Raw genomic sequence first — 144,179 nt, 5'->3', positions numbered from 1 at the left:
ACGCCATGCAGAAGCGACACAGCTTAGAGAGAATTCAAAACAGCATTTTTTTACAGCCTCCTGGTGCATCCTGTTTCTCTAGGGCTGCCACCGCCGTCAGCAAGTGGGCATCACGCCCAAACTGCAGTGGGCAGTGAGGGATAGGTACCCATCTGTCCGGTTTCCTGAGCAGGTGGCTGGGATCCTGGTGCCCAGGCTCCGGCTGCCCTCTGCTGGGCAAGCACAGAAGCTGCTTCCCAAGGGAAGGAGGCGCCCCTCTCCTGGAGTCCCCGCATCTGGGAGGTGGGAAAGGTCTTCCGCTTTTCTGCCACCTTCCAAGGAAGGCTGGGGAGAGTATCAGTGCCTCCTACAAAGTCTCCAGTAAGACAGTCTCAGGTCACTTAAGTCTTCTGCATTTAATGAGAATGATTTTTCTGACATAGGGTCTGACCCAATGATGTGCCCAATAAATATTAATGGAATAAATAACTAGCTCAGCAGTTACCCAAGGTAGAAACCGCTCCTGGCTTTGTTGGGAGAACATTTCCAGTTTATTGTCCCTCTTTGTGAAATTCCTGTCTCTAGTAGGTCCTTCTACCTGGTTCTCCCAGTTCCAAGCTGCTTCTACTGGAGATCCAACCTGGCCTTCTTCCTTCGGGATCCTGGAGGCTTCTCTCTTCTAATCCCTCAACCCAGCTCCCGGTTCCCAGCGGAGATGCTTACAAATCACATCGGATCTCGTTCACAGCTTCTCCCCTTTCTCTCTCTCTTTAAATGTTTCCTTCTGTGTCCCTTTTGGACACCGGGATTCTCATCTGGCCTATAGTTCCTTGGACTTAGAGATTTTCTCTTTTTCCCGAAGCAGCCCCAGGCCGGCTTCTCTTTCCCTCATTAATTATTAACTGTTGTTACTTGACACTTGCAAATAACATGGGCCTGGAGAAAGGGCTGGAAAGGACCTGTGGGACCCCCTGGAGTGAGCCTGGGAGAGGGCCTGGGGTAGGGCCTCAGGTCCAGGCCACTTAAGAGTATGATCGGTGAACACTGAACTTTTCTTCAAGCCTGTCTCAGGTGTTAACTAACCAAACCATACTTAAGTGTGTGTGTGTGTGTGTGTGTGTGTGTGTGTGTGTGTGTGTGTTCCTTAAGTTTTTTCCTATTATGCCTATTTCTCTTACAACTTGTTCTTCCTAATCAATAATAGGGATCTAACTTTTTTTTAAGCTAGGTGACATATGTGGTGTTAAAAAGTAAACTGAGGCATATTACAATTTTTAAGAATTTATTTGAGCAAAAATCGATTCTAATCAGGCCGCACCCAATCTGGCAGATAGAAAGGAGCCCCCAGTAGCTGTACAAAATGAAAAACTTGTATAGGCACAGAGGAGCAGGAACAAGAAGTTATATCGGGCAAAAAAAGCAGATTGGTTATTGCAATGTTACTTCCCTTTAGGGGTCGGCAGGCAGAGGTCGACCAGGCAGCTGACCTCCCTAGTGCTGGTCAGGCAATTCCTGATTGGCTGGGCTAAGATTCCATTTCAGGGCGAGCCAAAAGTATAAATAAGTTTCAGTTTGGTGACGTGGGGTTTAGCATGAGCAACTCCATCTTGGGCATGTCATCTTGTTTTTAACAGTTGGTAGGAAAAATTCAAAGGACTGAACAGAGTCAGTAGAAAGTTGTGCTCACTCCCAGTCCTTTCCCCATGTCCCTTGCCCACAGAAAGCCTGCTGCCATTTTCTTGTGCCCCTATAGAAATAGTACTATGAACATACAGACATATGGGTATAGTCAGTCAATATTTACTGAGTACCTGCTATGATCCAAACACTGTTGTTGCCCAAAATATACAAAAATTCTTGCTCTAGGGAACTTGCATTCTGATGAGAGGTGAGGGGATCGGGCAACAAATGCGATAAACCAGTCAAATCTATGATATATGTTGATAAGTGCAATAGAAAAAACGTAAGCAGGGTCAGAGAGCTGGGATGTGGTCCTGACTGCCCTTCCCCTCTGCTGCCCCGGCCACACCCTGAGAACCTGGGGCTGCCCTGGGTGGGTCATGCCTTCACCACACTCCTCAGTGCTGGGGGGTGTGCCCTGCATGACCAGGTGGGGCTGTAGCAGGTCCTGGGGGGTCAGCTGGAGAGCCTCCAAAGCAGGTGATGGGCTGGGGGCTACTCATCTTCGTTTATCCTGGGTCACAGTTTATGAATATTTTTCTGGCTTTAAGTAAATGTTACCAGAATTCTCTACATCAGTAGTTCTCAAAGTGTGGTCTACGGACCAGCAGCTTCAGGACCAGCATCGTCTGGGAACTTGTCAGAAATGCAAATTCTTCAGCCCCCTCCCCCAGTCCCACTGGGTCATATACTCTAAGGTTGCAGTCCCGAAATCTGTGGGGTTTTTGTTGTTGTTGTTTTGTTTTGTTTTTTGGTCGCATCACACGGCTTGTGGGATCTTATTACCCGACCAGGGACTGAACCCAGTTCCTCAGCAGTGAGAGCTCGGAATCCTAACCACTGGACCACCAGGGAATTCCCACTGAAATCTGTTTTAAATAGCCATAACATCTGCTCTACAGAAATGCTTTACCAATTCACATTCCTAACAGCTATGGTCAGAAGCACACATATTCTAGAGCTATGCAGTGAAAAAAAAACTTTTCCAAATTAAATCCTAGGCTAGGGATAGAGATTATATATTAGCGAGTAAAAGATAAATCGACTTTAAATGGAGTATAATCTATAAAAATTTTGAATCATAAACATAGAAGTAAAAGATAAATCTTATAGCTCAATTATTTGAAAATAAGGATCAATTCATTTGATTCTTGGGGACTTAATCTAACCAATTTGTCATGTAAGAATATTCCTTCAACTTGATGGGTGACCTAGTCCTGAATTCCTACCCCTAAATTCTATGTTATTAAAAAACAACAAAAGTTGGAAATAAATGAGGAATAATTAAAAACTGACAATGTGGGTTGTTAAAATACAAATAAACGTAATATACATTTCTGTTCCTCTTTACACTTTCCAGAAGAAGAAGCGAGTGGTATTGATGGTCGTTAGGCTATATTCTAGGCAGTGTGGAAAGCACTTGGTACGTAATTTTATCACAGCAGCACAAACAAGAAACTATCAGAAGAATATTTTTGGCTTTCATTTACCGATGAGCACACAGGCTCAGGAAGCTTAAGGATCTTGCCTGGTATACACCTAGCAAATGAGAGGATCTGGAATTGGATTCTTTCATCTCAGTCTGTGCTCATTTTACTGAAAGCCACATTTGTAGATAATGGTGCTTATCTGAGCCTAATCCCTGGAGTACTAGGATTCTTTGGACAGAGAGGCTTAGGGCGGTCAGGAGGAAGATAAGTCTTGGCCAGAGTCCATCTCACAGAGGGTCAAGTGGGATCCCAGACACACCTTGTGGCTATTTGGCCAGTCTTGCTTCCCTTACCAGAGGAATAATGTCTATTATGGTAGGAATGGCCAGTCGGAGTCCTGGAAAGGGCCTCCTACAGCCAAGATAATAACCTAAAAACAATTCCGTGCCCCGGAGGACATTGCAGAAATTAGTTCCATAAAGATCTGAAAGATGCAGGGCTAGTGATTCCTACAGCATCTGCATTTACCTTACCTGTCTGGTCAGTGTCACAGGCCAGCGGTGGTGGGGAATAAAGGTCAGTCAACACAGACACCCTCTGGGTGTGGAATTGCCTACCTCCGCCCTTAGCACTTTCGCCAGGAGAGAGGGCACCCACACTCAGGGGGAGGGAGTTACACAGGGAAGGCATGTACAGCAGGGGGTGGACTCTTGGGGGGCCACCTCGGAATTCGGCCTGCCACCCCTCCTCCCACTTAGAGCGTGGCTGCCAGCTCTAAGCTGTTTAGCTGCGTCACAGCCTGGGCGTCATCCATGGTGCCACGCTGGACCCCTTTTGTCTTGGTGTCGCCCTGCACAAGGGCCACAAGGATCTGGCACCTCTGACTTTTCACTTTCACTCTCTGTGTGAGTAATAAACTGCCTAATCTGAAAATGGGCTCGTTCTTTCTTTCTTTCTTTTTTTTTTTTTTTTTTGTGGTACGCGTGCCTCACTGTTGTGGCCTCTCCCGTTGCGGAGCCCAGGCTCCGGACACGCAGGCTCAGCGGCCATGGCTCACCATGCCCAGCTGCTCCGTGGCATGTGGGATCTTCCCGGACTGGGGCACGAACCCGTGTCCCCTGCATCGGCAGGCAGACTCTCAACCACTGCGCCACCAGGGAAGCCCCTTATTCTGGTTTTTTTGTACTTAAAAAAAATCTCAAAATAAAACACTAAACTATAAAAGAAAGAAAGAAAGAAATCCTGAGGTTTAGGAGTTCCCTGGCGGTCCAATCATTAGGACTTGGCGCTTTCACTGCCGTGGGCCCAGGTTCAATCCCTGGTTGGGGAACTAAGATCCCACAAGCCTCGAGTTGCTGCCAAAAAAAAAAAAAAAAAAAAAAGTCCCGAGGCTTGAAGCATCATCATTCCAGGGGCCAGGTAATAACGGAGTCCTGGACCAGGCCTCCTTAGTGAGTCTACCATGTCCATGGAGCCACCTGATGGTCATTTCCCCAATCCACAAATACAGAATTGCAATGGACATGCTTGACAGCTAGAAGAACCCCTACATGGTCCTTAGCCTGTGGAGAAGAGCTATGGCAGTGGGCAAGGTCAAGTGGAAACCTCTGAACCTGCTTCCCCTGACCAAAATCATAACTCACAAATAATCCCACATCCTGGGGGGGAGGGGAGTTGTGCCACCCATAAAGATGAAGGAATGTAGAGGTGAAGGTGCCTCTCAGACCCCTCTTTAATCACATCCACTTCAAGCACAAACCAGATGTATCCTAGCAGAAGACGGTGGACAACCGCAAAGGCAGCCAAAGAACAGCCCCAGTGTTCACAGCTGCCTCGCAGAAGAGGTACCCAGGTGTCTTCCTCAGGCAGAGGAACAGCGTATCAGGGATGCAGTATGGGTCAGTGATCTGGCAAATTGCTCTTCTGCATCCTTATCAGAGCCATTTGCAGCCTTGCCCCAAGGCATAAATCTCCCACCTTCTGGTTCTGGTCAAAGAGGGCTTGGGGTGGAATTAGGGTCCCTGAGAGCACATCAGGGTTAGGTTAAAAAAAAAAAATCATGCAGTGTCACGAGCAGGGGTAGAACAACCAAAAGTGTTTACAAGGAATTGCATTCACATGCAACGCTTTTGGAACACAAACTCTACGAATTTGTGTTCACTTCTGGTACCCCTTCTCCTCCCTCAGGATGGACTGGGCAAGAGACCGTAACAACAACAATGAAAGGGGTTCATTCTGCAGGTCTTTTAGTCTATCTCCCAAGACCCAGCTTTCTCTCCTGCCCTGGGGCCTGATCACATCCTGTAGATATTTGCATTTATCATGTAAAACTTCCTCCCCAGCCTTTCTAAACAGGAAACCTGTTCCTTCCAGCCTAAAATGAAGCTGGGACCTCCAGCCTTTTCCTGTCTCCCCACCTGTTGGCCCTTAAGCTCTCCTCCCACCACCGCCAGCATTCCAGGAGTCCTTGACCCTCAGCCTCTGAGATTTAGCCTGTGCCGCGCACATTTAACCTGCCCTGAGGCATTAATGTGAGTCCAGCAGACACAGGCAGATGCTTCAGAGCTGCCCAATTTCCTCTAAAGAATATTTTCACTTTTCTTCCTGGAGACAGCTTCTTGCTTATTTTCGGGCGTGAGTAATCTTTCAGGCAGTCAAGTCATGAGTTCTAATAAGCAGGAAAGTCTCTGGTTATTTAACAACCTAAGGTCTCCTCTTACTGTGTATTCTCTTTCTCCATCGTTTGTGCACAAGTACTTCGATCGGCAGTTAAGTCTGCCCATAGGGGAGACGACTGTATTCCTCATACTACACCATTTTATATATGGTGTAGTGGCTTGAGCATCCCCAGGGGCTCCTAGAACCAGTCCCCCCAGGAAAGGACTACAGAGGGTGTGCCCCCAACAGAACTTAAGGAGATTCTAAAGAATGTACTTTGGACAGGAGGAAAGCAATCCAGAAAAAAGATCGGAGATGCCGGAAAGAATGAAGAACATTGACAGTGTAGAACAATAATACTGTCCGCTGGGCTTAAAAGAGCAAGATGAACACGTAAGAGGGAGAGGAAGTGAGGTTCATATATTCAAATATCCTTGTGTGGTTTGAAGGACCGTAAAGCTATTCATTGTAGATTTTACTAAGTTAAATAGGAATGTCAAAATATCAGGGTAAAAATTATTAAGCTGAAAATATGTCCCATACTTGTAAAAATTAAGAAAGTAATTAGAAAGAATATTTAATTGATCCAAAAAAAGCCAGAGAGGAATAAAAATAGAAAAGAAAGCACAAAATAAGATGGACAAAATAATCCAAAGAGAGCGCTGATTACCATATAAATTGTAAAAGAGTATATAAAATACAAATAACTAAAAACATTAATTTAAAAAGGACAAGAGGGAACTCCTTGGAGGTCCAGTGGTTAGGACTCGGTGCTCTCACTGCAGGGACCGGGTTCGGTCCCTGGTCAGGCAACTAAGTTCCCACAAGCCACTCGGCCAAAAAACAAACAAAAAACAGATTGTCAGAATGGATTATAGAAATCGTTATACTGCTGACAAGAAATATCTAAAGGTTTAATTTTCAGAACGATCTAAAGTAGAGGAATGCAAAAGGATATACTTGTATTTAGACACACTAAGGGAAAGAAAGCAGATGTAGCCATGTTATTATCAGGCAAAATAGAATTTAATGCAAAAAGCATTACTACAGATAGAGAGGATCACTCCATTATGATAAAAGGTTTATTACGCCAGGAAAATAAAGCAAATACAAACTTGTGTGAACCTAACTAAATAGGCAAAATACTGTATATTAATGAAAATGGACAGAACTACAAAGAGAAATTCACAATGCTACTCTCCATGAATTTTTTTTTTTTTTTTAATTTGGCTGCCCTACGTGGCTTGTGAGATCTTAGTTCCCCGACCAGGGATTGAACCTGTACCCTGGGCAGTGAAAGCGGGAGTCCTAACCATTGGACTTCCAGGGAATTCCCTCCATGGGATATTTGACACATTACTTTCTGCAATATTCAGATCAAGACGTTACTCTATTGACTAAACTCTGCAACCAAGAAGCTTAACTTTGGGGCAGAAATAGAACAACAGTGAATCTCATAGGGAGCGTTTATGAAAAAAGATCCCACAATGTTATTTTCATCAGCTCTCAAAAGACTGATTCACCCGCTGATTCAATTAAATTAGAAAGTATTAACCAGCTCTTGCACTCTCCTGTTAGTGAAGGGCGGCGGCTGTTCCGTGGAATGCAGATAACCTCTGCCGGCACAGGGAACATCTCCCCGCCTCTCCCTTTCCCCTTGCCTCCAGTGCCCGAGCTCGCCAGCATGTCCGTGGTGCCACAGACGAACAAGGGCAAGATTCTTGCCAAGAGAATTAATGTGCCTAGCAAGTATATTAAGCACTCTAAGAGCCGAGATTGCTTCCTGAAATGTGTGAAGGAAAATGATAAGAAAAAGAAGGAAGCCAGATAGAAGGGTACTTGTGTTCAACTGAAGCGCCAGCCTGCTCCACCCAGAGAAGCACACGTCGTGAGAACCAATGGAAAGGAGTCTGAACTGTTGGAGCCCATTCCCTATGAATTCATGGCATGATGGGTGTAAAGAAAATAAAAGACTTGGACTCTACAATGCTTCTCTTAATTGACTGGAAATGTTGTGTCCCCTCCCCCAAAGAAATATTTAAAGCACATTTTAATTGTGTTCAAATTCAGTGGGTGACGTCTTTATTTTTCAAATGTAGTGGTTTTGCCTCCTGAAAGATGTGAGGTAGTTTGTTGTGCGATAACTCCATTGGTTAATAAACGGCCAGATATTATTTATAAAATAAAATAATAATAATTAAAAAAAGAAGTACAGCTCTGTTGCAGCCAGATTTCAGCGCATGAGTGAGGAACTTGATAAAATTGGCAAGAGGAGGACTGTAGAAGGGGTTTTGACTGTCCCTGAGCACCGGCTACCCCATGTGTTGCTGCTACAGCTGGGAAAAACTTTCTTCAAATTACCTGGTGGTAGCTTAACATAGGAGAAGATGAAGTCGACGGACAAAAATGCTTAATGACAGAGCTATTGGGTCGTCAAGATGGAGTCCTGCAAGACTGGGACATTGATGACTGCAATGGTAACTGGTGGAGACCAAATTTTGAACCTTCTCAGTATCCATATATTCCTGCACATATTACAAAACCTAAGGAACATAAGAAGTTGTTTTTGGTTCAACTTCAAGAGAAAGCCTTGTTTGCAGTCCTTAAAAATTACGAGCTGGTAGCTGCACCACTGTTTGAACTGTATGACAATACACCCAGATATGGACCCATCATATCTAGTCTCCCCCAGCTTTTGAGCAGGTTCAATTTTATACACAACTGAATTCCTGCGCAGCAGAGAAGTAAGAGAAGCCGTCTTGGTGGGGAAGGATAAACTGGGAGATTGAGATTGACATATACACATTATTGTATATAAAATAGATAACTGGGTTTCCCTGGTGGCGCAGTGGTTAAGAATCTGCCTGCCAATGCAGGGGACACGGGTTTGATCCCTGGTCCGGGAAGATCCCACATGCTGCGGAGCAACTAAGCCCGTGCGCCACAACTACTGAGCCCGTGCGCCACAACTACTGAAACTCACGCACCTAGAGCCCGTGCTCCGCAACAAGACAAGCCACCACAATGAGAAGCCTACACACCACAAGGAAGACCCAAAGCAGCCAAAACAAGATAACTAATAAGGACCTACTGTATAGCACAGGGAACTTATATATTTATTTGTTTGTTTGTTTGTTTGCGCCAGGTCTTAGTTGTGGCAGGTGGGCTCCTTAGGGAACTCTTCTCAATACTCTGTAATAACCTATATGGGGAAAGAACCTAAAGAAGAGTAGATATATGTATATGTATAACTGATTCACTTTGCTGTACAGCAGAAACTAACACAACATTGTAAATCAACTATACTCCAATAAAAAAAAATTAAAAAAAAAGAGCAGCTGTCTTTGTGAGCACAGCTATACACAGTGTAGAATAAACATGCTAGAAAAGTTTTTTGGGTTTTATCTCTTTCCCAATCCCTAAATGACCACCTACTTTCTGTTGTTTGAATAGCAAAGTTAATATGAAAAACTAGATTGTGATGTAAACAAATGTGATAATGTTTACTTTATTTTTGGTTCTACACATACTTTCTGTACAACATTAAAGAAAGTGGACTTCTTTCTTAAGAAAGAAGAGAAAAGAAAAGAATTAACCAAAAGAAAATTAGAAAAATACCGTATTTGGAAATTCATGAAATAACATCTAAGTAACTGATGTGTTAAAGAAGAAACTCTTGTGGAAATCACTTAGTATGCAGAAATGAAAAATAATGACAATATACTACCATATCACAAACACTCTTTAGATATTTATAGCCTTAAATGCTCGTGTTAGAGAGAAATAAAGGCTGAAGATTAAAGATCCATGTAAGTATCCTACTTAAGAAGTTGCAGAAAGGACAAAAGAAATCCAAAGAAGCTGAAACCTTACTTCATCCGCTGGAACAAGCATTCATTTTCCGTGAACCAGGCCCTTGGACCCAGTAGAGCCTCAGGTTGCAAGTTGGCAACCTGCTCATTGTGAGTCAATGTGAGAAAAGGCACTCTGCATTCTACCCCTTGATTCCAGAACCTGTATATTCTCGTTATTGGTACAATGCATAGACTGCATCCCCGGAGGAAGAAGAATGTCCTATCCCTGAATGTTGTTCCCAAGATGGTGCCAGGGCTGAGGTTTTAATGGGGCATTCCAAACATTTACCTGGCTGACTACTTTTGGATGGTCTGGTATATGGTAGGACTAGTGGATTCCGTTATTAGGTACCCATGGTTATGTGTCATTCAAACTCACGGAAAATCAGGCATTCAGTGAGCCTTCACAGTGATGCTGGCAGAGACACTTCAGGCAGTGAATTACAACCACGTGTGCAATAGGCATAAACTATAGTAAGAATGAATCACTGTCCCCTCCAGAATACAAGAGATCAGATGTAATCAATTTGCCACCAGGAGGCTGGCTGTTTTCCTCCAAGGGATGGTACCACGTGGCACAGTTGGTGACATGGTAAATGTTAAGTTAGATCAGCCTTGGACAGACGGAGCCCATGCTGTCAATCACACAAGCAATGGAGTTATAAGAGACAGAGCCTAGCTGATATCCACCAGATATGTCATCCTGTCCACATGGCTGCTGAGTGCATCTTCTGACGTGGATGCTTTTGGTGGGCCCTGACTTGAAACACGAAGATACACACACTTGTGCTCATGCACACAGGTTCACCCTCCTCAGACCCCTTTGTCTCTAATCTTCCCATCTTACTCCTTCTAGGTCCCTGACCTACTAGACAAACTACTCATCACAGCTCAGGAGTCCATACACATACCTACTTTAGACCTCGTCTCTTGAAATACAAAGTATATGTGGACAAAACTTGTTTCCTGCCATTCCAGTAAACTATGAACGTTGCCTGCCATCAGACCATCAGCCTCTGCACAGTGCTTCCTGAGGGGAATTCTTCAGGATGGAGAAAAATAGACACTGGCTTTATATAGTTAAGATGCATATCAAACGAATGATTTCAATGATGCAGACTCTTGCATCTTCCCATACATAGAAAAGCACGAAATTCATTAACTTGTCTGTTTATTTGTGATTAGCAGTAATTTTTTGATGTTCAACTATATGGGTTTGGTTTTCTTTTTTTTTCTCCAACAAAAACTCCTAAACATCCTGGCTCCTCTCTTACCTCATTGCAACAGTTGCTCAGAGCTATCTGAGAGGCTGTCTCCTGTGCTATAGACCTCAGTATAGCCCCCGAATAAAACATAATTTCAGGTTGTATGTTTTGTTTTTTGTTGTTTTTCAGTCAATATACACTACTCACAGCTCTGATTGCTGGGAAGATTTCTCCTCATTCCTTTTTTTTTTTTTTTCTTCCCCTCGTCCCCCCTCATTGCTATTTTTATGGCCACCTTGAGTAGAGCTGTAATGTGGTAGCAGTCCATTTCAGCTCACACTAAGAAGGCCCAAGATTTTCTTTCGTTAGTTGATCATACAGATCCCCTGAGGTTATATGCATGAGCTGAGAGAATGGCGTCAGTGCAACAGAGGTGGATGACATAGGGATCTGGACCATTTATCCATTTAACTTACTTGTGTTCTCTGGACCTGTTCATTTCCCTTATATGATGAACTGTTGCTGCAACTTGAAAGGCAGCTCCAGTTGCAAAGTCATCGGATGCCCCATGATCAATTTCAAAGTCCCTTTTAGGGCTCAGTGGCATTACAGGAGCTGCTTCTCAAATGAATGGCAAATAGTTCTTTGTTACAGAAGGTAGAACCTCGTTCCAGATCCCTAGAGGTCTGTGCTGTAGACCTCCTACTAGACATTCCTGAGACTCCGCATGGCATCTTTACCTATCAAGGATATCTGGGCACCACAGGTCCTGCTGAGTTGCAGTGGCCACGGAGCAGGTAATTTGCCCTACGTCCTGGATCTACTGCAAATCTCCTCTTGCTCTGGACATTATTTGAACTAGGAAATAAATGAATCAGTGCTGTATTGCCAACGTGGTGTATGATGCCTCAAATCCAAAGAGCTCCAAAAAATACGATTTTTCTTTTTTTATCCTATTTGTCCCTTTCATAGTGATAGCGGGTACATAAGGTGCAGCATCTTGTCCCAAACCAGTGGACCCCTAAAGATTTCACCAATGTGGCAAAGACTTTGAATTTTGAGGGAGTCTTTTTTTCCCACTAGTTGGCATCTGGGCATCCAGAGTACTTATCATATTTTGTTCAACAAAGTTCAGTTAGTATCATGTTCTGTAGAATATCAAGATGATCAAGGTCTCTGTGGATAATACTGTAGCAGGAAGCAAGAGAGTTAATGTAGCACTGGGCCAAGACAGTCAATGTATTCTGCTGGCCTTCCCACATATAAACAAAATGGCTTTGAGCCTTTTTAATGATGGAGATTGAAAAGAATGCATTTACCAGATCAATAGCTTCATACCAAGTGCCAAAATCTGTATTGATCTGTTCAGGTAAAGATCCAGCTCAGCGAGACTTCCCTGGTGGTCCAGTGGCTAAGACTCCACGCTCCCAATGCAGGGGGCCTGGGTTCGATCCCTAGTCAGGGAACTAGATCCCACATGCTGCAACTAAGAGTTCACATGACACAACTAAAGACCCCACATGCCACAACTAAGACCCAGCACAGCCAAATAAATAAATAAAGAAAGAAAAGATCCAGCTCAGCAACTACAATTGGGACTATCACTTGGTTAAGTGGATGGAAATCCACAGTCATCCATCATAATCTGTCTGTTTTTTTATATTCATGAGAACCAAATAGGTATATGATAGGGAGTCGTGCATCTTTTAGTCTGATATAGGTGCTAATCTCTGCAATTCCACCCCTGATAGGATATTATCCTTTATGTACTGTCTTGTCACTACATCCTAGGCTTTCCCTAACATAATTGGTGAGGGAACCAATATGTGAGGTCTGCTACCTGTTAATCCATTACCGTTAGGAGATGTAACTGCAGGATGGATCTGTGGGCCCACTAGACCCACAGTGAGACAAACATGAATCAGGATTTCATTTATTACCTTTCATCTCTCAGCCTCATTCCAGCCGAGGGAACCACAATGGCATTTCGGATCCCCTGGTATTGGTGTCACCTCAGAACCCAGTATTCCACAGCCCTCGAGAAATCTAGGAATCCCCTTTTCCGTAGTGGACAGTTTCTCTAGAAAATGGCCACGAGTCCCATTAAGGAGGAACTAGAGGAATATTGTGCATATTTGCAGTGGCCTTACCAAGTCCTTCCCCACAGGGAACTGGACTGCCCATCTGTCAGTCTGAGAACTGACTCAGATCTAGAAACTGGGTGAGAACTTGTGATTTTCCACTGTAGTGAAAGCCATCGGGCTTCAGCTCCCCAGATCTCCATGTTTTCTGGTTATACAACCAAACAATACTCTATTCAGATGCTGTCATATCTCTTTCCCAAAGACACTATGGATCATTAGTCATTGCCACAGATCTCTGTGTATCAAGGTACCCTGGTTGCTACCTCAAGCTTGCTGCCCATTCCAGTAATTATGTCCACATTTCTGACCGTTAAGTAACCACACCTGCCTCTGCTTTTTCAGAATCCTGTTATTCCCAGTAACACAAGGCAGTCCAGTTCAGTGGTACCATGTCTTACCGTCACCCCAGCCTGTGGAGGACCCTACCACTGAATTTCTCATTGCTACCAGAAGCTCCCTCACCACTGTGCTTTGTATTACACCTGGAGTTAAAGGCCATGATGTTTGCAACTTATTCTCAAATTGTTCAGGGAAAAAAAAAGTTAAGAACATACAGAGAGAGAGAGAGAGAGAGAGAACAAGCAACAAAGCAAATGATGCAAAATGTTAGCAATAAGTAAATCTGAGTAAAGGATATACGGGTGTTTGTTTTGTTTTGTTTTACTTTTTGGTATGCAGGATCTTAGTTCCCCGACCAGGGCTCGAACCCGTGTCCCCTGCATTAGCAGGTGGATTCTTAACCACTGTGCAACCAGGGAAGCCCAGGAAATTTTTGTAATAGAGCGGCACACAGTAGTTTCCAGACAATTTCTGGTTACATTTCCTTTCTCATTTTTAATGCATCTCTTTTAACTTTTTCCTTAATCAGGCTCCTGAAGAAGCAACTTGGAATTCATCCTTTTAAGCCTTTTTTTTTTTTTTTTTTGCTTTTTTATTTCCTGTTTCATTAACATCAGATTTTTTTTTTTTTTTTTTTTTTTTTGCCGTATGCGGGCCTCTCACTGTTGTGGCCTCTCCCTTTGCGGAGCACAGGCTCCGGACGCGCAGGCTCAGTGGCCATGGCTCACGGGCCCAGCTGCTCCGTGGCATGTGGGATCTTCCCGGACCGGGGCACGAACCCGTGTCCCCTGCATCGGCAGGCGGACTCTCAACCACTGCGCCACCAGGGAAGCCCTGCATCAGATTTTAATTTTATTTATTCCTCCTTTCTGCTTTTTGTACCTCAAGAGCTCAGACTTGGACCAAGCAAAATGTTTTTTCCATAATACTGTCATCACTATTCTATGCATGGCCTGCTTTATTTATTTTGTTATTTAAAATATAATAGAATAAACCCATGCACAGTCTGTGTCCAACTTCAAAACTAGAAAGAATAAACTATATCTCTATGATCTTGAGCCGTTTAAGTTAAGGTGTTATCAACTGGATTGTACTTTAAATCATTAAGTTGTGTCTCAGATTTTTTTTTTTTTAGAAAAGTCAATCTTTTTTTTTTAAGTTATTTATTTAATTTATTTATTTTTGGCCGCATTAGGTCTTCGTTGCTGCACGCGGGACTTCTCTAGTTGCAGTGAGCAAAGAGGGCTACTCTTCATTGCCGTGCGTGGGCTTCTCATTGCGGTGGCTTCTGTTGTTGCAGAGCACGGGCTCTAGGCACACGGGCTTCAGTAGTTGTGGCTCGTGGGCTCTAGAGCGCAGGCTCAGTAGTTGTGGCGCATGGACTTAGTTGCTCTGTGGCATGTGGGATCTTCCTGGACCAGGGATCGAACCTGTGTCCCCTGCATTGGCAGGCGGATTCTTAACCACTGCGCCACCAGGGAAGCCCAGAAAAGCCAATCTTTTTGGACTGTAGTTGAAAACGAAAGGATGACAACATGGCCCGAATGACTGTTATCAAGAAGTTCTTCCCCAAAGCTTCTTATACTTTACATGTTCACTGATTTTCCTCCAATTTTTTATTTTGGAAAACTTCAAACCTACAAAATGTTGCAAAAATAATACAGTATATCTCTTACCTTGATGTATCAGTTATTAACTTTTTGACACATTTGTTCTCTCTAGATAGATAGATAGATATGTTTATATATAGTATGTGTATATGTGTATATATGTATAAATACACATATGTGAATGATAGGTATAGGTGTATATGTAATACCTATAGTTATAGGTGTATACATATATACACTCACATTTCTTTTCTGAACTGTTTGAGAATAAGTTGCATTTATTATGAGACTTCATCCCTAGACATGTATCTCCTAAAGAAGTCTTACATACTATATAATTCTCATATATTAAGCAACTTTTTTATTTTTTGGCCACACTGCACGGCTTGTGGGATCCTACCCCAACCAGAGATCAAACCCGGGCCCAAGGCAGTGAGAGCTCAGAGTCCTAACCACTGGACTGGCAGGGAATTCCCTATAATTCTCATATATTAACTCAATATCATTATCAAACCCAAGGCACTTAACATTTATTGTCTAATATACAGTCCATATTCAAATATCCCCAATTATCCCAATAATGGCTTAGAGATGGATGGCCCAAACAATGTCTCTTTAGCACCAGTCCCTGGACTTTTTCTGTCTTTCATGACACTGATGTTTTTGAAGAGTCCAAGACAGTCATTTTGCAGACTGTCTCTCGGTGCGGATCAGCCTGAGGTTCCCTCTTTCAAGTGGGGCCACAAGTGAGGTGCTTATGGCACTGCTGTGAAAACATACAGAAGTGGAATCTGGCCTCTGAGGAGGGCGGGGACAGAGCAGACTCTCTAAGGGACTCTGGGCTGAGCTCAGGTCTAAATGATGAGAAGGAATTAACTAAGCACACTGGCCATGGCGAGCAACAGCCCTCCAGGCCCAGGTGCAATGAAGTGGCCATGAGAAAGGGTGAGGGGGCCAAAGGAAATGACAGACAAGCTTGGGAAGATGATGCCTTTAGTTCTGGATGGTGAGTGTTCCCTTGGAAAATCTGAGAAAAATCCATGTAGTCGGGGGAAGCCTGTGGCAGAGGCCTGGGCTGAAGGAAACCATCTGTGACCCAATGAATTGTTTGCAATTCTCTATAAGAAATGTCACTGCAGAGAGTAGAGAATAGAAGAGGCCTGGTTCAAGCCTTGAAGAATACCGCCAGGGGTGGGAGTAGGTGGAGGGATGGCCAGAGAGGCAGGAGGAGGCCTGCAGAGTGTGTACAGAAAGACAAGGGAAGACGAGTTTCAGGGAACGGTTAAGGGAGCAAGGTTAAAGGTTAATACTGACACTTGTTAAAATGGTAAAAAAGGCTTTCCTCAGGACTGTTGCAATAGGAGTACTGCAATAGGGCAGAGAGATCTGCCTCAACACTGACTCCAACAAGGACAAGGGGTATTTAGAGCCAAGGGCAGCACGAAGGGCTCAGTGGATGGAAAATGACTAAGGGGAGACTTCAAGGAATTCTTGCGAAACTGACCTAACAGAATTCTTGCTAAGGCAGGTGAAGGACTTAGATGTCAAAGGTGGGGCATGAGGAACTTGATCAGATGTCAAAGATGAACCAACTTAGCAGGATTCTTTGCTGAGACTGGGTTGGGCAGACCAGACACAGGATGGCGGCCAAGGCTGAGACCTAATCAAAAAGAGGGTCTGGGGGAAATTGACTCAAGTTTGATCAAGGAGAGAGTCTTTGTCAGAAAGCAACCCGTCAAGAGCGGCCAAGAGGAGGACTGAAAAGTGCTCACTGCACGTGGAGGTCACTGCGGCCTTAGCAAGAGCTGTGAAGAGTTTGAGGATATTCTGCATATAGTTCTATGTATATATGGGCTGGAAACACTTAATTTTAAATATAACTCATTTTTTATATCCATAAAAGGAAATATTATGTAGCCATAAAAAGAATGAGAGAATTATTTAGGTACTCATAATGGAATGATCACAAAGTTAAATTTTTAGGTGACAAAAGACCTAGAGATGATCATACTGAGTGAAGTAAGTCAGACAGAGAAAGACAAATATCACATATCACTTATATGTGGAATCGAAAAAAAATGATACAAATGAACTTATTTACAAAACAGAAATAGACTCACAGACATAGAAAACCAATTTATGGTTACCAAAAGGGAAAGTTGGGGGGAGGGATAAACTAAGAGTTTGGGATTAACATACACACTACTATGTATAAAATGGATAAACAGCAAGGACCTACTGTGTGGCATTGGGAACTATATTCAGTATCTGGTAAGACCTGAAATGGAAAAGAATCTGAAATACTCTTATATAACGGACTCAGTTTGCTGTACACCTGAAACTAATACAACACTGTAAGTCTATACTTCAGTAAAAAATTGTTTTGAAAACAATATATGTATAGTAAGTTAGCATTTGCATAAAAAAGGAGGACTGAGATACACACACATATGTGTGGGAATGTGTCCACATATGTATGCCTTTGCTGGTGTATACATAAGATGCTCCTAGAAAGATATACAAGAAACTGGTAGCATAGGCTGCCTGTAAGGAGATGAACTTGATGACCTGGAGCAGGGGTGACAGGGAGATTTTTCAGTGGGTAGCCTTTTCTACCTTTCGAATTTTTGTAGCACGTGCAAATACTATGTATTTTAAAAATTAATGTATAAATACTCTTCCTGAGATCACACTATAATTACAGTACAATTTGCATTTTATTGGACATCTGTTCAGACGACAATATAAGAAGATCTGTCTTTGTTTGTTTATTTGTTTGTGGCCATGCCACGTGGCATGTGGGATGTGAGTTCCCCAACCAGGGATCGAACCCATGCCCCCTGCAATGGAAGTGCAGAGTCTTAACCACTGGACTGCCGATGAAGTCCCTGTCTTTGTTTTTAAATGATCTGCATCCCATTTTTTGTCCAATGTTTCCAATTTTTATTACTGTGAACTGCATTGCTAGATGCGTTCTTGTACACTTACATCTGTACACTCATGATTCTGTAGCATAAATTCCTACAAAGGGAAGAAGATTCTTCCACATTGCCTTCCCGAAAGGCTGTTCCAGGCCACACACCTCTCCCATCCACACCAGCGTGTGCCTGGTACTCTACTTAGTCTACAGCCCTGAGTATTGTCCCCGAATTACGCAGGGTACCTCTGTGGCACAGACGATGCTGAGCGCTTACTGGCTTTGCCTCCGGAGCACACAAGTACGCTACATCTCTCAGCACCCCTTGCCGTGAGGTGGGGCTGAGTTCTGGTTGGTGGCAGTAGTGATGTACACCAGCACTTCCAGAACTGGCCCCTAAAAAACCTCTCCATAATCCTCAAGCTCTCTCTCTTCCTTCATCTGCTTGACATGTGCAGAAAGTCAAGTGGAAGTCTCTGAGCCCTAGAGCATTACTAGGTTGAGCAGAGAAACAAATTTTTACCATATCTCATTGCTGCCCCCTCCCCTCTCTCCGCACTGAGATTCGATCGCATGCCCTGGACCTAGCAGCAAGTCTTTGCTCAAATATCATCTTCTCGGAGGGCATTCCCTACCACCTGATTTAGCACAGCCTGCCTACAGATCTGAGCAACTTTGAGGGATCTGCCTGTCTTTCAAATAAGATGATACTGGCATTTCCAATGAAACTTCTTCCCCAGACGATGATGCAACCTTGATAAATAGGCTAGAGCCACTTAGGGCAGAGGTGAGGGAGTGCAACGGTGAACCCCTGGGCCCTGAGGCCTCAGCCTTACCATTTCACCACCACTCCGGGGTCCCGGACCTCACCACGACAGCTCCAGCCACACTTCCTAGGCTGTGACCTGAACAGAGCATGGTGATCACCTCCTTCGTTCATTCTAAAATATATATTGAGGGAGTTCCTGCTGGTCCAGTGGTTAGGGCTCTGAGCTTCCACCGCAGGGGGCACTGGTTCGATCCCTGGTGGGGGAATTAGGATCCTGCAGGCCACGCAGCATGGCCAAAAATAAAATAAAATAAAATAATAAAATATTCATTGAGCACCTATCAGACACTATTCTCAAGGCTTTGGATATAGCAATGAACAGATGAGACAAAGATTCCTGCCTATTCGAGTGGGAGAGACAGACCGTAAGCAATAATACTAATAAATAAGGTAGGCGAAGAGGTGATAAAAGGAGAAGAGCAGGTTATCCGAAGTGCAGGGCAAGAGGCACGTATCTGTGCTAAGTAGGGTGGTAGGAAGGTGACATTTGAGAAAAGACTTAGAGGTGACAGTCACATGCTTCTCTGGGAGAAGAAGGCTCCCAGCAGAATTAAGCAAAGGCCCTGAGGCAGGGCCACTCCTGGAGTGTTCGAAGAGCAGGAATGAGTCCACGTGGCTGGGAACTTGGAAGGAAATGAGGTCAGAAGGCATGAGGAGGAGGGTGCCCAGAGGGCGCAGGGCGTCACAGGCTACTCTACGGACTTTGGCTTTTGCTCTGAGATGATACACCTTTGCACAGTTTCAGATGGAGAAGTGACAGATATTCTGACTTAATATTTAAAAGGATCCCTCTAGCTTTTGTATTGAGAACACACTCAGGGTGGGAGGAAGGAGAAACTTGGAGAGTAGGGACAAGGCTGTGCAGAAACCCAGGTGTGAGGGATGGTGGTTCCCGCTGGATTTGGTAACAGGAGGTACTGAAAGGTAGAGGGATGGTGGATATATTTTGAAGAAGGAGCCAATGGGATTTCCAAATGCACTGGATATTGGATGTGAAAGAAAAGTGGGGTTAAGGAGGCTCCCAAGGTCTTTGGCCTGAGCAGCGGGCAGAATGGATCTGCCTGAGTTAGGGGAGGCAGAGGTGGAACAGTTTTAGGAGGAGAATCAGAAGCTCAGCTCTGAACATGGTAATATTGAGATGTTTCAAGACATCAAAATAGAAACGTTGGGACTTCCCTGGTGGTGCAGGAGTTAAGAATCCGCCTGACAATGCAGGGGACACGGGTTCGAGCCCTGGTACGGGAAGATTCAACATGCCACGGAACAACTAACCTGGTGCGCCCCATCTACTGAGCCTGCGCTCTAGAGCCCGCGAGCCACAACTACTGAGCCCATGTGCTGCAACTACTGAAGCCCATGGGTTCCTAGAGCCCGTGCTCCACAAGAGAAGCCACCGCAATGAGAAGCCTGCGAACCTCAATGAAGAGTAGCCCCTGCTCACCGCAACTAGAGAAAGCCCGTGAGCAGCAACGAAGACCCACTGCAGCCAAAAAATAAATAACTAAATAAAATAAAGTAAGTGTAGTAATTAAAAAAAAAAAAAAAAAGTCGAGTAGGCAATTGATATGCAAATCTGGAGTTTGGCAGAGAAGTCTGAGTGGAGATTAAATTTCAGGAGTTAACCACCTGCCTTTTTTTTTTTTGGCCACACAGCACGGCTTGCGGAATCTTAGTTCCCTGACCAGGGATCGAACCCGGGCCCCCTGCAGTGGAAGCGCAAAGTCCTAACCACTGGACTGCAGGGAATTCCCTGCCATTGTTGTTGTTGTTTTCCTCCCAATGTATAATTTGACTCAGAGTATTGAATCCTCCATCGCTGCATCACTCTGAATGATGCAACTTAAATGTGTAACAAGTACATTGTAGTTGTATGTTAATACTCTGTCTCTGTGGATTCACTGTTGTACTTTGGACTGGGACAGTGACAGTTTAATATTTAACATTGTGAATATCGTGACTTTGTTTTCTAGGAGTTCAGATAATGAAAATGAGAATAATTGTAGTACCAATGCCAGCATGACCCAGATAGCACATAAAACACAGACTAAATGTTTATGTTATTTTAATGACAAATGGAAGAACATATATAACTGGATTAGGAAAGTAAGTAACCAAAATATATCATACTGCACACTATGCAGGAAAAAACTGGGGATTGCACATGGTGGAAAAGAGTATATGAAAGCACATGTGGAGATTGAACCTCACAAGTTCAGGATGAGACAGGCAAGTACTTCTAAATCTACCAAAAGCCAGTGTGTTGGGACTTCCCTGGTGGCGCAGTGGTTAAGAATCTGCTTGCCAATGCAGGGGACACAGGTTCGAGCCCTGGTCCGGGAAGATCCTACACGCCGCAGAGCAACTAAGCCGGCGCGCCACAACTACTGAGCCTGCGCTCTAGAGCCCACGAGCCACAACTAATGAGCTTGCGTGCCACAACTACTGAAGCCCATGAGCCTAGAGCCCATGCTCTGCAACAAGTGAAACCACTGCAACGAGAAGCCCGCACACCACAACGAAGAGTAGCCCCCAGCTCACCGCAACTAGAGAAAGCCCACGCACAGCAACAAAGACCCAAAAATAAATAAATAAATAATAAAATAAATTTATATATTAAAAAAAAAGCCAGTGTGTTCGTTTGCTTGTTTGTCTCCCCAAAAGACACCAAAGCTCAGCTGAAAACAGCAGCCATTGAATCGACACAAACATGTACGATCAGCGTACTGTTCCCTTGACCGCGCTATGAAACCGAGTAGAATTACATTTCCTCATTCAGATATTGCAACTAAAATGTCTTGTGGGCCAACAGAAGGGTAGACTCTAGAGCGTAACAGATGTGTTGGCCCCTTACAGTGCGAAACTGACTCCGTCGTATCTCACCAATGATCATACTTTCTACAGTGACTCAACTGAGGCATGGCAGCCACAACAAATGTTTCCCCTAGCTCTTAGGTACTTTTTCAATGAAAACTGGAGCTTCACATCATTTCTTAATTTCTATGAAGGTTGCCTTGAAGTTGCAGAAGACATAAAACAAAAAAATTGCTGATCTCTTACACAAATACAAACTAGACTTTGCTTATTTATCTGCATATTCAGCAGAGAGTGCAAATGTAAATTTTGACAAATCCCATTCAGCATATAAGCTCCTTACCAAAGAAAACGGAAAGATCTTACTTGCTAAGTGTCCTGGACACATTTTGCTAAAAAGAGATGTGATTTACTTACCTGTGATATTGAGGCTTTTATAATGTGCATTTTGGTCACTTTTCCTTTTCTCGAAATGTAAAGGAGAATTAAATGAGGATTTTTTGTTTGTTTTGTTTTACTTTATCACTTTTACTCTATTATGTAAAAAATTCACTTTGCCTTGAAGTTCTACTCTCAGAAGGCACACATCACACTGATTCCTGGTGTCAGGCCAACGTGATGACATCGAGCTAAACATTCTCTCAACAAAAGCACTGAACACGGAATCATTAGGATTCTCAGTTTTACCACTAAATGAAAGAAAATAAGACATCCTAAAGACTGCAGGCACTTTAGAGAATTATTACTGGAAAAGGAAACAGAAAAAGCAAAACTATGTTACTGTATCATCAGACAGGAAGAAACAGGTCATTGTCATTTTTATTCTGTATAGGTTATATCCATTTAAATTAGTACTATTTTATTTGCCGTCTTCTTTTTTAAAGTCTTGCCTTTACGTGTCTTAAGAACATATGTAAATATGCTTCCCTGGACTTGGTTCCCTGGGGCTCACGCTCTGCTGGGTACAGAATCTTTGGAGTTGTTCTCTTTCTCCATTTTACCGATTTGCGTTTCCCCCCTTTTTCTCGCCAGCACCTCACACTGCTGCATCGAGGTCACCGTGTTATCTTCAATGTCTTCTCTGGGGAAGTAAGAGATTTGACTTTGGACATGCTCTGCAGCCAGCACAGTCCCAGCAGCAGTGTCCAGGCCTCTGGCCTTGGAAGACTCAGGAGGGCAGGTCCCCTTATTGCACAAACTTGTCCATGTCCTTGACATTTTTGCTGCTTAATGCTTTTTAGAGTGACACCCTTTCCTTCTGTCCAGTTGAACTGACACACCTTGCATCCCATAATTTCTGGCCCATCAGAGAAGGAGGAAAGGTTGTAAATTACTTGGATCTGACCTTGTTTCGTATGTCCCCACCTCACTGGTAAATATTCATGGGGTTAGAAATACTATTGTGACACTCACAGGCTCCCAGACTCTGTAAATTCTAGATCATCAGGGGCTTCAGAAATAGGGTCAACAACTTTCAGAACTTTATTTCCAAACAAGTTAATATTACAAAACGCAGTCAACCAAAAATGAGGAATTCCGCCAGGGCGGTGGTTCTTGGCTGCATATTGAAATAAAATTTAAAATCGGTATTTAAAAAAAAATACCCATGTCTGGGTGGGTCTTATCCCAGGAGATTCTGATTTAATTGGTCTAGGGTGTGGCAGCAGGACTTTTGAAAAGCAACACACTTTATGGTAAAAGCTAGCTTACTTTCTTTCAAGATTATTAATTTCTTTAGAGATCTGACTTCTATTTGCACACATTCTGCCTGAAAGTTTTTGATGGTATAAATGAGGTGCTTACCCTTTGAAGGTAAGTGCTGACTGAAATATTTCTTACCATTAATATAGTGATAATCTTTATCATCAAAGTCAGTATGTTCAGTGACAAACACAAAATCCTCAGTCCAGCCATCAAAGGTGAAAATGATGACCCTCGAAGACTCTGCTTTCTGGTTCACATACCCCGCCTCCTGACCTCCACACACCTTTGACTGGCTTTTTTTTTTTTCTTCCAGTTTTGCTATATTTTAATGGTAGGTTCTTTTTAAGTACTACTATTTTTTTAAATTAATTAATTAATTAATTTTTGGCTGTGTTGGGTCTTCGTTTCTGTGCGAGGGTTTCTCTAGTTGCGGCAAGCGGGGGCCATGCTTCATCGCGGTGCGCGGGCCTCTCACTGTCGTGGCCTCTCCCGTTGCGGAGCACAGGCTCCAGACGCGCGTGCTCAGTAGTTGTGGCTCACAGGCCTAGTTGCTCCGCGGCATGTGGGATCCTCCCAGACCAAGGCTCGAACCCGTGTCCCCTGCATTGGCAGGCAGATTCTCAACCACTGCGCCACCAGGGAAACCCAAATGGTAGGTTTTTTAAGGGATTAGTTTTAGGTCTTGTCAGCAACATCAAACAGAAGGTACCGAGTACTCCACAGGGTACAGAGCGCTGCCAAGCACCTCAGAAAATGTACGTGATGTGGCGAACATGTGGTTCTTGCCCCCTGGGGAGCTTACAGTCTGGGGGTCGGCGGCGGGGGGCGGGGGGGCTGACACCTCACAGTCTAAGAGTTGAGTGAACAACAAAGTAACTTATTAAGGCAAATTCCTCATCCCCTCAAGCTACTGCGGATGGAATTGTTTTGGAATTAAGCTAATCAAGAGAGAGGCAAGACTGAATTTGGTTGAGAATTCTTCAGGCTCATATAGTTTTTTAACATCCATCATAGTAAACAGAACTGACCTAACAGACAACTGAAAGTGGAGACTAGATCTCTTGAAGTGCAAGGGCTAGAACTTGACTGTGGTTACTTACTTTAAAAAGCAAACATACTGAACGGTATGACCAGGCCTATTACACTAGTTTAAAAATAGGCCAAGTACTGGCACTGCGTTCCCCTCATGCTAGCACTGGTCATTTAAAATAGTGAATATTAAATATGTGGGCTCCACACCTAACCCACAGAATGCCCACCCCAAATCTTAATGTTCTGTGTATCAAGTATCCACCTCGTGTGTACTATGAAAGTTTTATTTATGCCCCATTATCAAGTTGAAACAATGTAAATAGTCAAATTATAAAAAGCTCATGACCTGCATATTTCCATATGTGAATGGCAATATATCTACATAGGAAATAAATGGCAATCCTATCTACCTATATTAAAAAAAAACAGAATATCTCCAGATTTGCGTACTCACCACTATAAGAAGAGGTAGGCAGGTTTTAAGGTTTCACAATCAGTTGTCCGAAAAACAGCAGTTATTCCTGCAGTATCTTGTTAGCATCTGACTAACAATCTAAAAATAAAATTATTTTTAGATTACATGATTTAGAAGACATTATAAACCCACCAAGAATTCGTAATTATTCCATCATTAACCCCAGAATCACTATCAGAAAGAGTAACGATGTGGTGTAGAAAGAAGCTAATCAACATGACTAAAAATATGCTCTTTCAGGGGCTTCCCTGGTGGCGCAGTGGTTGAGAGTCCGCCTGCCGATGCAGGGGACACGGGTTCGTGCCCCGGTCCGGGAAGATCCCACATGCAGCGGAGCGGCTGGGCCCGTGAGCCATGGCCGCTGAGCCTGCGCATCCGGAGCCTGTGCTCCGCAACGGGAGAGGCCACAACAGTGAAAGGCCCGCGTACCACAAACAAAACAAAACAAACAAACAAAAAAATGATCTTTCAGAAAAACGATCTGGTCATCTGGAAAAATCACAGCTACAACCTGTGAACACGCCCATATGGGATGCTGATTTGGCCAAGACACACTATTTCTAAGCAGGAGAACCATGAGATCAGGGTGAATCAAGGCCGTCTCCGAGGAGCAGCCTATAAATTTCCAGACTGACCTTGGGCAGCATAATTGGTCCAATTCCTCTCAAAGACAGTTTCATACTATCCTAGCCACATCAACCCAAAGTTTGACATTAACTCGAAAAACCGAAGAGCATATTGGAGCGGAAGTGGACAGGTGTGTAAACTCCAGCACACTCTTATTGCTGTATTAAGTGTGCAGGTGAGCACATTCCACCCACAACAGTGTCGTTCCAGGAAGCAGGGCAGGAGTAGTGGCACATTAGAAAAGAGGCTATTCATTGCACAATTAATAGAAAAGTGAAAATGTTTCAAGATCTACAATAAGCCTGTATCCAAAGGAGTCTTTTCCATCAGTGACGTGCTGGACTTTGAATTCTGGGCTACAGCTGGGTAATGGACTCGCTCTGTCCTGCTGGCCTGGGTATGGCTTGCTTCCTGCCTGTTGAAGGGTGAATAGGCTACACAGAGCTAGGATGGTTTCTACTGAGTGGTAAGATTCACAGAAGTTCCAGGGTATTCATGTCACGATCATTCCTTGGGCAAAGTTTGATGCAGATGAAGATAAAGTGGTTTCTTGGTCAGCAATTGCAATTTCTTTCTTTTAAAGTCAGTGGGTTTCTTGTATAGTTCTATTACAATTGGCCCAGGTTTAATTTCATACTTCTCCATGAAAGCAAAACACTTGGTGCTGGTAAACCTTTTTTTGGGGCTTATAGTGTTTGAATTCAAAGAAAATAGCTGCACCTTTGGTTAATTTTTCAACATGCTTCTGGAGCTCCACGTCCACATTAAAATGAACATACATATCTTCTTCTCTTGAAGCCACTGGAGTCTCTTGCACAGGAGTTAAATCCACGCCATTCAGATCTTTTACGCTAACCGTGACATAGGGATCAATGCGTCGCCCAGCATCTTTCAGGCCAATTTTCTCAATTCTGATGATGAGTAACGTCACTCCTGGTTCTGACGGCAACCTTGGTAATAAAGTACGGGGAACTCTTAGCAGGAAAGGCATCAGGAGACCCTGCTCTAGCACCACCCTCTTCTTCAAATTCCAAATTCTCTTCTTCACCAGGTGCTAAAACTCTTAAGGGGACAGGCTGAACAGCAAATGGGAATTCTTTATTATATGTAAGAACATTCTTTAGGATTGGTTCTAGCTTCTTCAGATCCTCCAGTTTAAATTCTTCTTGGGACCATGTGGGCTGTAAAGCTGCACTTCGTAATTCCAAGCATGTCGCCATTTGCCTATGGTTTTCTTTTGTTCTTCGGTGAATTCAGAATTGCTGTGCTGAGCTTGGGCCTCTTTTTGTAGGTGTCTTGCTAATATCTGATGCTCCTCTATCGCCTCCACCAGCTGGCCCCAAGAGTCGAAGTCGGAGCCTCTCCCAAAGCTGGCACCCCAGCGCTGCGGCAGACTTCGGGTCACCTCCGACATGGCCGGTCCCCACCGCGTCCCCTCCCGTCCCTACCCCAGCGAGGCTAGGCTCTAGGGCACCATCTTCCCCGGGCCTGGCCCCGACATTAACAGGGCCAGGAGGAACCGCCAGGCCACCGCCACCACCCACCAAGGAGCCGCCCAAGCCCATCTGCCGCCCGAGCCAAACTCTGCGGTTCTGAAGCCTTGACTGGAACTCTGCCTCCTCAGAACCCTGAGCGTTATCCGCTCACTCAGCCCCTTCAGCGTGCACACGCGTCCCCCCAACACTGCCGTCCGTCCCTCCCCACACACTTCCCTGGGCTTCCCCCCGCCTTCACGCCCACCACTTCTCACTGGCCTCCTGGGTTGAATGCAGCCATTCTTTGCGAACGGAGTCAGCATTTTGAAGGCATTCTTGTCATTTCAATACCTCCACCAACGGTGGCTATGGTGGGATGTGGTGATGGCATCAGTAGTGACAGGCAGCGAAGGTGGTCAGGATGACGCTGGCTGCTGCTGAGGCAGCCATGACAGACGGGAGCAATGGCAGCTGTGGCCACAGGTGGCGGCCACAGACGTGAACCCAGTGGGTGAATCAGGCGAGGCGGCTGACCTTTGCTGGAGAGATCCCTCTCCACCAAAGCCCACTCTGCCTGATGTGTGTGGCCAGCGGGAAGTGGCAGCGAATTAAAAGTCCATCCCCTCGGGACTCCCCTGGCGGTCCAGTGGTTAACACTCTGCGCTTCCATTGCAGGGGGCACGGGTTCGACCCCTGGCCAGGGAACCAAAATCCCGCGGGCCAAACTAAAAAAAACAAAAGACCCCACAAACCCATCCCCTTAAGTAGCCCTCAACCAAATGAAGGGTGTACAAGTGCCCTCACCCCAAGAGTGGGAAGCCTATTTCCACTGCTTCCCAGAGTTGCCCAGAGAAGGAAGCTGCTGCCCACAGTGATACCTTGCTTGAAAATGCACCTCTGACGTGCTGCCTTCCCTTCCCTGCCTCACTTCCCACAGCTCTACCAGTGCTTTCTGGGATCATCTCCCAAACCCTTGTCTCAAAGTCTGTTTGTGGGGGAATCCAAGCTACGATGATGCGTCACGAGCCAAGCATTCAAGCACATACGGCACATGAACAACAACTGACCATATGCCAAGCCAGAAAGTCGAAACAGATTTCCAAAGACTGAAATCACATAAAATATGTTCTCAGCCCAATTGCAATTAGGCAAGATAACTAGAAAAATCCCCATATGTTTAGAAATTTAAAAATACAATTTTAAACGTCTAAATAATCTGAGATCAATGAAAAAAGCAAAATAGCCATGCTTTGGGGAAACAGTGCATATATTAGAAAAGGGAAAAGGCTGAAAATCAGTGAGCTAAACATTCAAAAAGGTAGAAAACAGAAAATTAAATCCAAGGAAAGAAGGTAATAATAAAGAAGAGATTTAAATTAAAATAAATATATGAACTAGAGAGCACCAACAAAGCCAAAAGCAGATTCTGTGAAAAGACTAATAATATTGATAAACTCCTGTCAAGACTCATCAAGAAAAAAAGGAAGAGGACACAAATAACCAAAGTCAGAAATGAAAACGGGGGGAATTCCCTGGCGGTCCAGTGGTTAGGACTCCACACCCTCACTGCCGAGGGCCCAGGTGGGAACCAAGATCCCACAAGCCACACGGCTCGGCCAAAAGAAGAAAAGAGAGAAATGAAAAAGGCGCCTTTGTCACAGGTTTGACGGACCTTAAGATAACATGAGAATATGAAGAACCAATTGATGGCCATTTAAAAATTCAGATCATGTGAAAAATTCTTAGAAAAACACATTTTACCCAAACAGACGCAAGAATAGAAACTATGAAGTTTTTATGGGTAAATATGGGCAAAAATTCTTTGCAGGCAAACGCCGTCAAGGGGTGGAGTCCCTTCCCCGCCAAGAAAGAGGCAGCGTCTCCAGGGCCTGTAGTCTGGGTTGGCCTCATGACTTACTTCAACTAGTAGAATGTGGTGAACGCGGTGACTTTGTTTCCATTTTTGCTCTCGTGGACCCCTGAGACCCACCATGTAAGGAAGCTGGTGTAGCCTAGTGGAAGAGAGGCCTGTTAGGGATGTTCTAAAACGTAGTCTCCACCTCCATTTTGTCTGCTCTTATCACTTCTTTCAGTCACGTGGAGAGAACCCCACCCTAGCTTACTCAAGTAAAGACAGGTTGGCTGAAAACATACACAGAAATCTGAGGGCTCAATCCACAGCCCAAGGAAACTGGAGCTGGGAACAGAAAGCCACCAGGACCCAAGCAGCCCTATCAGGGACCACAGGAACTGATCACAACCCTCTCTCCACAACCTGGGTTTTCTTGTTTGGGCCACATGGCATCCAAAGGCCCCTGCAACCCTGGCTGCATAGGACTCCCGCCCTGGCTGCGAAGCCAACCAACAAGTTCCTTTGTTTTAGGTGTCAAATCCCCAGGAGAGGCTCCCAGCTCATTTTTCCAAGCCAGAGCACAAGCCTTAGATTTCAAATGGCCAGTCCGGTCAGCGCTGACCAGTCACTTCCAGTTTCTGTAAGTCTGGATTACGCTCCAGGGAAGAGCAACTTATCTGAATGGTGAAGCTGGGTGCAGGCTCTGGGCTCGCTCTCTGCATACTTGCCTGTCTACCCTCTGCACCTTAGGACCTCCCCTGCAGGAAGACGATCAACCAGCTGTGCCCACGGAGCCTGTAATCCTGCAGAGAAACATTAAGAAGCTGCAGCAGCCACTGCTGGTACCTACCCGATCCACTCAGCACCCTCTCCTGTGTGCTGAAGGCTGCTCACGTGACTTCCCACTGCTCTCTGCTCAGGGCCCTCTCTTGGTGGCAGGAGGGCACTCGGCCACGCATAGGGCAGTCAATGCCCATGAAAACATCCCTCAGTGTCAGATGGGGAGTTGGTGTACATACACCCCAACTTCCTTGCCCCTGGGATGGGGGAACTGAGGTACGTTCTGTGCCGCCTCCCAGAAGTCCCAGGTGGGACTGAGCCTCAGCTGCCCACAGCAGTGACCGGCTTGATGATGCACCTTTTATTGGCTGCCTTCGTCTCTGTCACACCTCTCCACTTCCCTACGAGTATTCCTGGAATCATGCCCCCAGATACTACCTGCACTCAAATCCTCCGGGTTGGACTCTGGAAGGATGCAAACCAAGACAGAGGAGAAGTCCAGTGCAGCAAACTCCAAGCCACATCCGTCAATGCAGCTGTTTTCCATACAAAAGCCAGTGTTTTCACCTGCATTGCCTCATGGCCATGTCTATTGCTCAACTGGTTCTGAACTCAGGAGGGAAGGAGGTGTGTTATTTATTGCCCCCTAAGCCTCAAGGAAACACTCAATGAAGACTTGTAAATGCTACAGTTAAGGTGAGAAGGAGCCCTTCTCCGTATCTGTGCGGCAAGGGACAGGAAATGGATGTTGGCAGTGCTGAGGGGGAAGAGGGGTCGCCTTAACCCTGGTGAACAGACAGAGCAGCTTGCCCCAGGCCCCAGGCCCCTCCTTGGCGCACTAGGTGAAGCTGGGGAACAGGGCCCGCAGGCGCTGAAGGCAGGAGCCAAAGGCTGTAGAGTCTTTATTTATTGTGAGCCTTGATGTCCAGGGCAGCCAGGCCCATGTCCACAGCCCTCAGGCTCCACCTGGCCATGCTTCAGGGGTGGAGGCATCAAGCGCAGTCGCTCATGTCCAGTTCTCCTACGGTCTGAAGGGTCCTCAGGAGGCAGGAAGTGGCTGTGCCTGCAGAAAAAAGCCGCATCAACATCTGCTAGCACCTCTGTGGGCCTGGCCCTGGGACCACTGCTGGCGAGATCAGGTAGACACGGCAGAGGCTGCCCTTGCCGAGCTCACAGCCTGGAGGGAGAGGGTGTCAGGTGATGACCTCGGGTGCAGCGAGCCATCACTGGGAGCAGGGAAGGCAGCATTCTGCTGGGTTTACACAGCACCTGCTGTGTGCCCAGCACTGTGACAGGTACTAGGGACGCAGCAGTGGATGCAGCAGACACACATCTCTGACTCCAGGGAGGGACAGACACAAATGAACAAAAACGTGTCAGCGGGTAAATCCTATGAAGAAAACTGCATGGGGTGAAGGGCAGAGGTGTGTGGAGCGGGAGGTACAAGCAGCACTTCACGCCGTCAGCCGCGCTAACGTGACATGTCTTTATACCGTGTTTTACGAGATGAGCCTGTGTGTTTGCCATTTTGGAGACCAGAGAAGAGAGGAGGCCTGAATTTCACTGCCCCCAATCGGAGAGGGAAAGCTGCAGCTGGGGTGCCATTACCGGGAAGGGGAGGGCAGTCAGGGGGACCGGGGAGCGGGGTTAATGACTCTGAGTGCGCTGGAAAGCCACAGGCTTTAAAGGGGACAGATGTGACCCCATTTCCGTTTTTAAAAGCTCCTTTGGCTACCAGCGGGGAGACAGAGAATAGCAAGAGGGCAGGGCAGGGCTGACCCGAGGAAGACCAGGGAGAGCCTTGGTTGCTCATTCCGGGAGGGACGGAGCAACTGGCCCTAAGATAGGAAGGTGGGGTCTTTGCTCAGATGCTCAAAAAACTTGAAAGAAGTATCACCAAAATATAATTAATAAACTAGCGTGAACAGTATGCAATCATTACTGAATATTTTCTGAAAAGAATTAAAAGTCCATCTCACTGGTGTCTGCTCTTAGAACCTGAACCTTTCACTTATCTGTGCCTTATTAAAAAAAAACAAAACCCAATGTCTACAGGGCCTGGTAGAAGGGCATTTCCCCAGTCTTTAGGCAAGAACTCCTCTGAAACAGGCGATGGGAGGGAAGAAGACACAAGGCAGTAAAGTATAAGCCATAGTGGAGGGAGTTCAGGGATCTTGGGAGGATGGAGACGGGCCATGACGGGATTTTCTGGGGGAGGTGACATCGAAGCTGGGATACGAATTAGCCAGATGGAATGGGAAGGGCAGTCCAGGCAGAGGAAAAGTGAGATAAAAGCCTGGCAGCAGGAGAGACCGGCATTCGAGTAGCTGCGTGTTCACTGGGGCAGGAAACACAGAGCTTGAGGTGGATGTCGGGTAGAGGCAGGGCCAGAGGCCATGTCCTGCAGGGCCCGAGAGGCTGTGCCGGGGTGTAGACCTGGCCTGGTCAATGCGAGCCATGAAGCAGTACACAGTCAGAGTTCCTTTGGGATCACTCTGGGACCTTCACAGAGAACGGACTGAATGAGGTAAGACTGACAGCATGGAGGTCCAAGAGAAGGCTTCTCTTCTGGGTGTGAACAGAAAAGATGGGGCCCCAGGAACCGAGAGAGGGGCAAATGGGAGGGGCTTGAGAGGGAGCTGGTGAAAGATGTGACTTTTGCCTTTGGAGCTTGCAGGCCAGTGGGAGAGACATAAACATCTAAACCAGCATTTCTCAACCTTTTTTTAAAAAAAATTATTGCCCCCCCAAGGAGTCTTTTCAGACATTTTTTTAAAATTGAACCCATCCATGACACTTTAATACCATAGATATAGTGTATATCTGTTTAGGTACTGTATACATTAAAAACAGGTAAGACTTTTTTGCTCCATCCTTACCCCCATTGCCCATACAGCTGAGAGGCAATGAGGACGAGAAAGGGAGAGTGGGTAAGGGAGGAGGTGGATCAGGTCAGCCTGGGGAAGAACACAGAGAAGCAGCAGGAACCTGGGGTTTTGTTCTCAGTGTGGATGAGGAGTCACCAAAGAGCTTTAAGCAAAGGTGTAATGTGACTAGTTTTCAGTTCCTAAATGTTCTCTCTGGCCACCGCATGGAGGCAAGGTAAGAGGGGATTCAGGGAGACTAGGGAGAAGGCTGGGGCAAGTACCCTGGCTGTGGAGGGGGGGAGGAGATGGCTGGACTAAAGCAGGGACTATGGAATGGGTAAGAGGGGAACACGTGCTGATGTTCTGGAAGCGGGATGCATGGTAAAGGTCTGTGTGGGGCTGAGGCTGACTCCAAGGTCTTTACTCTGAGCAGCTACAAAGATGAAGGGGTGGGATGAAGTGCTGAGCTGCTGTCTTACCTCTGCGGTGGAGGAGGTGTGTGTCGGCTGCACCTGCTCAGCACACTGCAGGAAACGGCGCACGTGTTCTGCACAGTTGCCCACGGCTGCCTCGTTCTTTCTAAGACATTCCTCAAAGGCCTCAAAAGGCTCCGCACAAGCCTGGCGGATCTGCCGGATGACTGGGCTGCAGGGGCAGGGCATTTCAGGCCTGGGGAGACTTCCACCCCACTGCCTACCCCCCTCCACCTGCCCCGTACTTGCCCACACTCACTGGGCGGACGTGCACTGAGCAATGCTCATCTTAAGGTGGTGACAGTCTCGTTGCCATGACTCAGGCTTGGCTGCCACACACTGGCCATACTGCTCCAGCTCCCGGCCACAGTAGCGAGCAGTGATCTCCAGGGCCGCCTGCCTGTGGGACGTGACAGTCTGAGGATAATTCCAGGCAGTAGGCAAGAAAGGGAATTCTGATCTGAGTCTGGGGTGGCACCCCATGGGGTCTTGGGAAATCTCAGAGTCTGAAGGGTCCTGGGATAGGGCCAGGGAGGTAGAGAGGTAAGGCATGAGCCTTGGGGGCTGTGGAGCAGGCTGGAAGCTTCTGGGGAGTTAATGGAGGTCCTGAAAAAAAGGTCTGATTATTCCAAGGCAGGCTGTGGAGGTCCTGGAAGAAGGGTCTGGGAGTCTGGGCATCCCCCAGTTTAGGCTTGGGAATCATGAAGAGAAGGCTTAGGGCCTTAGAAGTAACACCTAGAGTTTTCCGAGAGAACCTGGGAGCCCTAAATGAGTTCAAAGGCCCTAAAAGTGAGGGTTAGAGGTCCAAGGGTTGAGGTCTTGGGTCCTGGGGAAGGGTCTCTTGACCAAAGGGTCTTAGAGATGAGACCTGAAAACAGGGGTACTGAAAGGGAGACTTGAGGCCCTGGGGCAGGTTTGGGGGTCCTGGGGTGGGTCTCAGGGTCCTAGGGGCATGATCTGGAAGCCCTGGGTGAGGCTGGGGCTCTAGGGTAAATCTGGAGGGTCCTACAAATAGGCTCTTCAAGTTCTTGGGAACAAGGTCTGGAACTCCAGCGTGAGATCAGTGGTGTCTAAGAACAAGTCTGTGGGCCCTATAGGTGAGATCTGAGATACTCGACAGACCCGGAAGTTCCAAAAGGTAAAGTCAGATGATCCAGGGGGAGGAACCTGGAGCTCTAAAAGGACGGCTCTAAGAGTCCTAGAGGTCCTGGGAGAAGTCTGGAGTCGCAGGGTTGCAGGGTGAGGGACGAGACCGGGTGTTTTGGGGGGCAAGGCTTGGGGTGTTGAGAGACTGGACCTGAAAGTCCTCCGTTATCACCCGAAAGAGGGGCGGAGCCTAAACGCTCAGAGGGCGGGGCCTGAACCCGCGCCGAACTGAGGCTCGTGAAGGACAGCGCTGAATCCTAAGGCTCGGGATCTCCAGGGAACAGAGTGGCCAATCCTTCTTCCCGGAGTCCTGGCCTAAGTCCAGATCACTGGGGAAGAGAAAGAATACGGGGGCAGTTACGGGGTAGGGGCTCCCGCTACTCACATCCTGAGGCCGATGCCGGAGGAGGATCAATGAGGGAGGATAGCCCCGCCTTTTCCGGTATCAGGTTGTCATGGCGGCGCCCAGCCCAGCCCTCCTTGCCTCGTATTTTCCCGGTCGCAGAGCAGACAGGCTGCCCAGTTCCCTTTAGGCCCAACCCGTCATGGCGACGCCCTACTTGTCCTTCCGGCCCCGACCTCTAATGGTGGAGCCTTGCGTAGCCACTTTCCGGCCCCAGCCGGCTCGGTACTTTGTGCCCTTCAATTTCCGGCTGGCCCTGGCGGCACCGGGAATTCACCGGAAGTGCTGGGAAGAATCACGGTACCTCCGCTCTAACGCGAGTGTGGCGCCGGTGTGCGCCGCTCCTGTACTTGGCCGTAGCCGCACGCGCCTTTAGCCGCCTTGCTAGAGCTGGTGGCCAGCGGCTGCCGCTGCTGCGACCCCTCAACATGCTGCCGTTCGCGGCTTGGTTGGGCGCCGTGGCTGCGGGCTGCTGGGTGCCCGGACACGGAACCTGATACCTGATGCCCCTCTGCATCTTCTGCTCTGCGCGTGCGCTCACTAGCCTCTGGGGACGCTGGTTGTACGCGAGGCGGAGCGGGCGGGAAGGGGGTCACCCCGGGAGCAGGAGAAGGAGGCCTGGACCACTCGTCTACTCAGCCTGGGTTACCCAGACCGTGTCCCCTACCCCTTGGCATAAATTATGAAGCCAAGGCGGATGTGAGTTTTAGTCCTGGCTCCCTGCCAACGCCTCCTCGTCTGTCTTCAGGTATGAGGCTCCGTGTGAGTATCCCTTGGTCAGAGAACTGAGCGTCAGTCCTGCTGTCTTGTGTGCAGAGCTTTTTCCAGACCCAGGGTGAGCCAAAATGAACATAAAATGTAGTTAATCATAGTGGCTTAGAGGAACCAGAGCCATTTGTGAGCACGTGACAATTGCTTGGAGTCTCAGTATGTTACCGAACTGAAACAGCACAGCTCAGATGGGACTGGAACCCAGGGGCTGGGACTCTAACTCACTGTCTTTTCATTGAGCTCGCACATCTGGTATCAGGACTTACAGAGGCTCAGGTTTTTTCTGTCTGGTTGCCGAAAGAATTCAATGAGACACAAAGTGATAGGAAAGAAGTGGATTTATTTAGAGAAATACACTCTATAAGCAGAATGCAATCCATCTCAAAAGGGGAGAGTGGCCCGGAAATACGGGGTGGTTAGTTTTTATGGGCTGGGTAACTTCTTAGGCAAGTGGGAGGAGTATTCTAACTACTTAGGGGAAGGGGCGGGGATTTCCAGGAATTGGGTCCTTGCCCACTTTTTGGCCTCCTTTGGTCAGCCTCAGAACTGTCCTGGCACCTGTGGGCATGTCATTTGCATATGTTAGTGTATAATGAGGTTCAAGGTCTTCTGGGAGTTGAATCTTCCTCCATCTTGGGCCTAATCGGTTCTAGCCAGTTTTTGTCATACCTGCAACGGCTCTGTCATTCTTTTATTTTTTTTAATTTGTTTGTTTTGGCCACGACACACAGCTTGAGGGATCTTAGTTCCCTGACCAGCGATTGAACCCGGGCCCAGGGCACTGAAAGCTCCAAGTCCTAACAACTGGACTGCCAGAGAGTTCCCAGGGAAAGGTTTTTAAAGACAGGGTGAGGGGGCTTCCCTGGTGGCGCAGTGGTTGAGAGTTCGTGCCCTGGTCCGGGAGGATCCCACATGCTGCAGAGCGGCTGGGCCCGTGAGCCGTGGCCGCTGGGCCTGCGCGTCCCGAGCGAGCCTGTGCTCCGCAACGGGAGAAGCCACAACAGTGAGAGGCCCGCGTACCGCAAAAAAAAAAAAAAAAAAAAAGACAGGGTGAGGGAGCGGGGTTGTGAGGTGTGTGATCAGCTCTAGACATTCTTCTCATTGGTTGGTGGGAGTTAGTATCATCAACTTTCTGGTTCCAACCAGTCTGGGGTCTACGTGCCTCCATCTGGTGAGGGTTTCAGTATGTACAAAACAACTCAAAGGACGCGGCTCAGAATATTATCTGTAGCCCCTGAGGAGGAACTAAAGGGCCTTGACTTTGTTTAATGGCTAAACTATTATTATTTTGTCTTGTTTGACGGTTTTCCTTTCTGCATTTTCTCACTTCTCTGATTAAATTTCCTCTTTGGAACTCGGGGAAGGCCCAGGAGGCTAAAGTTTTTCTACAGACAGAAGGTAGGCAGAGGACATGGGGAGGAAGTGTGTTCTGGGAGGGCCCCAAAGGGTACTCCTTGGTTGCAAGTGTGCTCGTCTGTAAAATGGGGATGATAACAGTGAAATTCTTCACAAGATATAGTATATGTGAGCGTTTTAGCATGGAGCCTGGAAGAGAGGAAGGGAACAGCGTCAGCATCTCTTCTCTTTGGCTTCAAATGTAGACTAAATTCTCAGGTTTTCCCTTCCTGGGAGAGTGAAATCTTAACCTGTCCCATGCCTCCCCCTGAGTCTTATCCCAAAGTCCAGGTAATATGCTTCCTCCAGGGAAGGGTTTCAAACGTCTGACACTCATGCCTCCAAACTTCTAGTTGCCTTTTGGTCTGTGCCTCAAGAGTGTAACTAACTTCCTCTTTAGGAATCAAAGGAAGGGGGGACCCAAGTGACCCTAGGGTTTGGAGTGAAGCAGATCTGGGTTTGAACCTGAGATCTCGGACAGAGTACTTCTGTCTGTGTTTCAGTTTCCTTGTAACAGATGTTTCAGGATTTCCTTGTGAGTAGAAACATAGATGACGTGCAAAGCACCTGGTACGGAGCACTTTGTACTTTCTTTCTAGCCTTATCAGAGTTTGTTATGTTGACCTAAAACAAATAGGCTGCCAGTTATTTCTCCAGCAAAAGTGGGTTTATTCGAGATCAGTAAAGAAATACAGTTAACAGGTCTGCAACCATAGCAAGCCAGGTGCAAGTCCCAGCACAGCAGGGAGAGGAGAGCTCCTGTAAAGAGGAGAAAAGGAAATTGGGAGGACCGTAGTAAACAGAGTCCATTGGAGGGATTGGGAGTTTGAAGTTTAGTGGCTTTTTATTGGCTAAGTCCTGACAGTCTCATTGGCTGAGCTCTTGCTAGGGAAGAAGAGGAATCTCTTCCTGTTGGGTTCAGTTATGTGTTAGGGTGTGAGTGCGCCCCCTTCTGACCTCCTGACTGTTTTAATTTTGGTTCTGTTTATTACTTTTTACAATTATTATTGTATATATTTGTTGGCTTATTTTCTGCCTACTTCAAAGCCCTGTGAAGCCCATGAGAGAAGGGACTTTGTATCTGTATCATGGTCACTGCTGGCTACCCCACAGCATGGGGCCTGGCAGAGTAATAGTGGAATGAATGAAACAGTATGCTCATAGGATTGCATGAGGATAATGATGAAATAAAATTGTTTTTAAGGCAGTACAAGAAAATATTTAAACATAAAATTCTCAAAATAGAAAAAGGAAAACAAAATTCTCTCTCTGCCCATTTGAGCCACTACTCCCTCCCTTTTATTGTGCATTGGGCATCTGCATTATACATCAACTAGATCCCCTAAGAGGATACAGAAATGCCTACTTGACAAAGAGAAAAAAAAAAGCGATTTCCTCCTGGCACCAGCAGAGTAACTCCTAGGAGATAACATTCCTTTCTCAATCCTGTAAGCAATCGCGATGACCCACTACTCTCCTTGTTGGACTGTGTTAACTGTCAATATGTTACTTTGATGTATAAGCCTTTGTCTCAAAAACTTATATAACTGTGCCTTGACCTCTAACAAGAAGAACAGTGCTCAGAACTTCCTGAAAGACTGTCTCCTGGGTTATAACCCTCAGGTTGGCTTGAGTAACATTTTCCATGTCTTAGATTGACCACTGATTAATTTTTTGTTGACAGTAACATGAGATTCAGTTATTCACTGTTGACGAAAAACTGATCAGTTGATCTAAAAGAGAATTGGAAATTTTTATTTTATTCTTAAAAAATATTTATTTAGGTTGTGCCAGGTCTTAGTTGCGGCAGACGGGCTCCTTAGTTGTGGCATGTGAACTCTTAGTTGTGGCATGCAGGAGGGATCTAGTTCCCTGACCAGGTATCGAACCCAGGCCCCCTGCATTGGGAGCATGGAGTCTTACCCACTGTGCCACCAGGGAAGTCCCTGGAAATTTTTATTCGAGCCAAATTTGAGGATAATAACCTGGGAGGAGCATCTCAGAAAGTTCTGAGAACTGTTCTACCCTTTAGAAGTCAAGACACAGTTTATATAAGTTTTTTGAGGCAGAGGGCTGTACATTAAAGGATTTAATATTGACAGTTTACATAATTCCAGATTTGAGCACCATCACAGTGGGTCGTGTGACCCTTTATAAGATCAAGAAGGAATGTAATTTTTTAAGGAGTTGTCTTATTTATGCTAGGAGAGTGTTGCTGTTTATGGTTGAGTAGGTATTTCTGCTGAGGGGGGAGGTTTGGTCAATGCATAATGCAGATGCACAATGCACAGTGCGGTGGGGAGAGGGGAGGCCAAAGGGCAGATAAGTTTTGTTTTTTTGTTTTTTTGTTTTTTTTTGCGGTACGTGGGCCTCTCATTGCTGTGGCCTTTCCCGTTGCGGAGCACAGGCTCCAGACGCGCAGGCTCAGCGGCCATGGCTCACGGGCCCAGCCGCTCCGCGGCATGTGGGATCTTCCCGGACCGGGGCACGAACCCGCGTCCCCTGCATCGGCAAGCGGACTCTCAACCACTGCGCCACCAGGGAAGCCCCAGGTTCTTTTGTTTTGATGCAGAAAGAATTCAGCGTGAGGTAAAGTGGCATTCAAAGAGTGAGTTTATTAGCATAGGACAGTTGTGAGAGAGACAAGCGGGCAGGCAAGGCGCAGCCGCAAGAGCAAAGAGGGCTCCATTTTTATAATCAAAGAAAATGGGGAGGGGCGAAGACCACCTTTTTCCTCATTCTTGGGTAGACATCAAGGCTTACATCATTAGTCCCTCCTTTAACCCTATATGGTCTGAGACCGTCATGGTGCTATTTAAATCCTATGTATATTAGGGTGGTGACATATACTAAAATATGGTAATTCATCTCAGGTTTCGGTATAATGTCCCCTTTCACCTAGTTTCTTCACCCTTTCACCTATACAAAGTCCTGTCTTGGCTACATGCAGAAATGATACTTTTCGAGGACCACTAACTCCCCGATTTCATGTAACAAGACATAGACCCCATATCTATAGTCTTGTGGGTTTTTTGTTGTTTTTTTGGCCACGCCACATGGCTTGTGGGATCTTAGCTCCCCGACCAGGGATTGAACCCCGGGCCCTCAGCGGTGAAAGTGCAGAGCCCTAACCACTGGACCGCCAGGGAGTTCCCTATTGTCTTGTGTCCTAGCTGTCAGGGTTTGTGGCTTGAGTGTGCCTGGTGTTCCTTCAAGGTAGAGTAGATTGTTGCTAGATTACTGGATCCTTTTCTTGAGTGTCATTAGCTTACAAGAGTCTCCCAGACTCTTAAAATTCCCTTTCTTTAATCCCCTAGTGGGATTTCTAAACTAACCATTTAATTATCCTTCGCTATCCCTATCAACCTCACATAATTACCATTGTGTGTGTGTGATGAGAACATTTGAGATCCACTCTCTTAGCAGATTTCAGGTACATCATACATTATTGCTAACTGTGGTCACCATGCTGTACATTAGGTCTCTAGGACTTACTCATCCTGTAACTGAGTTTGTGCCCTTTGACCAACATCTCCCCATTTCCCCCACTCCCTGGGCCTGGCTACTCTGCTCCTATGAGTTTGACTTTTTAATTTTATTTATTTATTTATTTAAATTATGTTTTAGCTCCACAGAGTTTGTTTTTATTAATTTATTTATCCATTTATTTTTGGCTGCGTTGGGTCTTCGTTGCTGTGCACCAGCTTTCTTTAGTTGCAGCGAGTGGGGGCCACTCTTCATTGCGGTGCGCGGGCCTCTGACTGCAGTGGCCTCTCTTGTTGCGAAGCACAGGCTCTGGGCACACGGGCTTCAGCAGTTGTGGCGCGCGGGCTTAGTTGCTCCGCGGCATGTGGGATCCTCTAGGACCAGGGCTTGAACCCACGTCCCCTGCATTGGCAGGCGGATTCGTAACCACTGCGCCACCAGGGAAGTTTTACTTGTTTAGATTCCACATATCAAGTAGATCATGCAGTGTTTGCTCGGTGAAATCAGCTAGACACAGGAAGACATAGCGCCTTCCAGGGAGCGCGCGTCAGAGTTGGTGAGGGGCAGGGTTGTATGATGGGAGGATGCACTTGTAGACTGACTCAGAGAGAGTTTTAGTTCAGGGCTTCGATCCCTGGCCAGACTGAGAGCCGTCACGGATGGCAGCACAGACATGACTTTGACCAGATGATCTCCGACCTGGCAGCAAAGTGAGTGCTGACCCTTGATCCCTTGAAGGGGCTGTGAGGCAGCCTGTGATGGTGCCTGGGCGTACAGGTGGTTTCCTGACGGGGTGTTTCGAGAAGGCTCTGTAGACCAGGAGAGGGTCTCTTGGCCCCACGGGCTCCTCTCCTCTCGGGTGGCTTCACCCACCACCCTCAACCCTTGGGCTTCCTTCTGTCTTTTCTGGAAGCTCCACACTCCTGATCTTAGGTTGTAGGGCATGCTGGAGGCGAGGCAACTCCTGAGGAGCCCCGCACACGTAAAGTCTCCCGGTGTGAGGACAGCGGTGAGCGGATACACCCTGCCAGCCACCTTCCACCTTTTCTCAGTGACGTAGAACTTCAGGGCCTCCCCTCCTGTGGAAAGAGTGGCACAGGAAATTGTTAGAGGAAACCACATACTCTGAGGGGGTCTCTTGCCCCCTTTTCTCCATCGTAGGCCCTTTAGTTTAAAATCGGAACTGTGATAAATTCTATCCTCAGTGGGGACTTCCCTGGTGGTCCATTCGTAAAGAATCCACCTTCCAATACAGGGGACGTGGGTTCGATTCCTGGTCAGGGAACTAAGATCCCACATGCCGCGGGGCAACTAAGCCTGCGCGCCGCAACTGCTGAGCCTGCGTGCCACAACTAGAGAGCCCGTGCGCTGCAACTACAGAGCCCACACACATCAACTAGAGCCCGCGTGCCGCAGACTATAGAGCCTACGCACCCTGGAGCCCGCACGCCACTAGAGAGAAGCCCGAGCGCCGCAACAAAAAGATCCCGGTTGCCGCAACGAAGAGCCAACGCAGACAAAAAACAACTCCATCCTCGACTCCAGCTTCTGGATTCCAGCCGTTTGCCAGTCTAGGCAGGGCTGGGAGGCCTGGAGGAGGGTATACCTGCAGGTTCCTGCCGTGCTCTCAGGCCTGTATTAAGGTGCCGGGCAGAGGAGGTTTTGGGGAAGAGGTGGAAGCTTGGCTGTGTCCTAGAGAAGCTACCGAAACAGCCTTCCTGAGTGATGGCAGGCACGCTGCAGGTGAGGAGGACGCGGTGCCCTCATGAGGGCGGACTCAGACTCTTCTGCTCCCTGGGAGCAGGGGAGCAGCTCCCTCCTGGGGACCAGTCTTAGACAAGACCTCCGCCGCCCACCCAGTGCAACTCCTTTCCTCGTGCACTGGGCTGCTGGGGCTCCCGTGGGCCTGGCCCCCTCCTCAGCACTGCCCGAGCCTTCCTTACCCGCTGCAGGTTCACGGGGTGCGAGGCTTAGAAGAGGTGCAGTTTCATAAGCAGCAGCTGATGAATGGGTCCCAGTGCCCTACTCCTTCCTCCAGGTCCTCCAGAGCTGTGGGCCAAAAGGAGGCCAAAGGAGGCGCACAGAAACCGGTCACAGATGCAGGGCATTTTTTTTTCTTTTTTTTGGCCGTGCCGCAAGGCTTGCAAGGTCTTAGTTCCCTAACCAGGGATTGAACCTGGGCCCTTGCTGGTGAAAGTGCAGAGTCCTAACCACTGGACCGCCAGGGAATTCCCCCTGCTTAGCCTTTAAAGTGCATTTGATGTTTCAAACAGAACTTGGCACCTCGTGGGAAGGAAAAAGGAAGCATGGGAAGGGTTAATTAGGTGGTTTGGTTCTCTGACAGCCAGTCTGGGCCCCTTCACCTCCCCCTCACTGATCCCAATGGAGGGACCGAAATGTCACAGTTAGAGCCCATGCTATTCAACGGTGTGCCCCACCAGGCACTGAGCTTCGGCTGTGGAAGTTTCCTGAGGTTGTTGAACAGTCTACCACAAACTAGGTAGGCAGAAACGTGTTCTCTCACAGTTCAGGCCAAAGTCCAGAATCAAGGTGCTGGCAGGTTGATTCCTTCGGGAGACAGGGAGAATCTGTTCCAGGCCTGTTTCCAGCTTCTGGTGGTCGCCAGCAGTCCTTGGCCCTCCTCGGCTGGTAGACACACTGCAGTCCTGTGATGTGGCCTCTTTTACCACAAGACCGATGGGAAGGAGTCACAAGTGGCTTCTCATTAGTATCCTGACTGCCAGAGGGACTGAGTGCTGTGAATCTACCCCATACATTTGTCTTTGTCTCCAAGTGGGCTGGGCCTGGAGGTCTGACTTCTAGCAGGACCCAGGGACGGGTCCTGCCAGGAACCAAAATCTGTCATTCAATTGTGTATTTACTTCTTTCATTTAAGGTACTCATAATAAATTCTTTAATTATGCAACACTTCATTCATGGTTATAAGTAACTTATTCAGTTTTACATTTAGCTCTGTCTTCCCATTGAAGGTACTTTTCTCCGCTTTTCATAGAGTTGCATAACATTAATTCAATCTTTTGAGTATATTTTTCCTTTAAGTAGATTTTTTGCTTGTTCTCCTGTTTATTGAGATTATATACCTATATATATTTACACATGAATTTCACACGCACGCACAGATCTCGTATATACTGTTCTTGAGCAAATACATTCATCTGGGTTCACCAACACTCCACTTACAGATACAAATCATCAGTGCCACATATGGCAGTCTGTCTCAGCAGACACCCATGTGTTCTGCCAGCAATCCATTCACAGGGGAAAACCTTTCAGGCTCATTTCTAAATCCTTCCTTTTAATAGGTACAATTGCTTATATTCTCATACTCCAGATACATCATTTGTGTTCACAAACACTTCATTTATAGATAAAAACACATCACTCATTCTCATTAGATACACTTCTTGTTGTTATACCAACATTCAGTGCAGAGATAAGTAACCTATCATTCAGTGTTGTGTACACCGCTTTTCTTTGAGTGGATATATTCCTTTCCATTCTAACCACATTTTATTCCAGGGACCCACAATACGCATTGTACATAGGCGTTTTCTCTCTGTAGACACCTCCTGTTTCTGTTTTCTACCAACGTTCCATGTATAGATATATTTTGCATCATTCTCTTTTGCGTATAAATCCTTTCAGTAGTTACATTCATTTAGATTCATAAACTCTTCATTCAGGGAGATATAAAAGTATAATTCAATTATGTATATGGAAATGTCTTATGTTAATATATTATTGTTCTGCCAACATTCCATTCATAGAGATACACAGCATATAATTGTGTGTATAGTTTTTCCCATTCTACAACAGTTTATTCTAAAAAATGTCATTCGTTCTTATGTTCGGGTATTTCCTTTGAGTAGACAGTTTTGTTTTATACAAACTGTCCATTCATAGATATACTTCATATCATTCCGTGTTGAGTATAGCTCTTTTTAGATACATTTTTGTTCTAGTCACATATAGAATTCAGTCTTGAGTTGTATTTTTCTATGTGTTTTAGCAGCCATTCACTCATAAACTTGTTACACACACCATTCAGTTTTATCGCTCTTTCCTTCAATAAATACATTATTTTTTGTTACACCAAGACCCAGTTTCTAGAGACACATATCGATCTTTTGAACAACTGTTTTTATGGGGCGATATATTCATCTGTGTTCTATCCATAGTCCATAGGGTAGAGATCAAGTTCAGTGTTCTTACCGTAAAAACACCAAGAAACAAAACAAAACCAACCACCCCCAGGAGCACAAGGAACCCTTTGGAGGTGACACTTATTACCATGATTGTGATCATTCACAAGTGTGTGCATATGTTCAAACGCACCAAATTATATACATTAAATATGTGCAGTTTTTGGTACAACCATTACACCTCAAAAAAGCTGCTAAAAATTTTTCTACCTTTGTTTTTACTTTAAGAAAATACAAAATTACATATATATGGCTTACACTGTTTATTTCTATTGGGCTGCTCTGCTCTACATGGACAAATAAATGTTTGACTGTCACTGCCTGCTGAAAGCAGGATACGAAGAACCTGGGGGTGGAAAGACTTTCCCCTGAATATCCTTCTATTTATCAGTGTATCACTTTTAAAGAGCAACAAATACACTGAACGTCATCTTCAGCAGTTATTATACCAGAGCAACTCAGAAACTCTGCATTCTTAGTTGCCAGGTCTTGGTTGAGCACTCTTAACCTTGAAAAACTCGAGTAACTATTAACAGCTTCAATGAACCAAAGTTACATTTTGTTTTAATCTGATAGCAATCTTGACCCAAAAGGCCAGCGTCAAGTTAAACGATATCCAGTTTCACTTTGATGTTCATAGCTGCCAGTTCAGCTACAAAATACCGAAAGACGTAAGGCACGGAAACAGTGTCGATGGTGTCACTGCGGTTACACAGAGTACAGTTGTACTTCCTGTTGCGCATGGTGGACCACGATGGGGGTGGCTTCTCCAACAGCGGGGAGAGCAAACTACCACACTTCACACACACGTGGGCTACAGACCGATCCGAGCAGTTGAAGAGCCGGTCGTGAAGGAGAAAAGATGTACCATGAGCTAAAAGGGCGTCCCGCTCCATCTCCCCGAAACGGATCCCACCCTGGACGTTTCTTCCCCCGATAGGCTGGTTAGTGACTTTGTCTCTGGCTCCTGTTGTCCTAACTTGGAATTTGTCTGAGACCATGTGGCGTAAGCGTTGGTAATAAACCACACCTATGAAGATGTCTGCATCCAGCTCTAGCCCACTGATGCCACTATACAACCTCTCAGTGCCATAGTAGTTGTAGCCAGCAGCCTTCAACATCTCACCGAAGTACTCCAGGGCCGAGTTCTCCTCGGAGAAGATGAAGGGCGTGGCGTCATGGCAGAGGCCATGTGAAGCTGCAGACTTCCCTGCCATACTCTCAATCAGCATACCGATGGTCATGCGGGATGGAAAACCGTGAGGGTTGAACAGAATGTCTGGAACCATCCCGCTCTCAGTGAATGGCATGTCCTCAACTGGCCACAGTCTGCTCAAGATGCCCTTCTGCCCATGACGACTGGCAAATTTATCCCCGATAGTTGGGTTCCGAGGGACTCTCATCGTGATGCAAACACACTTGAATTTGCCATTTCCAGTGTCATTACTGCACACTTTGATGTTATCCACAATACAATTTTCTTTACTCCTAGGAAAAAATAAACCGGACAAAATGTCAAAATGTATAGAGATACTAAGTTTTACTGATATAGTTAGCGCTTCATAAAGGATATTTGCAGAACTTATTCTCACCTCTATTCTCCAATACAGATAGGGCTGGTATCCCTAAAAGTATATTTATGAATAGGGCTACTGATTATGTTCACTAGAGAACTGTGTTCATCTGAAAGAATACTAGCAAGAAAGGCAGCTGAAGACCTACTACTGAAACCAATTTTACAGCTGTAAAATAAGCTTAAAAATTTTATTTTTATTAAGAGGTATAATGAACTCAACATTTTAGCTGGGAAACATTACTAACAACATGTCCAAGAGAGATGCTCAAGTTTGAATAATATAGTTTTAAAATAAATCACAGATTAGCTGATCAATTGTAGTAGACTGACAAGAAAAGTAGAAAAACAAAGGCAGTACAACAGACCACAGAACTTTGTCTCATTTAAGAAATGTCCATTCAGTTAATAACTAAGCTACCGCTTATATTTTCTCCAAAAATTCTCCTGTTGAAAAATAACTTGCATTGACTTCCAGCAATTTCACTCAGAAACAGCCTTTAAGAAACAGCACTGGTGGGCTTCCCTGGTGGCGCAGTGGTTGAGAGTCCACCTGCTGACGCAGGGTTCATGCCCCGGTCCAGGAAGATCCCACATGCCGCAGAGCGGCTGGGCCCGTGAGCCATGGCTGCTGAGCCTGCGTGTCCGGAGCCTGTGCTCCGCAACGGGAGAGGCCACAGCAGTGAGAGGCCCGTGTACCGAAAAAACAAAAAACAAACAAAAAACACAGCACTGGTTATGCGAACTTACTTATAGTACATCACAAAGCTTTCCCCGGTGTTGAGGTTTACGTAGCTGTAATATGGATCTCCATACTGCAGTTGTGCTCCAATAAATGGCAATCCGTCATCATCCAACTTCTGCAGAATCCGTGGGTCACCAGGTTTGACTCCAAAGACCAGACTATCATCTCCTTGTTTGATTTTTTCAGACAGATCTATACACTCGGACTTGTAGACACTTCCATGGGCAAAGCCTCGTTCCCAAGAAGCCTTATTCACAATCTGTGAAGTCAAAGAATCATTAAGAGACTGAGACCAAATGAGAGTTTTCAAAATAAACCCAGTTAGAATTACAACTGGTTTAGGCATTTGATTTTAGAACTATCCACATTTCCTAAATCACCTATGCTATTAAAATCCAGACACAATAAAGGTAGATATTTCCAAGACTACATTCATTCGACATCTACTCGTACTATGCACTCAAATAGGCAGGCTCTATGCATATGAATATTCAGTGATATCCCTCAAGGCTTGCCACTTTTAACTTAGACCAGGAATTAACTATTTAACAGCATAGCCATGCACCAAATACTAGGCACTTGGGCACACAAGAAATCCTCCTTCAGTGACCTGATGGTAAACAAAGAAGTTAAAAACGAAAAAGGATGCAACTACGTCTCCTGGTAGAACTTACCATGGCATCTTCCATATCATAGCCAGTGTAAGAAATAACAGCAACAATGGCATTTGTCCCAATTGGATAGTTATCCATGTCATAATAATCATACATGTATGGTCGCACTAAAGGGCTTTGTGGAGTCTGAAGACGATACAGTTTATTATCTGACCGGTCTTGAAAAGTGAGGAGTGGAAAGCCCATAGTCTGCTTACCTACGAAGGGAAAAAAAATTAGTATTTCGTTTTTTCCTCCTTGATTATAAAGGTGACATATAAAATTGGAAACTAAATATTCATCATAGGGGAATGAATAAAGAAATTAATCATGCTGGTTATGTTTACTACAGACTAATACTTGGGGTGAAAATGAAGTAGACAAGTGTGTATCAACAGGAGCCATGAAAACAATGCTGAATGAGAAAAAGTACAGAATGACGTTTAATATGATGCATTCATGTACATTTGCCACACATCCCAATTCTAGACCTAGTTTATGGATACACATGTAATAAAAGCATAAAAAGGGGATGTAAAGGATATATACAAACTACAGGATATTACTACTACTGGGGGGAGAGATGGAGTGACAGTAACTACTATCTAAGTAGATTACTTTCGCGCGCGCACACACACACACACACACACATACACACACACACACAAAGATGTTGGTATTTGTAAATTGTGCATAGTGAGGTAGGTACAGGGGGCAGGTAAGACGCTTCTTTGTACTACTACCTTACAGTACAGAGAATCAATTCAAGACAAAATGATTTTAGGGCTTCCCTGGTGGCGCAGTGGTTGAGAGTCCGCCTGCTGATGCAGGGGACACGGGTTCGTGCCCCGGTCCGGGAGGATGCCACATGCCGCGGAGCGGCTGGGCCCATGAGCCATGGCCGCTGAGCCTGCGCGTCCGGAGCCTGCGCTCCGCAGCGGGAGGGGCCCCGGCAGTGAGAGGCCCGCATACCGCAAAAAACCCCCCAAAAAACCCCAAAATGATTTTAAAAGCTAAAATAAATAAATACATACACAGGGGAATTTTTTTAAAAAGGGAGACTTCTAGTTTCCAGTATATAGAGAGATATTCCTACAATATCACCCCCAACATGTAAGTATAAAATCCGGAAAAGAAAATCAACTACATACATATACACACTACCTGAAAGCACTGAAATGTAATAAAAAATAGAAATTAGAGAGGGATTAACATTTGGACAAAAGCAACTTCAGAGTGAATTTCCCGTTTTTTCAGTTTTTAACGTCTTGTTTCTTGTTTAATTTTTTACCGGATGGCTCAGTCAGTGTAGCGGCTAAAGCTCAGAAACCCACAGTCTTATTGGCTTGAAGAGTCAAGGAACAGAGTTCAGAGCACGACAGCAGTTGGAAGCGTAAGGGGGAAATTTCAGAAAGGAGAGAACCATAAAGGGAGAGCCTCACATTCTGCATATAAACTGAGTCCAAATCTTTGGTGGACTCCGTCCAGCACTATGTGCGGTGGGACAGACGTGGGCAGCCTACCTAAGGCTAAAGAGTGCACTTCAACAGCTGTTCAGCTGACTTCCAGCATCTAAAAACCAGCCCTCTTCCAAGGAACAGAATAGAATCTAGTCTTTACAACATATTTTCTGTCCACAATCCAATCCAATGTTATTAGACATACAAAGAAACAGGAAAACGTGCCCAAGACTCAAGAAATATGCAATCAATGGAGACTGATCCTGAGATGACCCAAATGTTGGAATTGGCAGACAATGATTTAAAAATACCTGTTATAACTATGCTCATGTAATGGAAAATTATGTTCACGATGAATGAAGATCAGACTATCAGATAAAACAGAAACTATAAAAATGAAACAAATGGAAGCTCTAAGCTAAAAAATTAACTTTCTGAAATTAAAATGCACTAGATGACAGTGAATATGATAGATCAATAAAAATGATCCAATCTGAAGGAAAAAAGACTGAAAAAAGAGAACAAAAATCCAGTGGCTTATGGGACAACACTAAAAGGCGTAACATATATGATGCATAACTGAAGTCTCAGGAGATGAGAGAATGAGGCAGAAGCAATTATTTTTAGAAATAATGACAGAAAACCATACAGATTTAATTTTTTAAAACAGATTTAAGGCACTTCCCTGCTGGCGCAGTGGTTAAGAATCTGCCTGCCAACGCAGGGGACACAGGTTCGAGCCCTGGTCCAGGAAGATCCCACATGCCGTGGAGCAACTAAGCCCGTGTGCCACAACTACTGAGCCTGCGCTCTAGAGCCCGCGAGCCACAACTACTGAAGCCCGAGCGCCTAGAGCCTGTGCTCCACAACAAGAGAAACCACCATAATGAGAAGCCCACACACCGCAACAAAGAGTAGCCCCGGCTCGCCACAACTAGAGAAAGCCAGCGTGCAGCAACGAAGACCCAACGCAGCCAAAAATAAAAAGTAAATAAAATAAATAAATTTTAAAAAGAAACTACAAGCCCTTTTCTTCTGTGACTACCACCACCTTCCCCTCCACCTTACCCATCTGGCACTGGTACATGTTTCTTGGACTTTGGTTGTGATCAGAGAAAGGGATGAAGTTGGCGATCACACTTAGCAGGCTGTGAGGGAAGAGCTCCTGGTGGGTGGTAACGCCAGCCAAAACCTCATCCTCAAAGACAGCAACGTTCATGAAGATCTGGAAAAGAGGAAGGACGAGGAAGTTCAACATACAAAATAACTGTGACTGCTAACACGTATTAGCTCTCTCTCTCAGAGTTTAGTTCTCACAGACTTGAAAGAAAAACTTCGCACCCAGTATCATGAACACTGAAGGGATCCACAGTTAGAAATACCACATGCCTTACACACCTCATTCTAAATCTACCCTGGTCCAATCGTGAAGGGAGACAGGAAGGAGGAACATTTTTTTTAAAGTAGCACAAAGCCCAGAGTTTGCAACTGCAGAAATGCAGGCAAAGATTGAGAGCGGTTCTAACGGAACGTTTCAGTCTCACCACCCGAGGCAGAGCTGGCTGCCAAGGAACGTGGGGAGTTGAGCGGGATGGGAAAGGCAAGTCATGTGACTGCCAACCCTCTCTCAAGTTTGATGAGCATGAAAACTGCTTCATGCTGGTCACAGAAGAGGCAGAAAATAAGCTTTGACTTTCTTTCAAATGCCCCAATTGTAATTATAACAGTTACACCTTTTTTTTTTTTTTTTTTGCGATACACGGGCCTCTCACTGCTGTGGTCTCTTCCGCTGCGGAGCACAGGTTCCGGACGCGCAGGCTCAGCGGCCATGGCTCATGGGCCCAGCCGCTCCGCGGCATGTGGGAGCTTCCCGGACCGGGGCACGAACCCGCGTCCCCTGCATCGGCAGGCGGACTCTCAACCACTGCGCCACCAGGGAAGCCCCAGTAACACTTTTAAAAAAGAAATAGTTACTAAGTCTCTGAAAGTTGCATACTATACAATCACACATAGTCTATGTACCTGTTCCATAGTTCCAATTAGTTCTTCTTTGCCCAATTCCAAGTTCTGCACAGGCCGCACCAGTCTACAAGGAGTGGTAAAAAGGTACAATCCTGGGTACAGACTTGGTTTTCCTGTCATGGGGACCAGGACCACCTCCATCCAGGGAGGAATTCTTTTTTCTCTCAAAACCTGTTCTCAAAAAAAAAAAAAGAGTTCAATTAAGAATAAATGAAGTATTTTACATCTATCTCCCCTGCCACCCAGGAGGTGGAGAAGCAGATCAAATGTGAAAAGCAACATCTTTAGAATTAAATCAGTTTTGCAGGTAACAAACCTACTGCCCTGCCAGTCTCAACCCCACACAGATGGCCGTTCGCCTCATATCCAGAGTTGGCAAAGGCCCTACTTTCTTGGGGGCTCAGTCCCAGTATCAGGCAAACTGCGTACAACTGAGACTGGGGAAAAGGTAAACCAAGAATGTGTGTGTAGACATACTAAATGAAATTCTATCCTCTGATGTCTACAACATAGATTACTGGGGACTTTCATGGCGGTCCAGTGGCTAAGACTCTGAGCTCCCACTGCAGAGGGCTCAGGTTCGATCCCTGGTCAGGGAACTAGATCCCACATGCCACAAGTAAGAGGTCACATGCCGCAACTAAAAGATCCTGTATGCCGCAACGAAGATCCCGTGTGCCTCGACTAAGAACTGGCACAGCCAAATAAATAAATACTAAAACAATAAATAATATACAGATGACTGGTGTTATTTTAAAATGTATTCAGTGAAAAGGCGGCACGTGGGATCTTCCCGAACCGGGGCACGAACCTGTGTCCCGTGCATTGGCAGGCGGACTCTCAACCACTGCACCACCAGGGAAGCCCTCTACTTAAAAAAAAATGTATTTCAAGGGACTTCCCTGGTGGTCCAGTGGTTAAGACCCTGCGCTCCCAATGCAGGGAGCACGGATTCAATCCCTGGTTGGGGAACTAAGATCCACGAGCTGCATGGAACGGCCTTTAAAAAAAAAAAAGGTATCTCAGGACCCAGAAGGCAACAGGTTACGACTTGTATCTTGTATAGTTTCAATATTACTTGAAATATAAAGTCCCTATTTCAAGGTCCCCTATATGCCACTAGTATTTACCAAGAAAAAAAAAGTTAAAAGTGTGTTAGATTAATCGACTAGGGCCTCAATGAAACCACAAAAAAAAAGTACAGGTCAAATACCTGTCACTGACCCTAACTGATGACGTCAGTACAAGGCAAGACGCTGCCACCAGAGGGAATGTATGGGCACTTTTTTTTTTTGCTCTACGCGGGCCTCTCACTGCTGTGGCCTCTCCCGTTGCGGAGCACTGACTCCGGATGCGCAGGCTCAGCGGCCATGGCTCACGGGCCCAGCCGCTCCGCGGCACGCGGGATCCTCCCGGACCGGGGCACGAACCCGTGGCCCCTGCATCGGCAGGCGGGCTCTCAACCACTGCGCCACCAGGGAAGCCCTGTATGGGCACTTTTGTAATTAGCTTCTGACCTCCAGACCCCTTGACACTCGAGAATGCCCTGGGGCTACCTCAACAACTAGAAAATGACTGAAAACCTAAGACGGAAGGACAGGACAATTCACAGAGACTCGAGATCACCTTAAAATGTCGGAGAGAATCGGCAATGCCAGGAGCAAGCTCCTTATCCGCCCAGCCAACCATGACACCGTCCAGCAGGACAGGGTAGCACTCGCTGTACGGCCGATGTGGCGCTCCGTCAACTGGAGTGACGCCTGGTGAAGCGAGGAAACGGAATGATCACATCAGGATGCTTTCCCCAACATTTAACTTTCCCTCCACGTCCAACAAGTGCTTCATCATTTTAGCTATCTAGTCATCTTGTCTCTACACCGGAATGTTTTTGTATTGCCTGAGTAAATATCTAAATCATTTCAGCAAGGACCCCCCAAATCTACTGTCTCTAATTGCCGGTGAGGAGAGGAGCAGGGGGACAGGGGTTTAAGGGAGGCTTTTCCCTGTGCACCTTTTGTATTTTGATTTCTGAGCCATGTAAACATGTTAACTTCTTCCCAATAATCTAATTACCTTTGATCCTCATTGTTCACATATCACAAATTTGCCTACTAGCTAAACTTTATTTGTAACCCCAATATCAATACTAGTGGCGCTTTTTTGATCATTTGAGGACATGCAGTGAAAATTTTGAATCGCCGGATACACGTGTTCCCAGCTGAGCTCAAACCAGGTGACGCACTGTCTGTTTCAGCTCATACTGTAAACAAGCATCCTTTCCGCACTCTGTTCAGTGCCATGTTTTTTGCATCTTTGTGCTTTTGTTGGTGATTCTGCCGTTTATAATGGCCTTCAAGCACAGTGTGAAAGTGCTGGTTCCTAAGCACGAGGCCGTGCTGAGCCTTATGGAAAAATGTGTTAGATAAGCTTATCGTTACAGTGCTGTTGGCCGAGAGCTCAATATTAATGAATCAACAATATACATTAAATAAGGCGTCTTTAAACAGAAACACACATAAAGCAAGACTATGTACCAGCTGATGAAAACGCTGTGACAAGAGGCTCACAGGACCCTAATCTTTTGTTTCCCCAGGAACAACGGCTCACTATCTGCTAATTCAGTGCCAGTGGTGACTTTACAGAAGTACTGCAAATACCAAGAATCGACTCTAATTAAATAAAGAACACTCTTCCATGAGCCATCAACACCTTCTGAAGATAGCAAGTGCTTTACAAAATGTCACAGGTTATCCACAGTGTTTCACCCATCGCCCTTACAAGAATTCTCTGCTCAGCCCCCAAAGAAGCACAACTTAATAGCTTTGCACCTGTTAAAACCCACACAAGCAAACAAGACAAGACTGCTGTACGCCACCTACCCAAGTTGCAGAGCAAAGGTGGAATAGATGCTGTATACACAAACTGTGTGACGACCTCACATATGGTGGTTAAGTGGTTCATCAGACCACAGGGCTCCCCGTCGGGGGTGTGCACGGGGCAAAGGAAACCCCAGGACTCCGGCAGCAGCCTGCGTACTGTGGTGGTCCGCATCTTGGCAAAATCTGCCCCTCTGTGCACACAGCGGAAATGGGAGAGATAGCGTATGAAGTTCAGCTTGTCAGCCACAACACAAAGTCCGGAATCTTGCAGGAAGCCAAGACCTTAATAAAACAAATGTCATTGAAAATGGGCTAAACTTAAGGGAAAAAAAAAAAGCCTATCTTTTACTGGAGGCTCTGATAAGATAAAACCTCAGAGTACACTAGAGATCACAGAGTGGGTCATTACTAAGTTTACTCAGTTATCACAAAGTTTACTCAGCTCTGGTGAGGGGAAGAGCTTAAAAACATAGTAAAAGTCCCCAGATTTCACAAACTGTATTAGCCTCGACTGTTTCTCCATCTCCTCTACACTATCTCCTTTGTGGGAAAACATTAAATGAGTAATAAAATAGCAAGTAATTAAATGGGATTCACCCAAGAGGGCTGGATAACACACAAGCATTTGTTAGCCCTTAAGGAATCTGCACCAGTATCATCTGTTTAAAAAAAAAAAAAAAAAGATTTCTGGGCCCTCAATAACCACTTTTTAAAGTTTTCCAGTCATTCTAATACAACTGGTTTAGGGATGCGCACGTCTAACAACCCTCCCAGACAACCCATCTAGTTAACCTTTCCTCAGAGATCTAAGCTTTCTTTAGTTTTCTAGAAAGAGGCGCAGGAAATGCATTTGATCATTAAAATTAGATTTCAACTATACAGACAGACTGTCTACAGCCCAATATACACCTGTCAAAATTTACAACATGAAATCTGTCTTTAACGAGTAAGAAGTTCACTTTTGAAAAGAATCTCTCTCAGCAATATATAAATCTACATTAAGCAAATAATTTGAAAATCGTAACTAAATAAAGCCTCTCTATTTAATTTCACCTGTTTTAGAACGTAGATTCCCAGTAGCAAGAAGATATTCAAATGGTTTTGTAAGGTCTGTTCCCAGAGTAAAAATCTTCATCAAATTTTCAGTGTTTAAGGACACATTGGTCTTCTGGGCCTTCTTGTCTATAGCTATTTTAATAGATGCTAACCAAGCTTCCAATTTTTCCTGAAATAAGAAAAACTTTACATTGTTAGGTATTTTAATGAGCACAAGCTGGATATTTACTCTTACATAACCTGCACATCCGTAACAAAAGCCCACTAATTCGTACGTTTGACACGGAAAACTTCTCAACTATAAACCTGAAAAAACAGCTTTTCAAAGTACTATTGCAGCTCAGGCATTTCTTAAGACAGAAGATACAGGCTTCTGCAGTGCTGAGTTTCGCCTCGGCACTGTGGGCAGCTGGCTGGATAGTTCTTTGTGACGAGGGGCTGTTCTGTGAGCTGTGGGATGTTACCGCAGCATCCCTGGCCCTTACCCACAAAAATGCCTCCAGACACTCTCAAAGGTCCCTTGGGGTGGAACAAAATCGCTCCCAGTCGAGATTACCCACACTAATGGAAAAGAACCAAAACTGGTTTGCTTGGGCCTTAGAAAAGTTTTTAATTCAAATGCTCTTATCAAACAATCGCAAGATCTTCAAGCCCAGAAACAGGCAACAACAACAAAGCCCTGAGACAAAGCAGCAGCCCGAAGTCCCCAAATGACACCCAACACACAGGACCCCTGACTGACAAGCCAGTAGGAAAGACCGACACGTTCTTCTCATATAAAAGTTGAAACATAATGGAAAAGGAAGAGAAAACAAAAGAGAAAAGAGGAAAGAAGTCAGAGATGAGGAACAGAGACGTGGGTAAAATGCTCTGGAACCGGAGACGGGGAGGCGGAAAGAGTGAGCTAAACTTTCCTCCTGGGTCAGAGGCCTGCCCGTGGTCTCTTCGAGGTTAGCTAGCATTTACTGGGCACGTGCAACAAGCGGGCGCTCTGCATGGTTACTTCAGCCGCACAACAAACTTTTCCTCAGGAAGCACGGCATTACAGGACCTCTGAAAACCCGTGGGCCAAATGCACTTCAGTATTAAGAATTTTTTAGGCTTCCGAAAGGTGACAGGCACACAGACCTTTTATTACCTAACACCCATGATGGAGACTGAGGCACGGGCTCATAATCGAACACATTTCTACCCTGTAACACAAACTGTCATGCTAAGTAGAGCAAATGAAAGTTACAAACAGCCTCCTGTTGGTTCGGATCAGGTTTTGCTGCCAACTCTCATTGTTTTTTTTGGTTCTCATACTTTCTGGATCTGGAATTGCAGGCGAGCGATTGTGGACCTGTCTGTGCGGTCTGCACACTCAGTACAAGCAGAAGCAAGCGGGAGACCTCCAGGAAGCCTTCCCATGAGGCTCACCAGCCTCTCTGGTAAAAGGGCTAATGTGGAGATGGGCGGACAAGAGCGACGCAGCGCTGAGAAGTACAGCATCTCCCCACCTGCTCTCACACTTCAGAGCGGAATCGCTTCAGCGTCCCTCACTCCCCAACCCTGTTAAGCAGCCTCGGACCCAATCACAGGGACCTCAGTCTCTGTGGCAACACTCACTGAGATGGTTATACAAGCCTGTCATTCGTATCAGGTCACTGTCGTGAACCTTCTGAAGATTGCTTTCATGTCCCGAATTCAGAGGTTTAAAAGCTTGAGTATAACGGAGGCAAAGGCAAGGAAATCAGACACTTTTAAGCAATGAATTCTCTGAAAAAGTCCCAAGTTTCCTTTCCTCTGTTGCTGAAACAGGTCACCTTGGTAATGTCGTGCAAGTGAAGATACTTCTAACATGGCCAGCTCGCAACGAACCCACATGCTTCAGTTTAAGGAGGGAAATGTAAATTAGTCTTTAAAGGTGACTGAAACTTCTGCCTGATTTGAATTTTTATCAGGGAAATGCTAGACTACCAAAATTTCTCAATCTAATTTTATAGACAGAGCAGACAGAAACAAAAGTTATTACCTTCAAGTAAGAATTTAATTATTGACCAGATTACGAATTGGAGATTTTTACTTCAGTCCTCTCCATCTTCCCTGCCGTTGTTCTGTTATCTCTTAGATTAAATCTTTTTTAGGGATGATATTCAAAATATAAAATGCTACCAAGTCAACGTGCTTATAAAATTATTTTTGTGTCATGCCAACATTCTCTCCCAACACACACAGAGTTCTCATTATTTACAGTAATCGTGTCCTATCCTGTCTCTGTGAACACTGCATTGGCGAGCACAGAAGCACTGCTCCTAGGGGAGATGCAGGGTTAGACTTCAGGGAGTCTCTGGTCATTGACAACGTTTTCGTCAACTGATCAATACATGACCTCGTTTTTTGTGTTTGTTGAGAGACACCTTAGTTTATTCTGTTGATTCGTTACCACTGAGCTCAGAGCAAACAGCACCGTAACTCATGCCTGAACAAAGGCTGTCAAGTGTTTTCTCCATAAGGAACGTCGCAGCCTTCTTACACTTAGGAACACTAGACGGTACTTCAGCACTGGGCCTGGGGGTCACTTTAAACAGCAAAACCACCAACAGAAAGCACAAAACTGTGAAAAACATGGCAGTAGAGACCCTTGTTTACAGCTCATCAGACCTCAGCTGGGGCCATGAACATCAGGAAACTCCAGTTCTTTAGCGCCTGTGCATACCTGCAAATGATCACGGGAGTGCTGACACTGCTGGCGTTCCAAATAAATTTTAGCGAGTAGGTGAATTCACAAGTACAGACTCTGTGAATAATGGGGACTGACTGGATGTGTGTATATAGGTCATCTACACTTTATCATTAATGTTATGACCAAGATTTGATATTGTCTTTATTTAGCTTCTATAAAAACATTAAAGACATTTCTGAACCTGGCCAAGCTAAGATCTGTAAGTCCGTTACTGCTAAACAAACAAAAAGTAGGAAAAAAAAAAAAAAAAAAGACTACATAAAATGCCCAAACGAGAAATTTTAAACATGCAGGAAACAATACTGCTGGAAATGGCCACGTCATCCCACAAGAGGTACGACTGCTTTGGGGTGAAGCAGCCTGCATTTACCTTCAGAAACATGAGGAAGAGCTGCCCGGGGGTCAGGACCTCTTGATTCACTAAACTGTCAGGATTCTCCTCCATGCACTCGCCTTTGGCTAAAGCAAAGAGCTTCCGGGTCATGAGACAAAGCACATAAAACTTTTCAGTGTTGGATTTCAAGTGGATACAGATGCACTGGCTGCCAAAAGAGAAAGAAAAAGCTTAGAACGATTCAGCCGCCGATACTACTCGATGTCCTACTGAATTCAGCTTCTCGGCTGCACTGGCCATTCAGATGCTCAGCGTGTGGCTCGTGGATACAGATGGGACAGCGCTGGTCTAGAGCAGGGCTCCTTTAATAACTACACAGTGGTTACAGAAGACCAAGTCCTAGCCTTGGGGAAATAAAGGGACGTGATGCCTGCAACTTTCAAGGATGCAGAAAGAAAAACGCTGATGATATGCAGAGAAAGCAACAAAGCAAAGTGGTAAAAATATTAAGAACTAGTGAACGAGAGTGTCCAATGTACTATTTTTGCAGCAATTCTGGAAGTCTGAAGTTATTTCAAAAGTTTTAAAGTACAACACAAGGTATGAAGCTACCAGAAAAAAAAAAAAGGCGAGGATGACTGCAGAAACAAAGCTGGGCCCTACTTTGCTCTAAGCCAGAACCCTACCCCCAGGGCCATTCTGATTCCCAGATGACTCACCAGCCCCAGCTACATCAATACAAGGAAGCATGGACACCTTCCACCCCCAACAAACAAAAGCACACATACCTGAAGAGAAACTCTGCAGCGTGTTCATTTGGGTACCAGTCAGGAAGACTGAGTTTTACTCTGAAGCGTTCCCCCAGATAGCTGAGGACCTGTTTTTGTGTGGAACATCCCTCTTCCATTACAATCCTTAACATCTGAGAAACAGAGTTCCTAAAGAAAGAGTCATCTTCCTTTCCTTTGATGAGCTCCTGAAAAATCTGGTAATCGGAAAAGCTGACAAGTGCCTAGAAAAGAAAAAAAGGTTCTTTTTAAAAATTGCTAATAACTAAACCATCTTAATCATTTAGTAACCATTCTGTTCTTTTTTTTTAATACCCGAGAAAAATTAGCACTCCGCTATCGCTGAATCTAAGTGAGCTCTTCAAAATCAGGGCGATGCTTGTATGATAGACACCAAGATGGTCCCATGATCCTCACCTCCCGGTATCCACAACCTTGGTCTCCTCCACACTGAGCCAGGGCTGGCCAGTGTGACTGATGGAACATGGTGGAAAAGCTGAAGCATGACTCTCAAGGCAGGGTCTCAAGGGCCCTCCAGCTCCCGCCTTGTTCTCCTGGCTAACTCTCTGGGGAAGACAGCTGCCTCAAAGCAGCCTGTGCAAAGGCCCACGTGGAGAGGAACTGAGACCTCCTGCCAACAGCCCACAGTGACTTGCCAGCCATGAGGGAACCGCCTCGGAAGGGGATCCTCCAGCCCCGGGCAAGCCTTCCAAACAACTGTAGCCCCCGCTGACATCTCACGGCAACCTCCGGAGACCCCGGCCAGAGCTGCCCAAATCTGGAGCAACTTCCAAACTCCTGACCGCAGAAACTGGGAGAAATGTTTAGCGATGCTTTAGCCACTGCCTTTTAAGTTAACTTTTTTTGTTGGTGGCCGCGCCACGTGGCTTGCAGGATCTTAGTTCCCCAACCAATGATCGAACCCAGGCCCTCGGCAATGAAAGCGAGGAGTCCTAACCACTGGACCACCGGGAAATTCCCTGAGGTAACTTATTATGGAGCAGTAGGAGATGCCAGCACAGCATGAACTCTGATGAGGACAACCTATATCCATCCTGCGCAGGACACCATTTCCAGTGACTCACTCCCTAACGAGAGAAGTATATTCAGTAAGTCACACCTTAAGTGCAAATCCCAAAGGAAAAAAAAACAGTTCTTTCCGGTAAATAAAGTTCAACATAACCGTGCCATTTTCCAAGTAGTGAAGGTTCATATTGACAGCGGAATGTTCTTCCCTCACACAGTGCATTGAAACTCCTATTTAAACAAACAGAGCAAATGGTCAGAAACTCAGCAACACTACCACTTAGCATGCATGGCTACAATTAGAGACTGATTTTTAGCTCAATTATAAGAATAAATTGTTTAACTACAGGGCTCGTGAATGCAAAATGCTATCTTGTGAAGCCAGCCACTGTCACGGAGAGTGATCAAACAGAGGCCAGGTCACTGTCAGCCAGAGACCGAGGGGAGTGCCACATACCCTGAACCAGAAGAGTTCCGAGGCCTGTACCTACACCTGGCCAAGTCAGCATCCTTCAGCACCGTAAGCAGTAACATAAATACATGTGTTCATTCAGTTTGAAAAAAAACTGAACACAGTAGAAAGGTTTCCCACTATGAAATTATAACACAGAAATGCTTAACAGAAAAACAAAAAATTATACATATATGGGAGAAAAATATCAAAGACTCTGTTTGGATGCACCTACTTTTTAATATCGGGTGGACCAAAACGTGCCTTCGGTTTTTAAGTAAAAATAAAAGACATATTTTTCATTTTCACCAAGAACTTTACTGAACAACGTATTCACCCTTTTGCTCCACTACCTTCTGCCATTTTTCAGGCAACTTCATAATTCCATCTTCCCAAAACTTATCTTTTTAAGCAAAGAACTGTTCCAGGTGCCTTTTGCAGTCTTCCAGGGAATTGAAATTTTTTTCATTAAGAGAATTTTGGGGCTTCCCTGGTGGCGCAGTGGTTAAGAACCACCTGCCAATGCAGGGAACACGGGTTTGAGCCCTGGTCCGGGAAGATCCCACATGCCACGGAGCAACTAAGCCCCTGCGCCACAACTACTGAGCCTACGCTCTGGAGCCCGCGAGCCACAACTACCGAGCCCACGTGCTACAACTACTGAAGGCTGCGTGCCTAGAGCCCATGCTCCGCAACAAGAGAAGCCACTGCAATGAGAAGCCCGTGCGCTGCAACAAAGAGTAGCCCCTGCTCACCGCAACTAGAGAAAGCCCGCGCACAGCAACAAAGTCCCAACGCAGCCAAAAATAAATTTATAAAAAAAAAAAAGAGAGAGAATTTTGTAAAGACCAAAGTAAATGGCAATCCGAAGGAGCAATGTGTGGTGAATACGGAGGGTGAATCAGAACTTCCCAGCCAAGCTATAACAGTTTTGAGTGGTCATCAAAGAAACATGCGGTCTTGCATTATCCTGATGGAAGACTATGTGTTTTCTGTTGACTAATTCCAGACGCTTTTTGTCGAGTGCCGCTTTCAGGTGGTCTAACTGGGAGCAGTACTTGTTGGAATCAATCGTTTGGTTTTCCGGAAGGAGCTCGTAATAGAGGACTCCCTTCCAATCCCACCATATACACAACATCACCTTTATTGGATGAAGACCGGCCTTTCGTGTGGTTGGTGGTGGTTGATTTCACTTGCCCCATGATCTCTTCTGTTCCACATTACTGTACAGTATCCACTTTTCATCGCCCATCACAATTTGTTTTAAAAACGGAATGTTTTCATTACATTTCAGTAGCGAATCGCATGCAGAAATAAGGTCAAGAAAGTTTTTTTCGCTTAACTTACGTGGAACCCAAACATCAAACCGATTCACATAACCAAGCTGATGCAAATGATTTTCAACACTTGATTTGGATATTTTGAGTATGTCAGCTATCTCCCGCGTGGCATAATGTTGATTTTTAAAAATTTATTTATTTTATTTATTAATTTTTGGCTGCCTTGGGTCTTCGTTGCTGTGCGCAGGCTTTCTCTAGTTGCGGCAAGTGGGGGCTACTCTTCGTTGTGGTGTGCAGGCTTCCTATTATGGTGGCTTCTCTTGTTGCAGAGCATGGACTCTAGATGCGCGGGCTTCAGTAGTTGTGGCACGTGGGCTCCGTAGTTGTGGCTCACGGGGTCCAGAGCACAGGCTCAGTAGTTGTGGCACACGGGCTTAGTTGCTCCGTGGCATGTGGGATCTTCCCGGACCAGGGCTCAAACCCGTGTCCCCTGCATTGGCAGGTGGATTCTTAACCACTGCGCCACCAGGGAAGTCCTATAACGTTAATTTTTCTCAATTAATGTCTCGATTTGATCGCTATCAACTTCAACTGGTCTACCCAACTGTGGAGCATCGTCCAGAGAAATCTCCAGCACGAAACTTTGCAAACCACTTCTGACACATTCAATCAGTCATGGCACCTTCTCCACACACTGCACAAATATTTTTTTGCGTTTCAGTTGCGTTTTTACCTTTCTTGAAATAATAAAACATAATATGCTGAAAAATGTTGATTTTTTTCTTTCATCTTGAATATTAAAATGGCTACACAAAAATTCACTAATTTTGATGTCTTTTTTTAAATGCACGCTGATATGACAGCTGTCAAATACAATCTAACAGAATTGTTTCGAATGAAGTTAAAGACAACTAACTGCTATTAGAGCCATCTTACGGAAAAAAACGAACGAACCTTTTGGCCGACCCAATAAAATAGCTTAAATTTTTCTAAAAGAACATTCCAAAAAAATCACTACAACTTACCATACTGAGTATAGCCAGGCCCTCTGCTTTTCCATTTTGGTCTTACCATTGCGATGGGGAAATTTCTGCGAGGCATAATCAACATTCGGATGACTTTTTCGATGCCATTGATTATAAAATAGCCTCCCATTTCCTGCCAAAGAGACGAATTAAAATCTGTTAAACAAAGATATATAACCACCCGTAAACATGAAACTGACCAACTGCAATCACCACCCTCATTCGTAAACAGATGTGCAGAAGAGGTGCACTCGGGCAAGAGGAACTGTGGATCCCTTGGAAACTGCAGACTTTATTAAGTCTTCTTAAGCACATTAAAACGGCTGTAGAGGGCTTCCCTGGTGGCGCAGTGGCTGAGAGTCCGCCTGCCAATGCAGGGGACATGGGTTTGAGCCCTTGTCCAGGAAGATCCCACATGCCGCGGAGTGGCTGGACCCGTGAGCCATGGCCGCTGAGCCTGCGCGTCCGGAGCCTGTGCTCCGCAACAGGAGAGGCCACAGCAGTGAGAGGCCCGCGTACCGCAAAACAAACAAAAACAAGTTACTCCAAAGAGAAGTCTAAAGATGAAAACAGTAATCGTTTAGCTTCCAGACAAGTATGGCTTCTTGAATAAGTTAAAAAGCTTTTGACTGTATGAAAGCTCTGGAAACCAGAAATTTGGATTAGCTAAATAGGAAAATATTTTTAATATTTAATTTTTAATAAGTTAATAGAACGTTTCTGTAATAAATAAGGAGCTACTATGAAGCAGGCATATCACGCTGAGTGCTCTATGTCAGCATAACATTTAATCCCATAATAATGAGAGAGAGCTATATGCCCATTTTCAGAAGAGAAAACTGAGGCTCAGGGAGATTAAATTTCCCAAAGGTGCGGGACTGGTAAGCGGAACAGCTGGATGTCAAACCCAGATCTGCCACCAAAACCCTCTTCCCACCACACAACACAGCCCCCCTGTTGTAAGCAGAGTCTGCTGGTCTTTTTTTTTTTTTACATCTTTATTGGAGTATAATTGCTTTACAATGGTGTGTTAGTTTCTGCTTTATAACAAAGTGAATCAGTTATACATATACATATGTTCCCACATCTCTTCCCTCTTGCGTCTCCCTCCCTCCCACCCTCCCTACCCCACCTCTCCAGGCGGTCACAAAGCACCGAGCTGATCTCCCTGTGCTATGCAGCTGCTTCCCACTAGCTATCTACCTTATGTTTGGTAGTGTATATATGTCCATGCCTCTCTCTCGCTTTGTCACAGCTTACCCTTCCTGCTCCCCATATCCTCAAGTCCATTCTCTAGTAGGTCTGTGTCTTTCTTCCTGTCTTACCCCTAGGTTCTTCATGACATTTTTTTTTCTTAAATTCCATATATATGTGTTAGCATACGGTATTTGTCTTTCTCTTTCTGACTTACTTCACTCTGTATAACAGACTCTAGGTCTATCCACCTCATTACAAATAGCTCAATTTCGTTTCTTTTTATGGCTGAGCAATATTCCATTGTATATATGTGTCACATCTTCTTTAGCCATTCATCCAATGATGGACACTTAGGTTGTTTCCATCTCCGGGCTATTGTAAATAGAGCTGCAATGAACATTTTGGTACATGACTCTTTTTTTTTTTTTTTTGCGGTACGCGGGCCTCTCACTGTTGTGGCCTCTCCCATTGCGGAGCACAGGCTCCGGACGCATAGGCTCAGTGGCCACGGCTCACGGGCCCAGCCGCTCCGCGGCATGTGGGATCTTCCCGGACCGGGGCACGAACCCGTGTCCCCTGCATCGGCAGGCGGACTCTCAACCACTGCGCCACCAGGGAAGCCCTACATGACTCTTTTTGAATTATGGTTTTCTCAGGGTATATGCCCAGTAGTGGCATTGCTGGGTCATATGGTAGTTCTACTTGTAGTGTTTGCATGTCTTGATTACTTCAACTTAATACTGCAAAGCCACCTAACAGGGCTTGAATGGAAGGTACATGAAGCATTTAATACGTCCACAGAATCTGACTGTGGGTAAAGCAGACATTTGAGACAGATATGTGGGTTAAGACAGCTTTAAAAAAAACCAAATACATATCTAAATATGTATCAGTTGGTAGGAAAAACCTACCAATTCTTTCCCCATAATAATCATATTCTCTAACTGGAGTGGTTTTTTTCCATACATTGTCTCATGTGAGACTCATTATGAGGCCTATGCAGTGTGCAGACAAAACCTCAATGCCCCACGTTACCCATCCAGAGACTGAAGCAGAGAAAGAAATCCGGACCCCCCTCCCCCACTCCCGACAAGCTTCCCGTCCTCTCTCTCCCAGCTCCGGCGCTTTCTACTGTCACCGGGCCCTTGACTGCATGGGACCCCTGTAGGTACCTCTGCTTCCTCGTGGTGCTGGATGAGGGCTTTTGGAGGAAGGTTGTATAAGTTGCAAAGCTTGGATTTCACCATGATGGGAACATAGCCAAGAAACTGTTTAATGATGCCTTTTGAGATTCCATTCACTGCCCAGCTGATATCGGCCTAAATGAAAATGAGAGAGAAAAAAATTATTTCGTACAAAAGGAAATATCCAGATCTACAAGAATGAGTATTTGAAGAGATTAAGGCAGAAGACCATACACTAAATGATTTTATGCTTTAGATTGAAAAGACGGCATCTCTTGGATGACAGCACTAAGAAAGTAGAATTCTGGTATAAACTGTGTTAGGCACCAGGCTTATTCTCAAAACTGTACAGTGTGCAAGTCATACACTGTCTCTTGTACTCACCGTCAGCTTTCCCCGGTAGGTGCTCCTTCGGCCCCGGCATTCTGCTGGATAAACATTGAGCTCTTTACAGATGCTCCCTTTTGGAACTGTGGGTGGACTGATGACAGCATCCACAATAGTAAGAGAGATCCGCTCATCTTTGAAAGCAAATTCAAAGGGAGGGATGGCCTGAAACACAATTCACACTGTTAGCTGCTTGCATTTCCAAGGTATTTTTTTCTCTAAGACTCTTTCAAATCCCATGTGTTCTATAAGCATTGATGGCTATAATGCTAATGTGACACATCTGAAAAACAGCTAAAGCTACATCCAGTCTACTCACATCCTAAGTACCTAAAACTGTAATGCATTAACAAGATTTTTTTTGACTGTCTACTACATGTCCGATTCTGTAGCAGGTTCTAGGGATACAGCTGTGTACAGAACAAAGCTGTTCTCTGAACCAAGTGCTTGACTTCTCTATTCTTATATATAATAAACACACACACACACACACACACACACACATCTATTCTTTTTCAGTTTCTTTTCCATTATAGTTTATTACAAGATATCGAGTATAGTTAGTTCCCTGTGCTATACAGTATGTCCTTGATGTTTACCTATTTTATATATAGTAGTGTGTATATGTTAATCTCAAACTCCTAATTTCTCCCCCACCCCTCCCATTTGTACCTTGTACCCTCTGCATGCAAGACAAATGGGACTCCTGCCAACAGAGCAAGGATACAGACACACCCTACTGATTTAGCAACAGACACTCTAATAATGCCATTCTTTAGGCTGATCTTTGTACATTTCATTCCACGGTGGCCTCACACTGAAGCCAGAGCCATGCAAGGGGTTGGTGGTGGTCATGGTGGTTCTTCCCCTTCCACAGCAGTTGCTTCTTTGTACCACTCCCCGGGGGGAGCGCTGCTGAACTGAGGAAGGGGCATCACTGAGTTCTCGTACGTATTAACTCTAAACAACCTCCTGGCCTTAGTGCTGAAATAGCAAGAATGCCAAAAATGGAGCTAAGAATACAAGGGAGGTTCTTCCACCTCACGTGAGTTCAACTGACCTTTTCTAAACTTTAAAATTTTATCTAAAGCTGGTATTTTAGAATTCAGTATTTTATTCTAAAATAAAAATTTAACATATTTCCTATTTCAGGATAGAGCAATAGTTTACAAAAGGAGATTAGAAGATTCACTTTCTCCAGCCATTTGCTGCACTATCTATATCTCAACGCAGCCAATTCTCATTATTCAAGATAGTTACGGCCCATAAAGTCACCACAAGTGCTGAATCAGTGAATTCTGAACCTCTGTTCTCAGGGGAAATACAAAGTTAGGTTCCTGCCAGTCTCTGATCACAGCATTTCATTAACTGATCAATACATAACCTTGCTTTATGTGGGTTTCTTTCTTTCTTTTTTTTTTTTTAAAAAAACATTTATTTATTTTGGCTGCACCGGCTCTTAGCTGCGACACCCGGGATCTTTGCTGCAGCGTGTTTAGTTGCAGCACGCGGGATCTTTAGTTGCAGCATGCATGTGGGATCTAGTTCCCTGACCAGGGATTGAACCTGGGCCCCCTGCATTGGGAGCACAGAGTCTTACCCGCTGGACCACCAGGGAAGTCCCTTTATGTGTGTTTCTACTTAGGAACATCTTATTTAATACATACCGTGGTTCACTAACACTGATCTCACAGCCATCAGCACTAGCTCATGACTGAACAAAGGTTATCTAACATACATTTTCTCTGAAGGCACATCACAGCCTTCTCACACTTAGCAACATTACACAGCACTTCAGCACTACGCATGATGCCTGTTTTAAACAGCAAAATCACCAACAAAAAGAACACAATAAGAACGTGAAAAACGGAAGAAACTTTGAAAAGAACACTTTGAATCTGCTGGAAAAAAATGAGCATATCTCTCTTACTATCTCATTATTTTTAGTATAAGAACTTGAAACAAGAAAGCAAGAGTGTCGCCTATCGTACCTGAGTTGGGATGGCTGTACAATGGGCAACTCAAATTTTTTGTCCCTGCAGATGTTGGCGAGTACTGGTTTGGGGGTTACAAATAAACTTTAGCAAGTAGGCAATTCACAAACGTGACAGACATATCAACTTGCACTCACAGATGGAGGAAATCTACTCCAAAGAAACTGGGCAAAACAAGATCTGATGAAGGCTATTTTCCCCTTGGTTTTGTAAACATTAGTCATTTACCTTACTGTGCTTCATGGAACAACATTTTCAAAAACTAAATTGCAGCGTCGTTATCTGGGTCAGATTTTCTTCATGTATTTCAACCAAAACAACATATCAAAAGAGACTGACTATACAAGCAGAGTTGAGAATCCAGCTGTCTTCTAATAAGCCAAACATTAAAAAGATACACAAAAGTATCATTCATCTACTAATCTCATTTTTGCTTTAGAAAATATTTTTTTATAAAAAGTTAATATAAAATTGGTCTCTTTTTCAATGAATTAGTATTTTTAAGATTTCTCAATTTCAGTTTCTAATAGAGTAAACAAAAGCTCTTTGGGAATCGCTCAAGAATTTTATGAGTGGAAAGGGGTCCTGGGACCAAAAAGTTTGAGAACTGCTGGTCCACATATTACCCATAAAAATCTCTTATGTACATGTGCTCCATCATTTTAGGTCAAACCTTCCTTGATCATCTCAACACTGCTCTTTTTCATTGTTTTCATAAACCCCAGGGCCAATTAACTTTTAAGTAGACGTATAATTTTTCTCATAGACACGATACAATGAGTCCAGGCATGATAGAAATTATTTCCCATCAGACAAAAATATCTTGTCTTCCGCAAACAGGTCAAGGAATAATTAAACTTCAAAGAAGCCTCAACGGCTCCGAATTATTTGTGAAATAGAGTTCAAGCATCAGAGACTGGTACAGCTCTCCACATTCTCTCCACCCCTCCCACCATGCAAGCCCTACCCAACAAAAGCACAGGGTAGAGTCCCCTTGAGCTCTGCTCCTTCACTTCCCCTGGAGGGAACGCACTTTCCTCTTCAATTCGTGTACACCTGGACTAGCTGGACCTCCTCTGTGCTCCCCGAGTACCATGCGGCCGCCCCTTGTCAGAGCAGTGCTCAAGTGTACCGGCACCGACTGCCTTCACAGTTCCCCCTCCTCACCCAAAACATGATGCCAAGCAAGAACTGTCTCTTACAGGCCTGCCTCTCCCTCACCCTTAGAGCCCAGTGCCTGGAGACAAGGGGATGCTTACTAATGAGACCCTCCCCCCACCATCTTCACCTGAACTCTGGCACCATGACCCTCTAGACCAATCACTTTAATGTGGAGCAAATGCTGTGTAATGTAATGATGGTACCAATCACTTCCTGTGGACCAAATGGTTCCTACGGAACCTCTTTTTTATGCCTCACCGATACCTTCCTCAACACAGACCCGCGCTGAGCCTACCTAGCACGGTCAAGGAGTTACAACTATTTGAAATTATACTGCGACCTCCCAGTCCTCTCTCTGGGACCCCCGCCCGCGGCATGTGCCCCATTCCCCCCGCCTCCTGGATCTCCCCCTCCCAGGCCCCGAGCCTCAATCACCTCTCCCCCGGCCCTCCTCCAACGCCTCACAAGCCCCCCACCCCTATCCTCGCCGGGCCCCCTCTCCTCCGCCCGCCTGGAGCAGGGGCTAGGGCCGCAGGCGAACCCAGAGCTGAGGGGAGCCTGGGTTCGCCTGAGGACGCCGCGCTCACCTGCACCGCGTGGCTGAGCCCCTCGCGCACAGCGTAGTTGAAGGACTCGACATGCGCCCGCGTCAGCTCCTGCAACGCTGGCTGTTGCTGCTCGCGCGGGATCCCGTAAGAGGGGTCGGTCAAGTGCTTTAGGCTGGGCCCGCTGGGTAGGTGCCGCCACCGGCCGTCGGGATCCATGAGTCCGCCTGCACACCGGATGCCGACAACAGCTTCACACGCGCCGGAAAGCATGGCCGGCGCCGGACGCCTTCGGCTTGCTGGGAAATGTAGTTCCTCTTTTTCCTCCGGCCCTGGGTCCTCCGATTTTACGGGGTCGACTTGAAACCAATACCGTGGAGCGAATGGGCCAGTTTAAACCTGTGCAGAGTGGGGGACTCGCCCGGCCTCCTTTCTTCCACCGCCCCTTCCCATATCCCCCTTCCGCGAGACGCCAAAGGTGGGAATCCGCTCCACGGGCAATTCCACGTGTGACCTCTTTGGCTCTCATTCGTGCTATCAGGGCCGGCCGAGAGCGGTGTTCAAAGATTTCCCTCTCTTCCCTTGACCGCTTTGCGATCCAGATGCAGACCCTTGGGGTGACACCCAGCCGGAGTCTTGGCTTCAAGGAAAAAGCAGTCGGGCACCAAACTGACTGCTCTCTACCCAACTCTGAAGTCGAAGGCTCATCACTGGGACGGTCAAGCGGTGGTCCGCCCTCTCTACCCACTCCCCGCGTCGTCTGGACTGAAGTCTTGAGCCAGGCGGGGCCGGCGGGGTGGGAAGGCGGGTGTCCGAGGGGCCTTGCAGCCTTAAGATCCTTTGAGGATCTGTAAGTCCTATGAAGCACTTATCTCCCCAGAATACGGACGTTATCAGGGACTGCCTGCAGCTGTCTTTCATCTTTGGTGTGTATGTGTGTGTGTGTCACAGCTCTCTTCTGTATTGAAGTATAATTGACATGCAATAAACTACACACATTTAAAGTGTGCACGTTGATAAGTTTTGACCTATTTATACACCCATGAAGCCATCACCACAATTAATGAATTAATTCACCACTCCCAAAAGTGTCCTCCTTCCCCAGTTTCACCTTTACCTGGGTCAGCTGGTAATTTTCACTCCTCTATTGCTCCCCCACCCCCATCCCATGCCATGTGGCTCGCAGGATCTCAGTTCCCGGACCAGGAATTGAAACGGCCTGGCAGTGAAAGCCCTGAGTCCTAACCACTGGACCGCCAGGAAATTCCTCTTATATCACTTTTAAAAAGTTATCTTCTGTTTCTGTCTTATGTTGACATCATCAAATCTCCCAAGATCCGTGCAGCTGTGACCTAAATTCTGCCTTCTCTCCCTTTACAACGTCTGCTTCTTTTAAGGAAAACTTCCTTCATTCCCTTTCCCTTGGTCAGGGTCTCCTGGAGGGCAGGAGAATGCAGGGATGATGGCAGAAGCAGTCATTTCCATCAGCATACAAACCTGCTGGAAAAGCTGTTAAAACAAAAAAACAGCTCACTGATCTCTTGTCCCACTTCAGCTACCACAGGAATTCTCCCCTTCAGAACACAAAAAGCGTCGACCATCCTTACCATCTCTCCACTGCTTTTAAGGTTCATCCATGTTTTAGCATGTATCAGTATCTCATTCCTTTCACCGCTGAATAAGAATCCATTGTATGGATACATATTTTGTTTCTCTATTCACCGGTTGATGGACATTTCGGTTGTTTCCACCTTTGGCTATTATGAGTAATGCTGCTAGAAATATCCATGCACAAGTTTTTGTATGGACATAAGTTTTCAATTCTCTTAGGTATTACAGCTAGGAGTGGAATTTCTGGGACATATGGTAACTCCATGTTTAACTTTTTGAGGTGCTGCCAAATTTTTCCAAAAGCAGCTGTACACGTTTACATTCCCTCTAGCAACGTATGAGGATCCCAGTTTCTCCATGTCCTCACCAGTAGTTGTTATTCTCTGTTTTTTAAAAAATTATATCCACCCCCCCACACACACACACAAAAAAAAAACGGTACAAGGACTTCCCTGGTGGCGCAGTGGTTGAGTCCGCCTGACGATGCAGGGGACGCGGGTTCGTGCCCCGGTCCGGGAAGATCCCACATGCCGCAGAGCAGCTGGGCCCGTGAGCCGTGGCCGCTGAGCCTGCGCGTCCGGAGCCTGTGCTCCGCAACGGGAGAGGCCACAACAGTGAGAGGCCCGCGTACCGCAAAAAAAAAAAAAAAAAAAATTATATCCACCCTAGTACATGTGAAGTAGTATCTAATTGTGATTTCTGTATTTCTCTAATGACTAGTGATATTGAGCATATTTTCATGTGTTTATTGACCATTTGTATATTTTCAATGGAGAAATGTCTGTTTAGATACTTGGTCCATTTTAAAATTGGGTCGTCTTTTTTATTGTTGAGCTGTCATACTTCTTTGTATTATTTCTATACTACTTATCAGATATATGATTTGCAAATATTTTTTCCCATTTTGTGGGTTATCTTTTACTTCCCTGGTTGTGTCCTTTGAAGTTTTTCATATTGATGAAGTCTAGTTTATTTTTTTCCTTTTGTTGCTTGTGCTTTTGATATCATATCTAAGAAATCATTGCCTAATCCAAGATCATGAAGGTTAACAGCTATGCTGTCTTCTGAGTTGTGTCTTTTTGTTTGTTTTTTTAGCTGCAACTCTTACATTTAGGCCTTTGACCCATCTTGAGTTAATTTTTGTATATGGTGTGAGAGAGACATCCAACTTCATTCCTTTGCATGTGAATATTTTGTTCTAGCACCATTCGTTGTAAAGACTATTCTTTCTCCCATTGAACTGTCTTAGCACCTTGTCAAAACTCAATTGATCAGGGCTTCCCTGGTGGCGCAGTTGTTGGGAGTCCGCCTGCCGATGCAGGGGACATGGATTCGTGCCCCGGTCCGGGAAGATCCCACATGCTGCGGAGCAGCTGGGCCCGTGAGCCATGACCACTGAGCCTGCGCGTCCGGAGCCTGTGCTCCGCAACGGGAGAGGCCACAACAGTGAGAGACCCGTGTACCGCAAAAAAAAAAAAAAAAAAATTTGATCATAAATATGATGGTTCATTTCTGGACTCTCAGTTCTGTTGCCTTGATGTGTATGTCTATTCTTATACCAATACCATACAATCTTGGTTAATATAGCTTTGTAATAAATTTTGAAAACAGGAAGTGTAAGTCCTCCAACTCTGTTCTTCTTTTTCTAGGTTGCTTTGGCTATTCCTGATCCTTTGTATTTCCATATGAATTTTAGGGTTGGCTTGTCAATTTCTGCAAAAAAAGGCAGCTGAGCTATTTGATAGGGATTATATTCAATCTGTACATCAATCTAGGGTCTATATTCATCTTAACAATAATTATCTTCCAACCTATGAACATGGGACGTCTTGCCATTTATTTGGGTGTTAATTTCTTTCAAAGATGTTTTGTAGTTTTTGGTGTACAAATGAACTTCTTTTGTTGAATTTACTCCTAAGTATTTAAACCTTTTTGATGTTGATGTAAATGGAATTGTTTTCTTCATTTAACTTTCAAATTGCTCATTTGTAGGGTCTAGAAATACAATTGAGTTTTGTATATTGATCTTGTTTCTGGCAATCTTGTGTGAACTCATTTATTAGATCTAATAGGTTTTGTGGATTTCTTAGGATTTTCTGTATGTTAGGTCTTGTCATATGCAAAAAGAGATAGTTATATTTCTTCCTTTCCAATCTAGATGCCCTTCCTTCTTTCCTTCCTCCCTTCCTTTTGAACCCTTAATCCAATGTTGAATAGAAGTGGCAAGATTAGATCTTTGTTTTATGCTTGATTTTAGGGAGAAAGCTTTCAGTCTTCCACCACTAAATATGATGTAGGCTGTGGGTTTTTCCAAAGATGCCTTTGATCAAATTGAGGAAGTTCCCATTTCATTCCTAGTTTATTTTTTATTTTTTTTATTTTTTTGCGGTACGCGTGCCTCTCACTGTTGTGGCCTCTCCCGTTGCGGAGCACAGGCGCCGGACGCGCAGGCTCAGCGGCCATGGCTCACGGGCCCAGCCGCTCCGCGGCATGTGGGATCCTCCCAGACCGGGGCACGAACCCGCATCCCCTGCATCAGCAGGCGGACTCTCAACCACTGCGCCACCAGGGAAGCCCCATTCCTAGTTTTTTTACAAAGGAAGTGTTGTTTTGTCAAATGCTTTTTCTGTGTATATTGATATGATCATTTTTTGTTCCATTAAAAATGATTATATTGATTGAATTTTGTGTGTTAAATGAATGTAGACTTTTTAGGATAGATCCTACTTGATCATGGTGTATACAACAGTATAGACAGACAGTCCCCAACTTACAATGGTTCGACTTATGATTTTTCAACTTTACAGTGGTGCAAAACGATACACATTCATTAGAAAACTTACTTCAAATTTTGAATTTTGATCTTTTCTCGGGATAGGGATATGAAGTATGGTAGTCGCTCATGATACCGGGGAGCAGTAGTGAGCTGAAGCTCTCAGTCAGCCAAGCGATCACAAGGATAAACAACCAATACTCTTATAACCATTCCATACCCAGACAGCCATTCCATGTCTCACTCTCACTACAGTATTGAATAAATTACATGAGATATCAGCACTTTATTATAAAATAGGCTTTGTGTTAGATGATTTTGCCCAACTGTAGGCCAATGTAAGTGTTCTGAGTGCATTTAAAGTAGACTAGGCTAAGCTACGATGTTTGCTAGGTAAGGTGTATTAAATGCATTTTTGACTTATGGTATTTTCAACGTACAGTGGGTTTACTGGGACATAACCCATCATAAGTAAAGGAAGATCTATAATTCTTTTTATATGTTGCTGGATTTGGTTTGTTAGTATTTTGTTGAAGATTTTTTCATTTCTATTCCTAAGAGATATTGGTCTGTTGCTTGCTTTTCTTGTGATGTCTTTGTCTGGTTTTGGTATTAAAGTATTAATAGTGACCTTATAGGATGAGTTGGAAAGTGTCCCCTCCTCTTCTATATTTTGGAAGAGTTTGTGAACGATTGGTGTTAATTCCTCTTTAAACATTTGGTAGAATTTACCAGTGAAGCTATCTGGTCCTGGGCTTTTCCCTGTGAAAATATTATTTATTATTAATTCAATCTCCTGTTAGGTCTCTTCAGAATTTATCTTCTTGAGTTAGTTTCATCAGTTTTGTGTCTTTCTAGGAATGTGCCCATTTCATATAAGTTATCTAACTTGTTGGCATATTATTGTTCAGCAGGTTCCCCCATAATCCTTTCTATTTGTGCTGTAGTAATGTCCCTCTTTCATTCCTTATTTTTTCTTGGTCAGTCTAGCTAAAGGTTAGTCAATTTTGTTGATCTTTCAAAGCGTCAACTTTTGGTCTCATTGATCTTATCTATTGTTTTTCTATTCTCTATTTCATTTATTTCCACTCTAATCTGTATTCTTTCTTTCTACTTACTTTGGATTTAGCTTGTTCTACTTTTTCTAGTTTCTTAAGGTGGAAGGTTAGGTTACTGATTTGAGATCTTTTCACAATATAGTCATTTAAAGATATAAGTTTTCCTTTAGGCATGGCTTTAACTGCTTTCCGTTAAGTTTTGGTAAGTTGTGTTTTCTTTCTTTTTTGTTTATTTATTTATTTGCTGTGTTAGGTCTTCGTTGCTGCACGCAGGCTTTCTCTAGTTGCGGTGAGCGGGGGCTACTCTTCATTGCAGTGGGCGGGCTTCTCATTGCAGTGTCTTCTCTTGTTGCAGAGCACGGGCTCTAGGCACACGGGCTTTAGTAGTTGCAGCACGCGGGCTCAGTAGTTATGGGTTGCAGGCTCTAGAGCGCAGGCTCAGTAGTTGTGGTGCACGGGCTTAGTTGCTCTACGGCATGTGGGATCTTTCCAGACCAGGGCTCAAACCTGTGTCCCCTGCATTGGCAGATGGATTCTTAACCACTGTGCCACCAGGGAAGCCCTGTTGTGTTTTCATTTTCATCTCTCTCAAAGTACTTTCTAATTTCCCTTGTGACTTCTTTCCTTTGGCATTTTTAACTTCCACACACTTGTGATTTTCCCAGATTTGTTAATGATTTCTTGTTTTATTTGTGTTCACAGAACATATGTAGTTTGATTCCAATCATTTTTAATTCATTGAGGCTTTATGGTGTAGCATATGGTTTATTCCTGAGAAAGTTCCATGTGCACTTCAGGAAAATGTATACTTTGCTATTGTTGGGTGGAGTGTTCTATAGATATTTGTTAGATCTGGTTGGTTTACAGTGTTTTCTATGTTCTTGTTGATCATCTATCCATTATTGAAAATGGAAAATTGAGAGCTCCAATTATTACTGTTGAATTTACTATTTCTCTCTTTAGTTCTGCCAGTTTTTGCTTCATGTATCTTGGGATTCTGTTGCTAGGTGCATTTGTTTATAATTGTTGTATCTCCTGATGGATTGATCTATTTATCATTATAAAGTGTCTTTCTTTGCCTTTAATAATTTTTTTTCTTCAAGTCTATTTTGTCTAATAGTAGTATGGCCACCTAAGCTCTCTTTGAGTTACTGCTTGCATGGTATATTTTTTCCCATCCTTTTATTTTCACCTGTTTGTGGCTTTGAATCAAAGCGTGTCTCTTGTAGATAGCAGAGTTTGATCATGGTTTTTTTTTTGATCCACGTTGCCAATCTCTGCCTTTTGATTGGCGTGTTTAACTCATTTACATTTAAATGAAATTACTGATAAGGTAGGATTTGTGTCTGCATTGTGCTATTTGCTTTGTAAATGCCTTATTACCTCCTCATCCCTTCACTACTGCCTTTTCTTGTTAAATATATATTTTCTAGTGTAACATTCTAGTTCCCTTGTCCTTTTTACTATATATTTAAAGTTATTTTCTTAGTGGTTAATGTGTCTTGGCGCGGATCTCTTTGAATGTATCCTACTTAGTTTATTGAACCTCTTGGATGCATTTTAATGGTTTTCCTCAAAGTGGGAAAGTTTTTGACCACTGCTCCTTCCAATTTGTTTTCTGCCCCCTTCTCTCTCCCTCCTTTCTTTTAGGATTCCTGTTACGTATATGTTGGTGTACATACATGTTTCTGGAGTTCTGTTCATTTTTTTATTCATTCATTTTTCTTTCTGTTCCTCAGACTGGATGATCTCAACTGAATTCAGATCCACTGATTCCTTCTTTTGCCAGCTCAAACCTGCTTTTGGACACCTCTACTGAACACCTCTACTGAATTTTTCATTCGCATGATCATACTTTTCAATGCCAAAATTTCTTTGTTCGATTTCAAAAACAATTTATCTCTTTAATGATATTGTCTCTCTGGTGACACATCGTTCTGTCTCCTTTTAGTTTACAGCTCTGCCTTAGTCTGCACGTCCTGCTTGTGCAGATCCTCCTAGTCAGACAGAGGTGAAAGCCGAGGGAATTCAGGTCTCCCCTGGGCATGGACACAGCCCTACACCTGTGTGTGTCCCTCCATATTTTTAGGAATATGTTGAAACTTTTCAAAACGTTTTATGGACATCTTATTCCCCATCTTTCCCTTCTAAATTTTTTGTCAGCGGCTTCTCTGTTCCAGCTGCTAAAGCCATCTCAGGAAGTTGAGATGTTAAACAACGGCTGCTGATTATTTTTAACAAGTGCACCTAGGGAAAAGGCTGCTCACACTGGGCACACTCTGAGACAGGTCACATAAAATAAGCCCTAAGACGGGGACTTACACAGAAGTCCTCAGTGAAGTCTTAGTAAGGACTTCTTGAACTTCCAGCTATTTGGGGAACGAACCTCACTTCAGAAGCCCCTCTACCTCCATGTTTAAAGCACACATAATTCCTTCACAACCAGGGGTGTCACCTCACAACCTGCAGCATGATTCAGACAATACACATGACATGTGAGACATGATGGGCTGCATTTTGGCAGCTGAAACTGTTTCAGTGCTTCACCCTGGAGCAGCTCATCACAGTTTCAAAGGCCAATCTGTTGGCTTACGTATTGAGTAGCATTCTGGGGTCAGCAAACAATGGCCGCATATATGCTTGTTTTTGTATGGCCTGTGTGCTAAGTTTTTTTGGCTTTGTTTTAATACTTTTTAAGAGTTGGGGAAAAAAAAGAAGAATATGCAAAGGAGAACCAGTTTGGCTTGCAAAGCCTAGAATATTTACTACCTGGCCCTTTATAGAACAAGTATGCCTACCTCTGGGTAACAGAATCATGCATTCAAATAACCAGTGATATCCTAGGACAGTCAACACTCGCAATAAGATGACAGAACCAAAGGGCAGAGAAATGCTTGAAATATGATTCCTTTAATGCTCCAGGCATTTTAAACATTCATAAAATCGCCTTGTGTCAGGAGTCATTTCCTCTTAGGTACATATTCTGTGTCCAGGATCAGAGACAGTTTTCTCCGTGGCACCCATGTGCTGTGGGGACCCACTCTGGCATCTAGTCTCCTCTGGCAGAGTCCCCACCACCCACAGCAGGGCTGGACGCACCCCTGCTTGACACGACCTCAATTCTTAATGGCAACACCCTCTGTAGCATCGCTGCTGCTTGCGGGTCCCGCGGATCCCATCCATTTCCAGCACTACCAGATGTCCCCAGTTTGGGATGATCACCCTGAGGCACTCGTGACACATCACGTCAGCTGGTAAGTCCACCAGCACCCGCTCCACTGCATCAGACAGACACCGAGGCACTTCCACGTCCTGGGGAAGTGGAGTCTATAGTTACCACGGGAGTCCAGAGGGAGGGAAGGGGATTTTTCTCTCCATTATTTGTTTATAATCTTAACACTTATTTAGCGGATTTATAAATTCATATCTGTTTATATTTGCTGACAAGGCTTCACAAACTGTTTAAGTAGATGAAAGCACAGCTGAGCTTCCAAAGGCTGTGACGGGGAGCAAAGGAAAACCTGCTTGGACGGCACTCGCTGTATCACGTCAGCATCCGGTCATTCTTAAAGGAACGCCTAGCCTTCTAGAAGGAATTTTTTTTAAAGCCCTAAACCTTATCTGATTCTTCCAAGGTAATAATGTGTTTGTCCTTCCTTCTCAGTCAGTGGTTCAAGGCATCTCAAAGCAAGCTGATGCCTGAGGTTCTGACTTAATCGGTCAGGGGTGAGGGAGGGGGAAGGTGTGGACACCGACATTCTTTAAAAGCTTCCCAAGTGATTCCAGCAAACAGCCAGCATTGAGAACCTTGGTGCTGGAGGTTCTCCAGCCTTCCTAATCTCATGTGTCCTCACTAAATGCCCTTGAAGTAGTCCCTGGGTCAGGCAACAAGCTCTTCCATGAGATAAGAAACTAAGGCACAGAGAGGCTCACGGGCTCCTCTGATGCTGTGCAGCCAATGACAGAGTCAAGATCAGAATCAACGCCTCCACAAAACACCACCTCCTTCCCCAGCAACTGGACACACGAACACAGACCACAGGTATGAAGACTGACTGCGGGCGAGGCATGACCACCTGTGTCAAGGATATCGTGGAAGGATATGGAAGAGCTCTGAGCCAGCCATTCCACCTGGTCAGAAATAAATGCATAAAATAGATACTTATTCGAAACCACGCGAGGAATGAAGCAGAATTTTCTCTTTAAAGCCTTCCTTCCCTCACATATATTGCTATTGATTCAGGTTTCTTAGAAAATCCATCAAGTTCCACAGACTTCCTACACCTGGATTCTTAGCTCTGTCACCAGTAAGAGACACGGTAAGAGAAAATTCTCAAACGTCCCTGCAGTTCAGGTCCAAAAGATCATTACAAATCTGCGTTCGCATGTGACAGCACTACAAAAACCTCCACGCTTTCCCCATCACCCTACACTTTCTACGTAGGTGTGCACCTCACCACGATCTGCTCAGAAGCCCCCAGCACTAACCCATCAGCTGTGCTGGGCCTCCACAGTTCCCTTAACACTGGCTTATTTCGCTCTGGATGGAAACTTCATTATCTATATATTCTGGGTAACCGCCCGCACGTTTATTTTGTAATTCCAAACACCCGGGAGGGCCGAGCCAGCTGGCCCTTCCTCCACTTCAGCCCGGACATAACACTTTCACATCCCACACACACTGCTGCAGCCATTGAATCATTTCCATCATGATTCCTTTTTTCACTGTTAAGCTCCCACATCTCATCATGTTTGAGGTGTTGCTGTTTCTTCTCTTTGTAAAAAAAAAAGTCTCCCCTGGCTGCAGAACTGTTTTCTTGTGCCAGGTAGAGACGAATAACGGAGCACACACGTGCCAGAGGGAAGACCCCGCCGTGCCCTGGGGAGGAGGGAGCCGGTTCAGTGGGTCTGCTGTGATTCCCAGCGCACCGTTCACTCATCTTACGGTGGACACAGATGGCATATGGGGCTTCCTCTCGCTAGTGACATGGCCTCCTGGAAAGTCTGCAGAAAATTCGTCCATCCCGTGAGTAGAAACTACATCTAACGGGACGCCGTTAACCTCTGCTGACTTAAGAGATGCTGAGCGCGGCTCTGAAACCCCATCTTCCCCATTTTAAGAGACTCTCCCACTCAGGCGAGACACACACTGATTCAGAGCCTCTCCGTGATGTCGAGAGGCGCAGCAGACGGAGAATCTTCCCTGGAACAAAACCTGCCTGTCCAGCTCCCACAGAAGGTGCTAGAAGAGCAAGAAAAACAAAGTGGGGAGGAGCCCCCTGGGGTGGAGGGGGGGAATTCTACCCTCTCCCGACCCCTAGAAGGGTTTTTACAAAAGTTAAATCCCCCCAAAAAAAACAGAACGAAAGGGAACTTGGCCAAAGGGCATGTAGAATTCTGGTTAAAACAAAGAGAACTGAGAATCATATTTCAAAGACTCCCCGCCACGCAACTATTAAGTAAAGCAGGACTTGTGTTGTTTCCTCTCTCATGCTTATTGGATGCTTACGGGTTTGCAGCAAACTTGCTGCTTGGTTTCTAAAACATGCAGAGAGCAGGCTGAGAGCAGCGTTTGCTGTTTGGTGCCCAGCCCACGCCATCCCTGGCCAGTGACCAGCCAGATGCCATCAGGACCAAGAAGAGCAAGCCCCCTGATGGCAAGGCAGCGTCCGCAGAGCCCAGCACCCAGGACAGTCGGTGCGCGCTTGTGCAGATGCCCGTGGGACTAGCGGGGGACACCCTTGGCAACCTCCCAAGTGCTCTCGCATCCCGCCCCTGCCCCAGACAGGAGGCTGTAGCTGGGCACAGAGCTAAGGCACTAATGCAGCAGGTGGACAGACACCAACCAGATCCAACGGCTGCCACCCTGGGCAGGAAAGGCGCTGCTCACAGCACTACCTTAGGATAAAAATCAGATTTTTCAAAGGATGAGAACGTTAAGCACATCCCTGTGTTTTGCCCCTCAGAGGAATAGCCTGCTCTCCCATTGGCGAAATTTGCTGCAGTTTTCGAATCTCAGTAGCAGTGCCAAGAGCTCCACCTGGGAACCCCTGGGCAAACGACCACTCCTCGGGGAAGCTGCCTTTTCTTCTTCCAGCACATCTCTGCGGGTTGTCTCTCCTCCTCCTGTTTGGCTTGATGACGAGCAACTCGGACACTTCTCCTTCCCCCGGGGCAGCGCCCCCTCGTGCTTCTTCCGAGGCAGCTTCGAGCGCCTCCCTGGGTCACAGCTTGATGAAGGCGGCTGGCTGGGGCGGCTGCTGCCCCGAGCCGGGGGGCGGGAAGAGGCTGGCGATGGCTATGTCCACAATGCCCTGGCACAGCTCCGCATAGAGCTTCCTGCAACGGGTTCAAAGAGCTGTTACTGAGGACGCTCATCAAAGTGCGAGCGAAAAGTCAACGCTTTTTTCACCAGGATCCGCCCTAGAAATTCCACCTCACGTTTCTAAGACTAGTGTCTGCTGACCATGCAAATCCTGCAGGAGGTACTGCAGGAAGAGAAAGCAGCCACTCGACAGATATTTCTGGAAGGTCTTGCAGGTGAACAGACAAGACGACTCCTGCTCTGACTTGAACTGCAGGGAACACAGGCAATTCCAAAGAGAACGGGGGCCGTCTTGCCTGTCTTGGGGGGGGACACCTGGAGGCGCAGGCTCTCCCCAGGGAAAGTGCCCACGCAGTGTGGCTGCGGGGCCTTTAGGAAAGACTCCCCGGAGTGACAGCTCGGCCGAGACCCGGAGAGGGAATCACGTCGGACAGAGAACGGATGATGGGTTGGGAAACAGGATGAAGGAGGGGGAGCCAGACACAAAGAATGAGGGAGAGATGCGGAGAGAAAGGAGGGGAGGGAGAAAGAGAGACTTGGGCGAGAGAGAAGAGGGGCAGTGCAAATGGAAGGAGTGGTACCCACTGAGGAGAGAGAACTCAGGGCATCTGGGGAACTGGACCACTGCAGTGCGAGGCTAGGGACAAGGCAGGGGCCAAGCCATGCAGGGTTCTGAGGCCACGTGCAGGGGTCTGGAACCACCATAGCAGAAAAGCTAAGGAGGAAAACCTCCCATCCAGCCTCTTCAGAGAAGCGATGAGGCCCTCTGGCTCCCCACTCACTCATTGCCTATAGGATTTTCGCCCGTTTCACACGGCAGCACATGAGGCCCAGAGCCAGCTCTCGGAGGACTGTCTCTAACACAGGGGAAAACCAGAGACATATGGTCCAAAGAGAAAACCCACATCTGGGATGGCGCTCCAGGCCTGACGTGCCTTCCCAACTCACTCAAGACACATTTGGAATCCAGGTGGCTGCAGCCAAGGGTAGGAGCCCAGGCCAGCTCGACCTGGAGGAACAGAGGTCTTCACTGCCCTGATCTCCAGAAGATGCTATGTCCCAACCTCCAACAGGTAGGAAATCTTCACAAGCGAATTCCCATCCCTCCTGATGCAATGGCAAATCTCTGCTGTCATCCACCCCATCACAGAGACTTTCTCCCACCCCTCCCATCCCCTTCTACTGCCCTTGCAGCTGGAACCTGTATGCTCTAACCTCTGGTAAGGCCCTCTGGGAAGAAAGCTCACGCAAAGCCATGCTTCCGTTGTCTATCTCAGGAAGTCCTAACTGCCAGCTAAACTTCATCTTTCCTGCTGGATGTCTGCTCTTCCCGCTCTCCCCTCTCCCCAGTCCCCCAGCCTCTGCCCCTTCTGTCTGTGAATCGAGTCCCATTTTCAACAGTCTGGTGTGGCCACACACTCAACCTCCCACTTCTGAAGGGATAGTGACCAGGGGGCCAGCAAGGGAGTGATAGCGGCTGCTAAACTTGGGACTCGGCAAGTCCCCAAGAGCCACAACCATCAAAATACACCGTGTTTGGTGTTTCGTGATGCTTGTCATTAGCTACCTCGGGAAGGCATTTTCTAAAGGGGATACTGGGGGAGGGGAGGACACAGCTTCAACCTGGTCAACTCATATCTTCGCTATTTCTGGTGTAGGAAGTACCTGACATACAGGCAAGAGTGGGCCTTTGAACATCCTGCTGGTTTTCATACAGCAAGATGAGTAAGTCCTATTTTAACATGTACACGACAATGGAAACTGTGGTTCCTGAACAAAGGCTTCCCGGGACTTCCCTGGTGGCGCAGTGGTTAAGAATCCGCCTGCCAATGCAGGGGACACGGGTTCGAGCCCTGGTCCGGGAGGATCCCACACGCCACGGAGCAACTAAGCCCGTGTGCCACAACTACTGAGCCTGCGCTCTAGAGCCCGCGAGCCACAACTACTGAGCCCGCATGCTACAACTACTGAAGCCCACGCACCTAGAGCCCACGCTCCGCAACAAGAGAAGCCACTGCGATGAGAAGCCTGCGCACCGCAACGAAGACCCAATGCAGCCAAAAATAAAAAAAAATAAAAAAAAAAAGACTTCCCTTGGACTACGCCCTCATGTCACCATCTCCATTGACCCTCTCCCCGCTGTTCGTCCTTTTGGAAGCAAGGACCCAAGAACACTCCCCACTCAAAATCATGAACCTAAAAGATAGAATCTGAGGGACATTCCCAGTGGTCCAGTGGTTGGGACTCCACGCTTTCACTGCCGAGGGCCCGGGTTCAATCCCTGGTCAGGGAACTAAGATCCCACAATTTTTGGCTTGGCCAAAAAATAAAAAGATGGAATCTGTTTCTTTTCTATTACAGCAACTGTAACACAGTATGATTCATATAATAATTAACTGGGCAGTGTCTGTCTCCCTCCTCCAGTCGACTCCTTGAGGACGCTCATTTTTACATGTTCCTAAAATCCCCACTGTTTCCCTGGACCCCACTGCTTGCATCAGGACTCTGAACGAAGGGAATCCAACAGACAGTGAGTGGCTGTGTGGGAGCTGGTGAGATGGAGCCCAGAGAAGCCAGTGAACCCTGATGCCCAGGGGTTTATCACCAGAGGCCTCTGTTGGGGCCCAGCATGACCTGATCCTGCAAGGCACCTCAGAGAGCAGGTGAGTTTCCACCAGGTTGGGGGGGTGCTACTGTTGGGGAAAGAGGTCAAAGCCATTACTAGACACTCCAAATGAACTAAGAAGTTGCCGTTTCTCTGCCCTCCCTAGCCTTCAATCCTTACGCGGAACAAAAGAGGCAGATTCACCTTTTCCAATCCAGAGACTGGAGGTCCACCCTTGAGCCAAAGCCCTTAAGACCAATGGTAAATAAAGGGTCCAACGTCTACGGAAAGCGTTCAGTTATGAGGGCCTGCACCAGATTATCTGTATCTTGACCTAGGATAATTTACACTTGGAATCAAAGAGCTACCCTGGAGAAGAAACACTTAGTGAACAGCTCATAAGCTTCAGGAATAAACTGAAACAGAATCACTTTTGCCCACAAGACAGTGGGGTTATTTTATGACTTTCTTACCTTGTACACTTGAATGCCTGACTGCATTTTAGATTCTGTCCTTGATTCACCATCAAGACATGATGGCATCCTTGTCTTTGAACACTTAAAGCTGCCATTTAAACATTCCCAAAGCTCTTCACAGTGCGCAAACAGAACCTCCCTGCTCCCTGACACCCCATCCTGGCTGATGCGTAAGTTTGGGCCTAATGATAAAGAAATTTCTATGCATCGAAGCACCAACGTCATTAGGGAGTATTAGGAAGATAGAAAGATGTCTCTATGTAAATAAAACCTAAGCAATTACTGACTCAGGTGAGTAAGAGTGTGAACCAGTAACACACACTATATCCACCCAACTACTATTTGCAGACTAGGATGTGCGAGGCACGGTGCCAGGTGCTGGGACTCCAAGGAGAACAAGAAAAACAAGGCTACTGCCCTCACGGTGCATACATTCCGTAAAGAAAACAAAAATGGGTTGATTTGACAGCAATTAGTGTAATGAAGTAAACTACCAAGGCTCTGGCTGGAGAAAATCAAAGATAGGACTGTTCAAGACTTGTGGTTGCCAAGGGGAGGGGGGAGGGAGGGATGGATTGGGAGTTTGGGGTGAGCAGATGCAAACCGGTATATACAGAATGCATAAACAACAAGGTCCTACTGTAGAGCACAGGGAACTCTATTCAATATCCTGGGATAAACCATAATGGAAAAGACTATGAAAAAGAATGTCTATATATGTATCACTGAATCACTCTGCTGCACAGCAGAAATGAACACAACACTGTAAATCAACTATACGTCAATAAAATAAATTTTTTAAAAAAGATGGGATTATTCAGGGGAGGCTTCCTGGAGATGCCATCTCGACAGACTAGGAGCAGCCTTGGTAAGACTGGGCTGGGGGGGGTAGAGTAAGAGTAAGCCAAAGGCCCCGCAGCAGGTAAGCGTCATCAGGGAAACGAGGCTCTGGGTGAGGCTGGAGAGGTAGGCGGGGCAGGAGCCCTGCAGGTGGAGGGGAGTCGGGTTTCGGTCCCAGGCGCAGGGGGAAGGCTAGAGAACAGCAGGGCCTGGTTTCTGGCTGCTCAGGGGACAACGGACTCCACTGGGGCAAGAGCACAGACCCAGTTAGCAGGCTCTCTGCAAAAGCAAAGCTGGAGGACGATGTTTGGGAGAGCAAGGGCAGTGGGCGGGGGGAGCAGAGGGCTGGCGAGGCTGGAAGCAGAACTGACCAGGCCCCGATGGACAGAACCTGAGGGTAATGGAAAGGCAGGGGCAGGGTCTCGGTCACCTGGAAAGCGAGGGGCGGCAGCGGGGGGCTGGACATTCAGTGAGATGGGCGACTCTGGCCGGGTGGGGCGCCTACTGGACATCCACACACATCCTTGCAGGACGCCGGGAAGACAGGTGCAGATACTGGCCTGCAACTCCGGGCTGCGACATCATTTGCTGGTTTTAAAATCCTGGAGTGCAATATGGGCTTGGCTGGGGACCTGGAAAGAACAGTTTCTGTGCAGCGGCCGGGATGCGAGGCAGCCCGGAGTGGACCAGAGCGTGGATGCGGACTGAGGACAAGGAGACAGCGTGTGCACGTGTGGCTTCTCCAGAAGTGTGGCTGTGGAGGGAGCAGGGAGGGGGTGGTCCCGGGAGCAGGGCGGGGCTTCAGAGGAGGGCTTTTCCTAATTGCTGGGGAAATCTGCTGAGCGCCACAGGCTGGTGGGAACGAGGTAGCCAAGAGGGAGAAAGCAGATGAGGGAGGCATCCTCAACCCGCCCTCTTGCCTGGAGGGAGGGGATCGGGTCCAGAGCACAAGGAAGGGACAAACCTCTGACAGGAAGGACGGGAGAAGATGGACACCCCTGTGGACCTGGGGAAGGGAGGATGTGAAACATTCTGCTCTCCTCCACCCTGGGTCTCCTTAACTTTCCTTTCTCCTTCAGATCTCGGTTCCAAACATCACCTCCCAGGGGGACTTTTTGCTCAATTATATTACCTTCTAACATCTCTTACCCTATGAAAGGGTGTGTCCCAGTTTGTAATCTATATTTGTCTTGTCCTTTGTCTCGCCCAGTCTCCCTCCACTGAGGGCGGGGCCCGGGTCTCTCTGCTCACGACTGTGACCCAGAGCCCAGTCCGGGGCCTGGCGGGTTAGGGGTATCTAACAGGTATTCGTTAGTGGCAGGCAAGGATGAATGAGACGGAATCCCAGCTGCCAGGTCACAGCCACGAAGCAGGTGGCAAATGAGAGAACTGCTTATGTGTTAACACTGCCCCTTGGAGGTGCAGGCCTTTTTCCTACGCCGTCGGAAGATCACACCTCAATTTCTCCAAGACGTGGACGTGGGGAACCGTGAAAGGGTCTTGACACTAATGAATGTGGATCCTCAGAGGAACCAACAGCCTTTGAGGATGAAGTCCAAATGACTCCCTTACACGTAAGGCCTCCCACAGTGGGGCCTCAACTCACCTTTTCACCCTCAACTTTCCTCACCCCCGACACTCATGCCACGCTGCAGCCAGGCTCCTCCCAGGAGGAACAGAAGTTCCCCGAGGGCAGGGTCTGTTCATCTGTGCATCTCCCCTAGAGCCTGGCCCAGAGCAAGGTCCCACTGGATTCTGGGTTCCCGCCCCCTTAGCACACATGACACTCTCCTCTTACACCCCAGCCTCAGCTCCACGATGTCCATGGTACCTTCTCAGACCACTTCCTGCCCAGGGAGCCTCTGAACTGCTTGGTCATCACTTTCTCCCTGACTCACAGGACGCGGCTGACTCATCACCTTGTCACGGGAGAGGGTCGCTGCTGGTATTACCAGCTTTGTTTAGAACTCTCACGGCATCCACCACCCACAGGTGCTAAGTGCTCAACATATACAGGGAGGAAAAGGGATAAGAAATGACTCAGCAAAGCCCCCTGCTGGCCGGGGTCCTCCCAAAGCCCTCCCGTCGCTGGTACATCCTCCTTGACGGCACTCAAAGGGTCAGTGGTTGGACACCCAGGTAACAGGAGCTCACCACCTTGCCAAGACAGACTACTCCCTCTGCAGAACTAACTTCCCACGCGTTTTAACCCAAATCCTTCTCTTCCAGGGACTCAAGGAGACTAGGACTTTGTGTATTTGCCTCCCACCCCACGTTTTTAATTTAATTTTTTTTAATTAATTAATTAATTAATTTTTTTTTGCAGTACGTGGGCCTCTCACTGCTGTGGCCTCTCCCGTTGCGGAGCACAGGCTCCGGACGCGCAGGCTCAGCGGCCATGACTCACGGGCTTAGTTGCTCCGCGGCATGTGGGATCTTCCTGGACCGGGGCACGAACCCGTGTCCCCTGCACCGGCAGGCGGACTCTCAACCACTGCGCCACCAGGGAAGCCCTTATTTTTAAATGCATTAAAGATCGTGCTAGTCTCCTTTGCTGCACGGACTTCAAACTGCATGAAATGCATTAAACCTCATTTTAGATAAAAGCAAACAAACAGACAAAAACCCAGTGGTGTTCGGGCTTACTGAGCACAAGCAGGGGCGCCGTTGACTTCAATGAGCCAGACCTTCATCTCCTCATCCACCATGAAGTCGAAGCCGAAGAGCTGGAAGCTCTGGTAAGGGAGGTGTCGGGTGCTGATTGCGGGCTCCACGCTCATGAGGCAGCTCCTGCAGGGCAGAGGGGGCGCTCACTGAGGATGGGGTGGTCCAGGGAGAAGGACCACTGGGAGAGAGAGGTGCTTGGATGGTTTTATGTCGAATGTGCTGATGAAAATTAGGCTTTGGCTTAATTCTCTTTTTTAAATGCATTACCAATAGATTATTCAAGATGATGTGAGTTATTTGTTAGAAAACTCTGCCATCACTCTTGTTCTTACAAGTAGTGGCTGCTTTCCCAGCAAGTGCTGAGTCACCGTGGTCCCTACAAACGTGGACTCCTCCAACAGGTGGACTGCTGCCACCTATGTTTATAATAAGCAAAACAAACCAAAAAATAATAATAATAATAAGCAAAACACTTCTACGTAGTTTTGCTATATTAAAAGAATGGACCACCATTTAGTGATGAGCAGAATTTGCAAAAAGAATGCTGACTCCGTTCATTTCTTTCACTAGCTCCAGTTCAAGTGTCAAATAGTTGCTTTTAAAGCTTTATATAATGAAACAAGGTACTGACATACAGAATAGGATTTAATATTAGGATCAACTACTGTTCGCAAAAATTGGAGGATTTTAGTGACGCAGAAAAGCTGAAAGTGAATCTCAGAGACATAATGGAAAAGTACATGATGCCTGAGGTCAGGCTGCTGAAGCCAGAAGCTCGGACAAGTTTTTTAACCTCTTTAAGCCAAGTGTTGACTTCATTGTCCGTAAAGTTGGCGTAAAAATAATACTTACTCCCAGTGCTGAGATGGTTCAATGACATAATTACATAAGGAACTTGGCATGACTTCTGGTAGCTAGGAAGCATCTAATAAATGTAAGCATATTTTATGAATTTATCATTAATTACGATAATCATGAATCTATTGTTTATGAATAATAAAGAACTGTTATCTAGTACAACCATCCTAGAAAAAACCTAGGCCATTTCTGTTTTATGAAGTTCTCTTCACTGATTTTTCCCTCAATTAGATGTTGGGGCAAAATATTTCTCTTAGTAAATGCAATATATGTTATGATGACTCTAAGATTACCAGAGATAGCTGTCCTTCTACACAGCTGTATATTTAGAAGAAAAAAGATGTGTCCTAAAAAAAAAAAAAAGAAGAAGAAGAAGAAGGGGAAGAAGAAATAGAAGTGGACTTCACTGGCGGTCCAGTGGTTAAGACTCCGCACCCCCAATGCAGAGGGCGCGGGTTTGATCCCTGGTTGGGGAACTAAGATCCCACGTGCCGTATGGCCAAAAAGAAAAAAGACGTGTCCTTATAAGTAGCTTTTGGCTTATGACTTTAAAAGAAGAACTGAGGCTTCTGTGAACTTGGCACCAGGGTCTTGCTCCCCTCAACCTCCCTCCACCCCAAGCATCAGTTTCCTCCTTTTTTTCTCGAAGAGGAAAAACTTTCTATAGATGTGTTTAAACCTTTCAAAATCACTTTGGACAGTTAGTCACTTAAGAACCAATTGGAATAAAAATTTCTTTTCCCATTCATCCCTAACCTGCAAGCCACATATCACATTTTTTTCTATATTTCATCTCTATTCTACGAGAGAATACCCTTAACTTTTGTTTTTATTAAAATGCCCTTTAAAATATAATTTAGAAAAAATTTTTAATTTAATAGGTGCTCATGGAAAAAAAAAAAAACCAACAACACTGAAGGATAAAAATGGAAAGAAACATTACACTCCAACACTTACAGGAAAAACTGAAAGCAAGAACCAAATCAAAACGAAATATTGTTTTATCTGCTGGGAGTTCAAGTTAATAATTCACTTTAAAGAATGTCTTTTCATCATCAGAGACTTTATATAGTACATCTTTTTTTTCAGCTGGAGTGGGAAGTTTGGGGGAAGCTAGCTGGGGAAAAAAGGAACATGAGAGCCGTGAGGAGCGTTAATAGCACCAATGTAGCAACACTCTCTGAAGTGCAGAACAATGAGGAGGAGGGGGTATATCAAATATCAAATAAATCTTCTGCCTAAAATATGAATTCTTTCTTCAGTATACTTGATTTATCTGGTGTCAGAATTCTAACCACATATAATCCCTGAAGAGATGGAACTCTGAGCCCCGTAATTATTCTGTTAGACTCTGTGTAAGAATACATTAAGGAAAAAGGCTCAGTCATCATGACAGGGTGGTAACGACAGGGCAGATAAACAGACCACGGAACAGAACAGAGATCCCAGGAACAGACCCTCACATAAACGGCCACCTGATTTATAACAAAGGCACACCAAAACGCAGTGGGGAAAGGACAGTCATATGTACTAGTGACCTGGGGTCATAAAGGGTTAAAATGTATGGGGGAATCTAACAGGATATTAACTATACAAATAACAAAAATAATGACTTGTGATTTTAAAATATATGTAGCACTAATGACTACCCATATACTTACAATTCAATACCTTTAAACCCCCTCCTTGGGTCCCTCCCGCTTCCCCTCCAGAGTTAACCACTGTTTTGAATTTTGTGTTTATCATTACTTTGTTTCTCTCTAGATTTTTACCACATGTGTACATTCCTCCAAATAATGTATTACTTAGTTTTGCTTGTTTTTCAATTTATATGAACAGGACCAATTTGTAATTTTTTGCTTGACATTATATTTGTGTAACTCCAGTGAAAAAAATCCTTCAGGAATAAGGTAAACTAAAGACATTCTCAGATGACGGAAAATTAAGAGGACTTATCACCAGCAGAACTGCTCTAGAAGAAATGCTGAAGTCTGAAGGGAAATGAAACTTGGAACTTGAGGACTGAAGGAAGAGCAAAGGAAACTGCAAATATCTGGGTAAATGTAAAAGCATAGTTTTCTCCCTTTATATTTAAAGTGCGTTGCTTGTAGAGAGCATATAGTTTGGTCTTTTTTTATTTTTTAATCCAACCTGACAATCTATCATATATTAAGTATTATATAATAAACCCTGGAGTAACCACTAAAACAAACAAACAAACAAAAATACAAAGAGATACAGCCAAATATTCAGTGGAAAAATTAAAATGGAACGCTAAAAAAGTTCAAATAATTCAAAAGAAGGCAGGAAACAGGGAAATGAAAAACAAACAAACAGAAAAGAAGGGACAGACAATGAATAATACAATGGTAGACATAAATCCCATCAAGTCAGTAATTACTTTAAATTTAAATGGTATAAACACAACAATTAAAAAACAGATGATGGGAGACTTCCGGGAAGATGGCGGAAGAGTAAGACGCGGAGATCACCTTCCTCTCCACAGATACACCAGAAATACATCTACGCGTGAAACAACTCCTACGGAGCACCTACTGAACGCTGGCAGAAGACCTCAGACCTCCCAAAAGGCAAGGAACCCCCCACGTACCTGGGTAGGGCAAAAGAAAAAACTAAACAGAGACTAAAGGATAGGGACGGGTCCTGCACCAGCGGGAGAGAGCTGTGAAGGAGGAAAAGTGTCCACACACTAGGAAGCCCCTTCGCGGGTGGAGACTTCGGGAGGCGGAGTGGGGGAGCTTGGGAGCCGTGGAGAAGAGCACAGCAACAGGGGTGCGGAGGGCAAAGCGGACAGCTTCCAGCGCAGAGGATCGGGCCGACCGGCACTCACCAGCCGAGAGGCTTGTCTGCTCGCCCGCCGGGGCGGGCGGGACTGGGAGCTGAGGCTCCGGCTTTTGTCGGAGCGCCGGGAGAGGACTGAGGTTGGCGGCGTGAACACAGCCTGCAGGGCGTTGGTGCGCCGCGGCTGGCCGGGAGAGAGTCCGGGGAGGGGTCTGGAGCTGCCGAAGAGGCAAGAGACTTTTACGTCCCTCTTTGTTTCCTGGTGCACGAGGAGAGGGGATTAAGAGCGCTGCTTGGGAGAGCTCCGGGGACGGGCGCGAGCCGCGGCTGGAGGTGCGGAGCCCGGAGACGGACATGGGACGCTAAGGCCGCTGCTGCCGCAGCCAGGAGGCCTGTGTGCGAACACAGGTCACTAGCCACGCGCCCTTCCGGGGAGCCTGTGCAGCCCACCACTGCCAGGGTCCCAGGATCCAGGGACGGCTCCCTCGGGAGAGCGCTCGGCGCGCCTCAGGCTGCAGCATCACGCCGTCACGCCGGCCTCTGCCGCTGCAGGCCCGCCCCGCACTCCGTGACCCTCCCTACCCCCCGGCCTGGGTGAGCCAGAGCCTCCGAATCAGCGGCTCCTTTAACCCCGTCCTGTCTGAGCAAAGAACAGACGCCCTCTGGCGACCTACACGCACAGGCGGGGCCAAATCCAAAGCTGAGCCCCTGGGAACTGTGAGAACAAAGAAGAGAAAGGGAAATCTCTCCCAGCAGCCTCAGAAGCAGCAGATTAAACCTCCACAATCAACTTGATATACCCTGCGTCTGTGGAATACCTGAATAGACAACGAATCATCCCAAATTAAGGAGCCCTGTGGACGAAAGGCTCTTGGTGCTGCAGCCAGGAGTCAGTGCTGTGCCTCTGAGGTGGGAGAGCCAACTTCAGGACACTGGTCCACAAGAGGCCTCCCAGCTGCACATAATATCAAACGGCGAAAATCTCCCAGAGATCTCCATCTCAACGCCAGCACCCAGCTTCACTCAATGACCAGCAAGCTACAGTGCTGGACATCCTATGCCAAACAACTAGCAAGACAGGAACACAACCCCACCCATTAGCAGAGAGGCTGCCCAAAATCATAATAAGTCTACAGATACCCCAAAACACACCACCAGACGTGGACCTGCCCACCAGAAAGACAAGATCCAGCCTCATCCACCAGAACACAGGCACTAGTCCCCTCCACCAGGAAGCCTACACAACCCACTGAACCAAACTTAGCCACTGGGGACAGACACAAAAAACAACAGGAACTACGAACCTTCAGCCTGCAAAAAAGGAGACCCCAAACACAGTAAGATAAGCAAAATGAAAAAACAGAAAAACACACAGCAGATGAAGGAGCAAGATAAAAACCCACCAGACCTAACAAATGAAGAGGAAATAGGCAGTCTATCTGAAAAAGAATTCAGAATAATGATAGTAAGGTTGATCCGAAATCTTGGAGATAGAATGGACAATAGAATGGACAAATTGCAAGAATCAGTTAACAAGGACCTAGAAGAACTAAAGATGAAACAAGCAACGATGAACAACACAATAAATGAAATTAAAAGTACTCTAGATGGGATCAATAGCAGAATAACTGAGGCAGAAGAACGGATAAGTGACCTGGAAGATAAAATAGTGGAAATAACTACTGCAGAGCAGAATAAAGAAAAAAGAATGAAAAGAACTGAGGACAGTCTCAGAGACCTCTGGGACAACATTAAACGCACCAACATTCGAATTATAGGGGTTCCAGAAGAAGAAGAGAAAAAGAAAGGGACTGAGAAAATATTTGAAGAGATTATAGTTGAAAACTTCCCTAATATGGGAAAGGAAATAGTTAATCAAGTCCAGGAAGCACAGAGAGTCCCATACAGGATAAATCCAAGGAGAAATAGGCCAAGACACATACTAATCAAACTGTCAAAAATTAAATACAAAGAAAACATATTAAAAGCAGCAAGGGAAAAACAACAAATAACACACAAGGGAATCCCCATAAGGTTAACAGCTGACCTTTCAGCAGAAACTCTGCAAGCCAGAAGGGAGTGGCAGGACATATTGAAAGTGTTGAAGGAGAAAAACCTGCAACCAAGATTACTCTACCCAGCAAGGATCTCATTCAGATTTGATGGAGAAATTAAAACCTTTACAGACAAGCAAAAGCTGAGAGAGTTCAGCACCACCAAACCAGCTCTACAACAACTGCTAAAGGAACTTCTCTAGGCAAGAAACACAAAAGAAGGAAAGGACCTACAATAACGAACCCAAAACAATTAAGAAAATGGGAATAGGAACACACATATCGATAATTACCTTAAATGTAAATGGACTAAATGCTCCCACCAAAAGACACAGATTGGCTGAATGGATACAAAAACAAGACCCATATATTTGCTGTCTACAAGAGACCCACTTCAGACCTAGAGACACATACAGACTGAAAGTAAGGGGATGGAAAAAGGTATTTCATGCAAATGGAAACCAAAAGAAAGCTGGAGTAGCAATTCTCATATCAGACAAAATAGACTTTAAAACAAAGACTATTAGAAGAGACAAAGAAGGACACTACATAATGATCAAGGGATCGATCCAAGAGGAAGATATAACAATTGTAAATATTTATGCACCCAACATAGGTGCACCTCAATACATAAGGCAAATACTGACAACCATAAAAGGGGAAATCGACAGTAACACATTCATAGTAGGGGACTTTAACACCCCACTTTCACCAATGGACAGATCATCCAAAATGAAAATAAATAAGGAAACACAAGCTTTAAATGATACATTAAACGAGATGGAGTTAATTGATATTTATAGGACATTCCATCCAAAAACAACAGAATACACATTTTTCTCAAGTGCTCATGGAACATTCTCCAGGATAGATCATATCTTGGGTCACAAATCAAGCCTTGGTAAACTTAAGAAAATTGAAATTGTATCAAGTATCTTTTCTGACCACAACGCCATGAGACTAGATATCAATTACAGGAAAAGATCTGTAAAAAATACAAACACATGGAGGCTAAACAATACACTACTTAATAATGAAGTGATCACTGAAGAAATCAAAGAGGAAATCAAAAAATACCTAGAAACAAATGACAATGGAGACACAACGACCCAAAACCTGTGGGATGCAGCAAAAGCAGTTCTAAGGGGGAAGTTTATAGCAATACAAGCCCACCTTAAGAAGCAGGAAACATCTCGAATAAACAACCTAACCTTGCACCTCAAGCAATTAGAGAAAGAAGAACAAAAAAACCCCAAAGCTAGCAGAAGGAAAGAAATCATAAAAATCAGATCAGAAATAAATGAAAAAGAAATGAAGGAAACAATAGCAAAGATCAATAAAACTAAAAGCTGGTTCTTTGAGAAGATAAACAAAATAGATAAACCACTAGCCAGACTCATCAAGAAAAAAAGGGAGAAGACTCAAATCAATAGAATTAGAAATGAAAAAGGAGAGGTAACAACTGACACTGCAGAAATAAAAGAGATCATGAGAGATTACTACAAGCAACTCTATGCCAATAAAATGGACAATCTGGAAGAAATGGACAAATTCTTAGAAATGCACAACCTGCCAAGACTGAATCAGGAAGAAATAGAAAATATGAACAGACCAATCACAAGCACTGAAATTGAAACTGTGATTAAAAATCTTCCAACAAAGAAAAGCCCAGGACCAGATGGCTTCACAGGCGAATTCTATCAAACATTTAGAGAAGAGCTAACACCTATCCTTCTCAAACTCTTCCAAAATATAGCAGAGGGAGGAACACTCCCAAACTCCTTCTACGAGGCCACCATCACCTTGATACCAAAACCAGACAAGGATGTCACAAAGAAAGAAAACTACAGGCCAATATCACTGATGAACATAGATGCAAAAATCCTCAACAAAATACTAGCAAACAGAATCCAACAGCACATTAAAAGGATCATACACCATGATCAAGTGGGGTTTATTCCAGGAATGCAAGGATTCTTCAATATACGCAAATCTATCAATGTGATAAACCATATTAACAAACTGAAGGAGAAAAACCATATGATCATCTCAATAGATGCAGAGAAAGCTTTTGACAAAATTCAACACCCATTTATGATAAAAACCCTGCAGAAAGTAGGCATAGAGGGAACTTTCCTCAACATAATAAAGGCCATATATGACAAGCCCACAGCAAACATCATCCTCAATGGTGAAAAACTGAAAGCATTTCCACTAAGATCAGGAACAAGACAAGGTTGCCCACTCTCACCACTCTTATTCAACATAGTTTTGGAAGTTTTAGCCACAGCAATCAGAGAAGAAAAGGAAATAAAAGGAATCCAAATCGGAAAAGAAGAAGTAAAGCTGTCACTGTTTGCAGATGACATGATCCTATACATAGAGAACCCTAAAGATGCTACCAGAAAACTACTAGAGCTAATCAATGAATTTGGTAAAGTGGCAGGATACAAAATTAATGCACAGAAATCTCTGGCATTCCTATATACTAATGATGAAAAATCTGAAAGTGAAATCAAGAAAACACTCCCATTTACCATTGCAACAAAAAGAATAAAATATCTAGGAATAAACCTACCTAAGGAGACAAAAGATCTGTATGCAGAAAATTATAAGACACTGATGAAAGAAATTAAAGATGATACAAATAGATGGAGAGATATACCATGTTCTTGGATTGGAAGAATCAACATTGTGAAAATGACTCTACTACCCAAAGCAATCTATAGATTCAATGCAATCCCTATCAAACTACCACTGGCATTTTTCACAGAACTAGAACAAAAAATTTTGCAATTTGTATGGAAACACAAAAGACCCCGAATAGCCAAAGCAATCTTGAGAACGAAAGAAGGAACAGGAGGAATCAGGCTCCCTGACTTCAGACTATACTACAAAGCTACAGTTATCAAGACGGTATGGTACTGGCACAAAAACAGAAAGATAGATCAATGGAACAGGATAGAAAGCCCAGAGATAAACCCACGCACATATGGTCACCTTATCTTTGACAAAGGAGGCAGGAATATACAGTGGAGAAAGGACAGCCTATTCAATAAGTGGTGCTGGGAAAACTGGACAGCTACATGTAAAAGTATGAGATTAGATCACTCCCTAACACCATACACAAAAATAAGCTCAAAATGGATTAAAGACCTAAATGTAAGGCCAGAAACTATCAAACTCTTAGAGGAAAACATAGGCAGAACACTCTATGACATAAATCACAGCAAGGTCCTTTTTGACCCACCTCCTAGAGAAATGGAAATAAAAACAAAAGTAAACAAATGGGACCTAATGAAACTTAAAAGCTTTTGCACAGCAAAGGAAACCATAAACAAGACCAAAAGACAACCCTCAGAATGGGAGAAAATATTTGCAAATGAAGCAACGGACAAAGGATTAATCTCCAAAATTTATAAGCAGCTCATGCAGCTTAATAACAAAAAAACAAACAACCCAATCCAAAAATGGGCAGAAGACCTAAATAGACATTTCTCCAAAGAAGATATACAGAGTGCCAACAAACACATGAAAGAATGCTCAACATCACTAATCATTAGAGAAATGCAAATCAAAACTACAATGAGATATCATCTCACACCAGTCAGAATGGCCATCATCAAAAAATCTAGAAACAATAAATGCTGGAGAGGGTGTGGAGAAAAGGGAACCCTCTTACACTGTTGGTGGGAATGTAAATTGATACAGCCACTGTGGAAAACAGTATGGAGGTTCCTTAAAAAGCTACAAATAGAACTACCATATGACCCAGCAATCCCACTACTGGGCATATACCCTGAGAAAACCATAATTCAAAAAGAGTCATGTACCAAAATGTTCATTGCAGCTCTATTTACAATAGCCCAGAGATGGAAACAACCAAAGTGTCCATCATCGGATGAATGGATAAAGAAGATGTGGCACATATATACAATGGAATATTACTCAGCCATAAAAAGAGACGAAATTGAGCTATTTGTAATGAGGTGGATAGACCTAGAGTCTGTCATACAGAGTGAAGTAAGTCAGAAAGAGAGAGACAAATACCGTATGCTAACACATATATATGGAATTTAAAAAAAAAATGTCATGAAAAACCTAGGGGTGAAACAGGAATAAAGACACAGACTTACTAGAGAATGGACTTGAGGCTATGGGGAGGAGGAAGGGTAAACGGTGACAAAGCGATAAAGAGGCATGGACATATATACACTACCAAAAGTAAGGTAGCTAGCTAGTGGGAAGCAGCCGCATAGCACAGGGAAATCAGCTTGGTGCTTTGTGACCGCCTGGAGGGGTGGGATAGGGAGGGTGGGAGGGAGGGAGACGCAAGCGGGAAGAGATTTGGGAATATATGTATATATATAACTGATTCATTTTGTTGTGAAGCTGAAACTAACATACCATTGTAAAGCAATTATACTCCAATAAAGATGTTAAAAAATAAAAAAAAATAAAAAAAAAAAAAAAAACAGATGATGATGAATTGGGCAACTGGGATTGACATGTATATACTGATGTGTATAAAATTGATGACTAATAAGAACCTGCTGTATAAAAAAATAAATAAAATTAAATTAAAAAAAACAGAGATGATATATTGGATTAAAAACAAAAGAAAACAAAATCCAATGATGTGATGTCTACCAAAAGCCCATTTTAAATATAGAATAGAATAGAGAAGAAGGGTAGAGGGATGGAAAGAGACATACCATTAATCAAAAGAAAGCTGGAGTGGCTGTATTAATATCAGACAAAATAGACTTCAAAATAAGAAATATTACCAGAGATAAAGACAGAAACTACATAATGATAAAGAGGTCAATTGCCCTCAAAGAGATAACAATTCTAAATGCATATGCACCTGACAACAGATCTTCACAATGTACGAAGCAAAAACCTAATAAAACTAAAAGGAGGGACTTCCCTGGTGGCACAGTGGTTCAAAATCCACCTGCCAATGAAGGGGACATGGGTTTGAGCCCTGGTCCAGGAAGATCCCACGTGCTGTGGAGCAACTAAGCCCGTGCACCACAACTACTGAGCCTGAGTGCCACAACTACCGAAGCCCGTGCACCTAGAGCCTGTGCTCCACGACAAGAGAAACCACTGCAACGAGAAGCCCACACACTGCAACGAAGAGCAGCCCCCACTCACCACTCCAGAAAGCCCACGTGCAGCAGAGCAGACCCAATGCAGCCAAAAAATAAATAAATAAATTTATTTATAAAAGAAAAAAACAACTAAAAGGAGACACAGATAAATCCATAATTATACTTGGAGACGTCAATAGTTTACCTTTCAATAATGTACAGGACAAGTAGAACAGAAAATGATCGAGGATGCGAAAGACTTGAACAACGCTACCAACCACCTTTGCCTAAAGCACATTTATAGAACACTCTGCCCAGCTATAGCAGAATAAACATTATTTTTAGTGCATGTGGAACATTCACTAAGATGGACCATATTCTGGGCCATGAAACAAACTTTAACAAATTTTAAAGATGTAAAACCATACAAAGTATTTTCTTTGACCATAATGAAATTAAAATTCCTGGAAAATCCCCAAATATCTGGCGATTAAGCAAAAATTTCTAAATAACACCAGTCAAAGATGAAGTCACAAGGGAAACTAGAAAATATTTTAATAAAATGAAAACAGTCTTCCCTGGTGGCGCGGTGGTTAAGAATCCACCTGCCAATGCAGAGGACATGGGCTCGAGCCCTGGTCTGGGAAGATCTCACATGCCGCAGAGCAACTAAGCCCGCGCACCCCAACTACTGAGCCTGCGCTCTTGAGCCTGAGAGCCACAACTACTGAGCCTGCGCACCTAGAGTCTGTGCTCCACAACAAGAGAAGCCACCACAATGAGAAGCCCGCTCACCGCAACAGAGTAGCCCCCAAAAATACAAAAAAAAAAAAAAAAAAGGGCTTCCCTGGTGGCGCAGTGGTTGAGAGTCCGCCTGCCGATGCAGGGGACACGGGTTCGTGCGCCGGTCCGGGAAGATCCCACATGCCGCAGAGCGGCTGGGCCCACGAGCCATGGCCTCTGAGCCTGTGCTCCGCAATGGGAGAGGCCGCAACAGTGAGAAGCCCAAATACTACAAACAAAACAAAACAAAACAAAACAAACAAACAAACAAAAAAGAGTAGCCCCCACTCGCCACAACTAGAGAAAGCCCATGTGTAGCAACAAAGACCCAAAGCAGCCAAAAATAAACAAAAATTTTTAAAAATAAAAATAAAATGAAAACAAAAACATGACATAGCAAAATCTGTGGGATGCAGCGAACGAGTACTTATAAGAAAACTGATGGCCTTAAATGCTTATATTTTATAAAAAAATAAATCTCTCCAATCAATGATCTAACCTTGCACTTTAAGGAAACTAGAAAAAGAAAAGCAAATCAAACCTCCCAAAAGCGGAAGGATGAAAATAATTAAGAACAGAAATCAAAGAAACTGAAAACAGAAACAACAAAGAAAATCTATAAAGCCAAAAGCTGACTTTTACAAGAGATGAATAAAACTGATAAGCCTCTAACCAATCTGTCCAAGTGAAAGACAGAAGATATAAACTACCAACATGAGGTAATTACCAACGTAAGGATTAAAAAAAAGTGACAGCATTACAGATCCTATAGATATTAAAAGGATAATAAAGGGATATAACAAATAATTTTTGTTCTTAGACAATGTAAATGGAATCATTCCTTGAAAGGCACAAACTCCCAAAGCTCCTTTAAGACACATTTAACCGAAAGAGATAGGAATAAGTTACCTTATTATATGTTTGATTTGTAGTAAGATACTACTTTCCAGGGTGATGTTCAAAGCACTTGTTAGGTACCGATTGAACTCCTCAAAGAACATTTCGTTCCCTTCTTCATACTTCCCATAGTTCTTTGAGTACTCCTTTTGAATGCAGTGATTAGTCAAATGGCAAGTCTTATCTTGGAAATTATCCACATGATACGGTTCTGAAGCAGTCCGAAGTACACCCTCTCTATAGAGGTAGATATTATATTGATGATCCACCAAGACCCAGCTTCTGCAAGTCAATAAAATATTCAAGTTACCCAAAGTTTCTGCATATTATATAGATCATCCCCACACCTTGATTTCTCTGGGAGGAAACAGAGGAAGGAGGTATGTTCTAAAATTATACGAGGCATGCCGTAACAACATTGTAAAGCAACTATACTCCAGAAAAAATTAATAAAAAATATATATACAAGGCAAGTCATGCCAGTTAGCCAAGATAGTGGATTACCACCATAAGGAGGCAAAGAAAACATTTCACCGTAACCGACAAGGAGACTTTGATCCATTCAAAAGATACAGCATTTCGAAGAGATCTGAGTGGCTTGGTTTTTACGGTTAATCTATGAAACCTCCAGTTGCCATGTTTGCTCTTTTAGTTATCTTAAGAAGACTTTCTGCTGAAGCTGATCTGACAGCACTGGTGTTCGAGAAGCAGCAAGTCAACGTGAAGGCACCTAAGTGACAAAGAGTCCTGGATGGGGAGAGGACAGCAAGGTTCAGGGAGAGCTGGGGCAGGGCTTTCAGCTTTTGAAAGCACCACGCAACCTCCTTCTCCTTGCAGGCCCTTTGCTCGCAAAGGTAAAGTCCAAACCCCTGAGGTGTGTTCATGAAAACCTTAAAAAGTGGGACACGGATAATAAAGTGAGGACGTGCTCTTTGGCAGGATCACCTGATCTGCTGTGACCGTATTAGGTGTTCTATGCATATCTCTCTGCCGCTTTCATAAAGCAAGCCCCACACACTGATATCCTTTCTTTGGATCCACAAGTCATCTTCATTAAAGAGAATACTTAAAAAAAAGAAAATTCATCATCTTAAAAACATTTTCTAGAAAGACAAGAGAAAGAGTGAAAGAAAAACAGAAGCTCGGTCCTGTTCAGCTGCACTCAACTTGGGGAACATTAAACGAAGTCCAATACTTCCCTATAATCCATGTCACCCTCCACATCACACACCACTGCATTTTTTCCAGATTTGTAAAACAAAAACTCCAGACGTGGAAGCATTACCGGATGTCAAACTTGCGATGGCCTGGCTCCAGAAGCAGGGGGCGCTCAAGGTATTTCTGGATTACGTGCACCTGGCCCTGGTTGTCTATGAAATCCAGCAGCTCCGCAGCGTCCGAGGAGATGAGGATGCCTTCACCTAACAGGGCAAAAGCAAACCATAATCAGTCCAGTTCACTCCAAGAGGAAAAGCTCTCTGCAAAGCCAGAAAGGAAATTCTGACAGCACGTAAAAACCGACAGGCGGCTGTTACTGGCCGACTCGCTTTTCATTCTCCATCCTTTCCCTCCTTCCATCTCTCTCACTCTCCCCTCTCCCCACAAAAGCACCAAGGGTTATCCAACCCTCTCTCCATGTAGGATTGTAAACACTGTCATGGCAGGCTCCATGAAATTTCATTTTTATGGATATTCAAAGGGTCTAAGCACCATAAATAAAGGCCGCTCTACTTTTGGTCACTGGCTACCACAGTAAAGGCCGTATGCTGCTTATGACCAATAAACCGACTGGAAACACTATATCTAGTAGAAACATCAGGTGGTTAGGGCAGAAAGACAAATGTACAAGAACATTCCTGCAGCGTTGTATTAGAAAAAACTGGATACATTTAAAGTGTCCCTCAACCTAGAGATTGTCATACTGAGTGAAGGAAGTCAGACTTACTTCAGAGAAAGAGAAATATCATATGATATCGCTTGCATGTGGAATCTAAAAAAATGGTACAAATGAACTTATTTACAAAAGAGAAATAGAGTCACAGATGTAGAAAACAATCTTATGGTTACCAGGGGTGAAAGGGCGGGGAGAGGGATACATTGGGAGATTGGGATTGACATATACACAGTGCTATATATAAAATAGATAATAACGACCTATTGTAGAGCGCAGGGAACTCTGCTCAATACTCTGTAATGCCCTATGTGGGAAAAGAATCTAAAAAAAGAGCGGATATATGTATATGTATAACTGACTCACTTTGCTGTACACCTGCAACTAACTCAACATTGCAAAGCAACTCTACTCCAATAGAAAGTGTCCATCAATATTAGATAAATGATGCATCAGCTCTGAGATATTGTTTATATCCTACAAAATTCACCCTTGTAAAGTGTAAAATTCAATGGTGTTTAGCATATTCAAGAGGTTTGCAACCATCACTACAATCTAATTTTAGGACATTTTCTTCACCTCCCCCCAAACCCCACACCCACCAAGCAGTTACTCCCCATTCCTTCCTCACACTAGCTCCTGAGGACTACTAACCTACTTTCTGTCTCTATGGGTTTGCCTATTCTAGATGCTTCATATAAATGGAAACACACAATATGGGGCCCTTTCTGGTCTGGCTTCTTTCATTAACACAGCGTTTTAAGCTTCACCCATGTTATAGCATGTGTCAATATGCCATTCCACCTTCCTATGACTAAATATTCCATTGTATGGATAGATCACATTTTGTTCAATCAATTGATGGACATTTGGGTTGTTTCCACTGTTGTTTGGCTCTTTTTTTTAAATTTTATATTAGAGTGTAGTTGATCTACAATGTTGTGTTAGTTTCAGGTATACAGCAAAGTTATTCAGTTATACATATACATATATCTTTGGCTCATGAATAATGCTGCTATGAAGATGTGTACTGCAGTTTTCATGTGGAAAACATGTTTTCAACATAGGAAAACATATGACATGTTTTCAACTCTTTTGGAAATACACCTAGGAGTGGAATTGTTGGTCATATGGTAACTGTTTAACTTTTTAAGGAACTACCAAACTGTTTTCCAAAATAGTTTGGTAATAGCTGTACCGTTTTACATTCCCATAAGCAAAGGGCGGCAAGAGCTCCATTTCTTCACATCCTTGCCAACACATGTTGTATTCTGCCTTAACTATAGCCTTCCTAGTGGCTGTGAGGGAGGTGGTATGTTGTTATGGTTTTGATTTGCATTTCTCTAATGACTTGGAATGTTGAGCATGTTTTCACATGCTTATTGGCTATTTATGTCATTTGTTTGTTTTGAGAAAGGTCTATTTAGATTCTTTGCTCATTTCTTAATGGCTTATTTGTCTTCATTACTGAGTTGTAAGAGGTCTTTATATATCCTGGATACAGGTACCTTATATGATTTGCAAATATCTTCTCCAATTCTGAACAGTTCCATTATTGCACAGAATTCTCATATTGCCCTTTCAAAGCCACAAGTACCTCCCCCCACCCCACTCCCCGACCCCTGGTAGCCGCTAATCCGTTTTCCATTTCTACACTTTTGTCATTTCAAAAATGTTACATAAATAGAATTATAAAATATGTGATCCCTGGAAGTTGTTTTCTTCACTGATACTCCCCTGGAAGTTCCTCCAAGGGGTTGTATTTATTAACGGTTCATTCTCTTTTATTACTGGGTAGTATTCTATGGGATCAATTCACCCCACTTTGCTTAATCATTCACTTGCTGAAGGACAGTTGAGCTGTTCCCATTTTGGGCTATTACAAATAGAGCTGCTATGAACAACCATGTACAAGTTTTTCGTGAAGGTAAGTTTTCATTTCTCTGGACAAATGCCCACACGTGTGGAGTTGCTGGGTCATGTAATTTCAGGTTTAGTTTTATAAGAACCTGCCAGACTGTTTTCCAGAGTGGCTCTACCAATTTAAATCCCCACTAGCACTGGGAGGGTGATCTAGTTTCTCCTGACCCTTGCCAGCATTTGCTGTTGTTACCGTTTCCTATTTTAGCCATTTTAGGAGTGCAGTGATAGCTCATTGTGGTTTTAATCTGCATTTCCCTAATGGTTAATGATATTGAAAATCTTTTCATTTACTTATTTTTCATCTGTAGAACCTTTTCAATGGAATATGTTTTCATTGTCTTTTGCCCATTTTCTAATTGGATCCCCCCTTTTTTAACTGTTGAGTTTTGAATATTGTTTGTATAGTCTACATATGAGTCCTCTGTCAGATATAAGGCTTGGAAGTATTTTCTCCCAGTCTGTAGCTTGTCTTTTCATCCTCGTGGTTGGGTCCTTTACAGAACAAAAGTTTTTCATTTTGATGAGGTTCAACTGATCAGTTTTTACTATTATGGATTATACTTTCAGTATCAAGTTTAAGAATTCTTTGCCTAGCTTTATCTCTTATTTTTTTCTGAAAAATAACTTTATATTTTACAGTTAAGCCCACAATCCATTTTGAGTTTGGTTTTGTATAAGGGGTGAGGTTTATGTTGAGGTTCATTTTCTTGGTCTGTGGCTATCCACCTGCTCCACCAACGTTTGTTGAAAATTCTATCCTTCCTCTATTGAATTGCTTTTGCACCTCTGTCAAAAATCAGATGGTCATAAATGTGTGGGTACATCTCTGTCCCACTGATTCATATTTCTATCCCCTCCACGAATACCACAGTGTACTGATTATTGTAGCTCTACAATACAGTTTGGGATCAGGGACAGTGTTTCCTCCCACTTTTCTTCTTCAATATTGTGTAAGCTATTCTAGGGCCTGTGCCTTTCCATATGAATTTTAGTAGAAGCTTTATGTTTACACAAGAACCTTGCTGAGGTCTTGACACCAATCACCTAAAGCCTGCAGAGCAATTTGGGGTGAAGTGACATCTTTACTGTGTTGAATCTTGCAATCCATGAACATGATATGTCTACCTGTTTATTTAGGTCCTCCTTGACTTCTTTCATAGTTGTTTTGTAATTTTGAGCAGATAGGCCCTGTACGTGTTTTGGTAAGTTTATACCTAAGCATCTCATTTTCTTTAGGGTGACTGTAACTGGTATTGTATTTTTAACTTTGGCTTCCACATGTTCATTGTTAGTATGAAATGAAAAAGATATGAAATGAGTTCACTGTGATTGAACCTGTCTTTGCCCATATGTAAAAGAAACTAATATGAAAAAATAAAAATAATTATGTTAGGAACTGGGTAAGGCTACGGGTAACTTTTCCATTTCCTTTTAATGTTAGGTTTTCTTTAATGATAATACTTTTTAAAAGGAAATGAAACTGGGTCATTTGTAGAGATGTGGATGGACCTAGAGTCTGTCATACAGAGTGAAGTCAGAAAGAGAAAAACAAATATCGTATATTAACGCGTATATGTGGAATCTAGAAAAATGGTACAGATGAACCTATTTGCAGGGAAGGAATAGAAACGCAGACGTAGAGAACAGACATGTGGACCCAGAGGGGAAGGGGAGGGTGGAATGAATTGGGAGCTTAGGGTTGACATATACACACTACCATGTGTAAAATAGATAGTGGCAACCTGCTGTATAGCACAGGGAGCTCAGCTTGGTGCTCTGTGATGACCTAGATGGGTAGAATGGGGTGGGGGGGAGGAAGGAGGTCCAAGAAGGAGGGGATATATGTACACATATAGCTGATTCACTTCATTGTACAGCAGAAACTAACACTGTAAAGCAATTATACTCCTATTAAAAAAAAAGTTATAGGGCTTCCCTAGTGGCGCAGTGGTTAAGAATCTGCCTGCCAATGCAGGGGACATGGGTTCGAGCCCTGGTCTGGGAAGATCCCACATGCCATGGAGCAACTAAGCCTGTGCGCCACAACTACTGAGCCTGCGCCCTAGAGCCCATGAGCCACAATTGCTGAGCCCACACGCCTACAGCCCGTGCTCTGCAATGGGAGAAGGCACTACAATGAGAAGCCCGTGCACTGCAACAAAGAGTAGGCCCCACTCGCTGCAACTAGAGAAAGCCTGTGCACAGCAACGAAGACCCAATGCAGCCAAAAATAATAAATAAATAAATTTATTTTTAAAAAGTACCTGTCTCCTTACTTTCTTCCCATTATTTTTCCATCTACTAGCATTAGAGATATTAATTTTCAATAAGAAATAGTCCGTAAGGAAATTGCATAAAGAAAATAAGGTTGGAGCATACAAGATGGGATGTGGCCAGATTGTGGAGAGCAAGGCATAAATAGGTGACAGAGGTAGAAATGCAATTGATTTTTGTGTGTTGATCTCATATCCTGCGACCTTGCTGGACTCACTTTTTAGTTCTAGGACCTCCCACCTACACTTTTTTTTTTTTATATTTATTTATTTACTTGGCTGCGTCAGGTCTTAGTTGTGGCAATGCGGGATCTTCATTGAGACGCGCAGGATCTTTTAGTTGCAGCGTGCAGGATCTTTAGTTGCGGCATGTGGACTCTTAGTTGTGGCATGCGGGATCTAGTTCCCTGAACAGGGATCAAACTGGAGCCCCCTTGCATTGGGAGTGCGGAGTCTTAGCCACTGGACCACCAGGGAAGTCACCCCCCTACACTTTAGATTCACAGCTCATCTCTACTTGGGTCTCATGCTTTCAGTAAAAATTTTTTTTTTTTTTTGCGGTATGCGGGCCTCTCACTGTTGTGGCCTCTCCCGTTGCGGAGCACAGGCTCCGGGCGCGCAGGCTCAGCGGCCATGGCTCACGGGCCCAGCCGCTCCGCGGCACGTGGGATCCTCCCGGACCGGGGCACGAACCCGTGTCCCCTGCATCGGCAGGCGGACTCTCAACCACTGCGCCACCAGGGAAGCCCTCCAATATATTTTTAATTGAAGTATAGTTGATTTACAATGTTGTGTTAATTTCTGCTGTACGGCAAATTAATTTAACGATTCATCTTTCCTAAAAGCCAGCCCCGTTTTCAACTACCCCATTTCTATCACTCCCTCCACCACCTGGTTAGCCTCTTAAACAAGAAGCAGCAAATCAACTTGGGAAACATCCCTTCCGCTCTTTTTGGATGAACATAATTCATTCTGTTTCATTTCCCTTGAGAACTGCACTCAGATTCCCTGGTTCCTCTTCATTCTCACTTGCCAGTTCTTCAGATCAGACTTCAGTCTCTCCCGCTCCACAGCACCTTGCACACTCTTTTTAGAATCATCATCCGAAAACAGCATTTTCCTACGAGTGCCCTGAAACTACCCATCATCTTATTTCCTAACATAATGCTTTTCATTTTTTCATATTACCTTCCTTTATGTAATATGGCAAAGATAGGTTCAATCACAGCAGACTCACCTCATATTCTTTTTTCACTTCATACAGTCAATATTTTCACTGTATCTGCATTAACTTCCCAATGCTAGTGGCCAAGGAAATATCCCATTGTGTGGATGTAAAAAATGACACGTTTACTGACTGCTGGACAACGGGGCTGTTCCTAAATACAATTTTGCTATTACAGGTAACACAATGGTAAAGGTCTTTGCTGTAGATCACCCTTGTTACTTTTTAACTATCTCCCCGGAGTAAATTTTCAGGAATGAGATGAGTGAGCCGAAAGCAAAGGAACTCTGACCCTTGCTCTGTGTGATCCTATTGCTGCTTCAAAGGGCTGCGTATCGCCACTGGGAGGGAGCAGTTCACAACAAACTCAGCAACACAACCACTGAAGGGTTCTGTTTTCTTACTTTGTAGATGTAAAGTGATACGTAAAATCCACATTGATTTTGTAAGTTTTGTACACCAGCGTAGCATGTTTCCATGTGTTTCTTAACTGTTTCTTATACCGTTCGTTTCTATCCTCACTAACTATACCTGGAGGATATCTGTTTATATCCTCACTAAGTTATGAAGCTGGGGTTCTTCTAGGAGCTTCAAGGTCGCAGTCACAGTGGTTTTTCGGGTTCTTTGTTTCCATCTCAGCATTTAGCTAATCTGGAAATAAATGCATCATTAGCCTTCTTTCTGACTAGACTATGGGTCCCTGAGGGCAAGAGAACCATGTCCGTCTCATTTATCTCTTCATCTCCCTCCAAACGTTCATTACTTCTCTTATTCATTCATCCATCCATTCACTCGTTCGCTCAATACATATATTGAACCTTTGCAGCACGCCAGGTGCTGTCCTGGCCCCAGAGGCAGTGCTGAGGACAGATGTGACATGGTCTGATTGTGCTCTAACAGGATCTCTGTCTGCTGTATTTTGTGTAGACTCTGCAGAATGGCCAAGAACAGAACAGGGAGCAATGCTCCAGGTGACATGTGAAGGTGACTCAGATCCAAGACGGGGGTGGAGGTGGTGAACAGTGGCTTGATCTGGATATAGGGTGAAGTTAAGCCAACTACACCCAGCATGTAGTAGGCACTAAATATTTGTTTAACAAGAATAAAAGTCATTCATTCAGCCTAAACAAAACAAATCCACACCACTTATCTCCTCAACTCCCAAAGCAAAACGTCCTGTTTGGCATTTTATTCTCTCTTTATGACCTCCCTCTGCTGCTGAGAATCACTCTATATCTTGGGTTGGTGAGGGTCCAGGGACCACCTAGGTGGGATCACTGCCACGACTTGACAGATCCTTCTACCCAGGGCCCTGCCCCACTCATGGTTCCGGCACCAGTCAAGTCCATGACACAAGGACACACGATAGCCTCATAATGGCCATCCTGATTCCAGCCCCGATCCAAAGGAGGAATCTGGAATACTCTGGATGACTATTTCCTCTTTCAATTCCCCCACTTACTAGTAGAACAAAGCTAGGGGACTCTCCTGGAGAAGAAGTCCCAGGAGGGGAGGGAGAAGTAGGTGAGGTACCTGGCTTGTGGCAAGAGTCCAACTCTCCCACTTTCAGGAGATTCCAGGTGATGCCCTCCTGTCTCACGGTTGGTGGAAAAGAAGGTGAGATCCACTGGACCGGGGACAGAAATGAGAACCAATGGCCAGATGGTCTTCCAAGGCAATGAAAGAAGAAGTAAGTTCAAAATGGAGTGGGTTTTAAGAGAGCATATGATGGTAGTTGCAGAGATGGACCGTGTCTATGTGATCATTACATTGGCAGCTGCCTACATTTTAAGCCTGAGTTAGTATGACATACCTTATGCCTTCCCTGCATTCACTCAACATACCTCTATTAAGTGCCTATGGGGAGGGTACAGAGATGAACAAGACAGAACGTCTGTGTTTATATGGAGTGTGCAGGATTACGGGGGAGATGAACAGATAAACTAATATGTAATAGAGTGCTGGGAAGAGGTTAGTGCAAGGATGGAAAATAAAGCAGGAGAAAGGATAGAAAGCAATGGGCACAGAGGTTATTTTAGATCAGAAAAGCCTCTCTAAAAAAAAAAGAAAGAAAAGAAAAAAGAAAAGCCTCTCTGACAAGGCAACATCTGAGCTGAGAAATGAAAAATAGTCCATGAAAGCTCATTCCAGGTACAGAGATGAATTTAGAGTATTTCAGGGATGCTAGGCAGGTGTTATGGCTACAGTACAGGGAGCAAGGCCAAGAATAAGAGATGAGATCAGAGACACAGGCAAATATCAAGTGACGGAGACTTCCAGCAGGACTCGAGTTTATTCTAGTTGCCTTGGGAAGCCAGCTGGTAAGTCTTGAGTGGGGAGTAACATGATCACGTTTCTGTTTTTGAAACATCACTCTGTCCAAGAGCAGGAGAGCTGCTGTGAGCAGGTGCTGCAGTTACCCAGAATAGAGAGAAAAGGAGCTTTGGTTTAAGTGAGAGCAGTGGGAATGGCAAGAAAAAGTCCATTGCAGGCTTTATTTTGAAGGTACAGTTAGCAAGACCTACTGATGCATTAGGTATAGATTGTAAAGCCAAAGAGGACTCCTGGGTTTGGGGATTGAGAGGCTGGGTGAGAAGTGGAATCATATACTCCATGGGAAGATGGAGAGAGGAGTAGGCTGGGGCGGGTGAAGTTGGGAAGGAAATAAAGAGTTCTATATCAGACCTGTTATGCTGAAAATGCCTGCCGTTGGATGTGGAGCTTAAAGGGGAAGACCTCAGCTCGAGTTTATTCTATTTTAGAGATACTTCTATTTTTTTATTTTATTTTACTTTATTTCACTTTTTTATAAAATTTTATTTTATTCTATTTTAGTTGATTTGGAGATACACGTTTCTAAGTCACCAGCACGCAGATATTTTAAACTATGTAATGAAACGAGGTCTCCACCCCCGAGGATTCAGATTAGAATAGCCACACATCTAAAGACATCGTTTGAATCTAACAAAACACAATGGGAACCTACAGGGAAGGGAGAAGGGGCAACAGTGCCGACTCACCTTTGGCTCCGGCTGATGACTTTGCAATCCAAACGTTGCCCTCTCCATCTTCTTTCTTTCTATTATAAGAAGCCAGGAAAAATTCTCTCTCATCTGTCCTTGAGCTCTGGATTGGCGGGTGGATTCCGTTCTGAGCCGGAGCAACTGGGGTCTTGAGGTTAGTTGGATAAATCACATAGGACTCGGGGAACCATGTGCAGGACTCAGCCAGTTCTGGGCTGGTCTTGACGAGCCTGGCAGATGACAGAGGGTCAGTCTCCCTTCTGAGTACCCTCCGTCCCTCTATTCAGAACAGCCAGTGCTTTGCCCCAGAGCTCTTGAAGGAAGCCGGGCACGACCAGGGCTAGGTCTCCTTTTTATCCCACTCACGGGGCACACCTCCAAGGCACCACGGGGCAGCTCACAGCTGTTACCCGCGACCTTATAGGCATGCTCCGGTGAATTCAAAAGGGGCTTAAAGTCCAGAACTTCAGCTCCTTTTACAATGCATCTCTAAGGAAACTTAGCTTGAAGTAATCCTGAACCAACATCTTTTCACCGAAAATGCTGTAGCTGAGCTAGACCCACCCGAAAAAATCAAAGTGGAGAACTGAGGAAACCGTTTGGATTACTAGCAAAAAATACCACCTTGGCCCAACTCTGGAGAGAAAAGGCTAACACTCAGGAATCGGAATTATCTAAAGACATTTTCGTTCTTCATTTCTTGCCTTTAGCTCAGCCTGGCTTCGGTGACAGAATAAAGGAAGAATCTTTCTAATGGAACCTGGGACTCCAGTGGTCATAACTAAACACACCTCCTGCCCCCCCTCAAAAAAAACCCCCATAATATAATGGAATATAAAGAAAGGCCCTGGGCAGGCACTTAATAAACACAAAGGCTTCACACTGTATCTCCTCTCCAATCAGACCCCTGGGGGGAGGCGCTAGCATCACGTTTCACAGATGAGGCACTGGGTCACAGAGAAGTGAATTTCCCAAGATCACAAAGGTAGTAAGAAACAAGCAGGATATAAGCCCTGAATCACTCCCATGTCCTAATTCCAAACCTATCCTTGGGAAGTCCCTGGCGGCCCAGTGGTTAGGACTCCGGGCTCTCGCTGCCGAGGGCCCAGGTTCAATCCCTGGTCGGGGAACTAAGATCCCTCAAACCGCGAGGTGCAGCCAAAAAAAAAAGAAAGAAAATAGAAAGAAAAAAAGCTACCCTTGCTCCCCAGGAATCAGAGGAGGGAGAAACCTGCCCAAAGACATTCACAGGCCTCCCCTGAGCTGCACTCCCTCTTCTATCTAGAGCAGAACTGTTAAAGCCTGGGGTATGATTCATCACCAAAACCCAGCCTCTGAGCCAATGGCAGAAATAATGAAAAGAAACTTTAAACTGAGATTTTTAAATAAAGCTATTTTTACGTTAGAGGCAATGGAATTTAACTTAAAGAACTCAAAGGAACAAAAAAAATCAATACATTTCTAACTCACTGACCATTCAGCTCTATCTGCATTGTCCAATACGGCAGCCACTAGCCACGTGGAGTTTCCAAGGGCTTCCGAGCACTTGAAAAGTGGCCAATGCGACTCGGAAACTGAATTTTCCGTTTTGTTTGGTTTTCATTTAAAAGCGGAAGCACTGTAAAATATGTTTCCACCAAGTACAACATTACTGTTTCGGTAGATGATGTTTTCACTTTAACTACCATGTGACCTCAGATGTTGTTGTTAGAGGGTGGCGTGCATGTCAGGCGCGTGTGCTACTTCTGGAATTAGACATAAATGCATCACTGTTCTACTGGGGGACAACAGATGGATTCAGCTCATGTGAATTTTTTTCCAGGCACTGATGAAACATTATAATGTGTTTATTATGCACACAGCCAAGTTACAGAGATTGCTAGGTAAACCATAATTGGTAAATAATGTATAATTAGTCTTCTAGTTAAAAAAATGAGTATGGACAAACTTTTAAGTTTAAAACAAAGGCATTCTACTGACACGGAATTGAGTGGGGATGCAGAAGCTGGAACTATGACCAGACAATAAAGAAAAAAATAAGCACTAGAAGAAGACGTGTCACAAATTTCCTAACAAACGGCAATTACAATGTGCTGTGGCAGGAAAAATGAAGTTTGTTGTGTAAGGAGACATTTTCAGCAAATACATAATGAATTTGATAGGTGTTTTCCTCTCAATAGTCTAAAGAGAAGCAATGGAATTAGCGGCTGAAATCAGAATTAAAAACTCAACAAAAAAACTTTCAACATATTTTTCTTAGGATCTGAGCTTGTAACTTTGGTCAGCTCTAAAGTGGCTTGGATTCTTACATAGACACGCAAAACCAACATCCTTTTAGATGGAAATGTGGTAATAGAAATTATTTTGAGGAAAAGACTAAAAAGATATTTTATAAAAAGTGAACAATCTTTAGTTAAGCCATCAATAATTGCCCATAGAATACAAAGCATTTCTAACAATATTAAAGATTGATTCAAAACCGGAAAATTTTGAAATATTTTTCCTTAGCTTTAGATGAGTTGAGTGACATAAGAGATGCTGCCCAATTAATACTTTGTATGTTTTGCCTCAAAAGATTTCCAAATATAGGAAAAAATTATCGTCAAATTGCAGCCTAAAATGTAAACTCGTGGTGAGGATATTTCCTAATCTTTTACATTTGTCCAAGAAGAATTTCATCTACATGTGAAAAGTCAGCTTCTATCATGACAGACATTACTTCAGCTAGGTTGGGTTAAAATCTGGATTTACTGGGATTTTAATAGACTGACGTTTGCTTTATTGCTTTATTTTGTTGTACCATACGTATTGGAAACATCTGCTTCATTGCATGATACATTTTTTTTTTTTTTTTTTTTGCGGTACGCGGGCCTCTCACTGTTGTGGCCTCTCCCGTTGCGGAGCACAGGCTCCAGACGCGCAGGCTCAGCAGCCATGACTCACAGGCCTAGCTGCTCCGCAGCGTGGGATCTTCCCAGACCGGGGCACAAACCCGTGTCCCCTGCATCGGCAGGCGGACTCTCAACCACTGCGCCATTGGGGAAGCCCGCATGATACATACTGAGAACGTTTGCACTCAGTATGGATACAGTTGTTGAAATGGTTCAGTATATGCTTGCAAATGCTACAATGGTTTGCAGGTATAGAACCATGAAAGAAACACAAGATGATGAATTTAATGATTCTGTGTTCTTTGCCAATGCTCACTGACTGAGAGATGGAAGAGTTTTACAAGGTTTCCCCGTACTGTAAACTCCAGTTTCTTAAAATAAGAGGAATGCTTGTCAAATCGTTCTTTTCATGCAACTATTACCTCATTCAATAATCAAAGATAAAAAATGCAGTGTGGTTTACATTTTTTCACCTATAACCACGCTGCATATGAACAAGCTAAATTTCAAGCTCCAAGGAAGTTGGAAAAAAAGATCTTACTTGTGATGTAGACCAACAGGTGTGAGAATTTGTGTTCCAACTTCATAATATAAGTCAGTAATAATGATTTTACACAGTTTTATGACTCAGTATGCATAAGATTTTCCTTGTAACAGACAACATTATGCAAACTGGCTGCAAAACTAAAGAAAAATTTGAAGAACACTTTGTTGATAATGATAAATTTAGAGTTTCTTTTCAATGTATTCAATACCTCCTCTGAATTCAATATTCATAATACTGAGTTGACACATGAGTTGGTGAATTTACTTAACTTGGACATAGTTTTAAAAATGATATGCTTTTGCTTCAAAGTCAAGTCAATTCTTCTCATGTTATGAACCTGCTTTGTCAATGTACATGTGACTATTAAAGGAAAATTATATTTTGGTATTTAATACAGTTATTGAAAAACTTTTACGTTTGTCAGAATGACTTGCATATGTAAATCTACCTTTTCAACCACACATTTTTATGAAATCTAAACATAGGACTTCCAATGAAAATTTAATATCTGAGCTTAGTTGTGCTATAAATGTAAAATATACACACCAGAAAAAAAAAAGAATATATCCCATTAGTTGTTTTTAATATTAATTACATGACATTTTGGATTTATTTGGTTAAATAAAATACATTATTAAAATAAATTGTACCGGTTTCTTTGCACTCAATTTAATGGGGCTACTAAGCAATTTAAAATGCCACATGTGGCCAGCATTCTATTTCTGTTGGCCAGCGCTGGTCTGCAGAATGCCCTTCATCTGAAGCCCTCATTTCCTGTACAGAACCCAGTCCAGTTTCTACCGGAAATCTCTAGCGTTTGTTCCCTTTCCAAAAAAGGCCCATTTGGGAAGCAGCCACAAGTGGAGGTTTAGTCGCATCGCACACGAGATGTGAGAAACGCTCACAAGAGGAAAAGAAAGCTCGAATCAGGGCCAGGAGGACAGCCCTTGAGCACTCTGAGACTACGGCCATGGGGCCCTGATGAATTTCTAAAGCTCCTGGAAGTGACAGGCATGACAGACTGTACAGGGTCCAGCATGGAACCCCATCAAGGCCCTGGGAACCTCGAGGGATGCCCAGGCACACTGCCCACGGGGCCCATTTGTACAGAGGAGAACCGTCCTGGCTCGACACTAACTGCTACGGCCACGGGCAACCTGGCTGTCTTCTCTGACTGCCACCTGAGGTGACATTTTTTTAACTTTCTGGAGCTCTTTTGAGCCATACAAACTATGGGAGAGAGACAAAATGACAAAGGTAATCATTCCCTCCTGGAATTACTACAGTCCCTTGCAGGACACCTGAGAGAACGAAGGAAGCTTATGAGAATGATGACAACCCCTAGTCTGCATAAGTCACGTCGTCATTTATAAGGTGTCATGACAGACCACGCCGCGTGCTGCAGAACAGCAAAGGGCAGGTGTGATCACCTCCCTCCCCACAGATTCTGAGTGGTACTGTCCAAGGTCACAGAGGTCCGGATACCTATTCAGACCTGCTCACGACTCCAGCTCTGTACTCTCTTCACCCTATTATAGCTGCCAAGTATGCAAATATAGAGAACATTACTTTTTACAGCACCCTCTGCTTTCTACTTCAAAAACAGAATTCAACCTCTATCTTTAGGAAAAAAAATCATCATAGAATAAAGAATGAGTAAGCAGTTTATAAAAATTTCCAAATGGGGCTTCTCCGGTGGCGCAGTGGTTGAGAACCTGCCTGCCAATGCAGGGGACACAGGTTCGAGCCCTGGTCCGGGAAGATCCCACATGCCGCGGAGCAACTAGGCCCGTGAGCCACAATTACTGAGCCTGCGCGTCTGAAGCCTGTGCTCCGCAACAAGAGAGGCCGCGACAGTGAGAGGCCCGCGCACCGCGATGAAGAGTGGCCCCCACTTGCCGCAACTAGAGAAAGCCCTCGCACAGAAACGAAGACCCAACACAGCCAAAAATAAATAAAATTAAAAAAAAAAAATTTCTAAATGGACAATCTGGATGAATAATCGTGTGCTGCTTCTAGTTCTGCTGAAACAACTGTTTGCACTCTAAATGTGAAAATATGTAAGACTTCAGAAAGCCTCGTTCTCCTTCAGGACAGCTGGTAAATCATGAAAATCCGTCACAGGAAGAAGTGGATACATAAGTTAGTGGGGGCGGTGAGTGAACAAAAAGGTGGAAATATTCCTACCAGCACTCAAACTAGTGAACAGTTAGAGAGCCCGGAAAGCTGTGCGACTGGGGAAAAGAGCCTTTGCTTTGGGTCAAGTCTTCTAGTGTCTTCTTACCTAAATGATTCGTTTGGCTACACACACATGTTCACAAGCCACTGTGGAGGGAATGCTGGAGACCTGATTTGGGGGGCCACACCCACCTTTCATTTATACAGTGTGAACTCTGACACGCGCATTATTCCGGGCGTTTCTGTAAAGTAACTCAACTCATCCTCACAACAACCCTGAGGTAGCTGCTATTATCATCCTCGTTTCACAGAAAAGGAAACTAAGGCATAGCGTCAAACGCTCACTCTGTGTCACCGTGCTACACGCTTTACGTCCATCACAACCTCTTTAGGAGGGAGGCACCGAGGCTTAGAGGGATCAGAACATTCGCCCAAGCTGCTAAGAGCTGAAATTAAAACCCAAGCTGCTGATCCTAGATCTTATCACTGTATAAGGCTGCTTCCTTCCGCCTTATGACACGGTTCTTTCGGCACCTGGCTGCAAGCCCACTGCTCAGAGGTGGGTGGTGCGGTAGACACCGGTATATTCTGCCCAGGTGTCCCTTCTGAGGGACCCCTGGCTGCTGAGCTTTGGCTGCCAGGGGCTTAGGCGCGCCTCTTCTCCGGGGACCAGCCCGTGCCTAGAAGCGCTGGGGAAGCTGTGTCCCGCCCAAAGCCGGTGGCTGGGCGACGTCAGAGTAGAGAACGTGGAGGGGCTGTTCACTGCTGCTCCATGGAGTCAGGCAGAGGCGAGACTTCAGCTGAAATCACCTCCTCGCTTCACGTCTTCCCCAGATGCCCTGCCCTTGGTTCTCAGCGCGTTTCTCCTGCAAGCCCTCCCCTTATAAATCACTTCCGCCAGAAGCCCTGTCTCAGGCTCTGCTTCTAGGGAGCCTCAACTTAAGGGACAGACAGGCACGTACGGCCAAGTTTGGACTAGGCCTAAAAGCTGATCTTTGCTGGCTTTTTAAATAAAAGTGTCTTCTCCCTTTAAAGACGACCTCACACTTTTGCTTAAGTGCTTCAGGATGAAAGCCCAAAAGGTTCAGGTGAAAAGTGGAAAACACGGGTCGTAAAGAACACTTACTTCACTAAAGAAGCTTTGCGACACAGTTTGTCAGCTCCCCTGTAGTAATTCACCAACTGCATCAGGCCAGGCTCGTGACCTGTGAAGGGAAGAAGAGGCTCAGAAGGGGAACAGACAATTTCTCAAGTGGGAAATGACAATGTCAACACCAGCACACAGGAGGGAGAGCAGGGTCACGCTTAGCTTGTCATTCTCCCCTTTCAGGACTGGGTGTTGGAAAGGGAGCGATTCAGTGGCCCGGCCCCTCTACGCCCCTTTGCTCAGCGTCTCACTGGCAATTCTCACCCTCCCCACAGTGGCTATTATGATACCGCCATCGTAGGTCTGCCAAAGACCACTGCTGCCTCTGTTTTTTCTTCTTTGGGTGGGAGAGTATTTTCTATTTCGCCTCTCCTGGATCCCCACTGCACTGCACACATGGCTTAACACATATGGAGTTAGTCATCTCTGTACAGTAAGGACTTAAACAGTTAGGCTTTTGATGTTGCTACCCTTGCTTTCTACAGTCATCAAGGAAGGTAGGAGAACTACGATCCTGCTGTTCTCAAGCATGTCTCCCTGTGCAAGCTTCTAGGAGGGCCACTAGATGCTCCAAGAGGCCGTGTCTGTAAATTCAGAAGCCCTGAGGATGTTCTGTGCGTCCTCTCACAGGGAAACCCATTTTCCATAGATTGTACCGCATGCCCCCTCCTCTTTAAAATTAGGGCAAAAGGATACAAATAAAAACAAAAGCCTCAATTAAAAAACAATTTATTATAGTATAGTTGACTTACAATACTGTGTTAGTTTCAGATGTACAGCAAAGTGATTCAGTTATACATATATATATTTCAGATTCTTTTCCATTATAGGTTATCACAAGATATTGAATATAGTTCCCTGTGCTATCCAGTAAATCCTTTTTGTTTATTTTTTATGTAGTAGTGTGCATCTGTTAGTCTCATACTCCTAATTTATCCCTCCCCCCCCTTCCCCTTTGGCAACCATAAGTTTGTTTTCTATGTGTGTGTCTGTTTCTGTTTTGTAAATAAATTAATTTGTACTATTTTTTAGATTCAACATATAAGTGATATCATATATTTATCCTTCTCTGTCTGACTTACTTCACTGAGTATGATAATCTCTATAAAAGCCTCAATTTATGTTTAACATCTTAACAAAATGCAGTTTTCAGCAACACAAAGTAGAACCCAACAATGGGAGCTTGAACTGAAGATGCCAGAGGTTTAAGAATAATTCATCTGAGAACAGCATACAATCAAATAAAAAGTTTCAGGCGCTAACTAGCTCTCACCATCTCCCTGGACAGATGGACTGGTTCACACCTGAACTACCCACCTTCACATCACCAAGGCAGCAGCATTCCTTGGCCTTTATCCGCTGGGCCATCTCCTTGGGTTTCGAACTGTGTGAAAGGTAAATATCCTTAACAATGAAGGCATATTATAACCATCTGGTTGTGGGATGCTGGTTTTTTTGTTTTGTTTTTCTTTTTGTTTTTTCTTCTTCTTTGTTTTTTAAGATGCTAACCTTTTAAAAAATGTTTATTTTATTGAAGTATGGGGGGGGTTTGGCTGACATTCTTTTTAGAATTTTTCTTTTTTTAAATTTTATATTGGACTATAGTTGAGTTACACTGTTGTGTTAGTTTCTGGTATACAGCAAAGTGATCCGGTTATACATATGTAATAGTTTGCATCTGCTAATCCCAAACTCCCAATCGGATGCTGTTTTCTTTCCCATAAAAAGCAAATGTTCCCTGAGCAGTTGCTGACTTCATGGTACCTGCTTAGGATTCGGACCTTCTAGGACTCTGCTCCTAACCCTAATCCTACACCCTAGTCCTGAGCCTCACAGCAACGCCGATCACCCCTGCAAAGAGCCGTTTTTGTCAGTTTTTAATTTTAGGATTCCACCTAAGCTCTTTCAGCTGGGCACTGACCAGTCCAAAGAGGAAAGTCAGGCAGGCAGGGGAGCAGACAGAGCAAGGAGGAAATAAACGTTCTCAACTGTAAGCAGGTTTTCTTCTTTCAGGGAAGATATTCTTCTCGCTGAGGGCTTCCTGGGGAGACAGTTTAACAAAAGGGAATCAATCTCCAGGCCCATTCTCTGTATTCGAAGGTTTCTGGGGGTTGGAATCAGCCCTTCCATGGAGTCCCCAACACACATCATAAATTTGTATAACAATAAAAAGTTGTCCATGGTCTCATTTCAAAGAAAAAATATCAGGAAGACTAGGCTGAAACCCCCTTCATTCCTCAAATCATTACAATTCTACAGGCTCCCACCCAACTGTGCTCTGTCAGCTCACCAAGGGCTAGTCAGTTCCAAATGGCTATTTTCAGTCTTTGCCTATTCAACCTCTCCAACCCGCTGACCACACCTATTTCTAAAAACTGTCTCCTCTCCTGGACATACAACTGTTCTCTCTGGGATGCCCTCCAAGGCAGAGATGACTTTTCCTCATTATTTTCTCCCCTTCTATCTTTGGCAGTACGATGGGGTGCCCACCCCAGGGGAATTTTGGCAGGGCACACGGCGACCCTGAGTGAGGCTGCAATTCCGGATGACTATGCAGGGAGGAGAGGCCGTGAGACTATGTGCAGGTCAGTGGGATGTAAATGGCAATGATCTGCACAACTTCTGGATTACGTCATCTAAAAAGGAGCCGTTGGTCCTCTCCTTCCCCCTGCCTCTTCCTACAGGGGAAGATGTAGGCATGGGGGCGCCAGCTTCAACCGTGTCAATGAAGGGAACTCCCTCGGAGACAGTAGGGCAGAGAAACCTGGGTCACGTAAAATCTGCATTCAATGCGCAAGTGTGAAAACGTGTTCTTTGGTGAAACTAAGGGAAGGTCTAAAATCAGACACCCTTCCGCCCTTCCCCGGGCTGGGCTCACTGCTGAAGCTCCCGTTTTCGCAATCCAGAGGTCTTTTCCAAATCCCCTGCCGCTTTATCTGAGCCTTCGGGGAGCTGAATCCTCAGGGTTTTCAACACACACAAGCTCCCCTCCCGAGCCAACACAGACAGGGCGGAATCCCCCGTGGAGGAAATTTGCAAGATGGTCAGCCGCCGGCTCCGCGGAGCCTCGCCCCGCCCGGCGATCTGCCCAGCCGACCTGCCCGATTTGGGGGCGTCAGGACCGGGGAATCCGGGGAACGCGCGGCATTGGCTCCCCGCTCCCGAGGCCGACGCCCCCGGGACTGCAGGGCCGGGTCATTGTCAGGAGGCAGCCGCCGTCCCGGGGGCCCGCACCGACACTCCCGCCCCGAATTCGATTTGGGACCCGAGAAGGCATGAAAAACGACGGCCTTAGCCCTTTAGGGATGCATTTTTTTATCCGCCCGAGGAACGACAGAGTGGAAGGTTTCTGACCTTAAGACAAAAGCGCTCGTTCTACCGGGAGGAGCGGGAGGGCGCGAAACGGGGAAGCTCACCCAGTCTCCCAAAGGGCAGCCGGTTCCTTTCTCCCAGCATCAGGTTGAACCTGGGGTTGTCCCGCCGCAGCCTCTTCCAGTGGCCGGTGGCGAGCAGCAGCCGGGAGACCTCGGCGTAGACGCTGCTGTTCTCGTCGCGCACCACGAAGGTGTACATGGCGAAGGGCCGCGCGACCGGGCCGCCCCGGCAGCCGCCGCAGGAACCAGCCGGCCAGGCGGCGGCTCAGCGTAGGAACCGCCCGGGCGCCAGCCGGGATCTGGCCCCGCCGACCCCGCCCGCACGCTCCGGCCGCGCCGCCGCGCCCGGCCCCCGCGCAGCTAGGGTTCCCCTGGCGGCCCGCGCCCGGGTGCCCGCGCGTCGGCCCGAGCGGCGAGCGCAGCCCGGACGCCGCGCCCACCGCCGGCGCAGCCCCGCCTCCGGCCCGTGATTCCGCGCGGCCAGCCCGGCGGCGGGCGGGGGGGGAGTCTGTGCGCCCGGGGCGCGCCCCGCACCCTCCCTGAGCCGGCTGCCGGCGGCGGAGGATGCGGGGGCTGGAGGAGGGGCGCGCGGCTTAAGCTGCAGCCTCGGGAGCCGGTCCCCAGAGGGACCGGAGGGTGGGGCAGTCCTCCCGAGCCCAGGGTCACTGCTGGGGGCGGAGGGGGGCGGCGGTGCCAGCGGAAGATCCCTTTCTAGGGGGCTTGCTCCGGTAGCTTCCCACCCACTATTTCAAAGGGACGTTTTATGGATAAAACCAAAAAGTTCTGCGGCCCCATCCTGCGTCCAAGATGCGCTTCTTTGGCTTTCCTGCTTAAAGACGGCGGAGAACCAGAAGCGTTCCGGTGGCTGTTGGTTTCCCTTTGGGTCGAATGCTCCTTTCACCTGCTGAGACCTCCTGCGTGGCACACAGCCAGGGGGTGACTTCAGATTCCGCCGGGCGCTTGCACACAAGCTCTGGGGAGCCCTGGACTCCGCCCTGCGGTTTACCGGCGTTGGGTCACTCGCTTTCTCGTCTCCGGAACGATTTCCCCTTTCGAGTGTGTGCGTGGCGGGGTTCTTGAAAGCCCCTTCGGCCCTGATCTCACTCTGACTTCCTTTTAGGAAACGATTTTTGGTCCATTTGAGGGACAGAGAAAGGACTCTATCAGATTTCCCGTAAACTTCCTACACTTCCGCATGAGATAGCCGCATCAGCCACACGCCTCATATCTTTTACTCTTTAGAGAAAGAGCATCCTGGGACGTCTCCCCGTCCTGCTCTCCCTGTGCTCATGGTGTCTAATTAGCATATCGTAAAGGCGCTCTCCTCTCTCCCATTTTGCCCACGTTCCCAGCAGCGAGTACTCGCTCATTCTACGCCCAAGCCTCCAGCTCGGCAACCGCTGGAGGGAAGCTCGCTCAGAGGAGGAATGCGGCAGACTCAGGAGTGCCGGGTTGGTTACATTTCCCACCCCCCCCAACCCCGCCCCCAGCACTCAGACATCCAGGAGGAATAAGAGTTGGTAGAGGGTTTCCCTGGTGGCGCAGTGGTTGAGAGTCCTCCTGCCGATGCAGGGGACACGGGTTCGTGCCCCGATCCGGGAAGATCCCACATGCCGCGGAGCGGCTGGGCCCGTGAGCCATGGCCACTGAGCCTGTGCTCCGCCACGGGAGAGGCCACAACGGTGAGAGGCCCGCATACCGCAAAAAAGAAAAAAAAAAAAAAAAGTTGGTAGATAGTTCTCCAGCTTCCTCACCCCTCCAGTGAACGAACCGGCAGGGAGGCATATATCCTACACCCTACTTCGAGGTCATCTGCAGAAGCGTTCCCGTTGTCCACAGCTTGTAACCCGCTCATTCACGCACCTTCTCTTGTTGGAGTCCTTCCTTTTCCTGGTTTACTATACCACGTCTCTTGGGATCACTTCCCAAATAAACTACTTGCTCTCAAATCCCTGTACCAGGGCCCCCTTTTTGGGGAACTCAGGCCCAGACATTGTAGCTGCTTCTCTTCACAGCCAGTCATCCCGGAAGTGACACCCACTTTCATCGTGCCCCCCACCCCCGTCCTCTTCACTCACTCAATCCTCCTGCATCACCCACTCACCCCGGCAAGCTGGCTTCTCTCTCTGCCACTCCGCAGCCACGGATGTCATTAGGAACATCAGCGACCTCTGAATTTCCAAATCCAGTAGTACTTCTCTCCTTTTTCTCACCTACACTTTGCAGTGAACATCTTTTTTGTTTGTTTTAGTTCTTGTACAGCACCCCTTTTCTTAAGAATAGAATCCATCTTTCCCCTTGGAGTCCATTTTATGTGATTCTGTTGGGATTGACACTGACCATTCTGGACACAGGAAAATGAATATCTTGGCCCAACAGGACTACTCCACCCCGTTTGCCATCGTGATTGGAGAAACATGGGAGAGTGATCCAAATTTGGCGAATCTGATTCTCTCCGGGATTTTTCTACCTGAGCTATGGAGAAAGACTCTCTTTTTTCCCCCAACTGGAGTTGCTTAGCTGGAAGATGGTGTGGGACAGCGTGCAGCTCTCTTGCTATCTTACAGAGGGAACACCCTGTCTGAGAATTCAGCTTCCCATGCTCCTTTGCATTAGGCCTGGCCATGTGGATACATAAGTATCTTCATTTACTACATGTAAATGAAGTACTGTGCCTTTCTTCCTAGTCTGGACCTTAGAATTTGCACTTGCCTTCTCCTTCTTCTCTTGGAGGCAGGATACACAGTCAATAACAATAGTGGGACAAAACGTTGTAAGACATTTACCAAAACTCGTTATATGCTGCGTTATAAGGTAAGCCTCGACAAATTTCAAAGGACTGATATAATTTTGAGCGCTTTCTCTGACTGCAGTGGAATCAAGCTGCTTGGACATCAGGTAAAACCCTTCAGTAGCCCATGAGTCAACGAAGAAATCGCAACAGTATGAAAAAAATTTTTTTAACTGAATGGCAATAAAGATGTGGTGTATCAAAACTGGTAGAACGCAGACTGAAGCTGTGCTTAAATGGAAATTTACATTCTACAGAACATATGTTAGAAAAAGAAGAAAGACTGAAAATCAATTATCTAAGCTTTCATCTCTATTGTCATCTGTTTCATCTATGAAAAGAATATCAAATCAAATCCAAAGTAAGTGGAAGGGAAGAAACCAAGGAAATAGAAAACGGAACAGTTTTTGAGAATTGACAAGGCAATTCTAAAATTTACACGGTAATGCAAAGGACCAAGAATAGCAAAGACAATCTTGACCAAGAAAGTTGGAGGACTTAACACTACCAGATATCAAGAACTGTAAAATTATAATATTTAAGTACAAAGCTATAGTAATTACGAAACTATGATTTTGGTACAAGGAGAAACAAATAGACCAATGGAAAGAACCTATGCATATATAGTCACTTTGTTTATAACAAAGGCAACATTGCACATCAATAGGAGAAAGGATGGACTTTTCAATAAATGGAGCTGGGTCAATGGATATGCACTTGGAAAACAAAATTAATCTTGACCTCTACCACACACAAAAATCAGTTGCAAAAAGAAAAATATTAGTTGCAGATTCATTGTGATATAATGCATCTAAATGTGAAAAGTGAAGCAATAAACCTGCTTGAGGAAAACAGAAAGAAGAAAAATATTTATGATCTTCCGCTAGATAAAGATTTCTCAAAGCAGACACAAAAATCTCTATGAATAAAGGAAAAAACTGATAAAATGGCAACCTTAAAATTATGAACTTTTATTCATCAGAAGACATCATCAAGAGAATAAAAAGGAAAACAAGAGAGTAGAATATGTCTGATGTGTGTGTGCGCGTGTGTACATACACATATGTATCTGACAAAGGCCTCATAGCTGAGATATACAAGGAATTACAAATCAATAATTTAAAAAACTGAGGGGAATCCCCTGGCAGTCCAGTGGTTAGGACTTCACGTTTTTCACTGCCAAGGGTGCAGGTTCAGTCCCTGGTTGGGGAACTAAGATCCCACAAGCCACGCACGTGGCACGGCCAAACAAACAAACAAGAAACTGGTAAGCCAATTAACAAAAGAATTGTTCTGGATAGTCTAAGGGACGACCCAAGAGGTAAGCCCTCAGAAAAGAGAAAATTGGAAGAAAAGTCACCCTGAGAAACTAAAAAAGGAATATATTTGGCTAAAAAGCAGGCCCACATACACCTAATAGTTGTAGGGCAAGAGTACAAAGGGAAGCCATATGTCTAAATACTTTGAAGTTATAAACGAGCTGATAAGCTGCTAAACAATATGTCTATCTTCCTACCTTACAAATATACATTTACGAGAATGACCCGGAAGATCAGGATTTTAATAATTTTCAGACTCACAGGAGTTCCATGCCAGACCTTGGTAATACTGGAAGGGATGACCCTGGCCCCTGTCCATGGCCCGCCCCCTTGACTCCATCCTACACTGTGAGGGGTTGGTTTTGCATCATGCGCGGGGACTCCGTAGCCAGGAAATTCAAGCTCCGCCCACTCACCCAGCACCTCCCACAAACAGCTGCCTTTTGGCCACCTCTCAGGCCTAGAGGCGCACACACCAGCCATGCCATTGACTCTTCAGAGAATGGACCCAGGGAAGAAGCCTGTATAGGCCCAGGCCATGAGCTGGGCTATTTGGACAGTGAAGCATCAGGTTCTCAGGTACCCAGAATAGTCTAGAAAGGGGGAAGGTTATAGTCTTGGGGTGCCCATATCCCCTTGACCTCACAGATGTCTCACTCATAGGGAGGGACGTGGCTAGAATAGGGCCAGACTTGGAGCCTCTAAAGAAGGACTTTTCTTACATAGACCTTAGATTGATGCTCCTAAGATACAAGCTGCAAAATCCTCAACTACCCTTTCCCCTCTCTCTGCTCTTTGTGTCTCCTACTTGGACACCAAACAACTCAAAACTGTCTGTCTCTGACACTACCGCAATCATTCCACGCTTCGGTTACTACACCTGCCTCTGGCTGCTCTTCTTGCTTTCGCCCCTCTACCTCCCCTCTTCCCTGAACATCATTATCGGGTTAATCTTTCAAAAACACAGCGTTCATCACGTCTATCCACCCATCAAAAACTGCAGTGGCTCATTGAAGCCAGCATCCTCAGTTTCAAATTCATAGCCTTTCATTAAGTCTTCCCATTGGATCTTCCCTGCCGTGTTACCCACACTCCTTCATCGAAAGTCTTTGAAGTGCCCTGATCATCATCAAGGTCAAATGAAAGTCTGTTTCATTGTTGAGTGTGTATTAACCCTCCCTAAATGGATGGACCATATACCACATGGATCATAAAGTCCCTATTAATCAAAACATTTAATGAGCCAGAGTTTTGTATCTCACAATCGTGCTGAGTAAAATAAGACTTACTATTTCTTTAGCCTGAGGTCTCGGTAGCTCTTAAGCACTTTGCAGGTAGAACTGCCATACCCTTCAGTGGAGCCCTTGACCCCCTCCTTTAGGAAGGCCTGTCACACTCTTCTGCCCCCAGAGAACCGGAATCGCGGTTCTCAAGATGCTATGCACGTGATGTTACACTCACTGGATAATTCTTTTTTTTTTTTTTTTTTTTTTTGGCCACACCACATGACTTTCGGGATCTTACTTCCCCGACCAGGGATGGAACCCAGGCCAGGGCAGTGAAAGTGCCGAGTGCTAACCTCTGGACCGCCAGGGAACTTCCCTTAATATTCTTTGAAGAAAGAAAGAAAAAAAAAAAAATCTAATTGTGAACACGTGATGGGAGATTTTTTTTTTCTCCCAATTAGGATGTTAAACAATAAAATGAAATGCTTTCACGTACCGGAAGAGTTTACTTGCGAAAGCTCCTTTTGCCTTTCTTTGACAGATTGATTGCAGCAAACTCTTCCTGCATAGCATGCTGTACAAACATGGACCACATAGGTCTTTTCTTTTTTTTTTTTTTTGCGGTACTCAGGCCTCTCACTATTGTGGCCTCTCTCGTTGCGGAGCACAGGCTCCAGACACGCAGGCTCAGCGGCCATGGCTCACGGGCCCAGCCGCTCCGTGGCATGTGGGATCTTCCCGGGCTGGGGCACGAACCTGTGTCCCCTGCATCGGCAGGAGGACTCTCAATGACTGTGCCACCAGGGAAGCCCTCACATAGATCTTTTTTATGTAAGGTTTCTCCCCAGTCTCTCCCTGTCCGCTTCGTCCATCCCAGGGCTGCCCACGCTTCCACAAAAGTAGATGTGGCCTGAGTCGGAAACACCAGTTTTTCCCTCTGGTGTTTCCTTCTCCTGCATGTCTCATACTACTCCACACTCACACCAAACACTTCACTTCTGACCTTTCTGGTCACCAAGTGTGTGGAGGTTTTCCATACCCCAAGCGATTCTCTGTGGCCACCAACAGGTCCACCCAGTCCTGACACTACCCCATGGTAGCGTCAGATCCCACAGGTTAAGCGCTCAGGTCCACAAGACTGCCTCCACCACCACAGCACACACTTCCAGCGCCAGCCTCAAGCCCAGGTTGTCATCTGTGCTTCTGACCAGTGGGCTGTAGGTCAGAGGATCCAATGGACTTCTTCCTTGGGTTTGATTCATTTGCTAGGGCGGCTCACAGAACTCAGAGAGACACGTTTATCAGTTTACTAAAGGGTATAATAAAGGGCAGAGATGAACAGTCAGATGAGGAGATATACAGAATGAGGTCTGGGAGGGTCCCGAGTGCAGGCACCTCTGTCCCCGTGGAGTTGAGATGAGTCACCCTCCTAGTATGTGGATTCGTTCACCCACCTGGAAGCCCTCTGAACCTTGTACTATTGGCATTTCATGGGGGCTTCCTCACATGGGCATGCTGAATTATTAACTCAGTTTCCAGCCCCTGTCTCCTCTCTGAAGGATGGAGGGTGGCACTGAAACTTCCAAGCTCCTAATAATCATGATTTGGTCTTCCTGACAACCACCCCCTATCCAGGAGCCATGGAGAAGCTCACCCAGAGTCACCTCAGTAGAACTCAAGATGATCCCAGGGCTCTTATCACTTGGGAAATTACAAGTGTTTTAGGAACTCTGTGCCAGGAGCCAGGAGCCAGGAGCAGAGACCAATATATATTTGACCTTTTTTACTTTTTCCCCCCAAGCACCAAAATGTTTAATAAAAAGACTGCATAAATTATCTGTTTTATTTTTCTGTGTTAAGTTCTTTCGTGCCTTTGATATTACAAAGTGAACATCTGCTTCAAAAATTTCTGTACCGTATGATGTCCGAAATATCCATAATAATAATTATTATACACATTCATGTGTACACATACAAACATATGCATCTAAAAAACAATTGTAAAAGGGAAGAACAGTCAGAACCTATAGTTAAAAGTATAAAAAAAGTACCCAAACCATACCTGAAATATGCGTCTGTTGTTGAATCCGCTTCTAATCCCGCCCCAACTGCGAAGGGATTGCCCAGTCTATAGACAAGCATAGAGACCAATAAATTCGTGGAAGAGCTGCCTAAATGGGGCATTCTTTAGATAATGTGATTTTAAAGAGTTTCAATAACTATCAGTGATAAATGAGAGATTTGGGTTGCTATATTTGACCTTTGAATAACATGGGTTTTACCTGCCCAGGTCCATTTATATATGGATTTTATTTTCCAATAAATACAGCACGATACCATCCATGGTTGGTTGAATCCATGGATTGGAACCGTGAATAGGGAGGACCGACTGTAAAGTCATGCTTGGATTTTTGAAGGCGCAGGAGCCAGTGGCCTTAACCGCCACTTTGTTCAAGGGTCAACTGTATGTATTTTCTATTACCTCACAGGGGCCTTTGTAAAAACAGCTTGAACCTTGCAGCAGAGAAAGGCCCTTGAAGGGTGGTTCTATATGCAGTTCCTGGTATATACCTCTTGCAGTCAAGTTCCTTAGAGTTTCCGGGATGAGACATGCCCAGGTCATCCGTGGTATGTGGAATGTGGGTACCCGTGAATACGGCACCAGGAAGAAGGATGGGGGAGCTCCTCGCCCCTCCATAGACATCCCACATCCCGCTCTCCCAAAGGTCTCACGTGAGCCAGGAAGGGGCTCAGTCCCTCTGGAGACAGTATCCTCAGCTCACACAGCTGGTCCCTTCCCTTGTTCTCCTACCACTTCAAATGCCCTAAGAAGCGCTGGAGAACATTCCAGGCTACTTAAACTCCAGCCGTAGAGAGGGACTTGGAGTTCCAGAACGAGGTCCTGAGCTTCAGGCTGGGTGTCATTTAGAAATCATGAGGCCTGAGGTTTTTATTAGGATGATAGAACTTGGAGTCACTTTCTTCAGAAGGTGACTGTGTCTGGGATTGTGACTTTGCTCAGGCTGTGTGACAGAGAGATGACAGCTCAGGCTCTGGGGCCACCAGGCCTAGGCTAACATCCCACCTCAGCCACTGACTCTCTGTGTGACTTGCGACAAGTTACTCAACCTCTCTGGGCCTCAAATTGTATCATTCATTCATTCATTCATACATTTATTTGACTGCTCCGGGTCTTAGTTGCTGCATGCGGAATCTTTTTAGTTGCCGCATGCATGTGAGATCTAGTTCCCTGACCAGGGGTCGAACCCAGGCCCCCTGCACTGGGAGCGTGGAGTCTTAGCCACTGGACCACCAGGGAGGTCCCTCAAATTGTATCTTTGAAGAATGGAATAATAATGTGACATTGGTGAGGATTAAGTGACATGTGAAATGCCTAAGGCATGCCTGGCATATAATCAACTCTTCATAACTGGGAAGTTACCAAGTTCGGATGTTGCATGTACGTGTAATATAACGTTTCCGTTAGAAGGAAAACAGTCTGTAGGGCGAGGATATCCTTGCTGGTGCTTGTTCTAGACATCGCTTGAGGCATGGAGGACACGAGACAAAGTCCCTGCCCTCGCAGAGCTTCTGTTCCTGGGGAAGCTTGGATTTTACTGGATTCAGAGAGAGGAATTTTAACTGGAGGAGCACAAATTCCCACAGTCTCCGCAGCTGCAATTCTGGGTTGGGGTGACAGACGTAAGGGACAACAATACCTTCAGAGATCGTACTTTGCATGATTTCAAACCTTTTTATTTATTGAGACTTTTATACTTTTATGGCATAGCATGTCATTTTTCCTGGAAATGTTCCATGTGTTCTTGAAAAGAATGTGTATTCTCCAGTTATTGGGTGGTGTATTCTGTATATACTAGTTAGGGTGCATTTGTTGATAGTACTGTTCATGTTTTGCTCATTTTCTGACTAGTTGTTCTATTAAATATTTAAAATGGGGTCTTGAAATCTACAACTGTATATGTTGAGTTGTATATTTCTCCTTTTAAATCTGTCAGTTTAAGCTTCATGTATTTTTTCACTGACCAGGGATTGAACCCGAGTCCCAGCAGTGGAAGCACCTAGTGCTGACCACTGGACCACCAGGGAATTCTCTAGCTTCATGTATCTTGGAGTTCTATTATAAGTGCATTTACATTTTAATTGTTACATCTTTCTGACAGATGGACCCTTTTTATCATTATGAAATGTCCCATTTTGTCTCTGATGATATCTAAACTGGGGAGCTTAAAACAACAGAACTTGATTCTGTCACAGTTCTGGAGGCTAGAACTCTGAAATCAAGGTGTTGTCAGGGTCATGTTTTCTTTCAAGGCTCTAGGATTCTCAAGGGAAGAATGTTTCCCTGCCTGTTCCTGGTATTTGGTAATTGCCAGGAATATTGGATGTTCCTTGGCCTGTAGACACATCACTCAGATCTCTGTCTCCATCATCACATGGCGTTCTCTCTGCGGGTTTGTGTCCAAATTTCTATTTTCTTATCAGTACATCAATCATTGGATTAGAGCTCACCTTAATTCAGTATGACCTTGTCTTATCTTGATTACATCTTCAAAGACTCTATTTCCAAATGAGGTCATATTCACAGATTCTGAGTAGACATGAAATTTGGGGGGAATGCTGTTCAACCCCATACAGCACTCTAGCTCTCTTTGGGTTACTATTTGCAAAGAGTATCTTTTCCCAAAATTTAACTTTGCATTTATTTGTGTTTTTGAATCAGCGTTGTGTCTCTTGTAGACAGGATTGGACTTTGCTTTTTTATGCAGTCTTTCAATTTCTGCCTTTTGATTAGGGTGTTTAGATAATTCAGATTTAATATAATTATTGATATTGTTTGTTATATATTTGTCATTTTTCTATTTATTTTTTATTTTCTCCTTTTTTTTTAAAATAGGATTTACTCGTTTTTTTCCTTAATTTATTTATTGATTTAGGGCTGTGTTGGGTCTTCATTTCTGTGCGAGGGCTTTCTCTAGTTGTGGCAAGCGGGGGCCCCTCTTCATCGCAGTGTGCGGGCCTCTCACTGTCGTGGCCTCTCTTGTTGTGGAGCACAGGCTCCAGATGCGCAGGCTCAGTAGTTGTGGCTCACGGGCCTAGTTGCTCCGCGGCATGTGGGATCCTCCCAGACCAGGGCTTGGCCCTCCCCAGCTCTCCTGCCTCTGGGAAATCACTTTCACTGACAAGGACCCTGAGTGTGGGCATCATCCGCTGCTCCAAATGGAGTGAGCCCCCTTTGATGGCAACAGCAAAGTTGCTGGTTCTCACGGTCCTTCCTCCCTGACAGTACTCCACATTGAAGGGATAGACAGGATCAGACACAGACTAGAACGCCACAGATTTCCACGAAGTCCAGCATTTGCTAAAGCATAAACACTTCTCAGATTGTTGAATGCCTATGGTCAGTTTCCAGAGCGCTGAAATGATTGTTTGGGGGCAATTTTGTCCATCTTTATAGTTGTTTTTAGGGAAGAGCGTTTGACAATCTCCTCACTCAACCATAGTCAGAAGTCCTGCCTGAAATCATTATCCTTCCCAACACTTTTGTATTTAATTCTTTGAATCAGATTCCTTCTGGTTTAAGTACCTAAAGTGCTTTCTGTTTTCCTGATCAAGCACAACTCAAACGTCATATAGTCTTTAGGAACTTATTGTAAATCTAGGAATGAGTGATAATTTGAATAGGAAATAATTCTCAAAGGTTTGGCACCATTCACCTGCCCCAGCCTTTGGTTTCCTCACTTGTAAAGAGAAGTTCATAATACTTACCTAATTAAGTTGTTCTAGGAAGTAAGTGAGATGACGTATAGGAAACACCCGGGACACAGTACAAACCTTAAATACATGTTTAATTCTATTTTCCCTCCAGTTTAAGACCCCATTTCTTTTATTGTTCCCGCAAACAGCAGCCTGAATATTCACTCACAAACCAGATTCTTGTGAAAATCTACACATGAGGAAACTAGAAAGAAGCCAAGTTAATTAAACTGCTTAGTGATTCATCGTCTGGCTTTCAGATGCCTAATTTCCTTTCAGTTGCCCACAACAAAACTTTTTGAAGACCGATAGTCGAGTCTTATTTTTATGACTGAATTGATTAAAACATTTAGATTCTTTCTCGGACTGTAATCTGGTTCCTATTCCTGTGAATAAGCAGGACATTCAATCCCGCAGGCGCAGCAGACTTTGAATAGCTCCATGCATAAATTATGATGTTTGCTTGTTAGCAATACTGTCTGTGACGTAAGTAGCAGAGTCAGCTAACAGATGGTGGGAGATGCCACAGTTTTGAACAGTAGTATGGATGTAAATAGATTACTGTTGCTGGTTTTAAAAAACTGGATATTTTACATTTAGAGTGAATCCAGTATTCTGCTCTTTGGCTTGGAAAGTGGAGAGCATCTTCCCATCAAGGTAAGCAAAAATGTCCATGTTTTCCCCCTTGCTGGTTCTCTATGGGTGGCTATGCTCTCAAGGTTGTCAATCAAGATGGATCATAGGGTTTTTACAACTCATGCTCTTGGCATAAGATGATGCTGGCTGATCTCTAGGCATACTCAGAAGCAAGAATAACCATGTTTTCCTTTTTCTTATGTGTTAAACTCTTTCTTATCTGGAATAACTTATTTTATGGTTTTTGTTTTTCTGTTTGTTTGGTGGTTGTTGTTGTTGTTTTGGCTGCATTGGGTCTTCGTTGCTGCACATGGGCTCTTCTCTAGTTGCAGCGAGCGGGAGCTACTCTTTGCTGCGGTGCTTGGGCTTCTCAGTGCGGTGGCTTCTCTTGTTGCGCAGCACGGGCTCTAGGCACACGAGCTTCAGTAGTTGCAGCATGCAGGCTCAGTAGTTGCAGCACGCGGGCCCTAGAGCGTGAGGGCTTCAGTAGTTGCAGCGTGTGGGCTCAGTAGTTGTGGCACTCAGGCTTAGCTGCTCTGTGGCATGTGTGGGCTCAGTAGTTGTGGCACTCAGGCTTAGCTGCTCTGTGGCATGTGGGATCTTCCTGGACCAGGGCTCAAACCCGTGCTCCCTGCATTGTCAGGTGGATTCTTAACCACAGCGCCACCAGGGAAGTCCCAGGAATAACTTATTTTATAATACGTTTTGGTGTGGTAAAATCTTTCATGAACAGAGTTCACACTAGAAACATTATGTGGGTATCCATTTAAAAATGAGAAAGAAGGTTTTTATAAAATAAAAAAAATACTAAATAAAAACAACCTTTTTAAAAATTTTTAAATTTTTTGATAACTGAGACAGTGGGCCAGGATTCTGTAGCTCCTCCCTGCTACTCTATAAGCACTGCAGGTGGTGTTGACCACCTGTAGCTATGCAGAGGGAGGGGCCTCATTCCTCTGGGAGGTTCCCAGGTATGTCAGCGGAGTCTCCCAAATGTGACCAAATGGTTTAAGCAACACAAAAATAGTGTGTGTTGGAAGACAACTGTTTACCTGAATCCAAGGGCGTAAGCAATGTCTTCAGGACTTGGTCTTACTTGCTCCATCCCTTGGCTACCCTTGCTGTCTCCCTCCAAGAGCAGACACCACCCGCCACGCCATCGGGGGGCAAAACGGCTGCCAGCAGCTCCAGACGCATAGTCTGGCTCTCAACGGGTTTGGGGGGTCAGCTTTAATTGGACAGGCTGAGATCATTTGCCCTCCCTGAATCAATACATGTAGCCAGGGGAAGAGACTTAGCCCGGCTTCCCCAGAAGCAGAGACTGAGATAGTGGTTTGGGGGCACAGGATGTACTGAAGGAGTGCCCTTCAGGAAAAGCCTGAAGGGAGGACAGGGGAGGGGAAGGAGAAAGGACCTGGTCTCAGGACCAAGTCTAACCTGGTCTGACCCACAGGATATGACCATGGAGCACAAACTGCATCCTAGATCTGCCTCCCCTAAAGGCAAGGGGGCCTGACCATTTACACTCCATGTCATTCAGCCATTGGCTACAGTCCGCTCTGTCCAGGGGGAAGGAATTACTCCCCAGGGAAAGCAGCTCTGTCAGGTCAGAGCAGTTCCCGGGAGAGGGGAATTGGCAGCTCCTACTCACAGCACCAGCTGCACTGCTGGTGACAGTGTCCGAGTGGGCACCACTACCTTAACTTTAGAGGGACTCTTCCCGTATCCCTCCACACCCCACCCCTGTGGGAGCATGCCTGCTTGGCTGACACAGATTTCTCAAAAAACGTGTGGGTTTTCTTTTTGTGTGTGTGAGTCTCCTTGGGATTAACTCCGTTAGATGAAACACACTACAAATCTTTGAGATAAACCCTTCACTACCTTGAGCTCCTGCATGGAGGCTGAGAAACACTGCTCTTAATCTCCCCTTATTGTTTGATTGAGAGGATCTGAGAGGAACACCCAAATCTCTTTAAAGGGACCTTTGTATGACTGAACAAAACTCCTTTGATTTTCTTGAGGTATTACAGAAGGTTGTACTTACACAGATATAGATAACCAACATGGGGGTGGTGGTAAGTAACCGTCTCCACCACACAATGGTTTTAAAGGCAATTCCCTCTTAATCTTTGCCTTAGCTTCTTGGTTATTCTCAAGCACTTATTTTTCCCTATGAACTTTTCTGTCATTATTGTTGTCCCATATGACTATTTTTAGCTAGCTCTAAACTCATTGTGATAGAATGGCAGTAATGTCCATACATATTAATGTTGGGAGGATTCTTATTTCTATGATACTAAGTCTTCCTATCCAGACGTGTTATATCTCTCAATTGATTCAGTTTTTATGTCCTCTAGAAGATTTTATTTAAGTTAAATCATGCCTTTCATGTTAAATTTACTTCACGTTGGATATTGTTACTACTACAATGAGATGTTGTTCCATTTCCAATTTTTGTTATTACAGAAAACATATGCAACCATTTAAACCAAATTTTCTTTTTAAAGATTTTCTTTCCTAAAATATCATGGATGATTTTGCCTATTTTAAAATTTAATTTTAACTTAATTTGATTTTTTTGGTTTAATTGCATTAAATAGAACTTTGGGAAATGTTGAATCATAGTGATAGATGCATAAGTAGTTTGAAACTGATTTTGATGAAATTGGCTCTGCATTTTACTCTTTAGTCTAAAGCTTTCTCTTGGTAAATAATCTTTATCATGTTTAAGTATTTTACTTGGAAATCTTTTTAAAGATTAGGAATAGCCTTTTTACTATTTATTGATTTAATGTTATCATATTTAATTCATTGATTAAATATATTGTGATCATTTATTTTTAAAAGATTAGACTTCTTAATTTTCTTAAACAGTTTTGGAATTACAGAAAAATTAAGAAAGTAGTATGAGCTCCGTGAACCCAATTTCCCCTATTATCAACATCTTATATTAATATGGTATATTTGTTTTAATTAATGAACTAATATTGATACACAATTATTAAATTTTTATTATTTATTTATTTATCTATGGCTGCACTGGGTCTTCGTTGCTGCACACGTGCTTTCTCTAGTTGTGGCGAGCGGGGGCTACTCTTCGTTGCTGTGCGCGGTCTCCTCATTGCAGTGGCTTCTCTTGTTGCGGAGCACGGGCTCTAGGCCCACGGGCTTCAGTAGTTGTGGCACACGGGCTCCGTAGTTGTGGCTTGCAGGCTCTAGAGTGCAGGCTCAGTAGTCCTGGCACACGGGCTTAGTTGCTCCGCCGCATGTGGGATCTCCCCGGACCAGGGCTCGAACCCGTGTCCCCTGCATTGGCAGGCGGATTCTTAACCACTGCGCCACCAGGGAAGCCCTCACAATTATTATATAAAGTCAATCCTTTATTCAGATTTCCTTAGTTTTTACCTAGCATCCTTTTTCTTTTGCAAGATTCCATTCAGGATGCCACATTAAATTTAGTTGTCATGTGTCCTTAGATTCCTCCTGGCCATGACAGTTACAAAGGTTTTCCCTGTTTTTGATCACCTTGATCTAAACAGCTTTGAGGAATCCTATTTCAATTCATCACTGTTGATGCTGACCTGGATTGCCTGGCTGAGATAGCGTCGTCAGGTTTCTCTACTGTAAAGTTACTCTCCCCCATACCCGTTCCTTCCAGTTCTCTTTGGAAGGAAGTTGTTATGCACAGCCCACACTTAAGGACTGGGGAGTTATTCTCCCCCTTCTTGAGGGTGGAGTTGCTATAGAAATTATTTGGAATTCTACTGCATGGGAGATTTGTCATGTCTATGAAGTAACCCTCTTCATCTCCAGTAATATTTCTTGCCTTCGGTCTACTCTGTATGACATTAATTATAGCAAAACAGCTTTCTTTTAGGTAACATTTCCATGGCATGCTTCTTTATTTTACTTTCAATCTCTCTCTGTGCCCTTAACTATGTCTCCTGTAAGCAGGATTACTGTATTATAATTAGAATGAATTTGTTTTACCTAGACTGACAATTTTAGTCTTTTACTTGATGAATCCAATCTGTTTACATTTAATGTAATTAGATGTATTTGTGTGTGTGTATATATACTCTCTTACTGGGATGACTTTTCTATTCGGCATCTGTTTTATGCCCATTTTCCTCCTTTTCTTGACTTTAAAAATCAATCAAAATTGTAATTTTTCTGTTATTTCCATGTAATAACTTTTTAATTACACATTCCTTCACTTTTTTAGTGGTTAACCTAGAGATTATAATATATGTCCTTACATTATTATAGTTTAACACAGATGATTATTTTTACTAATTTCTTAATGATGCTGCAACCCTAGAACACTCTGACAACATTTACCCCATCCTGCTCTCTGAGTTATGATTGTCATGCATTTTATCTCTTTTTCTGTTTTTGGCCATGCCTCACGGCTTGAAGGATCTGTGTTCCCCGACCAGGGATCGAACCCAGGCCCTCGGCAGTGAGAGCGCCGAGTCCTAACCACTGGACCACAAGGGAATTCCCGGTCATGCATTTTATTTTTTTTAACACCTTTATTAGAGTATAATTGCTTTACAATGGTGTGTTAGTTTCTGCTGTATAACAAAGTGAATCAGCTATACATATACCTACATCCCCATATCCCCTCCCTCTTGCGTCTCCCTCCCTCCCTCCCTCCCTATCCCACCCCTCTAGGTGGTCACAAAGCACCGAGCTGATCTCCCTGTGCTATGCGGCTGCTTCCCACTAGCTATCTATTTTACGTTTGGTAGTGTATATAAGTCCATGCCACTCTCTCACTTCGTCCCAGCTTCCCCCTCCCCGTGTCCTCAAGTCCGTTCTCTACGTCTGCGTCTTTATTCCTGTCCTGCCCCTAGGTTCTTCAGAACCATTTTTTTTAGATTCCATGTGTGTGAGTTAGCATACAGTATTTGCTTTTCCCTTTCTGACTTACTTCACCCTGCATGACAGTCTCTAGGTCCATCCACCTCATGTCATGCATTCTAGATCTACAAATATTTTAAACTCTATAAAATATACCATTATATATGATTATTGTTTTGTATAAGCAATATTGTATGTTACCCTTCTGCTGTTCTTTTTCTTCTGCATTTGTTTCCCTCTTTGGATCATCTTCCTCCTGCCTGATAAACTCCTTTTTTTTCCTTCAGTGCAGTTCCTGCTGGCAACAAATCCCCTTGGTTTTCGTTTGTCTGAAGATGCCTTTGTTTCCTTATTTTTTTTCATAAAAAAAAACACAGTTTACATACAGTAAAATTTACCCTCTTTTAGTGTACAATTCTGCAACTTTTGACAAATGTACACATTTACATAATCACAACAACCAAGATTTAGGACTGTTCTATCACCCCAGCACATTCATTTTTTTAAAAGCATACTTCACTGGGTATACGATTCTAGGTTAGCAATTTTCTTTTTATCGCTTTAGAGATGCCATTCCATTATCTTCTGTACTCCTTTGTTTCTATGGAGAAGTCACCTGTCAAATTTAATACTGTTCCTTTAGAGATAGAGTGCCTTTTTCTCTGGATGCTCACAAATTTTTTCTCTTTGTGTTTAATTTTTAGCAGTTGGACTATGTAATGTTTCTCAGTGTGAGGTTTTTTTATTATAAAAGTTTTCTTTTTATCTGTTTCCCCCAGCACTGGGCTTCTGAATTGTCCAGGCCCTGTTCCTCAGCCTGTGCCCAGAATAACAAATTCCCCTAAGAAAATAGCCCTCTACACTAACTCATCTCTGAAAGATTCTCTCATTTCTGGAATTTTTTTTTTTTTTTTTTTTTTTTGCGGTTCGCGGGCCTCTCAATGTTGTGGCCTCTCCCGTTGTGGAGCACAGGCTCCGGATGCGCAGGCTCAGCGGCCACGGCTCACGGGCCCAGCCGCTCCGCGGCATGTGGGATCTTCCCGGACCGGGGCACGAACCCGCGTCCCCTGCATCGGCAGGCGGACTCCCAACCACTGCGCCACCAGGGAAGCACCTCATTCCTGGAATTTTAATCTGTCTCATAATCCTTGCTGCCACAGCTCTCTGATGTATTTGGAATATAATTTTTATAATTTATCTGACTTTTCTTAATGTTATAGCAGGCACTTTGACCTGTTGTAATCTATTATGTCTTAACTAGAAGGGCAAGTCTGAGCCTTCCTCTTTTCTTCTCAACCATGTCATACTTCTGTCCACAGATGGAGTCTTTCCTCTTGGATGACATCGGTTCCATGATACAGAACAAGGCCATTGGGAGAATCATCTCACCAATGACTGTTCAGCTTTGCCATCTGATCATCTCAGTGGAGAGGAAAGACATGGACAATGAAGTATTTGCCTCTTTGGAGAAGATGGCAGAGGAACTGGCTCAAGCTAGTGAAGAGTTTGTGCAAATTGCCCAAAGGTAATAATTTTAAACAACTCAAGCACTTTACTCTGACAAGTTTGCAGAAGAAGAGTATAAATAGAGCCTTATTATAGTCTCCTTAGATACTTTTGGAAAGAAGTCAGGTGTGACAAGTAAATTGATAAAACATAAAGCAAAGCTACTTAATATGTTGTTATTTATTAGTCGGGATGTAATTTCAAAAGGCAAACATTTCAGAATTAGCTGACTGAGTTTTCCACTAAGAATACATGTTTTCATCCAACATGTATTTATCGACCATCTACTAAAGTGTCAGGCACTATTCTAAGTGCTGAAATATAGCATGAATAAGACATTCACAGTCCTTGCTCTCAGGAGCAGTGGATCAAACAGAAAGGAAACATACAACGATATCAACAAGGAAAAGCCAAATACATAAATATAAAAGTAAGGAAAGTATAGCTATTTCAGTGAAAAAGAAATAAAAGTGAATTTTAAAATCTGGAATATATATTCAATCTTACTAATCCTCAATAATTCTTTTACCAAACATTTAGCAAACAAAGAAATGAAAATTAAAATGGGAAGATACTATTTTTCTAGCCCAGCATATCAGCAACTATTAAAGAATAATGATAATACTGTGGTGGCAGACATGCGTCGTCTCATATACTCATGATAGAAATGGAAATTGGTGTTTTAGAGGGTAATTTGATAAAATAGATCCAAGACTTTAGAAATATGTACCTGTTGACTCATTAATTCCAATCTTACTAATTTACCCAGAGGACATAGTCACAAATATGAGCTACGATGTATTCACAAGGACATTTGTTGTGTCATTATTTAAAATTGTGAAAAAGGAGAAACAAGCTAAATGACCTAGTTTGGTAAACCATGATATAACCTTATGGTGAAACAATAAAACAAAGTAGATGCTTAAAATGTCAATTAACATTTATTAATTAGGGGAAATATTTGTAGTATTGCTTTACATGGGGAAGCGGGCTATCAAACAAAATTTTTAAGCTAATATAGAGCTAGAATTAATATGAACAGAGAAGGCACCTATCATAATAATAACTGTTCCAGGCAAGGGTCGTCAGTGGATGCTAAAATTGGTGGGCAAAAATTTAATGAGGAGCAGGATATTTGTACTGTCTCTAGTTATCTTCCGGCAGAGTATTTATCATTTACAAAGGGGAAATAGTAGTTTTACAGAGGAGAAGCCTGGCAGATATCACTTTACCCTAGCGATCAAGTTAACATTACTGTTATTGGGACAAAAACACCACCACATGCCCACTGATGTGGGCCATTGAGAAGGACACAGCACCACTTCTGTGGAATCAATTGCCAAGATGTAGAACCTGAATCTATTAATAAAATATCAGGGAGTTTCCTGGTGGTCTAGCGGTTAGAATTCAGCACTTTCACTGCTGTGACCTGAGTTCAGTCCCTGGTCGGGTGACCATGCACGTGGCCAAGTATATATATATATATATATATATATATATATATATATATATATATATATATTTATTTATTTATTTATTTATTTATTTATTTATTTATATTTATATATATATCAGAAAAATCCAAATTCAGAGACCTTCTACAAATAAATGGCTTGTATTTTCCATAAAGTGTCAGGGGTCAAGACGAAGTCTCAGGAACTGCTGCAGATTAAAGGAGACTGAGGGGACGTGTATTAGGTTTTTTTTGCTGCTGTAACAAGTTATCAAGGTGCCCGTGGGCTGGGCTCTTCTGTAGAGGCTCTGGGAAGAATCCGTTTCCAGGCTCATTCAGGCTGTCCCTTGTGGTCATGGGACTGAGGAGCCCAGTCTCTTGCTGGCTCTCAGCCGGAGGCTCATCTTTGCTCTTCAAGGCTGCCTGCATTCCTGTGGCCCCTCCAGCAATGGCGGGTCAAGGTTGCCCACGCTTCAAACCTCTCTGACTTCCCCTTCTGCCTTATTCTTCTGCTTTAAGGGCTCATGTGATTACTTTGACCCACCTGGATCGTCCAGGATAAGTTCCCTATTTTAAGGTCACCTTAATTGCATCTGCAAAGTCCTTCCCAGCAGTACCCGATTAACACTGGATTGACTTACCAGGGGATGGGACCGTTGGGGTGGGGGCATCTTTAGAACTGCCCACCACAGGACTCGACAATTAACTTTCATACATGTCCTCAGATTGGGAGCAATTAGCAAACTTAGAATATGGATTTTGGATTACGTAATGGCGTTGTACCAATGTTTAATTTTCTGATTAATTTCTGATAATTGTTTTGTGGTTATGAAAGTGAATGTACTTGTTCTTAGGGAATCCACACTAAATCATTTCAGGGTAAAGAAGCATAGTATCTGGAACTTTCTATACACACACACACACATACATACACAAAAAGAGAAAGAGAGAATGATAAAGAAAACATGGCAAAATGAGAACAGTTGGTGAATCTCACTGAAGGATATATTGGAGTTTGTTGTATTATTTTCACAAAAATTTTTGGAAGTTTGAAATTATTAAGAGCTACAAAAACATTGTTAAAAAGATACTCATGGGGGCTTCCCTGGTGGCACAGTGGTTAAGAATCCGCCTGCCAATGCAGGGGACACGGGTTCGATCCCTGGCCCGGGAAAGATCCCACATGCCGCAGAGCAACTAAGCCCATGCGCCACAACTACTGAGCCTGTGCTCTAGAGCCCGCGAGTCACAACTACTGAGCCTGTGTGCTGCAACTACTGAAGCCTGCGCACCTAGAGTCTGTGCTCTGCAACAAGAGAAGCCACCGCAATGAGAAGCCCGCACACTGTAACAAAGAGTAGCCCCCGCTCTCCACAACCAGGGAAAAAGACCACGCACAGCAATGAGGACCCAATGCAGCCAAAAATTTAAAAAAAAAAAAACACCTCATGCTCAAAAGTTAAGTGAATTAGAAGCAGAGAGGATTCAAGACTGTACGTGAGTCCTCAAAAAACCAAAGATGGAATTACCATATGATACAGCAATTCTACTTCTGGTTCTATATTAAAAAGAATTGAAAGCAGGAATTCTAACAGTTACTTGTATACCCGTGTTCACAGCAGTATTATTTTCAATAATCAAAAGGTGGACACAACCCAAGTGTCACTAGACAGATGAATGCATAAACAAAATGTGGTGTACACATACAGGGGAGTATTAGTCTTAAAAAGGAAGGAAATTCTGACACATGCTACATCATGGATGAACCTTGAGGACTTAGTGTTAAGCGAAATAAACCAGGCACTAAAAGACAAATACTTTGTGATTCCACTTATGTGAGGTTCCTACAGTAGTCAAATTCATAGAGACAGAAAGTAGAATGGTGGTTGCCAGGGGTGGTGAGGGGCGGGCTCAGGAAGGGGGAAGATGGGAAGTTATCATTTAATGGGTATGGAATTTCAATTTGAGGGACTTCCCTGGTGGTGCAGTGGATAAGAATCTGCCTGCCAATGCAGGGGACATGGGTTCGAGCCCTGGTCCAGGAAGATCCCACATGCCACAGAGCAACTAAGCCCGTGCGCCACAACTACTGAGCCTGCACTCTAGAGCCCGTGAGCCACAACTGCTGAACCCATGTGCTGCAACTACTGAAGCCCACGTGCCTAGACCTCGTGCTTTGCAACAAGAGAAGCCACCACAATGAGAAGCCCACTCACAATGAAGAGTAGCCCCCGCTCACCGCAACTAGAGAAAGCCCGCGCACAGCAACAAAGACCCAATGCAGCCAAAAATAAATCAAATTAAATCTTAAAAAAAAAAAAGAATTTCAATTTGAGATGTTGAAAAAAGTTCTGGAGATGGATGGTGGTGATAGTTGCACAACAATGTGAATGTACTTACTGCCACAATAGCTGTGCACTTAAAAATGGGTACGATGGTAAGTTTTATGTTATGTATATTTTAATACACACACACAAGATATGCAGCCAGAGGCACTGTACATGGTGTGACTCCAGTGATGTGAAAGGAAAAAGAATTCATGGAAAGAAACTTGCCAAAATTTTTACAATAATTTACTTAGGAGTTTGAGAATAGAGTGATTTTATACTAATTTAATGCTCTTTTGTACATTCTAAGTGTTTAATGCAATGCATTTTGTAATCACACAAAAAAGGGCACACAAAACTTTGGGAGAAGTTAACTATCCTTTTTGTCTGCTTCATTATAAATGCCTTTGCTGTATCATCTGTTCCGGGCAATTAAATTATTTATAAAGGGAATTATCTGTGCTCATGACCGTGGGATACGGTCCAGCCCATCAAATCCGAGCAACACTGCAAATAATTCATATTCTGACTTAGGTTTGGTTCCCTTGGCTTTCAGGACAGCTCCTCCAGCAGTTCTCAGGAGAGGGCAAATGGAGGCAATCTGTACACAACGTGCTAAGTGTTTCTCTCTGGCTGGCAAGTTCCGGTGTTTCTCTCTGCTGTGTAAGCTCTCAGGAGGCCAGAAGGAACTTGCCACATCAGCAGACCAGCATTGGCATCAGGACGGGGCTACAGGGAAGACCCCACAAGAAGAGGCCAACACAGCATATGTCCCCTTTTGCTTAGAAATGTATCATACGATGAACATTTAGAAAATATGAATGAGATGAGGAAGAAAAGAATTACCCATAAGTCTACAGCCCATAGGTAACCACTGTGAACATTTGGTATATATTGATTCCAGATATTTTTGCTTTCTCTCTCTTTCCTTCCCACTCCCTCTTCCCATCCTTTTTTCTTCCCTATCTCTCCATTTTCATTAAAAAAAATTCATATAAAGCATATCTATCCATGGATATGCCTGTATATATGTACATGTGTTTACCATACATATATATGATCATACGGGTTGGTAAACAGGGAAGGGCCCGTGGGTTGCACAACCCCACAGGGTACCACTCACTTCAGAGTCTGGGTGAATCGTGCCTTTGGGGCTGTGACTGCACAGTCAGCATGAGCATCACAGCAGCCCTGGGGAAGACGGTTTAACACACCTTCTCTGCTCTCCGCTTCCAACTTCAGTCTCTCCTGGACCACACAGTTGGAGATTTTCTAGCTACCTTTCTGATTTCTAGCATAATTATACTGTGGTCCAATAAATATTCTATATGATGTCTCTTCTTTTATGCAGTTATGCATTTTTAAATTATCCTTTTAATGTTCTGCACTATGCATGAATTAGTTCATTACAACATGAATCCTTGACTTTTTAGACTCTAATATAAATTAGTATTGATTTTTTACAAAGGTGTAAAGGCAAATCGGTGGAGGATGGTTAGTCTTTCAACAAATAGTGCTGGAATAATTGGATATTCATATACCAAAAAAATGAACTTTGATACATACTATATTAGATTATATACAAAAATTAACTCAAAATGGATCACAGACCTAAATATAAATCCTAAATCTATAAAAGTTCTAAAAGGAACCATAGGGGAAAAAAGTCTTTGAGATCTTGGATTAAGAACAGATTTCTTAGACATAATGCCAAGAGCATGATCCATAAAAGAACAAATTAGACTTTTTCAAAAAATAAAAAACTTTTGCTCTTCAAAAGAAGAGAATGAAAAGAAGCTACTACTAAGAGAATGAAAAGAAGCCGGAGACTGGGAGAAAATATTTACAAAGCATCTATCTGATAAAGAACTTATATCAAAAATATGTAAAGGGGCTTCCCTGGTGGCGCAGTGGTTGAGAGTCTGCCTGCCGATGCAGGGGACACAGGTTCGTGCCCCGGTCCGGGAAGATCCCACATGCCGCGGAGGGGCTGGGCCCTTGAGCCATGGCCGCTGAGCCTGCGCGTCCAGAGCCTGTGCTCCTCAACGGGAGAGGCCACAACAGTGAGAGGCCCGCGTACCGCAAAATAAATAAATAAATAAAAATAATATAGTTCAGGTACACACATCACCTCATTTTCCCTAATGTTAACAACTTATATATCCATAGTGCAATTTTCAAAACCAGGAAATTAACATTGATACAATACTATTAACTATACTGTAGACCTCATTCAAACTTCGCCAGTTTTCCTCCTAATGTTCTTTTTCTGTTCCAGGATCGAATTCAGGATCCCACATTGCATTTAATGGT

The 144,179-nt window shown here is 44.7% G+C and overlaps 3 protein-coding genes, 1 long non-coding RNA gene and 2 pseudogenes across 8 annotated transcripts in view; 2 read left to right on the top strand and 4 right to left on the bottom strand.

Moving 5' to 3' along the window:
- The window catches only part of LOC137205953 (uncharacterized), an 18,769-nt gene extending 4,910 nt beyond the window's left edge, over positions 1 to 13,859 (top strand). The window contains exons 2-3 of the long non-coding RNA XR_010934383.1: positions 10,458 to 11,603; positions 13,819 to 13,859. This is a non-coding gene — a long non-coding RNA (uncharacterized lncRNA). The remainder of the gene's footprint in view (positions 1 to 10,457; positions 11,604 to 13,818) is intronic.
- On the top strand, positions 7,432 to 10,970 carry LOC137205743 (cleavage and polyadenylation specificity factor subunit 5 pseudogene; annotated as a pseudogene).
- Positions 13,860 to 22,214: 8,355 nt separating the features above from the next.
- On the bottom strand, positions 22,215 to 28,107 carry LOC137205951 (axin interactor, dorsalization-associated protein pseudogene; annotated as a pseudogene).
- Positions 28,108 to 30,293: 2,186 nt separating this feature from the next.
- Positions 30,294 to 34,699, bottom strand: CHCHD5 (coiled-coil-helix-coiled-coil-helix domain containing 5). Its single transcript, XM_067704400.1, has 4 exons — positions 34,273 to 34,699; positions 33,001 to 33,141; positions 32,748 to 32,913; positions 30,294 to 30,464 (listed from the first exon to the last, which is right to left on the bottom strand). Coding segments are annotated over exons 1-4 (333 nt in total). The 5' UTR covers positions 34,275 to 34,699; the 3' UTR covers positions 30,294 to 30,440.
- A 9,292-nt stretch (positions 34,700 to 43,991) lies between these two features.
- On the bottom strand, positions 43,992 to 69,416 carry POLR1B (RNA polymerase I subunit B). Its single transcript, XM_067704391.1, has 15 exons — positions 68,693 to 69,416; positions 64,948 to 65,115; positions 64,552 to 64,698; positions 62,183 to 62,315; positions 59,521 to 59,657; positions 58,401 to 58,624; positions 57,649 to 57,820; positions 54,551 to 54,722; positions 53,498 to 53,779; positions 52,245 to 52,378; positions 50,619 to 50,789; positions 49,665 to 49,821; positions 47,158 to 47,354; positions 46,489 to 46,742; positions 43,992 to 45,653 (listed from the first exon to the last, which is right to left on the bottom strand). The coding sequence occupies exons 1-15, from the start codon at positions 68,921 to 68,923 to the stop codon at positions 44,771 to 44,773; spliced, it is 3,462 nt and encodes a 1,153-aa protein (XP_067560492.1). The 5' UTR covers positions 68,924 to 69,416; the 3' UTR covers positions 43,992 to 44,770.
- Positions 69,417 to 69,681: 265 nt separating this feature from the next.
- Positions 69,682 to 120,340, bottom strand: TTL (tubulin tyrosine ligase). Of its 5 annotated transcripts, XM_067704398.1 has the most exons (8): positions 120,010 to 120,146; positions 117,911 to 117,977; positions 116,573 to 116,651; positions 109,828 to 110,060; positions 100,781 to 100,916; positions 99,508 to 99,777; positions 86,985 to 87,128; positions 84,766 to 84,970 (listed from the first exon to the last, which is right to left on the bottom strand). In XM_067704398.1, the coding sequence occupies exons 3-8, from the start codon at positions 116,632 to 116,634 to the stop codon at positions 84,805 to 84,807; spliced, it is 1,011 nt and encodes a 336-aa protein (XP_067560499.1). In that variant the 5' UTR covers positions 116,635 to 116,651; positions 117,911 to 117,977; positions 120,010 to 120,146; the 3' UTR covers positions 84,766 to 84,804. The 5 variants fall into 5 exon arrangements, with proteins under 5 accessions (XP_067560497.1, XP_067560496.1, XP_067560495.1 ...); XM_067704396.1 differs by lacking the exons at positions 84,766 to 84,970; positions 117,911 to 117,977 and adding an exon at positions 69,682 to 70,159 and having other exon boundaries at positions 120,010 to 120,335; XM_067704395.1 differs by lacking the exons at positions 84,766 to 84,970; positions 117,911 to 117,977 and adding an exon at positions 76,984 to 80,431 and having other exon boundaries at positions 120,010 to 120,331.
- Positions 120,341 to 144,179: the final 23,839 nt, after the last annotated feature.

The sequence above is a fragment of the Pseudorca crassidens genome, chromosome 14 (genome assembly GCF_039906515.1).
Source record: "Pseudorca crassidens isolate mPseCra1 chromosome 14, mPseCra1.hap1, whole genome shotgun sequence".
In the NCBI taxonomy this organism is placed as follows: Eukaryota; Metazoa; Chordata; class Mammalia; order Artiodactyla; family Delphinidae; genus Pseudorca; species Pseudorca crassidens.
The sequence above is the reverse complement of the archived record's forward strand: the minus strand, read 5'-3'. Positions and strand labels throughout refer to the sequence as shown.

What these genes read in the sequence shown, in the direction of transcription:
- POLR1B (XM_067704391.1), bottom strand. Translation starts at nt 68,923, where the DNA reads ATGCTTTCCGGCGCGTGTGAAGCTGTTGTCGGCATCCGGTGTGCAGGC. An exon ending in CTTTGGGATTTGCACTTAAG is followed by an intron (nt 58,625 to 59,520) that starts GTGTGACTTACT and finishes TTTCTTTTCTAG; the next exon opens with GCACTTGTCAGCTTTTCCGA. An exon ending in ATGATATGGAAGATGCCATG is followed by an intron (nt 46,743 to 47,157) that starts GTAAGTTCTACC and finishes TTGACTTCACAG; the next exon opens with ATTGTGAATAAGGCTTCTTG.
- CHCHD5 (XM_067704400.1), bottom strand. An exon ending in GCTCAGTGCACGTCCGCCCA is followed by an intron (nt 32,914 to 33,000) that starts GTGAGTGTGGGC and finishes CTGCCCCTGCAG; the next exon opens with CCCAGTCATCCGGCAGATCC. An exon ending in ACACCTCCTCCACCGCAGAG is followed by an intron (nt 30,465 to 32,747) that starts GTAAGACAGCAG and finishes TTTTTTCTGCAG; the next exon opens with GCACAGCCACTTCCTGCCTC.
- TTL (XM_067704394.1), bottom strand. Translation starts at nt 120,166, where the DNA reads ATGTACACCTTCGTGGTGCGCGACGAGAACAGCAGCGTCTACGCCGAG. An exon ending in GCTGCCCTTTGGGAGACTGG is followed by an intron (nt 116,652 to 120,009) that starts GTGAGCTTCCCC and finishes TTCCCTTCACAG; the next exon opens with GTCACGAGCCTGGCCTGATG. An exon ending in CAAATCAAACATATAATAAG is followed by an intron (nt 87,129 to 99,507) that starts GTAACTTATTCC and finishes TCTGCCCTGCAG; the next exon opens with GAGCTGCCTCATGAGCGTGG.